We start from the raw sequence: 105,004 nt of genomic DNA, 5'->3' as shown, positions 1-105,004 counted from the left end.
GGAGGGCGGTCGCTGTCGCATGCCGCCAGGCGCTGACGAGCATACGCCTGCCAACGAAATACCCACAGAAAACGGTGGGGAGGGCGCCACTGCCGCTCACCAGCGGGACCTCGACGCGGACAAGGGCGACTCTGAGTCGCGGACATGACCGTAGAGCGCGTACACGCACCAGGCTTGCGCGTATCGCGCGGGGGTCTTTTTTTGCGTACGCATGAGCGATAGCGAAGGAGGAAGGGAGGGATCAGGGTGGGCACGGGAGAGAAAGCGGCGTCCGCGTCCTACGCCCTCTAAGCGTGAGCGCCGAAAGCGGCGACGGAAGGCGAAAAACTCACAACCCAGAGCCCGGACAGAGCCAGGCGTGAACTTGAGGCTGCCAAGGGTCACGCCAGAGGTCGAAGAATGCCCTCCACCGCTGCCACTCGCGCCCGAGCCCCGTGTTTGCCTTGCCGAGGAGGGCCACGCGCAAGTCCCAGTCGCCATGGTGGAGAGGGGCGCAGAGGAAGGGAGGTAGCAGAAGCCGTACATGGTGTACCGCCGGACGTGCTTCGCACTGAGGCGAGCGCACCGGGGGGCGAGTGTGTGGGCAGCGAGGTTTTCTGCACGAGGGATGAAGATTGCGGGGGGAGCGCGAAGGGGAGAAGGGACGTACCGAGAACCAGTAGAACCAGAGGGCGAACACGCTCTCGCGGCTCTCGATAGGCCAGCCAGAGGTTGACTGGCGGTGGGCCCAATGACGGTCGAGAATGTCCACCGCATGTTGTTTTGAGAAGCCGCCCCGGTCCACATCGCACATTGAAAGACGCAATGAAAGCGCACCTCTTTATCGCACTCCCATTGAGCCGATTGTTGCCACACCACCTCCACTACATCTCCTTAAATTTGCCAATATCGTTTGCGTGAGGCGGGGTGAAAGGAGCAAAGGAATGGAGGGATAAGTAAACCTGAGTCCGTGCGCGCGAGCCCCGACTCTGGCTGTCACACATGACTGACCCGTGCAGCAGCGCAGTGACAGCGTGTCCCGAAGTGTCTAGAGAGGCCTTGGTCAGAATGCATGAGAGGAGCAGTGTGATGCAAGGGAAGAGAGAGAGGGGGAAGAAAAGACCATCTTGTGGGCGGGCTTATACTTGAAGTTGGGTCAAGGGTGCGTCTAGAACAACAGAAGACGCCAGTCGCGGGCCCATCTGTCACGCTGACAACACTGAGCACGCTGAGGCTGGCAACGCTCAAAGCGAGACTAGTCTACGGGTATGGACGGAAAAGGATAACAACGATGAAGATGACAACGACAGTGATTACAACGGGTCACACGATGATGACAGGTCACAACGGCGACAACGACTCCTACGTAGCAGGGGAGACTCCAGATATTGGGGCCCGAGGGTGGCAAGGACAATGTGATTTCACTGTACTATATTCATATGGCAGTTCTATCATGCAGACAACGAGGAGACCGTTGAAGCGGTCAATGTAGCGATACGAGGGGAGAACATGCGCTAGCTACATACTCCGGACGATCTGGATGGCCGCACTGACAGCCACCGGTAGAGGGGCCCGATGTGTCGCAGATTGTGCCGGGGAACTGGATCTTCAATGGCAGGCCACGCCCGAGGCCGTCCGAGGATGCTCTGTGTCCGGCGCATTGTGACGCACCCAGAAGCGTCGCCTCACGACAGGCAGGCACAGACTCAGAGTCACGGACTTTATCATGGTAGCTAAAGGGGGCATACACTGAGGGCGTGCGCAGGAGGGGGTTTAAATTCTCACATTTGGACGAAGTTGTGCATGCCGTGGCTCACAGACGAAACTATTAGACTGGGCCGCGCTTCACGCGTACAATAGACGCCTATATTCTCTCGGAGATTCCAAAATACTACCAATCCACTGGCTACACTTGAGAATCACCCAATCGCCCGCAAGGGAGCACAAGCCGACACACGACGCCACCGGGATTGCGCGCACTTGGCTGGATTGCGCGCGCGCGCGGTTCGGCCGAAGCCCGCCCCTGCCGGCCCGGGCTTCCAAGTCCACCAAGCAAGCGCAAGCAAACTGGACTTTTGCTGATGGAACAGGGCCGCGCTAGACCGAAACCAATCTCCATCTCCGCCTTCCAGGCACCTTGCTGGCCCACCACCACCACCACCACAATGGCCAGCGAGTGACTGCAGCAACACCAAGGTGAGTGCACCGTGCTGAGGGATGTGCTTACTGCTTTTTCACAGGGCCCATTGCGAGGCTGGCACTGTCGTCAAGCTGCACGGAATCAGCCGTACCGTCGATCAACTGCACGCTGCGAGCGGCGGGACATTCTAGTCTAAGACTAGTGTCGTCCGGTCTCAATCCCTTCGTGATGGGTCCTCGGTGAGTCGCTCGACTCCGGGAAATTGGTCTCAGTGAAACGCGCCCCTCGGTGCAGCTTGAAGCTATGCTGCGCCGTGGGACGCCCAAGGAGTCGAACGTGCGAAGGAGGGGAGAATTTTCTCTCACCTTCGAGCGTGCAGAAATAACGCCCAGCATCGCGTTCTCTTGATGCAAAAATATGAAGCCTCTAGCCAATAGCTGCCTACGTACATGGGTCTCGGGGGAAGCACCATCGCCGGTCCCGGAGAGGTTACAAATACCTGTACAAAGTCGTACATAAGTACGGAACGCTGCCTGAAATTTGAGCGCGTTGACCGATTGTCTCGCCTTCCGCGCCGATATGTCGCCTAGGCGCTCCCCAGTTCCAGTCTAACGAGGCGTAACGGAGACCCTATTCTCACACTCGTTCAATCTTGGGCTGACGATGCAGCAAAGGAAAATTTCTAGCCAGTCCAGTTTTTACAGAATGCGATCTGCCACTTGAGCCATCGCAATGAAGAAGCATTGCTTATATCGAGCGCGTGAGACATCGTCGGACGGAACGAGGACGGGCGCGGGCATTGGAGGCCCTCTGGGAATGAGAGGTTATCGGTGACATATATACCAATCAAGCGCACGAGTGGCCATAGGGGGGACACAAGGCCTGCCTAGGGGAGACTGGAACGGCCAAGGTCATGGGGAGTTCTCTCTGGCCGTCGCTTGCTCAGGAACCCCGCACTGAGCGCGAAGAGCGAGCCCGCACTACAGAGAATCCGCGTTGTGTCGATCGTCCCCTTCCGTCTCCGTTGCGTTCAAGATCAGGATTTGGGCGGGGTTCGCTATTCACAGTAGCCACGAAAGTCCGAGAGAGGGATCGGCGAGGTGGGTATGTGCGATGAGGCTGGGGCGTACCTTGGGGGCTCATTTCCTCCCATACGAACGGCTCAGGTTTTCCATCACCGTCTGACTGGTCTGGCGACGGCGACGCTAATGCGCTGAAAAGTGGGACATCCGACCATCAGCCGGGATAATCATGGTCAAGGCGGCGTTGCCGGGTGGTTGGTCCCTCACTCACACCTGTGAGCTCTAGACATCAGACTCGACGAGCAGATGCTGGAAGCGGCGCGACGTACCACAATAAACGGTGCGACGGCCGCTGAAATGTGCGGCAGCGCCATTGGATCTGCCAGGAAGCTGAAAGACGGTGCGAGGACGACGATGGGATGCAATTTCGTGAATACAGTTTGAGCAGGAAGGACACACCGAATAATCGACGCGCTCAGGACATGGTTGACGATGTTCGGTGGTGGACAGCCTCGTCTGGGGACCATGGCTCCGAGTAAAAATGCGGTGATTGTTGGTACAAGTGTGGTGACGAGTGGTTGGTAATACATTGAGGAGGCTTGCCTCGTCCGAGATACAATTTAGGCAGTTGCAAAAGCGGTGAGGAGATGGTGTACGACGTAGAGAGTTGGTACAGATTGAGGAAGATTGGCGTCGTCGTCGAGTATTATCTTTAGAGACAACGCTCTTGCTAGAACGGCATAAGAAATTGGAGAGACAGATGACGAAACACACTCCAGTACCTCGTCAATGGCTGATGTTAACTTCAGCAAACGTAGCGGCAGGTTGTGCAAGCGAGGTGATTTATGTGGACGGTACAATGGGCGAGAGGGATATGGGAGTGGCCATGTTCGATATAGGGCGCGGCATATAGTGATTTGCTACAGTGCGGCTGACAGGCCGGATTTCATCTCGCTACACCCACATTGCTGGAACCCATTTCCAACCGCAGTCCTTCTCTCTGCACTTCGCACTAGGTCTCTCGTCGCCGTGTGCGAGAAGCTGGCACTACACACCTGCGTGCTCAACACAAAACCGAAGTGAAGCTTCACACGAGATAGATTTATAACGTTCACCGTGTCTCGAGGACGCGACTCCTTCTCTTGCTATTCTCCCCTTGTTGTGCACACTGGCCCAGCGGCAAGACGATATACCATCCGCCACCATCCTGGCGTTTTGTCAACGGAGATCATCCAGCCTGATCTCATCCAGAAGCTGAGGAGATTACACGGAGCCAGACGGTGCAGCAACGCTCCCTCTACCGTCGGACGTCGGACGCGGAAGGATGCGGCGACTCGCGCGAAGAGCGTTTATCACGGCGCTCGGAGCCAGGGCCGAAAGCCAAGGTTAGATTGGAGGCGGGGGAGGCTGACGCTCCCAGGACATGATTTGTTCGCTCAATGCAGTGCGAAGCGGTGAGCGGCATAGCTCTCCGTCCTGAGAATGGTGGCTTTTCCAGGCGCCGAGATATTGGTCAGCGCGGAGCACATGGGGGCACATCGGAGAGTCGGCCGCGCCGCGGGGTCATTCATACTTGCTGAAGTGCTTCATTGCGGGTTCTATCAACCTCCAAGGCGCATGTCCGCCGTTCGTAAGTACACCACGTGGCGACGGGCGTGTGTCCCAAGAAGTGATAGCAACTCGAAGAAGTGAGGACTACACACATTGTTGAATGAAGCTGCATGCGATGAGGCAAGCTGACTCCATAGTTGGTCAACAGTAGATCCTAATCACGCTGCGGTTACGGCATGGATGTGAAGAAGACATGTGCCGAAGCTGGGGAAACGCGGAGAAGACACACCTCGGGCATAGGCATGTGTTCTGGCCAGGTAAATCCGTGGGAATTTGAAGTAAAATGTGTCATTCTGCTAGCATGTCCAATCGCTGTTATATCCGTGTGACAGTTATACTATCTCAGGCATGCCGCATGCATTTCCCGTGCAGAGAAAGGCAACCTTCCCCTTTGCTGCCCGTCCAAGGGACATGCCAGGGAAATGCTACCTTTCCCTTGCATGTCAAATTCAGGTGTGGTGGTTGCAAAGGTTAACACGGGGCACACAGCAACGGTGTGCACCAAAAACGGCAATATGCACGTCCTGCTGCCCCACGGCGCTCGACATAGGCCTGTGAGCTGTGCAATGCCGAGAAGAAATGCCATTAACATGCAAGGGAAAGGTAGCATTTCCCTGGCATGTCCCTTGGACAGGCAGCAAAGGGGAAGGTTGCCTTTCTCTGCACGGGAAATGCATGCGGCATGCCCGAGATAGTATAACTGTCACACAGATATAACAGCGATTGGACATGCTAGCAGAATGACACATTTTACTTCAAATTCCCACGGATTTACCTGGCCAGAACACATGCCTATGCCCGAGGTGACAGTTTGTCTCGGCTTTGACATATTAGCGCAGTGAATACACAGCTACTGGCGTTGAACATCGAGGCGCACGCACGAAAAAACATTGCATATACACCCGTTCCCGTCGGAAATTCCCGACCTGGATCATCTAGGCGTCGAATCACACCGAACCTAGTTCATTTGAAGTCGAGCCAACAGCCCACGACCTCACGTCTCCACACACCGCGCGAACACTTGCTGCACATAATCCGCCATGATCCTGTGTCCCTCCTTCGACGGATGCCTGTGTGACCCAGACACACCAAAACAGATCATTCAGAACGACATAAGAGAACATAAAGACCAAAATACACGCACCCAGAGATGTAGTAGAAGTAGTGGTCCGGATCGTCGCACTCGCCCACCGTCGAGCTGATGATGCACGCACCCGTGCTCACGTACCCGAACGCCGCGTACCCCGGCGGGCCGTCGAGCACCCCGTCCCAGATCCGCGCGAACTCGGCGAACGCGACGTTCAGCTTCGGGCCTTCACTCCCGGTGCCGGTCGAGTTCGTCCCGGCGTGTAGGTCCCCGAGCCCGGAGAAGATCGTCTGGACGAAGGCGTCGCCCTCGGGGGTGTGCACGCCGCGGCCGTACACGTCGGATACGAGGAAGGAGCGTGCGTTCGTCGGGGCGCTCGCGAGGATGCGGATCTGTTCGAGGATGACCTCGGCGGCAGTCTGGAGGTTCGCGGTGCCGTCCGCTGTGGAGATAACATCAGCCAAGAATTTGAGAGAACGAGAAAGGAGGCATACACTTGGAAGCCTCGTAGTCGCTGCGCGATAATGTGAGTTAGACACGGAATAACGCCTAGAAACAGTAGACTCACTTTATCCCGAAGAAAATAGTGTACAACGTCGTGTCCGGGTCGAGATCATTCGACTGGCCCAAGAACGTTGTCACTACGCGAATTACGTCAAAGTTTGCGTGCATCAACATTGCCGGATGGGAGCGGACTCACTTTGATCGAGGAAGTCCGCGGGAGTCGGGTTGCTTGGCCACAGGCTGAGATCTGTCACCGCGCCGGATTGCTGCAGGGCAAAACCACACAGTGTATCAGATAACTCCTCACAACGAGATGGCAGTGTAGACGCACAGCGTAGTCCATGAGCGTTGCGTTGATGTCGATCGCGAGGTGCTCGACCCACACCCGCCCATCTGTCGCCCTACCTCCCGCTTCGGGATTGGGCGGCGTGATCACAGGTGGCGGAAGCGGGCCGCCGTCCTCCCGCCCACCATCGGTGTACGAATCCTGATGGACAGTGAGACGCATCATAGTCATCCAACGTGGACGGCATACCCCAAACGCGACGATAGTCTTGAACCCTTGGTAGTTGATACCTGCGCTAGCGTCTGACGTGTTCCCGGAGAACGGCCCGCAGATGGGAGACACTGCGAGATGGATGCCGTTGTTGCCGTCGTCTCTTGTAGAGGTAGAGCCCCGGCGCGGGGTACTGAGCGCGAGCGCCGGGAGTATGACCTGAGCAAGAGAGAGGAGGAACACAACGAGCATCGTGGACGTCGTGGGAGTCACGCAGCACGAGGGACCTAGCTCACTCTCAGCCCTCCTCCTCGGCTATTTGAGCCCAGTCGAGTGCGACGGTCGTCTGGAATGCGGATGCTAAAAGAAGACCGCACCATGCTGTTGCGGAGCCTACGATGTATTGAGAACGTCGGTTGGTGTGCCGAAGACAATACAGACGTCGGCAAGGAACTCTAGGAAGGCAAAAAAGAGGACAGAGGTTGGATGAGAAGGGTCATGTGAACGTTTGAGTACTAGGCATCTCCTGCGATGCGACCCGAGATGGACCGCCGGCTGGCGGGCCAGCGTTGTCGGCTGATCCCTGCGCGCTGGCCTGAATGGGGATATGACGTCATCGAAGGGTAGACCGGGAGAAGAGTGAGCATGTGGAGAGAGCACGGCTCTGTGATGCTCATATGAATAATGTGCTACCACGTCTCGGGCCACCACTTCCCGTGCCAGTTGAGTCCGTGCCGGTGTGGAGGACATCGAGGCCAATGAATACTGTCTGGACGAAGGAGTCGCCGGCGGCATGTGTTCGTAAGCGAGGCGGCCGGGAGGCGGGTTTTCTCGAGCATACCGCGTGGAGGTTCGCTGAGCCGCCCGCTGGGTGTAGTGCGGGGGTGTGATAGAGCGGCTGGGATACGTGCTCTTGGATGCCTCCGGGCGGCTGGGCACGGAAGAACGATGAGGGTGAGGTGTATTAAAGAAGGTGTGGGACGTACTTGATGCCGAAGAAGTGTTGTATTGGAACTCAAAGCATGAGGCTGGTTCAAGAAGGTGGTAACTATGATGCATCGGGGACTGGGGTTCAAGCGCATACATCGAAAGAAAACACACCTTCGCTTATGAAGTCTTTTGTGTCCAGTTCGGCCAGAGTTTGGCGTCTGTGGTGGCCCCTCCAAGCTTTCCTCAGGTATGATTCGAAGGGGTTGCATGCAGAGGTCGGAAAACAAACTCACCGCGTAATCCATAATCGTAACATTGACACCATTCCCCAATTCCTCAACCCACACTGGGCCGTCTGAGAATCTCCCACCTCACAGCAAGGTGGATGCCGGCGTTGACATCGCCTCGGGGATTGGTATAAAACACCTATGCACCGTCCGCTTTGGAATAGGGTGCAGACTGTAGGGTAGACAAAACAAGGGCGACGACCGGAGCACTCATCCTTCTTGACCTGTGGCCCGTCGGGCGAGCAGCGTTTGGGTCGGTCTGCATAGAATGGCCGGAGAGCGTGCTTCAAAGGAGAGCGATAAAGAGCCCAAGACAAAAAGAAAGAGGGTTCGAGCTGGAAGCAAGGCCAGCACTTGTGCAGACGAGGGTTGCCGCGTAAGTAGTAGGCGAACTCCAGTCTCGCTGCCATAACGCCCGCTTACATAATCGAAATGACATCATCTCTCACGGCAAATCACTGCGGTTTCGCTCATGCTAGGTTGCGTCAACGAAGTTTCAGAGGAAGATATATAGGCAATATTCTCGCAACGTAAGGTAAATCGTATGGATTTGACGCGAGACTCTGGTCACAGCGCTACAAGTTTCACGTCGTCGAATTCGTCTTGAGCGAAGTCTACTCTTGAGACCGAATGACAATTGATGGTGACGCGATCAAAACAGCTCGTCTGGGCTTCGAGCCAGTCCCACAGGTCGTCTCGAGCACACTTATCAGCAACTTGTGGAGACACCACCAAGACCTTCGCCAGAGGCCCGAGCAGCTAGAAAAGAGCGCGCCGTCAGCATAAGATGTGGCCCGAGAACAACCTGAGAATGCGTTTTGATCAAGGAACCGACCTGTCCATTGAGACGAACACACTTCGGGCTCGTCGCAGCGCAGAGCGCCGCGATTGGCGCTTTGGAAGCGTCGCCCCAGATGATATCCTGGAGAGGAAGGGAGGGTTCTGGAATGAGGCACTTCTGTGCGCATGAAGAGATCGTCATCTTCTCACCCAAAGGTAAGACGTCCGTCGCTGCAGCGACACATCTGCCCCAGTGCTCACAGAAATAGACAAGATCCCTTGCTCTCCGTACTGTTCTGCCAGTTCCAGCGATACTAGTAAATTACACTACACTCCCCATTCAGTACTACGTCGCAAGGGCAGATACTAGTATTGAACGCACCAGCTTTGACTGCCTGTACAGCGACGTCGTCGACCATTGCGCCCTCACTGGGCCCCTCATCAACGACGAATAATCCACCTGCGCCGGGCCTATACCATCCAGTGTGTGGTTCAGCACGCGCACCTTCTCTCCCGTCGTCTTCGCAGTCACGAGCATAACTGGGAGCAAGAGCTGGGTAAGGTAGAAGTGCCCGAGCACGTTCGCCCCGAATTGGAGATCGTAGCCCTGCCGCGTGAGCGACTGGATCGGAGGCGTCCGGACTTCGCTGCCCTCGACACGTACGCGTCAGCCTCGGCGCTGCGTATCCGGTCTGCGACGGAGCACCCACGCGCTGTTGATCAAAACATGCAGCCTCGCCTCCCGGCTGTCGCCAGGTTTGTGAGTCATTATTTGACCTGGCGGAAGAGCAAGCCGCACCTGAGGTATTCACCCGCTGCCCTCCGCACTGAGTGCAGATCCGCTAAATCCATCGCGAGGAGACGCACGGCCTCGGACGTCCTTCTTAGCGCGTCCACCACCCGCCTCCCGTCGTCCTGGGTGCGTGCAGTGACATACACCGTCGCATTTCGTGCGAGAAGCACCTAACCAGCGGGAACCGGCGTCAAGCGTGTATGACGAGGCGGGATGAGGGCAACGTTGATCACCTTCGCGAGAGCAAGGCCTGCGGGGAAGTGTCGCGTCGGTCGGTGAGACAAATTTCCGCAGGAGCTGAATTTCTAGGTCGCAGCGAGGAGTGAAACTTACCTAGTCCTGAGTCTCCGCCCGTGACGAGAAACACCTTCCCCGACTGATCTGGGACGTCGTCCACGCCCCACTCGGGAGGCTGTGGCGCCCAGAAGTCGTTCCACCGCGAAGCCATCTCCAACGTCTCTTCACGTCTCTGCTATTTGTGAGTCGACAGGGGCTTCTGCCGCCGGTTATCAGCGACGGAAGAGGAGGAAGAGGAAGCGCAAGGGCAGCGTCCCCTTCGTGGGACGCCTCGCCCTTCGCATAAATACCATGTCCCGGCGCGCCGTCGCCGCCACCGCCGCCCTTAATAATCTGCGCCCGTCGCACACACATACTGCCTCATGTCGCCGTGCGAGACTAGGCGGACGATGGAGGCCGCGGGCGCACTGACCTTGCACAGGTTACGGAGTCGAAGGATACAGATCCCGGTCGGCGTCCGCGCTCAGGATCGCGCGCATAGCACACCTCGACCTTGTTCGCAGGGATATACTCCATCTTTGCCCTCCCTAGTGGCCGACCTTGCGCGCATATAATCTTGGGGTCTGTATATAGGCTGTTAGGTAACCGGACCCCAGAAGCCGTAGAAAGGTGGAGGTTAGAAGACAAGCGACGATGGGGCGCGGGAACGTCACTGCCACGTGTTCTCAATGGAGACGCCGTCGTCAAAATCGACTCGCTCTCATCGTGTCGACTGCATTTACTTAGCGATATGTTGTATGCTTACTTTCGCGCTTTATTGAATGACAGATACGATGATTTACATCCAGTGTTATATGACGTGCCGCGCCCCGCCGTGCACGGAGTCCAGCGGGCAGCAACGGGATAAGAGGTTCAGGGAAGCGAGCATTCGGGAAAGGTTCCGTACATATATCCGCATAACGCCTCACTCCCGTCGACACGCTGTGTCTCGTCGTCCCCGTCCCCTCGGGCCGGCCGTGTCGCGAACGAAAGGCCTTTGAAAACGCTCGGTGCTCTCAGCTGGCCGTGGGCGCGAAGGACGAGCGACTCACCGTCCGTCCAGTGTCCCGCGCCCAGCCCTCGCCGAATAAAGCATGCCCGGCGTTCGACCAAACGAGCGAACGCGCCCCCGGGAGACGGCGGGAACCACGCCCCAAACGCGCGTGCCGTGCGCGAGGCCCGCAAACCACCACCCCGCGCTCCGGCGGTTCCGCGCTGACTTCGAGAACGCTGGAACGCGGGGCGTGGCGTGTCGTGATCGGGCTCCGGGCGCGCACGCCGCGGTCGCGCGCCGTGGTGGGTAGAGAGTGCTCGGAAGGATGTCTGGAAGGCGGAGTGCAGCTGGGGATGTGATGGTACGCGCCTCGCTCAGAAGACACGCTGCGGGGAGCGCGGGCCCTAGCCCTTTGCCCTGTCCCTGTCCCGCACGGCGTCTTCGGAGGGCTTCATGGCCGTCCGAGCGGCTTGGCCTGGCGGTGGGTCAGCGCAAAGCGGGATCTCACGCGGAGCTGAGACGATCAAAGGGCGCCCGAATGTACGGAGTTGGAGGAGGACGACTGGAGAGAACGAACGGCGAGTCGGAGTGATAAGGACACGCGTGTATGGCGAGGTGGGTTGCGGCAAGGAGGCGGGAGGTGTTGGTGGAGGCGGGGAACGAAGCGCACTAATCAGATAAGCAGTGGCTGGGAATAGACAGACACAGGAGCAAGAGACGTGGTGTACCACTCGACGGGCGCTTTCTGAATAAGCGCTCATTTTCCAAGAAAAGAAAATCGCACCACCATCTGCACGTGGCCACTATCCAGCAGAGTCAAGCGTAGTCACACCCTCCGTCTTGTCTCTTGCCTGCGACATCATAGTCTGTGACATGGAAGCAGGTCGAATCCATGCCCACCCAGTGTTTGACAGCCACGACCAACGACCATAGGTGAGTGCTCACTTTTTTGGCGCTCAATGGCCCTCACCTTGGCAACTCTCTTGTTCAGCTGTCAACGCCATCAACCGAGCAGAGCGAGCCAACCGGAGCGTGCTCCAAGTTGAACGTGGTGGCTGCAGTATCCCGATCCAATGAGAGAAATCGGTCCAGAAACATGCGGTGCGTGTTCTCACTCATCTCTCTTCCATGTGCTGATGGGCTCCGATCTCAGAGGTTGACCTCCGCCGTCGTGGGTGCAAACTGCGGGCTTACGACCGGGCATTGCAAATCGCGGTCAGCGTGGGCTATTGCCTTCCACACTCGATGTACGGGCTGTAGTGCAGCGGCCTTGTTGTGTTGTCACCGAAACGTTGAGTTTGGTTTGCGAAGCCTAGGTGAGCGTCTCTGATCACGCTTCTCGGACGAGATCATGTTCGTACTGATGTTCGCGCGTACGTAGTGGTCCACAAACGAGGAGAGTGAATAAGAAATCAGTCCATCCACCGCGTGCACGCGCACTAGGGTGCGCTAGGGGTGACGGCGCATCAATCGCTCCTGTCCCGTGTCCAAACCACAGGTCGGCGGTGTGGCCGCACGCACGCGCGGAAGGTCGACATGCGTTGTTTTTGGGGTGCGTGGGGGCCCATCCTTACGGCTGGACAGGAAAACCTGGGCGGCCACGATGACGGGCTGCATTGAAGCAGACAGCCTCAGCCCCTCGGGTGATAGGTCGGTGTTTTAGGGTGCAAGACAGCTCTTTGGCGGGTGGACGGTGGGTGTGGTGCACGGTTCGGGATTCTCGCCCGAAGTAACGACTGAACCCCAACCTGTACATGTTCGAAGAGAACATCCGCTCCCGCCTCGTCTCAGGTCGACGAATGACCTCCCAGCGTCCTGCTGTGACGGTGCTCTTCCTCCAACCTCTCTTAGCAAGTGCGCAGTAATGCAGGGCCGCCAACCCCCAAGTATTCAAGCTCCCGGACTCCGAGCGCCCCGCCCTCCTCGCTTACCTCTACTCATCGATACCGGACGTTCGCGGAGGACGACATACCCTACGCCCAGTCGCGGCGACTTCCCTATCAATTTGCGGCGCGCAGCTCATGGTAAAAGACGCCGTGTGGACGCACGAAGGCGACCAATCAACCGCCGCCTCCTCCTCCTCCTCCTCTTCCACCACCACACGGGCGCATCGCTTCTCGCTCGCGCGCAGTCGCCCAGTGGCCGGCGAGTGAGAACACTGCTCTTCCTCTTGGTCCCGTGTCATATCGTCTTACGCTCTCGTCCGACGTCACGCCACGCCACGCCCAGCAGTGGACGCGCTCGACATCCAGCCAGGGCAGAATTCCGAATCGACCGCCGTCGCCGCCTCCGCGCACGTCTCGAGCCTTGGCCTCCTCGTGGCGCGGGTCGCGACAGACGTCACCCCGGCGCGGGGCTAGAGCAGCGAGCCAGTGAAAAGTACAATACTCGGTGCGTGCGTGAACCCATCCCCCGTCCTTCCGGACACCGGCTGACGTGATGGGTGATGCGCCCCGCCGACGCGATCAGCCCTGCCCGGCTTTGGGTGCTCGCGGTGCCGAGCTCTGTCGTGCGCGTCGAGTTGGGGTGGGGGGGGCGCCGGTGCGTCGAACGGAGGTGCGTGCGTGCTGCAGACGCGCCTCGGCGGCTGCTGTCGACACCGTCGAACAGGACAATCGCACGAGCTCCCGCAAATTGGAAGGAGGCGCGACCGGGTCTGGCCCAGGAAGACCGGAGATCACGGACGACGTCCTTCGACGTCGCGCTCGGGCGCACCCGGGCTGCCGACACGCACGATTGAATTTGGCGGCGCGGCCCTTCCCGAGAGCGCGGACTGGATCTGTCGAGTCTCGACGGGGTCGTCACAGCAGAAGCGTCCGCCGCCGCCGCCGCCGAGGCGGCGGGCGTTTGTTCAGTCGGAGTCACGTCGAGCCGCGTCCTGAGTACGAGTCCTCGTTCGCGCACGGCGGGTTTGCTGACCTCTCTCTTGCCCCGCGTCTGTCTCTTTAGCACGAGGCGCGGCACGGGACCGCGGCTTTCCTCCGTGCGCTCACGCTGGCGCGCCGCCGTTCTGGGGGCCGTGGCTCGTGCGCGTGCGGGCTGGCTAGTTGACAGGCCTAGGGGACAGGGCGACGACGGCGCGTGATCGTAATTGCGCGTGCAAGGGTCCCCAGGACGAGCGGGCTAGTGCCGCCGCCCGCGCCGGCGTGCAGGGCCGTCACAGGTCAGGTCCTCTCCCTGCAATATCGCCCGCTCCATGAGATCTTTTTGCGTACAGCCATAGGTAGGTGCAAGGCTTGGCATACGTCCCGAGGTCGTGCGTGCTGCCGTCACGTACGTATACAAAGCTCGCTCACACCAGACGGCTTACGGGGCAGTCGCACGATGGGGCGCTGGAGCTCTCTGGGCGAGCGTGAGTGATCCAGCCTCGTCGCTGGGCGTGACGGCTCTACGAGATCGGTGGGCGTACGCCGGACAGCGGGGGTTGGGCCTGGGCCCGGCAGAGCCGGGCGCGGACGCGGAGCGGAGCGAGCCGCCACCCCGACCAGACCGCCCAGGTTCTGACTGCGGCCGCTCCGCGCCGCCGACCCAACCACCTGCGGCGGGCTCGCGCACTGCCCCTACGAGTCCTGCTGGTCCTCGACAACTGCACCCAGGTGCTTTGACACGACGAGCTCGAAGGAGCGCACGTACACCTGGTAGGCCAGTGAACGCCATCGCCCCATCATTTGCACGACATCCGGCGGAGTGCCTGCTGCGAGGTAGTGGGATGCGCCCCCGATCCGGAATGAGTGACCGAAGGTCGCCTCGAAACCGCGCTCCCGGAGCTTGTTGTTGACGCAGTCGAGGGCCGCTTGGCGCGTCAGCGGGCGGATGCCAGACTTGTCTCGCCAGCAGAAGAGGGGATCGTCGGCTGCCGCAGGCACCACAGTGGCAAGGTTTCGAAGCGCCAGCAGAGGGCAGACTGCGCTCGGTTGCCGCACCAGGAACACGCGCTGCACTTCACCTGCTTTGGCTGTTTTCGCGCGAGGTAGGTCCAGGCGCGCGTACTCAACGCCCCGTTGGTCCTTGCCGAAGAACGCGTGCTTGCGTGCGAGGTTGCTGCCTGGGTTATACGCCGTGCGGGACCGCACCGTAGCCTCGCCGAAGCGCATGAGGCCCCAGAAGGCGCATGCTGCGGCCGCCCACACGCAAGCTTCAAATGGGTTGTCCAGCCGGAGCGATGCGTGCAGGGTTTCGAGCATTGCGAGGGTGAACGGTGGGCGTGGGGGTTTTGAGCGCCGGTCCGCCTGAAGGTTCTCGATGCCGCGCAGCGACCACTCTATCCGCGCCTGGTCGCGAGGCGAGAGCGGCTCCTCCCACCCCTGCGCGATGTGCCACGCGCGCACGGCGGAGAGGTACTTGCGGGTTGTGCTCACCGAGATGGGCTCCAGGGGGTACCGGTGGGCCTCTGCGCGCTCTCCCAGCTCAGCGATTATGTCAGGGTCGGCCGTTGCCCATAGGCAGAAGGAGTGAAGGAGGATGAATGAAGCTGGGAGTCACTCCTGCTCTGGGATCTCCCACAGGTCGCAGAACTTGTGGAACTTGCTAATACCGGAGCCGTAACCCGGAGCGGTCGCGCCCCGCAAAGTCGTTCGGGACGCTGTCCGTGCGAGGTGCTGAAAGGAGATATGGGACAGAGTGTTGATGGGGGCTGTGTTGGTGCCGCCGTGCCACTGCAGCATTCTCTGTGCGGCAGGAACTGCAGGTCGGAGCTGAGACGAGCTTGGTACGGGTGCTGGCTCGAGCGTGGCCGGTGCCGCTGACAGGAGCTCTTGGTCGACTTCAGGATCTTCGATGCGGAAGAGGGTTAGCACCACCTGGCGATCAGGTCGCGCAGGTGCGGTGGCGTCGAGAAGTCGCTGCTGGTAGGTGCGGCGCCGGGATACCTCTCCAGGAAGCCTGCGATGTCGCCGCGAGAGAGCGGGTCGGCAACGTTGATCTCCGTGGCCACGTAGCGCGCTTCGACCGACAGACCGTGCTCTGCCAAGAGTGAATAAAGGCGGCGCAGGATGGTGTTCGTGTTGGGGGATCTTGCTCGCCCGGAGTTCACTACCGCCACTACTCCCGTGTTGTCTGAGCGCGCGAGGTACTTGCGCCGACTGGGAGGGAGGCCTGCTGGAACCTGATGGTGGATGGCCATCATGAGGCTGAGCTCCACCGCGAGTGCCTCGGCCCAGCCAATGTCGAAGCGCTGACCTGGACCGACTGTGACGCCGGGTGCGTAAGTCCAGATCGCCCAGTGTGAGCCCACGACGACTCCTATTCCAAAGGACGAACTCGCGTCGCCCCACCAGCCGATATCCACCGCCTCGGGGTCCTCTAGGGGAAGCTCGTTGGGAAGGCGCTCTAGGAGCTCCGCGACGCGGTGCAGGTCCGCGCGAAATTGGCGCCGAGGGTGGAGGCGAGCACGTGGTGAGTCGAACTCCTTGATGAATTCTCCAATGGAACGGATGAACGGACGCAGGAGGCGGAAGATGGATGCTGTGTGTATGAGCTTGCCCTGGAAGGACTGGGCCTCGTGCACGTTCTTGCAGGCGCCAGGTTGAGACCAGTCGAGTACCAGCGCGAGAACCGCGGCCCGCTTCTCCTCGGGGAGAGATACAGTGCGGTGCTCCAGGTGCCAGTCGTACCCTGTGAAGCGCTGCTGTACTGCGAGGCGGCGCAGCTTTGGAAGGCTCCATGGCACACCAAGGTTGGCGGTTGCAGCTATGAAAGCATCCTCGGTAAACTCGTTTCCTGGGAAGCAGATGGCGAAGAAATCGTCCACCCACTTCATCACGTGCCCAAAGCCGCGGGCATGGTAGATGTCGACGAGCATGTCCGCGATCGACCCGAAGACCCCAGCACTCGAGCGGAGCCCAAAGCACAAGGCTCTGTCTACGTACACCTTGCCTTTCCAGAACACGCACAAGGCACGTTGCTGGTCGGGGTGCACCGGAGTGATGCGGTATGCAGCGGAAATGTCGAAAGTGGCTGCGCGGCACCCGGGCGGGAGGCTGAGTATGAGCGCCGCGACCTTGTCGAAGGTTCCCCACTCTGTCGGGAAGTCGTCTGCGTTAACGCCAGCGTTGACGGACGGGACAGCCTCCTGAGTGTCAGAAATGCGTATGATTAACGCGCGAGTATCATACGGACAAGCCGGGGCATCGTACGTTATCGCGAGGGAAGGATAAATCTTGAATTAAACGAAAGTTGTCCGAATTCGGTTTGGGCACTAAGCCAAGTGGCGCCGTGCGGAAGGGGCCGATGATGGCCTCAAGCTCGTCGGGGTCAAATGCTCGGGAGTACCTGCCAGCGGCCTGCTCCTCCGCGATATAACGGTCGATGAAAGCGGGATCGAGGGAGGAAGATTTGTGGTTGGGAGGGATGGTGGAGTGTGTGATGGATTGGGCTTTGATGCCGACGTCGAAACCTGCCCGCAGGCCCTCTACGACGTGCGCCCATTTTGCGCCCAGGCCGAGGAGCTCCAGCTCGTGCTCCACTCGGTCTGGGTTGATGGGGGTGACGACCACCCGTGGATCAGGCCCCACCAGGCCCGCGTGCGCCGCAGGTGGCAGCGCCATGCGCGGTGGCCCCGCAGATGCTGCAGCCATGGAAGTTTGCGCAGTCGGCGCCGCGGGCGCATGAGGACTCGCGGGCGAAGGCGAAACAATACGGGGTGCCGTCAGGGGCTTGGAGGGCGTTGGCGCTGCTAGAGCGGGTCGAGAGCGCGGCGACGCGGCGGCCAGTGACTGTGTTGGCGGCGGTGCAGGCATTGGGCATGTGTCCGTTGTTGCCGCAACGAAAACACCGATTTGCAGGCGTGTCTGTGCGCGCGCGCTTCCGGGAGGCGTCCTCAACGAACGAAGAGCGGCGCGTGTTGGTGGGGGCCGAGTACGGGTTCTTGCTTCCAGAGCCAGAACCACTGTTTTCTCCTCGGCCACGCGAGGCCTGCTGGAGGGCGCGTTCAGCGCGCGCGCTGGTCAACGCGGACTGCTCCATTGAGGTCGTGTGCAACGCGATGGTGAGCTGCTCGCGGTCCAATATGCCGAAGTCGATGCGTGGGTTTGACGCGGCGATGAGGCGCATTTGGATGTCGTACAGGACGGCGACGGGCCACCCGTGCTTCGCACCCTGGTGTGTGACGTTGTTGTGGTGGCGCTGCAACGCATCCGCCCGGGCTTCTCCGTCCTTGCAGCGTTCTCTGGTCGCGATGACCATTACTCGTGCCGCGGCCGTCCACTCGGTGCATTCGATGTCGCGCTCCCCAGAGCGGTCCAGGGCGGTCGACGCGTTCAGCGCGGAGGCGAGGGTAGTGGGCTCGCCGTGGTAGATCGCGGCGTTCCGGAATGCGCTTAGGACGTGGGTGTATGGGACGTACTGTCCGAAGCGTATGGCGCGTTCCACGCGGGGCGGGAGGACTACAAGTGAGGGGTTAGCATTGTGATCGTGCGTGTCGAGCGAGCGAGATGCGAGTGCGAGCGTGCGGGCGTGTGAGATGAGTGTCATGTGCCCCCGATAGGGATGACGAGCGTGGATAGCCAGACGGCGCGGGCATTGGAGACGTGCGAGACGAGCGTGACGCGATGATGCTGGGGAGCAGTACTCACCGACTGTGTTCTCATCGGCTTGCAAGCCTGGTACGATGGCTGGCAGCGCCGCAACCCCGGGCTGCGCATTGGCGTTCGCTGCGAGCTGAGTGAGGTTGATCGTGGTTTCGTCCGCAACCAGTTGGTCGAACATGGGGGCAGGGGCAGTGATCACCTGGCTCTGGGCTTCCAGCACGACCGCGGCAGTGAGGCCTGCGGTCGCCGCCGTTGTCCCCCCGGCCTGGATGGGTGCTTGGGTTGTCGCCGGTGTTGCCCCTGCTGGCGCGGGCGCCTGGTTTGTGCCGCCATGGATCGTTACTAGTTCAATGGCCGAGATTCGTTTGTCGAAGGCCGCGATGTTGCCCCCCAAGGTGCGTACCTCTTGAAGGATGAGGACGCTGAGCTGTGCGGGGGTGATTTGGGTGTTGGAGGGCGTGGCGGCGGTCTTTGTGGCGGCGGCAGCCTGAGAGACTTGCGCTGCGAGAGACGCCGCTCCTGGGGCAGCCAAGGGCGCAGCCGCCGCTTGGCCAGGCGTCTGGGCGTTGCCGGCGGGCATGGCCGTAACACCCACGCTCGAGGGGGCGGCACCGCTCGGTCCCGAGGTGCTGTCCGGCGATGACGTCGCCTTCTTTTTACCGTCTGCCTTCTCCGTGGTGCGTCGGCCACTTGCTCGAGTTGGCTCGGGGTTTCCTTCCTTTCGACAGTTCTGGGTGACACCCTGCGGCTAGCAGGCAGCTGCGAGGGCGTGTCGGGCTGGATTTCGCCCGGAAGGAGCTGGAGTTGGCTCGGGTCGGGGACGTTGTTGGTCATGACGGCTGTGAGAACAGAAACTAAGCTGATCTAATGCGAGAAGACGATGGATGGTACGGCGGAGAACCGGATGTAGGGGAAGAGAGAGAAAGCGCGCGGACAGACGGGCAGACGGCACGGGAAATTTGCCTGAGGCCTAGGCGCCCAGAGCTCGGCCGGACGCTGGGGACCGGCCTCGCAGGCTCGGCCGGCACCTGCATAGACGCAATTCGGCATGAAGAGGAGCTGATATGTATCTGAGGGCACGGGAGCGCGCGGTGGGAGTCCGCACCGCCCCCGGCCCGTAGCGCGGTGCGCATGTGCTCTGTGCGCACTAGACGATGATGTACCCTATGCAATTAGTGAGCTTGTTCGACATGGAGTCCTATGGTTGGTGCCTTCTATCTACGTATGGCGGTGCGCGCGGGACGGCCAACGCGATCCGTCGATGGTGTCGCGCGGAGAGACATGATTCTGGACTGGTGGCGCACTGCGGTCGATAGCCTCGACGGACGGATGTGCTTGCGGTGCGGGCCCTAGACTCGTCTGAAGATACGTAGCGGGGATGTGAGCGCACTGGACGGAAGACGGGGCGGGTGCTTCGAATTCTGCACCCGCACTGCGCCTGCTTGCTACTCACCTCCACGACAGTTGGCATTGACATGGACACTAGAATGGGGGGTAGAATGACGCCAGAGTGATTGCCCTGCTGACGGCACTGACATCGGCTCGAGAGCTCGATCGACTTTCGCGAATCGTCAACGCGCGTGCCGACGGGAGTGGGTCGTCGCCGTCGTTGTCAAATGCACGCCCATGCCCCCATGAAGGGCCGGTAAGTACAGACGATCGCGTACGTCATGCTCGACTTGGCGCATCACTGCGCGCGAGCCGTGCACCCGAGATGGTGGGCGCTCGTGAGCGAGGCGGAGAGAGTACGTACAGGACTAGCGGGAGGGTAGTCGGTGAGTAGGAAGTAGGTGGTGGTTAGACGTGGGCGTTGATCTCGCGTCGTTGAGCAATCAGCCGGGTCGGTCGGGGGGACGCAAGGTGGAGATGATCGAGGGTCGATCACGCCATCGATCCATGCGGGGTGGGGCGGGATCGCGAGTTAGCGCAGGCGCTTATCCGTGCGGAGTTTGAGCGCGGGGCGAGGGCGTGGGACGTGAAGCTAGGCGGGGCTGGGTTCTCGCTCGACAGTCTTCCCTCGGGGCGACGGGGAGGGGGAGCAGCTGCAGGCATGGGTGGACGCGCACGTCGAAGATCGAAGGAGATGGGCGGCTGGGGGAGGGTAAATCTGGAGGCGAGGTGGGGGAAGGAGGTGCTCCGCGGCTGCCGCTGGACTTAATCTACGCGGATTGGGCTGATGGGGCGTCGCGGTTGACGTGGGGTGCGGTAGGCGGACGCGAGAACCGTCGAGGTCGTGTGCTCGGTGCGCGAAGCCTGCGCTCACGGGGGCGCCGGGGGACGAACACGGGGGCGGCGGGTACCTAAACATGAGCTAAGGCTGGGGCACAGATCGCGGAGCTCTATTCAACACCTCCTCCCAGCAGGACCCCCGACATCTCCCTCAGAGGCCGTTGCCAAATTTTTCAAAAATCGCCTGCAGTGTCCGTCAGAAACGGCCTCCGGCCGGCCCTTTTGTGTCCGGATTGAGCATGGCCTCAGCGCCCTGAGCGTGATTCTGTCCGGATTTTCGGAAACGGCCTGCCGATGGGGTCAAAATGTCCGGATGCAGCTGGAAACGGCCTATGGAGAGCGAATTTTCGTTCATGAGACACCAGAAAGACATTACGTAGCTACAACAGCTGTGAATGTGCACATATGAGCACCCTACACCATGTCCAACGTCGATAATCAAGCGAGAGCACAACAGGATCTAAGCGCCAATGACCTCGGAGCCCGTCGCCTCTCCGTCATCATCTTCACCGCCCATGGAGAAGAGAGCTCTTGGAAGAGATTAGGAGTGGTCGACTATAGCTTTGATAATTAGTGGTTTAAAACGAGAGTTGATTCGCCCGGGGAGTGCCCCGGCACCAGCCCGTACCCAATGGCCAGACGAGCGTGCCGACGATGCCGCTGATATATATTACCGTTTGATCAACACGGACCATGCGTCGCGACGACGGTTCATCCCAAGGAGCGGACGCTACGAGCTCACTACGCTCGTCCAGCCACCGCGCGCCCTCCGGGAAGTGCGCGCGCGCAGCACGGTGTGCCCTCCGAGGCGTGCGCGCACCGTGACGTTCTCCCCGCGTCCCGACGCGTCTCCGCCCAACGCTACAGCCCGGGTCCGCGGCCTCTGACGGTCACCCGATGAGTATGCGCGGCATAAGCCCCTCTCATCGGGCAGAGCCTAGCCTTTCCGTGCTGCTGTCAGTTGAGCAGGCCTCTCGCGCTCGTCCCGTCTTACTGATAACTTTCCGTGCTGCGCCATATTTGAGTCGAGTTTTTCTGAGTTACCCTCCACTATGCTCACCCAGAACCCTTTTTTGTTTTGTCTCCCACCGCCGCACCCAGCCACGCATTGTAGCCATCCGTCGGCCCCATCGGTCCTATCTTCGCATTTCCGGGGCACCCGATTCCCGCGCTATTTTTCCCCTCTCGCTCTCATTCTCGTGTATTGCGGTTTTGCGCGCGAACCTCCTCTACCTCGCTTTCGTCAAGACCCTTGGACAGACCTCGAGTCGCGCGGGCGATTCGGCGACTAGCGCGGCGCGGGAACGTTAAGAGACGCCCGACAACTCGTAGTCACTGTGCAGGCATTGATTGATGCCATAATGGTCTGATTTGTGTGCCAAGCTACAACCACAAGGACCGCTTTCAAATGGCTATAAACCTTTACTTACCTGGCCAGCGTGCTGGCGAAATCAGTCACAAGGCATCAGTCACAAAGGTAACTGGTTTCTGGTGTACCGGCGCTACGTCCTATATACAGGTGCCAACGGCCTCCTCAGCCTGCCTGACCGGCTGTCCGGACCATCGACCACGGGATCGACCCCCCGCCTTCCGGAAAATGTCCGTTTGGGCCTAAGCGCCCCACGGCATAGGCACCCCCAGACCGGCGAAAATGTCCGGAAACCGCCAACGGCCTCTGAGGGAGATGTCGGGGGTCCTCTCCCAGCAGCCTCGTGGGAAGCGCCCCGGGCTTACCGGCACGAGGATGGCGTCATCTGACGTCCTGCGTCAGGCGCCCGGGGTGGGATCGGTGGGTGGGATCGTACATAAGCTGGGGGCGGGGGCGGGGACCGAGTTTGGTCTCCTGGTTCGCCCTTGTCCCGTCCGCGATCGCTTGATCTGCTCCCGGCGATCGTCGCTTGTCGGCCGCGATGCTCTCCTCCTCCTCCTCCTCCTCTTCCCTCCCGCCCACCACCATCCCCGCTCTCTTCCACTTCCCCCCCGCCCGCTCCCCAATGTCCTTCGGTGCGTCCCCTCACCGCAGCCTGTGACTCCCGCTGCCGCTCACCACTCCCTCACAGCGGCCCCCTCCTTCGATCGCCACCCGTCCATCTCCCAGACGCCCAGTCCATCTGCGATCCCCAGCCCCGACCCCCTCCCCTACCAGCCCCCACTCGAATATCCCCGTCACTCCCCCGTAAGTAATCCCCTCGCCCTTGGCGCTCGTGCTCATTTCACTCAGCCTCCCCGGTAGCACTTCACTTCCTACCCCCATCCACCACTCCAACCGTCCCCGCTCCGGGATGGCGTGCAGCTTTATCGCCCCCTCCACTCTATCGCCCTCGACTCCGACCAAGACGTCCCCGCCCACGCCACCTCCCTCTGGTCCGACCGGCCGCTTGTCGGCTACGCAGCACAGTACGACTCCCCACGCGACTACGACCCCGCCGAAGATCCGCCTGCAGACACCCCCGTCGAGGAGTATCATGACCTCAAGGATGAAGCTGTCGACGACGCATACAACGCCTTCCATCAGCCCCCGTATATCGATCAGCAGCCATGGTCCTATCCGTCCTCGGTCAGTCTCGTCTCCTTCCTCCTCTCACAACTCCCCGTTTTCATTCCCGCCACCCGCCCCAGTTCTACTATCCTCCCCCACAAACCATGTTCGAGGACGCGCGGCAGGACCCCATGGCCGTCCACCCGCTCCCCGCCGACTATGCACACCCCCCATTGGCTGGGTATATGGAGCACCAAGCTCCCCTCTTCTACCGTCCCCTTCCTTCCGGCCCGACCCGAAGTTATACCCTCGAGAGTGCCCTGACTCCCATTGCCCCCACTCCGCACGCCGCTCTTCCTGCGCCCCCGTACCCACACTCATCCTCCTCGGTGCCTATGAAGCGCAAGAGCGAATCTCCACCGCCGCCGACCGACCCACGTGCACCCTTGCGTTCGACAAACCCCCCGCGCGAATCCTCCCCCACGCCTTCAGTCAAGACCGAGCCCCTACCTCCGTCCTCTTCCTCCTTTGGACCGAAGCGTTCACGCGGTCGTCCCCGCAAGAACGGCCGACCGTCGTCGCCTGCGCCCCACGTCGACTACCCCTTTCCTCAGTTCCCCGCCCCAGGCACGGTGCAGACCGCGCCGCCTGTGCCGCCCGTTGCATCCCTCGGTGCGGGCCAGGCGATGTTCAAGCTGCAGATGCCCCACCCCGTCGGCGAGCACGGCGAGCGCGAGCCGGAGAAGAAGAAGCCTATCATGGCTTGCCTCTTCTGCCGCGAGCGCAAGATCGCGTGCGGGCCTCCACCCGCGGGGGGCCCGCAGCGCTGCAAGTGAGTTCTCTCAAAGAGCGTGGTTGTCGTTGGCTTATCCCCCCTTCAGCCAGTGCACACGTCGCGATCTCGTATGCGAGTACCCGAAGGAATCCCGCCGCGGGCAGCACAAACGCGGGACACGCGCGGCGCGCATCGAGGCGCTCACTGCTGCTGCTGCTGCCGCCGCCGCCGCCTCAGGTTCGGCGGCGTCAGCCTCAGGCTCAAGCTCGGATCCTGCGCCCGCGTCTGCTTCCACCACGAGCGCCACGAAGCCGAAGATGACGGTGAAGACTGCAGACCTCCCTACGCGAGACGCGACCGGACCCGCGCCGGCTGCTTCGCCCTTAACGCCGCTACCCGCCACGCCTCCGCTCATGCACTCGCAAGCGGGCAGCAGTCCGCGCACGCCCAGCACGCCTCGCACGCCTGTGATGGAGCGGAAGAGCCGCCCGCAGAAGATTGAGATCTCGCGCGGGGGCGCTGCCGGAGGCGCGCGAGAGCACTCGCACGAGCCTTGGGACGGGCTCGCGCGGGCGGCGCGCCTGGCCGTGCAGCGCCAACAAAAGGGTGCGGGGCAGCGCGCCGGGGCGGCGGGCGGCGTGACGGGCGTCGGAGGAAGCGGGCCCGGCGGGGGGTCGGAGCTCGCGCACGCGATGACGATGTAGTATCTATGGGTGGGGAGGGGAGGGACAGCGCTTCTGTGAGTAACCGTTGCTCCCTCGCTTTCATGTTATTGGGGACCGTCGTCGTTATGGCCTCCGCCCTGCTCTGCCCCTGTTGGCCCCGGACCTCAGCGCGCGCCTGCCCTCATGGTGGGCGCGGTGCGGTCCGCTTTCTGCTTTTCTGCTTTGCTTTTTGTGGTTCTTCGATCGCTCCGTATCTGTTGTTTGTGTACATATACCGCTCCACCCCCTCGTCTAGTCCGTGCTCTCCACTCCTGCTCGTCGCTCTGCTACTCTGTCTACTCGCACTGCTACTCGCCCGCTGTGGGTAATCGCATTTTTTCCACATGGTCTTGTCCCCGATGTGTGCCTCGGTGTGATTGCCTCCTTGGCTTGGACGGCCGTGCAGTCCGCGCAATGGCACGCCTATCCGCGTCTGGGTATTCTGCAAGACAGGTTCTCGCGCGAGGCGGCGCCAAGCCACACTACCAGCGTCCCTTTCCCATCGCGCTGGTGGTCGTGTGACGCGAGCATGCATAAACACGAACCCAGGACGTGTTCTCTGGGCGGTGGAGGGAGGGCGCCCGTCCATCCCCCCGACCGCACGCGCGTGGTGGGCACAATTGCAATTGCGATCGTTGGGGGGGAGAGAAGCGCGAGGCGGACGCGCGGGCCACGGGGTTAGAGCTCGCGAGAGCCTCCCCGTGCGTCATGATGCGTCGTGTCGAAGCTCGGCGGGCCCGGAGACCGGGACCAGGTCGCAAGAAGCGTGTGCGCCATGAAGTGGGAGGGATGGGGGGATGGGGGACGGGGGAGACGGGGATAGCGCGGTCGTGCCAGGGCGTGCGGGTAAATGGGGACGCATATGATTCACGAGCGCGCGGTGCGCGTTCGTACGGAGCCTCGTTTGAGCCAGCGTGCACGAGTACACGGCCATGCTCGATCGAGCTCCGCCGGGACCGTGGATTTTCCAGTAGGACGCGACGGATCCAACCGACCCGTCTTGCGTCTTCCCCCGCTCGGTGCACCGCTGGCAACTGCGACGAGACGTCGGGGCTCTTTTACTCTTCGACGTCCCCGGCCGTACGTTTCCCGGCCATTGGTGCATTGTCCTGGGTGGCGTTCACGACGAATTACGAACTCGCGATCCCTCGCGCAAACACCGCCGTCAGACTCACGGTCGACCCCGATCGTCTGCGCACGGTCGCACGACGCCCTTCTCGAGACGCTTCTCTTCTTTCGCGGATGGAGCATCGGCGGCACCTCATGTACAGCCGATTGGCTTCCTCCAGGTCGATCTGCCAAGGTCCATGCAGTGGGATGGGGAGATGGGTCTCGTCTCGTTCAGAACTTGCCCCAGCCCGCGAGCCTTCGCCCTTTCACGGCAGATCTCGATGCGGAGCGGCTCGTGGGGGCGGCCAATCGTCTCACCCATCTCCGCGCACGAATGTGCCACACACACACCGCGGGCTACACATGCATCTTCAAACCCGAACTTCGAAGCCTGGGGCCATCGAGCGCCCGGCGTATCGGAGATTGCCGAGGTGCTATACAGTACCTATATCGGGAAGGCGTCATACGAGACTCCGCGGGTGCACTCGACACCCCAGCCGGAATTTGTAGCACGTACATACTCCATTATTAAAGCTCAGACCTAATGTACAACGCCCGTTACGTATAAATACACTTTCAGTCAGCTGCCACGTCCTCAACACACACGCGACCGTCTGGGTATGCGTCTTCCATCACGCACGGCCGTCCGCGCTCACGCCGCGCCGACGCCCCCGGGAGCGTACGTCTTGTCGCCGATCGCGCCTTCGTGCTCGTACAGCGGCGGCATGTCCCCGACTTTCTGCCGGAGGACGTGCCGGCGGAGGTTGTGGCCGAGCGCGCGGACCTGGTACGCGGCGTGGGTGTGCGTCGGGACGCTGAACACCTGGTCGAGCTCCTCGAGCGAGAGCGCCTTGGTCTCGGGCACGAAGAGGAGCGCGGCGAAGAAGCCGAAGATGCTGTGCGGGACGGTATATCAGCGCTCGGCGTGAGGGGAGGGCGAGGATGAGGACGAGGAGGGAAGGAGGACGTACTTCCAGCCTGCGAACCAGCCGAAGGTGCCCTGGGGCGTCCAGGCGCCGAGCAGCGCGGGGACGGTGAGCGCGATGACGAAGTTGCTGGGGCGGGCGGGACACGGTGAGCGCGGGACGGGCGGAGGAGTAGGAGGGTGCGTACAAGAACCAGAGCAGCGCGGTCGCTTGCGACATGCCGACGTCGCGCACGTACAGCGGGAAGGCTTCCGCGGAGTACGTGAACGGCACCGGCCCCTCGCCCGGCGAGTATGCGGCCGTGAAAAGGTAGATGCCAAGCGCGATGATCCCGACGTGCGCTGGGCTCTCGGTGGGGATGAAGCTTCCAGAGGGAACCTCGGTCAGGGACACGTTCAACGAGAAGACAACGCCGCACGACTCACAAAGCGAACCCGGTCATGAGCAAGAAGATCGCCATGAGCGGGAACGAGACGAGGAGCAGGTTCCGTCGTCCGAAGGTGTCGATCGTCCAGACCGCGGGTCCGGCGAAGACGAAGTTGACGGCGCCGAAGCCAAAGGACGCGAGGAGGGCCGAGGTCTGTGAGAAGCCGCCCTGGACGAAGATGTTGGAGGAGTAGTACGCGATCGCGTTCACGCCGCAGAACTGCTGCATGAACATGACGATCGTCGACGCGATCGACGCGCGACGGTTGCGCGGGATCGTCCAGAGCTCGAGGAACTTGTTGCGCGTCTTGCGGTCGACCTCCTTTTCGGCCTCGAGCAGCACGTGAATGTCTGTAAGCACAGACGTCAGTAGAGAGAAAACGTGAAACAGGATCGTCGGCGTACAATAGAGGTCGCGCGCAGCCTGGAGCTCAGTGTGACGGAGGCGGCGGAGGGAGTTGAAAGCTTCCGGGTAGCGGCCCTTCATCATGTACCAACGTGGCGACTCCGGGCAGAAGAAGACTTGGACGGCGATGAACAGCGCAGGAATTCCGGCCTTTACCGAGTGGATTGAGTCTCCTTCAAAGTCAGAGGCCCAAATAGAACACTCACGCTTCCGAGCATCAGTCGCCAGTTGAGCCCAGTGATGTGCGGAGGGTCATGGACGTTTTGGAAGGCGATGTCCATGACGTATCCGATCATGATACCAAACGCGGTCCACGTCTGCCACATCATGACGAGCGCGCCACGAATGAGAGGTGGTGCACATCTAGCCCCCGCCAATGAGTCCAGAGAAGATAAAACAGAAGATGAAGGACGCTCACTCCGCAGAGTACACGGGCACGGTCGCGCTTTTCGGCCCGATACCGAAGCCGAGGAAGAAGCGAGCGATAAAGAGATGGGGCCAGGAGTTGGTTACACCTTGCCAGATGCAAGTGAGGAAGGAGAACATAGCGGTGACGAAGATCGCGCCTCTGCGACCGAGCCACTTGTTCAGCTGTAGATTGGCGGTTAGATGACGCAGTAACGAGCAAGATGGGGCAGGGACGCACGGGATCGGTCAGCCAGCAGCTGATGAGCCCGCAGCAAAGCTGGAGGGAGCATATAAGCTGACATGGACGCAAAGAAGAGATGGGACACGAACGTAAGGAGCCGAGTTGACCAGACCGAGCAGCCACTGGTTTTTGCTACTCCCGGAGGTGGGGCCGGTTCCGGGGTCGATGCCGAACTGCTTGGCGAAGAAGAGGTTTGCGCCGTTGATGACGGACTCATCCATCTAAGGAAGCAGATATATGCGCTCAGAACGTGGCTCTGGTGAGGAAATATGGCACTCACCCCTTGGACGGCAGCAGCGAGGGAGCACATGACGACGAGATAGTAGAGCATGAACGGCTGGTCCCACTTGTGGGTGAACTCGCGGCGGAGCATGTGCCGGTCGTGGTCGTCGAGCATCGGTAGGGTCTCGAACGCGGCGGGGTCCTGGGCGACGAGGGCGCCCTTCTGGATCGTGTGGGTATACTGTTCGAGCCCGTGGGTGCGAGCGAAGGCCGCGGCATCTTCCATGAGGCGTTCGTGTGGAATGCCGGAGAGAGGGTTGGCGAGCTTGGCGTTGAGGTTTCGGACGGACTTGACATTCTCGGAGGCTTGGGAGGAGGAACGACGGTGTTCGGAGAAGGAGTCGTGGCCGGTGATGGACGTCTTTCGCGTCACCTTCTTCTCGTCCGAAGGGTCGATTTGGGACATGGTGGAAATCGGCAGGGAGAAGGGAGAAGGAGAGGACTAGGGATAGAAGGGGAGTGGGGCGAGACGAGAGGGCGGGATGGTGAGCTTTTGTATGGCGGGCTGATGGGCGGTGTACGGTGGTGCGGTTGCGTGTGGGGATTGCGGGAAAACGGTGGTGCGAACGTCATATCGTGCTCCGAGCGAGGTTTTGGGAGGGATGGGCACTCACAGAAAGCTGTCTCCCACATTGTCTCCCGTTGCGACCAACGTCGTGCCCTCAATCAGTGCCCATGTCGGGAAAACTGCACCCTCTGGACATAGTATGAGATCGTCAAGGACATTCGAATGGACCGGAAATATTGGAGAGGCGTTCAGTGGGAGAGCGCTGTGGAGTAAAGATGACAAGGAGAGCGTCTGGGACTCAAGAGGTTGAGTTTAGAACGCGTCTGCCACTTGCCGCCGTGATAAAACGCGTTCATCATGGTCTGAAACGAGCGTTGGAGCACAGAGGAAGGATACAGTTGTCGCGTCGCAGTAGGATGAAGAGAGCAGGGACGCCCTGTAGTCTTAGAGCGGCGAGAGCGGCCCTGCTGCCGAAAGAGGCAACGGGCTAGCGCCCGCACTCGTCATCGACTGCGGCCACAACTTTGCCTCCGGTCAGATCGCTCACAAGTCGTTATGTATTAGCATTCGAGGGTTCTTTCTCGTGGAATAAACGCCAAGCGGGTGGACGAATTTACGTGCGCGTTCCCATGCTTCATCGGCCCAGGGGTCCGTATGCAGAGCACGCCCTGTCCGTACTCTGAACAACGGAACTCCACCCGCAGTTCGTGCCCGGTATCAAACAAAAGCGCTGACGACTACCTGTGGCCTTCTAAGTATGTCCCGCACAGTTTCGGGCTCCGTCGCCCAGGCGTACGTGCGTCGCCTCTGTGCGCGATGGCCTGCTCAGGCAAGCAACCGTCTCACCTCTTTCCCTCAATGACCTCACCACTCAAGTACGTCCGCGCCCGTGGCGACCGGAACCGGTGACGGCGGCGAGGCTGCGTCGCGCACGCGCCGCACCCGATTGCCTCTCGCGGGGCCGTCTAATATCGAACTGCTCTTCATCTCGAACCTGCAGGCCTCCGTCGATAAAGCGCGATGGTGTCGTCCGCGACGCACTGCGCTGCCCCAGAAGGATTGCGAAACCCAAGACGCGATCACCCCACCTCTGCCGTGACAGGCCTGGCTGGAGGCCGTCACCGCGGCGGCTGCTCGCGCGCTCTTGCTCGAAGCCAAGCTTGAAAAAGACGAGCCGAGTGTGCTGCGTCATATCAGGAGCTTGCGAATTTGATCGGATAGCGCCCGCGAACTTCTCGTGCTGGGAGTCGGTAGACCCGTGCTGACCAGGCCGCTGTGACGCACGACAGCGTCGAGCGGGGTTTCCCGGTGCGGATAAAGACTCGCGAGTTCGACAAACGGAATAGAGCCCATGGGTCGCCATCACCCAAATCCCTCAGGCCTCAGCGCAGCGAGCGGCAGCGGGTGGCCGGCCCGCAGGCGTGCTCCAATCAACGGATCAACTCAAAATGCCCACCACCACCCGCGTTTGATTTGGATGTCGGCGTCGACGAAGGGGGCGTGTAGGCTGTGTCTTGCATTCTAGAGAGTTCTACAAACAAGTCGCGCGTTTTCATTCGGAAAGTACGACGCACGTCGTCGCCGCACGGGGAGGGTCAAGTCGACGGGACATGCTGGACGGGAGGAGGATGCGAGACCGAGATGGGAGACGGTTGCTACGGCGTGGCGAGGTCTTTCCCAGGTTGCTACCATGCGAAGCGGAGACGGAAGAGAGCGCGTTGGGACTTGGAAGCGGGTGGAAGATGCCCATCAGGCGTGCTTACGTACTCGAGCAGTCGCAACGACGAGGAAAATGGTAGACGCCCCTCGAGAGCCCGACGATTTAGAACGGCTTCTAATGGGCTCCAATCTCTGCACGCCTTCCACGCTCGCGCTGCCGTGATCTCCGTAGACTTTAAATAACCGAGGCAGCGGTGAGCGCCCCGGAATAAATACCCTAAAGGCTACCTCGACATCAAAACACGGCGTAAAGGTTCCAGAACACGGTCCGTCTAACGAAGACTGATGCCCACTACGAAATGTCCGGCGGCGACTTTACGAGGGCACGGGCGTGATGGAGCTCTCGGCCCCCGCCTGGACCGAGAGGGTGGGGAAGGGCGTCGCAGAGCACGCGGGCTCGATGTCCGACTGGTTCTTCCCCGCGGGGATGTACGCCGTCTGGGACGCGGCGGCGGCCGGGGTGGGGATCACCTCGGAGCAGTCGACGAGCGCGGAGGCGTCGTTCCCGAGCACCGTCATCTTCTTCATCGCCGCCGTGAACCTGTCCATCATGAACGACTGGCTCGTCACGTACGACTGCCACTCGCACGCCGTCCGGTTGTCGCTGTGGCCAGCGCGCGTAAGGACAAGGCAGGGGCGGAGGGGGGCGGAGGGAGACGTACCGAGCGAGCTCGAAGTCCGAGTTGAGGCGGAGCTCACCGGGGAGCGGCGAGAGGACCTCGCCCGTGGCGAGCGTGGTGACGTCGGGCGCCGCGGGCATCAGAACGCCCTTGAGAAGGGTCTCGACGAAGAACTGCGCGTCGAAGTCGGACGGCGTCGAGTCGAAAGGGCTGCCATGGATCGTGGGCTCCACGTGGTCCTGAGCGGCGACGGAGTGCGACGCGAGAAGGGCAACGATCTCGTCCGCGCTGATCCCGACGTCCGCGAAACGCGCGATGATCGTGTCGGCGGTGTCCTCCGGGAGGGGTATGAGCCCGTCGGGGGAGACGTTCGAGTCGTTGGAGCGGCCGGTGAGGAACTGGAGGCGGGGGCCGCCGCCGCAGTTGGAGACGCCGACGGCGCCGGCGAACTGAATGAAGTCTCCGAAGGAGACGTTGTGCTTGAGGGCGTAGGGGAGCTGCTTGGCGACGATCTCGTCAAGACCGATCGACGCATGGAAGGCCGTCTCGACATCGGAGAACTTCATGATAGAGCCGTCTGAGAGGGTGATCATGAGTGGCCGAGATACCAACGATGGGGACGGGGAACTTACCGCAGCCTCCGCCACCGTCTTCGCCATCGGCGATGAGAGACGGCGAATACGCGATGCAGTCATGGAAGGTGAGCTGTATCCAGCAGGCAGTCAGTATGGAATGGGGCTGCTGTGTGATGCTAGCACTAACACGAAGAGACTCGTGGGCCTCCTCTTGGCACTCGCTGCCTTCGAAGAGGTTCTCCTGAATGTCGTCGAGGACGTCGAACCACACACAGCACTACAGAAAAGTGTCAGTTCGGGATGCGCACTAACCGAGAGAAATAGCTCACCTGCTCGTCGGAGGCGGTATGACCGTTACTGCACGTCGCTCTCTTCAAAGGCGTGGCAGTGGCGAGCACGGCGAGAGCGGCAACGGACAAAATGGACTTGGAGAACATGGTGAGGTGTGTGAGGAGCGATGGAGTGCACGGAGATGCTCGAGTCTGTGAGAGGTAGCAGTGAGCTGTCGGTGTCAGTCGATGAAACTCAGGCTTATATACCTTTCAGCTCGCATCTGAGATTCCCGTCCTCTCGCAGAGCAGCAGCGCCGAGGTGGCACGGAGCCCGCGCTCGAGTAAGCGCTCCGCTCAACCTCGTGCGTCAACACCGCAGCCCGGCGGCGCAGTAAGCTTCACACACCGGCCGTCAAAGAGACGCCGCGCCCGAAATGCTCCTCAGGGGCGGGATGCGGGTCCGAGGCCATTCTGTGAGAAGGTGTGTGCGTGAGCAGAATATGTAAGACGGCATCTCTGTGATCGTGTCCGCCGTAGGATCCACAGCCGGCGCAGTGCGAATATCTGTCGATGAAACGTTGACTACGAACGATGAGCGAAACAGGCGTGGACGACATCGCAAACACATCTTACCTGCTGTTGAAACCAGCGTTCAAGGAACCTCGTAGAAGACGTGTACTCGGTGGGCGCAGTGACCGGCAGGTTGCCGACGTAACAGAGTGGTTTACCGCCTATGCGTGGGAGTCGTACCTTGTGCGAATAATGTAAAGCGAACAGTAGAATCATCTATCGACTTCAGATGAACATCGCATTTCCCAGCTGGCCGATGATCGTGGTTGCGCTGCGCAAAGCTCGACCGCCGCGATTTGCTCTTGTCTGACTTGAGAAATGCTAACTCCCGATGCCACGACCGGCGCGCTATATCCGTCTTCGTCTGCACCCATACCACGGATCCGGACACTGCATTGCTCTGCGCTGCCTGCGAGCATGCCGAAATCTGTGAAGGTAAGCACCTGGTCGAGAAACCCCGGGCTGACGCGAGAGCGGGAGTGAGTGTATAGTGCAGCGCGCGTGAGACCAGGGAGACTGACAAGAGCCTTCGTGAAGGACGTTCGCCTAATTCGAAGAGCGGGCCGATGCTCCATCACGGGGAGGTCGCGTTGAGAGCTTCGCCGCGCGCTCCTCGCGTGTCTTGAAGGATGTCTCCACGTGGAGTACCTTTCTCATGCGGGCGGGCGGGGTTTGGAGGAGGGTGCCCTCGAGTCGGCGGAACTGCCGAACAAGGCGGGCGCGGAGAGGGCGTAGACCTGTCGATTCTGATGAGCTGGCTGCGCACGAATGACACCGAGCTTCGGGTCACAGACGGCGAGCTTGCCGGCGAACGGCGTACCTTTCACGAATCGAATGATGACTGAATCTGATCCGCCTTGGGTCAAGGGTCCGCCGCCTTCCCGATCACACTTCAGCTTCTCGGCGTTTCGCTGGCCGAAGGACTTCGTAAGACTGACCTTGAGGCCTTGAGGTTGAAGGGGATGGTCGTCTCGGTGTATCACCCAACGTAGCGGTTGACGCTGGCGACACTGCGGTTCTGATCCTCGCTTCGCGCTCGGGTACGGTATGTCGGGGTCTTGTAGAAGGTGCTCGTCAGCGCCGCAAATACGAGCATCACCGTTTCGCTGCCTCTTTCGAATGTTCTGGTGGCAAACAGGGCGCGCTTGTCTCCAGGTTCGTCGTCGCCTCCCAGTACTTGTCGCCCGCTAGGTCCGGGATTGTGACCTTCTGTTGCTTCGTGACCAACACGGGGGAGAGTGATTGGATGAGGGGACCTATAGTACGGTATACGAGGTGGCTGCTGCGGGAATGTCAACGTCCGTGAAGAACGACCTCATTGACCTCCGCAGTACATGATGGCCGTGAAGCTCTCAGCACGACCGCCGCGACAGACCGGTCGTCGTGGGTCTGTATGAGAAGTTGAGAACGCAAGAGGAAGGAAAGCGTCGGTCGGAGAAGAAGGTGTGGATTATTTTGGGTAACCCACATGGATGGAGACTGCTACAGTCAAACCCCTCATAGTGCATACCCCTCGGGAAGGCCCCCGAGGTATGCGTTATGTGGGGTATGCAGTATGAGAGAAGCGCTCATCGTGGGAGACCCATTGACGCCCTTCTGCAGGGCGCCCTTTTGGCTGCTGGCGCGCGCATTGATCCTCACGCGCGCATTCCTCGTGCGCACATTCCTCCCGTTTGTTATCTGACCTCGCCCCCCCTACATAGCCTACATACGAGTGAAGTAATCAATGACTGCGAGATGATTTCCCCTGCCTGAAGAGAAGCTTGAAGGGCCGTTTGGCGCTCTTTCATCTACTTCTCGAGGACAGCAAGGCCGGATTAGAGGAGGGCGAGAGGGATATAGGGAGCATTGCGGAGGCAGGGAGAGGTGGCCGGGGGTGGGATCAAGTCGTGCGTGAGCCCCGGCCAGTCCCGACGGTTTGTGTGGCTATTCCAGGCTGTTGGCAGTCGGGCATGGAGGGCACATGGGAAAGTTATCCCGCATTTGGGCGGCATGCAAGGCATACATGTGGGGCGCTAATACTGATTATATACACAGGTATGCGTTATGGACCCCCGGCCGAGGTATGCAGTATGCGGTATGCGGGGGGGTATGCGTTATGCCCCTATACCAACTCGGGAAGAGGCCAAAGGTATGCACTATGTGGGGGTATGCACTATCACAGGTATGCACTACGAGGGGTTTGACTGTAATGAGGCTCGCACAGGCTGAACGGATGACGTATCTCGGATTATCCGTCCGAGCTGGCTGACCTTGTACCCAGTGCGCATGAACAAAACGTTACTCACCAGACACATGCAATCCTCCGTTGTCACGGCCGTACAAGATCTCCATCTCCACCATCGTCCACCAGGGGTCATTGAGGATAGTCTGGAGCAAGCGAGCTGCGACTGCGCCGTTCCTTGATAGGACGCTGAAGCTACGTGAGAAGGGAAGTGCATGCAGATGACATTATACTCACCATATGTGCGGTATGAACAGTTCGCTTGCTCTCGAAGCTCCATCACCCGAATGTTCGAGCCGACGTCATCCGTATCAAAGCAAGGGGCAGGGTTGCAGGAGTGGTAGATGGCTTGCGTTCCCTAGCGGCTACTCTGGCGAGACGAGAACGCGACATGGATTCATGGAGAGCAGAGCACGATGACGGCAATTACGTGGACGACGAGATGCGCAGTCCCTCAGCTACTATCGGACCGGATGTACATAAGCTCCGAAAGTCGGACTCCCAATATTGCAACTACGCCACAGGCCAGTGCGCCCAAAGTTGTCCTTTTCTAGGTACCACCAAGTCGCTACGGCGAATACCTGTGGTACGGCGGCGGGAGCGTGGACCAGATACCCTCCGCAGGCTCTGAATTCTCCCCAATCGGCCCCCCTGCCAGTCTCACTCCGCCATCCACTGCCATCTCTCTCTCCGCTCCGTTTGCTCTGGGAGGACTCCGCGATTCTGCCTTCCGGGGCGAAGAATTTGCTGCAATTTGCTGCGGCTGGGAATGCGGATGGGGCGCGTCATCCTTACTTGCGTGGTTGCGGGAAAGGGTAGCCTCCGACTCGTTGGTAGCTAGGGTATTGACGGCGGCTGCGGCGTCGTTTTCTACCGGAAGTGAGTAGCCTGCGCCTGCGCGATGCTGACGGATGATACTGACCATGTCCAGACGCAGGAATGGCGTCCTTGAGCTCCTTGTCTTCGTACTCGAACTCAGCCCATCGTACGGGCGTGAGCAGTCGCCGTCGCATTTTCCTTCGCCTGCAAAGCCACAGTACGCCGGCGATGAGAGCAGTCCCCACTACGGCGACGGCGACGGCGATGGCCTTCACCCCCCCAGAGCTCAGTCCGCGCGAAGACCCAACCGAGTTTTTGTCAACCGACGTAACGACGGTCATGGTTTGGGTCGATTGTCCGACGAGGGTAACCGTGGCGGTGTGCTCTCCGAGAGATCCGCTGGTGACTATTACAGTCTCAATCGCGAATGGGGTCGAGGAAGACGGTGGGGGCGACGACATGTGCTCTGAGAACACTGTAATCGAAACAGACGAAGGTATCAACACACGGACTACTGATATCTCTCATGGCTCACCTGAGCTCGAACTAGTGTCCACTTCCTTCACGATCGGGTCCGACGTACTCGTGGGTGTCTCTGCCGAAGACGTAGAGGTTGGACCGGACTCGCTGGTTGTGCTGGGATTTACGCCCGCCACGACGATCCGGAAGCCGTCGATGCCGAGAAAGGATCCCTGGTTCGTGAAGTGGAGCACGTGGTCCCCTTGGCTAACTTGCGCGCTGTACAGCAGCTGCGACGGGCCGTCGTCCCTGTTTGGCCTATGGAGGACGAAGCTGCTGGTGTTAGTCGTGATGCTTTGTTCTTGCGAGCCGTCGATGTCGAAGAGCGCTTGATCATTAGGGTGGGCCGGGCGCCCATTCCACCATCCGTACACATAAATGCCGCTTCCTAGGCGGCGCATGCGGCACGCGACGAACGAGCAGAGAACGGGGACGTATGAACGGTCATCCGAGGCGAGAACTGGCAGGATGCGCACCTGTCCAGCTCATGGAGCCGATGTTGTTTACCCTCTCTGTCCAAGTCATCGTCCCGTTGAACCCCGGCGGCATTGTGATATGGCCCCACTCCTCGCTCGATGCGGTGAACGTGAACTGTGAGTCATCCGTACAAGGTGGAGAGCCTGTGTTGGTGCAAGATTGGAGAGGATCCGACATAGAGAAAAGTCAACGGAGAAGATTAGGGAGAATAACGTCCGTGAGATAGCGAGAACCAGAGGAAATATCCTGGAGTCGTGGTTTGTCCAAGGCAATCAGTGGTGGGCGAACCGGGGCGGGTGTTATCGGGGGTGCTTGGGTTATATACTTTGTACTGCAACAGCTTGCATCACTCCCACCGTCCTTGTATTTGAATTGACAGCTGGGCCTTTAGGCGGATCCGAATGAAGATGTTCTGTCAACTGTGAGAACGAGAGCGGGAACAAGCGGGAAACTGTGGATGAAACATTGACACACTGCATCAGGAAGCGGCAGCGCTTCCGTTTGGATCAACATGTATACCCACTTCCTCACGACATGACGCTTACCTTGAGTCGCTGGAAGTCCCTGAGAAAAAATGAGGTGGTATTTCGAGCTCGCCCCCGAAAAAGCGTCAAAGTCACAACATGAAATCAGAGATAACGCCGACGGGTGAAGCGCGGAGCGACCACTGTGGGCTGACGTCTGTCAAGGGAGTCGGAGAAGGCTGTCTCGGCGCTGATAGAAGTTCTCGATGGACAGTTTCGACTCTCTTGAGCACTGGTACGGGTTAACGCGCTGGAACAGCCTGACGGTTGCGGTTGCTACAAGGTACGTGCATACTCAGGCGTGATAACATCGTAAAACCCATACGGCTGTCGTCTCTATTTATTACGAAATCGTGCGTGTACATCGCAATGTGAACTACAACGACAATAGTCATACATCCGGCGTGTGCGAAAGGAAGACAGAGGAGAACACAAAAGGGAATGACGAAAGGAGGACGTGCGACTCCGCGCCGAGGAACCTACTCGGGGAGCATGCACCGATCGGTGGAGAGACTGAGATCGTTGCCCCACCACTCGGGGAACGAGTGCGGAATGCCGCTCGCGCCGAAGACGGCGAAGTTGAGGATGAACGAGATCACCTGCGTGCCGCCGTCAAGCGCAGCGGCGACGATGTAGCTGGGAACGCGCGTCAGCATCTGCCACACGGAAGGCGACGACGATGACTCACTTGTACTTGGTGAACCAGCGCGGGTAGCGCGTGCGCACCCACCACTGCGAGAAGAGGCCGATCGCCATCGACGGGTTCACCTGGGTGTTGATCCCGACGGCGAGGTAGCACGAGTACTGGAGGATGATCGGGGCCGAGAAGTTCTCGAACCCGGCCTTGGGCCAGATGTACCACGCCGCGATGAACGGGAGCGGGGTGAAGACGCCGATCGCGAGGCAGATCGGGACGATGTGGTACACGCCGTGGACGCCGAACATCTGCGGGCCGAGCCCGCCCCAGGAGATCCCGTTCGTGTTGAAGCCCTGCGCGTTCTGCCCGGACCAGAGGCGCGTGCCGGCGATCGTGAGCAGGTCCGCGCGCTGGGCGTCGATGATGGTGATCATCATGATGTCTGTGCGGGAGTCAGCGCGCGCGCGAGGGAGAGGGAAGCGGGAAGCGGGACGCACAGTTGAGGATCGCGCCGACGACGGTGCCCATGATCTGCATCGAGAACGTGACGCGCGGCGGGAGCTTGGTATACTGGCCGAGCTTGAGGTCCTGGAGCATCGCGATGCACTGGCCCTGCGGGTGCTGGCCGTAGAGCGCGCCGTAGAGGTTCGCGATCGGGTCGCCGGGGACCATGTAGGAGATGATCATCTGGTAGAACGAGTTCGCGGAGGAGCTGAACTCCTTGAAGCCGATCGTCGCGGCGAGCGTCGCGAAGAGCATGCTCATGACGAGCGAGATGAGGAGGATGCAGATGAGCGCCCACCACGGGAGGTGCGAGTGCGCGGCGTAGTTGGTCGCCTGCGCGATCGCGAAGGCGGCGGCGAGGAGCACAAAGTACCACCAGCGGGGGATCTGCTTGTAGACCTTCATCTTCTCGTAGTGCGCGTCGTGCACGACGAACTCCTCCTTGTTCCACGGGTTGAACGTCTTGAGGAACGGCTTGATGTCCTGCCAGTGCCAGAAGAAGACGTGGGTGAACGTCGCGCCGAGCGAGAGGTTCGAGGTCATGAAGCCGAGCGCGTTCGTGGCGGAGAAGAACGCGGGTCCGAGCTCCGCGTACTTGGCCGGGTCGAACTTGCCGTTTGTGAGGAGCGCGGTCTGGTTGTACTGCGTGCCGTCCTCGGCCTGTAGACGTTTCAGTGACTCTGGGCGTCGACAACGACTGTGCAGACTCACGAATATGGCCTGGGACATGAAAGGGAAGTCCTTCGCACGCCAGAGGTTGCCGTAGTATACGCCGGCCATGAGGATGTACGTGAAGAAGATGCCGATGTCCTCGTTGAGCTGCAGCCAAAGAGGGTTGAAAAGGCAGTTGGAGCCGATGAGGTTCCAGTCGAAGCACCACGCGAGGAGACCCATGCCCTCATTGTTGCTCGCACCGCCGAAGATGTTACGGATAACGGGGTTGTGGTTCGCGGCGAGACAGAAGATGGAGACGCCAGTGAGTAGCGGGAAGATCCCTGGGAACGTGTGTCAGGGCGGCTGGATTGGAGAAGAGAAGGAACGTACACTGAGGGATGATCTCCCAAACAAACATGACGAGGAAGAGCGTCCAGAAGAGGCGGACGCGCTTCGACGTCATCTGGTTGTCGAAGTGCAGAGCCTGGAACAGGTTGGCCGTCGAGACTGCAAGACGCGATCAGCGTTACGTGCAGACATGGATCGCTCGTTACGCACTCGTAGCGGGCCAGAAGCACTTGGTGGGACGGACGAGCATGTCCTGGAGAAGGCCCGCGAAGCCGTAGCCAAGGAGCTGTGAGCCGATGAGGATAAAGATAGCGAGACCAGCGTTGAGCCGGTTACTGTAATACACTGCGATGCCCGTCAGTCACGGTAATAGAGGAGCGAACGGAGGCGCTGCTCACGGTCCTGAACGGAGATGATCTGGATGGCCGTGGCGGAGGTGGCCGCGCTGGAGGACATGATGATGATGGCCACATGCTCCTTGACTGTGCACCGATCATGAACGCGTGAAACGGAGGGATCAGAGGCGCAGACGTACCGTTGAAGGGGCCGGGGTTAATCCAGCGGAAGATTCCATGGGACGGTAGACTGTAATGCATGGCTGTGCCAAGCCAGTAGGAAAGCACGAGCAGGAACAGAGTCGAAACGTTCAGGGTCTGCGGCTTGAACCAATAAATCTGGGCCAGTACGCTGGCAAAGCACACCAGATGAGAGGGTGGGAATCGGGGAAGGCTAAAGGCTACTCACGCGCCGAAGGCTGAGAAACCCAACCCGAGGAAGAAGGTCCGGAAGGTGAGGGGATTCAGCGAAGGGTCGTCGCGGGTGGACAAGACCTGCGCCGAGGACGCTGAGTGGTATTCGGGAGAGGGTAGAGGAGAAACGTACCTTGATCGCGACCTCGTAAGCCTCTTGGACGAGGTACTCCTCGTTGGCAGCCTCGTCGCGCTCGAGGCGCTCTTCGAACTCCTCGACTTCCTTGGCCATGCGGGCGTCGTCGTCGACGGCGTCTGTCTTCTCGAGCGAGACATTGTCTGACTGCTTCTCGTCGAGCGTCGGCACGGTGGTCACAGGGTCAGCCATGGGAGGATCGACGGGGGGAAGGTCCCTGGGGGTCACCGGGGCGTGCGTGCCATTATATCGTCCTTGTTGGCCAGCCACATGATAGAGCTCGTCTGGCTTAGTTCCAGCTGGCGTCCTCCCACCATGATTGAGATAAGTCGCGGCGCCCTGGCAGCAACGTTAGTGTCTGACGATAAGTTAAACGAACCGCCAAGAAGCGTTTGTGCCAGCGCGGCCGTCGCCAATCTCCTATCGGCCACTGGTGTGCCTGAGCCGCCTGGTCCCGGCCCGCCCGCGCCGCATCCACCCGCACCGCGAGGCCGCGCACATATCACTCTTTATCTCGTCTTCCGTTCCTGCCTTTCCACGCGAAGGCGCTGCAGCTGGAATTTGCGGGCGGAGAACCAGGTACTAAGCTTAGGATTCGGGTCGGGAAGCCCACAGAAGATGTGGCATGTCATGAGCACACGGTCCACTTCAATTCATTCAGCACAAGAAGCTCACCTGACGTTAAACGCGGCGAACAATCATCAATGCACGGTGATAACGCACTCGAGGGTGCCCCGTTGGATCAAAGGTGGGAGCCGTGTACTCCAAGTTCGAGCCGTGGATGTGCTGCCGCGATAGAGAAGGACCATGCCGAATGATTGCTTTTTTCTGCGGGTATCTCCACTGCATGTGTCTTGGGAGGGCTGCACACATGATAGCGACTAGCAGCATCTCGATGAGCGCAGTTGGTTATCTTCGCCGCCGTCCTGGGGTCAAGCACCCCTGCGTCGCTGTCGATCGTGCCTGTTCCTTACCTGTTAATCTCGATGGAGAGGAAATCCCGACGCCGCAATATGCTGGTTGAGTCGTCTTCCAAAGCACGTTCATGTGAGAAACATCGACAATGACCTCATCAGTCCTCGACGCACTGCGCGAACACTTAACTTAGTCCACCATGATCCTGTCTCCCTCCTTGGACGGATGCATGAAATCAACTACAGTGAGCATGTCTCCCATAAAGCGCATGACCTGAGCAAGAGAGAGGAGGGTACTGATGAGCATCGCGGACGTCGAAGAGGGCTCGGAAGCGCACGAAAGACCTGGCTCCTGCTGGGCTATATGAGATGCAGGCGACCTTCTCCCGGATGGAAGATAAGCTGCAGCACCCTCTAGCCACAGCCCAAAGTTGGCACGCGTCCTGCAATAAGAGTCAGCTGGTGACGGAAGCAACGCAGACAGAACGCTAACATTGCACGTGATGGGCCGGCGGCCAGCATGAGTATGACGTCATCGCGGTGTATGGTAAGAAGCCGCATCGGTCCTGAAACGATGCCGTAGTCACAGAGAACCAAGACCATTTAGCTTCGAGTGAAGAAAACCATTCCAGGAGATACTTTATGGCTGATAAACGTATCTCGGTGCGAAGAACACTACAGCAAGCAGCTGTCAGCACATCCAGCGATAGGCGGATCCAAAGCCGCACTCACCATCCCAGCTGACACTCCCAGGATCAAACTCTTCGCTCTCCACGACCGCCCTCGCCCGCTCAGCCACGTCTGAATAAACTTCCACCATCCTTCTCTTCTCTCCGTCATGCTCCACCATCCACCACCGCGTGTCCCGCATCGGGACCGCAGCGAGCTCCCGCAGGTTCCGCCGAGCCTCGAACTGCTCCTCGAAATTGGTCGGAAAGAGTGAACCAAGCGCTCCCGCACGAACTCGGGCATGCAGGTCCGCATCTTCTGCGGCCAACGCGTCGAGCATGGGCACCATCCCGCCCACCCGGAGCACCCGGAGCGTGGGGAGCGCGTCCACGAGGAGCAAGGGCAGCGCGCGGGCGGCTCGGACGCGCGCTTCCTCGACACGGAGCTCGAGCTTGCCCGGGCCCAGCGAAGAACGGTCCGCCAACGTCGCGCCGAGATGGATGAGACGGAGGCCTGTGAGCGAGCCGACGATCTCGGTCTGCGCGGTCGCGTAAGTAATGCCCTGCTACTTATGAGTGCGGGGGGACGCGGCTCACCGGCTGGAAAACGGCTGTTGGCGTGATGGTGAGATCTAGCGAGCGTAGACAGACCTGACAGGCCGACTGGATTGCTGTCATCCACTTAACATCGATGGCAAGAGGGGCTGACGTCCACCCCCGGGGTGCACCGGAAGCGTTGATCACGGACGGTTGGGTGGTGCGTAGGAGCGCCAAGAATCGCTGCAAATGGTCCAGGTCGTAGTCGAACAAACAGTGGTCGATCCGGAGGCGGTGGACACGGCCGATGGGCGGCATGGGCTGCAGCGTCGCGAAGCATCTTCTCCGGAACATGCTCAAGTGCAGCTCCTTGATGAGGGGCCATGGCGCCCGGGTGGGTTGGGAGAGAGGTGGGCATCCAGTCACAATGTACGTGAGCCTGGAGAGGTTGGGGCAGTGCGGAATGAGGTCGAGCGCGGAGATGGATCCGATGTCGAATGCGATGTAAATAGTGCGTAGCGCTGGTATCGTTTCCTCGGCCGGGATCGCCAGAGATCGGGAACGGTTTTCAGAGACGAATCCCCCAACAACATCTTTAATGGAAAGGCGGAGGGAGCGCAGAAAGCGGAAGCGGCCTAATATTGTCGCCAACGGAGGGGGAGGGGGAATCGCTGGCATTGCCGTGGCAGCAATGTCTGTTGTTTCTGTCCATGAACCAGTTCTAAAGGAGAGACCCATGTATTCGACAGACGCAACGCCGGCATATGAATCCAACCAGCGAAGAACCCGCTTGCCGACGCCAATGATCCCGAGTGTGCGCAGACCTGTGAGACTGTTCAGAGCTTGTGCGACCTGCGGGCAGACTGCGAAAAAATGTTCCATGTCGAAGTTTACTTCAAATCGCTCTAGATTGACGAGGAGAGGGAGGAAGTTGATAAAGACGGTGGAAAAGGATCGGTAACTAGCGCTACCGCATGAGATAGAGAGGCGGCGCAGGTATGACACTCGTGGGACGTGGAATAAGAGCGGGATCGCAAGGAGGGCTTGTTCCATTGCCTGCAACGCGGAGTCACCGGAAATTCTGGCCTTCATGGTGGAGAAGAAACGACGGATTGCGAGTTGGTAGGCGTATTTAACAATAAGAGCCACCAACCAAACATCCTTGTCCAAGAGACAGTCGATAATAAGCAGCAGCACATCTTCGTTGAGACTGAATAGCTCCTTCATATTAGAAACTCAGTCGCGATGGGGTGGTGGAGGGGTGATACCGAAGCATCTGCCCGGGGGCCGGGGCCCGGGGATGAAATTTTAGCGCACGGATTTGAAGCGGAGTCTGTGAAGCCATCGCCACATTCCTGCAGCTCTGGTCTCCGACTAAATGTTAGATTAGTCATTAGCACTGCATGTTGGAGATGTCCCACGTCCAGCGTGTGTGAGGAAGACCGGTTGTGTCAGCCACTTACCAGTCCAGAGTTGCTTTCTTTCACTCTCTAACGGCGGTTGACTCGGTACGAATACCCATGATGCTACAGCTGATACACGTTTCTAGGCACGAAAAACTCTGAAGGGCGGAGCAGTCAGCGCTCAGCGCTCGCCCTCAACGACGCGCACAGTCGGAGGCACACTCACCATCCAAGGCGCTGCTCTCGGGATCAAATCCGTCGCTCTCGACAACCTCCTTCGCCCGCTCGCCTACCTCTCGCCACACTTCCACCATCTTTCTTCCATCGCCGCCCCGCTTGACGATCCACCACCGCACCCCTCTCTGCACCCCTCTGAACTCCTGAAGCTCTCCGCGCGCTGGGGCCTCGTCGCCGGCCAAGCTCAGCCTTTCCCGCAGCTCCCCGTCCTCAGCGTCCTCCACGACGCTTGCGGAAAACATGCATCCGACTTTGAGCACGCACAGCGCGGGTAGCGCGTCCACGAGCAGCGTGGATAGCGTGTGCGCGGTGCGGACGCGCGCGGGTTCGAGGGGGAGGCAGTCCCGTCCGGGGTGCGCGTGCCCGGTCTGCGTCCAGCCGAGGTAAACGAGCGGGAGGCCGACGAACGCGGAGACGAGCACGGCCTGTCAGACGGAGAGGTCGGTTAGTCTACGCGGTCGGCCTCAGGTCTGTTGTGGCAGAAGAGCTCACCGGCTCGATCGCGCTGAGCGTCGTGGCGGCGAGCTCGAGCGAACGCAGGCGGGTGCCCTCGGCCCGGAGAACGGGCGCCCACGCGGGGTCTCCGCTGAGCTTTGCGTCGTTGGTGTATGCGCCGGCGACGAGGAGCGCTGCGGGCCGCGTCGAGCGCAGGAGCGCGGTGAGATAGTGCGAGGGCGCCGGGAGAAAGGCGGCGCTGAGCGTGGAGGCGTTGATCGTGAGGCGGTGGACGCTGACGATGCGCGGCGCGGGCTGCATCTTCGGGAGCAGGACGTGCGTGTCGCTCCCGAGGTGTAGCTCGCGGAGGGGCGGCCAGGGCGCTTTGTTTGGGTAGGAGAAGTGTGTGCAGGGGTGGGTGGAGTCGTATGAGAGCGTGGTGAGGTTTGGGCACCGCGGGACGAGGTCGAGCGCGGAGACGGGGCCGAAGTCGGACGTGATGGAGATATGTTGTAGGGCGTGGAGGGTTTCTTCCGGCCGTATCTCGTGGACCCCGGGCTCTGTCGGAGAGACATATGTTCCGACAAGCGATTTGGCGGTGAGGTGCAAGGTGCGCAGCCGGGGAAAGCGCGCGAGGATTCTCGCTAACGGAGGAGGGGATGGGGGCTCTTGACTGTCTGGGCATGGTATCCTCTTTGTGTCGTGCCATAATGTCCTATGATATTCGAGTTGTAGATGCTGTATAGACGCGGTGTGGGGGAAGGAGTGTAACCAGTGCAAAACGTGCACACCGACGCCCTGAAGCTTCAGTGTGTGTAGCCGGGTAAGATCTTCCAAAGCCTTCGCGACCTGTTTGTTCTCCGCGAGGACATACTCGAGGTCAAACTCTGCTGCGAAAGACCGTAGGGTTTCTCGGAGCAGGGGCAGGGTGTCGACAAAGGTGGCTGAAAATGCTGTATAGAGGCTGTTGTGACAGCAGTGAATGCGGATGGTGAGGTGGCGTAGGTATGAGACCCTGGGAAAGCGACACAAGAGAGGCATTGAGAGAAGACCCTGACGCAGCTGTGGATGGCAGTGGTCGAAGGTGACCGTCATAGCCGAAAATGCATGAGGAATCGCAAGCCGGTATGCGCGTTTGGCGGTCAAAGCCACAGATAAAGCATCCGTACTCTGGAGAAGACCGAATATGAGAACGAGAGCATCTTCGTCCAACTTGGCGAATATGTCGCTCATCTGTCCGGGTTTAAAGAGCGAGAGGGGACGAGGAGAGCAGCTGATTTGAGTTCTCCGGTACGTTACTATTAAGAGGCACTTGACCATCATTCTTAGCGATGAATCCATAGCTGGGTTTGTGATGTCCGTCAGTTCTTTCTGATCGTATGGCGAGCTAATTCGTGCCGACTTAGAATTGTGTAGATTCAACGAGCAGGTGAAGTAACATACTTGGGCCATCCTTCGGTTCTGCCCCCACATTCATTTCCACATTGCGTGAAAAGTATCCTGCAATCAAATTCCTGGGCCTCGCACTTTAGCGATGGTGATAGCGGAGACCTTCTACCTTTGACCACGCGCATTCCCACTCCCGTAGTTCTTGATGATAGCACCCACAAAACCACTGCCTCGTGATGAAAGTACCCACCAGTGCATACTGTCTCAGACGAGATGCATAATGGATTCTTCTACTTCTTCCCGCCCTACGTGCGTGCTCACTGCGGCTCGGCCGCCACGGGCGCACACGGTATGGTTTATCTGGGCGTCCAACGACTCGGTTTTGATAAAGAAGCATAAGGAACGGCACGCGGAACTGTATATGAAAAGTCATTGAGTCATCAAGCGCAGGCGCAAGATCTTCTTCCGTGACGAAGTGGTCCCGGAGACATCTACAGCTCTGGGCATGATTGTGTTATAAGTGATAGATGTACCTGGGGTGAACTTAGAACTCTGTGGCACAGCCGCCAGAACACGGCCGCTTGTCTCTTGACTGGAGGGGCATCCGTCCTCTCACACGCGAAAATACCACTATCTGAGAAGCATCAAACATCGAGAGCCCAGAATCATCAAGTCCCCGATCGTGTGTCGCATATTTTTATAGAACGCCCATACAACGAGAGAGGGACCCGTAGGGGTGCGCATGATCTCTTCTTGAAGGCGATAGAACGCATTGCCACCCTCACCATACAGTGTCGGAAGATTCGAACAAGCAGTACGCCTTGTCGTCGACGCGCGCCGTCTCGCCGTACTTCGACATCGCGATATCGAAGTACGCTGTGTCCGCGCAGCGCCCATCTCGCATGCGTCCCCTCTATGCGTGATAAAATCGCCGTGAACAGAATGTATACGGTACATCAGGCGCATGGCGCACCCCATTAAGTGAACCCAGAGATAAAATGTCGTGCAACGTCCGCGGCGGCGGCGGGTATAGTACAATACTTACAATCACAACCCTCCAAGTCCCGAAAGTCAAGCCAAGCATCAAGATCGTCGACCCGCCCCACGCTCGTACCCCACCGGCCCGCCCTCGAGCCTCACCCCGCCATCGCGCGACCGCCGCGCCTTGCCCCCGCGCGCGCGCCGCTCCTGCTCCTGCCCGTCCCCGGCCTCTTCCCGGTCCCGGTCCCACCCGTGCGCGTGCAGCGCCGCCATGAGCGCGCTGATCCGCCGCGGGTACGCCTCCCGCGCGCGCCGCCGGCCGCTCTCCCCGCTCCGCCGGCTCTCCCCGCCGGTCGAGGACGCGATGCTCGGGTCGCGGAACGCGCTGGGTCCGGCGTACGCGCTCGGAGGCGCGGGGCCGGTGTATGCGCTCGGGGGAGCGGAGCTGGGGTACGTGCTCGGAGGCGCGGGCGCAGGGGGGCCGGCAAAGGAGCTGGGCACCGCGGGCGTCGCGAGCGGGAGGGGCGGGAGCGGGTGGAGCGCGAGGTCGGCGTCCGCGGGCTCGAAGATGGAGCGGCGCGCGCGGTAGGAGGGCGGGAGGGTGGAGGTGCCGGTGGCGACGGACATGCCGTCGTCGGAGAAGAAGGAGGCGGAGGTGAAGATCGACGAGCGCGCCGGGTTCGCGGCTGGGGCGGACGACGAAGGCGAGCGCGGACGGTGGAGGGTGGACGCGGACGCGGGCGGGGAGGTGGAGGGTGGCGCTGGAGTGGGAGTCGAAGCCGGATTCGATGATGAGGATGAGGATGGGAAGGATGATGATGATGGGCTCGACGCCGTTGCGGCGGATTGAGTCTGGGTTTGCGTCTGGGTGGGCGAGAGCGGGGAGCGCGGCACGGGCGGCACGGGCTCGCGCTGAGGCGGGATGGGCAGCGCGCGTATCTCCGAGACCCGCGCCCTCCCCTTCCCCTTCCCCGTCCCCAGTCCGTAGGAGCTCGAAGTAGAGGGCGTAGTGCCCGTAGACGCCACCGAGCTCGCGCTCGCCGCGAGGCTCTGGCTGAGGCTCGCCGCGGACGTGTTGCTGCTCTGCGGCCGTGCGCGCTGGATCTCCGTCCCCGGTCCCCCGAGTGCCGCAGAGAGGAAGGTTGGGGAGACTGCGCCGGGGCTCAGCGGACTCGGGTCTGCAGACGCGGGCGGGGAGAGCTGGAGCTGGAGCGAGTGTAGGGAGTGTAGGGAGTGCACCGAGTGCACGGCGTGCAGCCGGTTCGGGACGAGCGGGAAGTCGAAGTCGGGGCTGAGTGGCGAGTGCGCTGACGGGGGAAGCGCGGGGGAGCTGGGGTATGTGTGAGGGGAGCTGGGGGAGTAGGGAGACGAGGGAGCGGGCGCCCAGGAGAGTGGGACGCCGGCATGCACCTCCCCGATTTCCTCGTCGGGTTTGACAAAGCTCTGGACAACGGACGCAGTGTAGGACATCGGGGAGTACTCTCGTGGGGACACTGAATGCACCGGAGGGGGAAATTAAGGAAGCTGCGCAGAAGGAACGCCGGCGATAATGCGCACCTCGGTCGCCCCTTCGACTCCGACTCCCGTCTACCCTGAGCGAGCCATGGCGGCGGCGGCGGAGGCATGTGCACTCCCGACCTGGCTTGAGGTAGGAGGCGACGAGGAGGGCACCAGCGCAGATGACGGCGACACCAAGGACGGGAATTGCGACGACAAGTGTTGGTGTGCCCATCCCGCCGCGTCGCCTATGGAAGATCCTGAGTGTTATTGCTGCAAAAAGAACAGAGGGTAGCAGAAAAGCGGAAGTCACGCCGTGCGAGGCGGTCAACGCAGGAAAGCGAAGGTCGTCAGCGTAACGTGGCACAGAAAGAGTGACGATGAGCGTCCGGGAAACCCGAGACGCAGAGGGCGGTCTCAAACAGGGCGGAGAGGGACAGAAAATGAGCGGCGCGCGGGCGGGGGCGGGCTACTTGACCCTTCGCCAACATATGATGAGACGGCTGGGGCGGGCGACAGGCGCGCTGATCGCCCGACCACAACGCTCCCACAGCCCGCCCATTGAGCGGCCGTTGGCCGCGGTTCCCCCGAGAGCTGAGAGTTGAGCGCTGAGCGCTGAGATACGGGGGAAGGTGCGGTGAGGGTGCGGGTGCGATGGGAAACGATCTGAGAAGGCACTCTACGTCGTTCGCATCCCCTTCGAGCGCGGCCGTGGACGGGACCGTCACGGCATCCCGCCCATCTCGGCTGCGCACGTCCACGACGCTGTCTTGTTCCACCAAGCAATCATCGATAGCCGATGGCGGACGCACAATGTCCACTGGGCGCATCGCACACCTGCGTGTGTGCATTGACTACTTGGCACCGTGCGAGTGCGCGAAGGGGCCCCGAGGGAGAAGAAGACAACGCTTTACTGCTTCGAGAGAGATGTGATGGCCGTCAAGACCTGCTTGCGCGTCGTACATACGAGGCTATCTTCTGGACTGTATAGAGCACAAACATATGTGCACCTGCAATTATGACACAGAAACCGTATCGGTCAGCGCTGTCCGGAGTAAGACCAGGAACGCGCTAGCACCGGCGGGACTCACCCTGCTCTTAACTCTTCTCCAACTCCCATCGACACTGCAATCTTCGCCCGTCTTCGCCTGTCTTCAACCCAGGGTTGTTCATCATATAACAATTGGTCTGATCCGCCTAACCAGGCTCCCCCACATTCCGTCTTGCGCCGCCCACCCGCGCACTCGCCGCTCAAGACACCGAGCGCATACTGCGCACTTCAGACCCTGTCGTGGTGCCCGTGTCCGGTGCTGCTCCCGTCACGCGAACCAGTCCGGGCCGACTCCCGCCTCAACTTGCGCCGCTCGCGTCGCTCACCCTCCCGTTCGCGGTCCACGGATGACCGCCGCCTCTCCTTCGCCTTCCCCGTCTCCCTCGTCGCCGCTCCGTCGCGCGACGCAGACCGCCCGTGTCCATATCGCTGCCCGCCGTTACCCGCCGCCGCCACCAACCTGTCCGACGCAGTCGCAGCCGCCGATGTCGGCGCCGCGCGCACGATCGTCCTTGCACGGTCCTCCGGGGGCCGCGGGAGCGGGTTCGCAGTGAGCTGCTGCCGGATCTGGGACGAGCTCGGGATGAGGCCGAGGTCCGGGATCGTGCCTGCGCTCAGCTGCGAGTGCGGGGACATCCCCCCATACGACGCCGCGGACGACCACTGCGCGGAGCGCGTGTCCGGCAGGGAGCGATCGCGTCCCTCGTCGAAGCTGCTCGTGCGCGGCTGCGCGGGGCCGGCGGCGGCGAAGGCCTGGAACTGAGGCCGCGGTTGGCGGTGGAGCGGGGCAGGGAGGGGCGCGGGGAAGTATGGCGCTGCGTGCGGGTGCGGGTGGGTGTACTCCACGCTGGGAACCGCGCTGGGGCCGGCGGTGGGTGGGCGGGCGTACCCTCGCGGGTGCGCCGTGGGCGGCGGGACCGGTGCGAAGTTGCGGTGTGTCTGGCGGGACGTGTGCGTCGACGGGGGCGAGCGGGAGTGGTAGAGCGGCAGGGGCGGGTTGGAGAGCGTGCGGATGTGCTTGTCTTTAGGCGGGAGGGTCGGCGCGCGCGAGGGCGCGGGGGACGCGAGAATGTATGCGGGGTTGTCGACGTAGGCGTTCTTCATAATGGGCACCAGCGGCGCTGCGGGCGGATGTGGGTATATGCGTGATACGCGCAGAATAGAGGGCCAGGACAGAAAGGCGTACCAGAGTGCCCCATCTCCAACTTTTTCTCCTTGGCCTTGCGGGCCTTGCGCGGGGTCCAGTAGCAAGAGTAGAAGGAGGCAAAGGCGGCTATGATCGCACCGAGGACGGCAACGCCGAGCCCGGGCACGGCGAGGACGGCCTTGCTGACCATAGTGTGGGCTGGGTGTCTTTGTCGCGGAGGAGTTCGTTTGGTTCGTGTTCGTGTTCGCTGTCGTGTTCGTCAAAGCGCAGTCGTGAGAGGTGGAAAGGCGGGAATGGGGTGAGGGTGTCGCAAAGGGTGGTGAGGGAAGGAGGAGGACAGGACGAGCGTCGCTCACGTTCGAGTTGGACGGAGGCCGCGTCGCGCATGGAACGCTCCCCGCATTCCATTGTCCACGCCGGCTCCGATCTGCGCTCATCGCACGATACTCGCGCCGAACCACGGCCATCAATCATCGAACCATGCGCGCCCAATCCGCGCGCGTGGTCGGCCCGGCGGCTACGCTGGTCCTGGCCAGGGGGAGGAGGATGATACGGAGGGGGTTATGGACATGGTGGTCGTGTGGAGAGCATATGGAGGCGCTGAGCTGTTGCTCGCAGGAGCGCATCGATTTGGGGCGCCGCTTGAGCGACTTTCGCCGCCAATCGCCATCCAGCCTTTCTGTCTCCGCGCAGCTTGCCAGAGCGCGGTGATCGCGCAGCGGACGCGCTGCATCGAGCGCAATTCGGTCGCACATGAGGCCTTGAGGTCGTATGTTCGTTGGCATCACTATGTGTGCTTGGTGAAGAGTGAACGCGCGAAACATCCGGGTCAGGGTCGAGCCTGTCCCCTCGGAGCGCATTCCCGCTCAATCTCAGCTCGTGTAAGGTTCTTGTATGGTCATGGTAAGTACGCGCGAACGACAGACAAGACATGCAGAAAACATGGGTCTCAAGATCTCAGTGCCCATGGAACGAAGATTCCAGTTGAATCGAGCAAGCACCGGGAAAACCACCACAAAACTTAATACATGTTGTACGGCGGCGGTCTCCCCACCCAACTCTCCGACGCCTCGTCCCACAGCATCCCAGGCGGCGGCGCGCGCCCCTCCACCTGCGGCGGGCCACCTGCGACCCGCACGCCGCCGTCGACCGAGTCCCGGGTCGACAGTCCCGTTCTGCTCCCTTGCGCGCGCGGTCGCCTCGCCTTGGCTTCTCGCGAACGTGGCGGCGGCAACGATGCCGGGGGGAGCGTCGGGGGAGGCGACGGAGCCCACGCCTGCGCCCGCGCCGACGGCCCAGGTTCACTGGAGCCCGCGTACTCCGTCGCGACGTCCGCGCCCGTCCAAGACAGCACGGTCGACTCCGGACGCACCCCACGGCTATGCGAAGACGGGCCTGCCGCGTCCGCAGCGGTAGTCCCGCTCATCCGTGGTTCATACCGCAGCCCAGACGCCAGCGGGGGCGAGTCCCGTCCATGCCCGTACCCGGGTGACGAGCTCCCCACAGTGGGGACGAGAAACGCGGTCGAGGTGGAGGAGTCCGGGATGATGCGCTTCGTGCGCGTGTAGCCGTACGAGGGGATCGCGCTTGGGGGCGTCGCGCGCCGCCGGTGCGGGTCGATGTCGTACGTGCCCGCACCTGGGCTTGGGTTTTGTGTGCCGTCATTTTCGACTGGGGAGCCGTTGCGAGTTGCGATGAGCGAATTGGAAGAGAGGAAGGGGGCGTTGTGCGTACCTCCAGCGAAGGGGGTGAGGACCTTCTGGCTCATCGGACGGCGCCTCCACGCGCGCCGCGCCCACAGCCACAACGCGAGCGCGAAGAGCAGCACAACCACGACACCGCCGACAGCGATCCCCGCAATTGTGCCGGAGCTAAGCTTGCCGCGGCCGCCTGCATCGCCAGGAGATGTGGAAGTGGTGGGTGTCTGGGCGGAGCTTCCGGGGTCTCGCGTCGAAGAGGACTGCAAAGCACCGTCTACGGTGACCTGGAGGAAGTCGAGGTAAAGCGATTGACCGAAGTTTGTGATGAGAAGGCTGTGGTTGCTATCGGTAAGGTTCGCCTTGTTGAAGAAGAGGACTTTGTGCTGTTCAAGATTTTCCGTGATGTCCTTTATGTAGGATACGTTCTCGCCGTCGAGAAGGAAGGAGGCATTGATCTGCGATCCCACGATTCTTTGACCGTACACCCAGATGGCTGTGCCTACACGACACGAAGCCGAGGATGCGCGAGATGAGCGTTCGCAGGTGTAAGGAGAGATATTGCGAGGCTGCGAAGACGTGGTGACGAGATCAGGCGGGAAACGGACGTACCCGTGAAATCATAGCTTGCGGTAGCTCCAAAAGTCACGGTTTTTGTGACCGTACTGAACAGTTCGTCTGCGCTGTTCGAGTTCCTTGACCACTGTCCAGCGCTGTACGTGATCGACGGATCGACGTCATCCACTGTCACCGTGATACCCCTTGATACCAGCCTCTGCACCATCGCGTACACACTATGATATCAAGCTTCAAAAGGGAAGAATTATCTCGCGAGACTCCCGGCTGGCGGAACTGTGGGATTTCGGGGTCGTAGGACGCGATCGGGACAGGTCGGAGGGTGAGGGCGTCGCGCTTGGGCTCCTCTGGGCACCGGGGACAGGCGGACGGACGGCGGATGCGCGGGAGATGGTGGTGGATAGGAGCAAACGCGTAGCGTACGGTACAGGCGATGGAGATATATATATATATATAAATCATCTACGCTATATCAGATGGCGAGCACTATAGCTACACAATTACCAAAGCAAGCAGCCCGAGGTTGCACCTCTGGCGCCGAACTCCAACAGGAACATCCCTTCTGTAGCACCGCGTGGGACACCTAGAAAGCGGCGCAACTGTCACTGTTTGATGGGGCAGGAAGCGGGAAGTGCGGGCGTCGAGGATGTGGCGAGGAAGGAGCAGGTGGATGCAAGTGACAGATGCCAAAGTGGAGGAGAGAGAAGGCAGCCGCGAGACAGAGAGGGAAGCTTGCGAGCCCGGGGAGGGACCCTTTCGGAGACGCCCGCTATAAACCCATCGCACATCTGCCGAGGAGCACAGCATGCTATTACGTTCGAACGCTTCGGAGGGCACTGCTCTAACATCCACAGGCAGGGCTGCCGGAATCCACGACTCACTGTCACGGAAGCTTGCGAAAAACAAAGACTGAGACGGATGCTGAGCGCTGAACTGCGCACGAGGAACGCCCACGCGCACGACGCCGAGAGCCTGCGGCGCCCGTCGGAGCTGTTTGGGAATGCATCATCAGTGATAGACTGTGCATGCGTCGACGAGTACATACCCGGATTCGCCGGGATCGGTGTTGGGCTGATCATTGACGTCTCAGTCGAGATATGACGCGTCCTGGAGCGGCATCTCCACGACCGCTGCTACTTGCAGTCAAGCCCTAGGTCTTCGTTTACACTACAAAGGAAAGAATGGTTGCGTATGCGAGCTAGTGAGGGCATTAGCACGAAGACTCTGAGACGCATAACAAGCAACGATGCCTCAAGCTCAAGCTTGCCGAGGCACAAGAGGATCGTCACTCATGTCCCTGGAAAGGGGCGGCGTCGTCCAATGACCGATACTTCCTGAACAGCAGCGGCTGCCGCTGGCACGATCGCGTGGCCTCCATGCGAGTTCTCATCCCGGGCCTCGTGGAGCAGCTCAGATCCCAACAGAGCGTGCTGAGATGCGCATGGGAGATCTGCAGCGACGGCATGGATAGGGCAGAAACTCATGATGGCAAGAACGACGTGGGAGCGACGCTTGATTCCGATGCAGTGTCGAGAGAACGTTCGGGACAGGGCGGGTCGATGTAAAAGGGCGAAACATACCTGGACATCTTCATGACAAATGGCAATACATTGTGCGCCCGATTCTCTCTGCGCGCAGGTCTCGCGCGTCGGTGCGGGCTGGCTGCGGCGCGAGATTGCGAAGTGGGTGGCCTGTGCACTTGCAGCGGTACATCACCGAGGCTTGTACCCTTCGATGAATGACAGAGTGAGGTAGACGCAAGAAAGATCCAGCATATATGAGGAAGATGTCAGAGGTAAGTAAGTAGAGGTCAGCAGAAAAGTGCTGCCGCCACAAGTAGCGCTGATGAATTCCCAGCGGTCCGAATCGAGTCGAATCGAATTCGATTCAAGTTTGATCATAGGCCCATATTCAGAGCATAGATCGATTCAGCAGTTCATAACTCTCACAGCGTATGAATGTCTCCAGGGGAGATATAAACAGTTTTACTCTACAACACAGCGCTACACACCCACGTCGACTTTCGAGCACCCGTACCCGCCGTCGAGCGTCCCAGCGCCCACGCATCGTCGTGTATATACTTTCTCCACCCTAAATCGACAACTCGAGCCTCTTCAATACTGGCTGTACGCCGGCAACGCGCTCCGCTCGCTCCTCGCGTCTCTTTCCGCGTCCCACCGCCGCGCGCCGACCGCTGCCGCGAGCGCGGCGAGGTCGAAATCCTGGTCTCCTACCGCGTACGGCGGGGACGGGTACCCGGCGGACGAGCGCGTGCCCGTCGAGCGCACCGAGCGCAGCGTCGCGCGCCGGCTGGACCACCCAGGGAGGTACTCGGAGCTCGGCGGCGGCCGATCCCACGCGTACGGCGAAGTGGGTGGTGGGGCAAGCGGCGAGCCTGAGGGAGAGGGGGAGGGGAACGCGGGTGAGGGGAACGGGTGCGCATGCGTGGCGGGGTGTTCGGGGAGCGGGGGCAACGAGGACGCGGTCGGCGCGAGGGGCGGCGATAGTGAGGAGGAGGAAAAGAGAGCGTGGAAGGGCACGGCGGATCTTGCGGAAGCGTGCGATGGCGTGAGCGGGGACGCAGGTGAGAATGCGAGCGAGGCGAGCGCGAACGCTGCCCGCGAAGGTATCTGCGGCGCCACGTCAGCCGCGCGCGGGAGGGGCGCGGAGGAGAGCGCGGTGGGCGAGGTCGTCACGGTCGACGCGGGGTAAGAGCTGAACCCGCTGATCGATATCGGCGAGAACATGAGGGTCGACTCTGTTGAAGGCGCGCCAGCGAGATAGGACGCAGGTGGGGACCGTACGGTAGGAGCGCTGGAGAGCAAGGAACCATTGCGGAGGAGGAACGTTGACGAGCGCGGGGAGGGCGATACGGTGTCATCGTGCGCGGTGGAGGCGTGGGTGGACTCGCTCGCAGTCGAACTGAACCAGTCGGGATGGAGCGCTGCTTTTTCGTTGCACGGCGTCACTCGTTGTTCATGCTCATGCGAGCCGTCCGGGCCGGCCGCAGGGGAGCACACCGAGAGTGAGTCGAGCGGCTTTGACTCCGCGCTTGGGGCGAGCAGCGTCGTCGCCGACCGCGCGCGCGCGCGGCCAGCTTCGAGGTCAACGTTCATAGCGCCGATGTCCTGGTGCACAACATACTCAGGGAGCATCCCATACACGTGCGGGGTTTGGAGGATGTCGGTCGAGCGTGTCTGAAGGTTGCTGGACGCGGGAGAAGCTTTGTTGCACGAAGACCCAATGAGACCAACATGGTAGCGTGAAAACGCGGACGTAGGGGACGTACGAGAATGGCTCAGCGCGGATTCAAGCCCGTGCCGCGTTCTCCTCCGCCACGCGAGGTAGATGATGATGGATAGTATCAAGACCGCGACAGTGGCTACGCACAGCGCCGCGATCTCGCCGGAGTTCATCCCGGAGTGCGCAGCGGAGTCGGTCGCTGCGCCATTAGGCGCGCCCGAGGGTACCGACTGGTTGTTGAGAGTCACCGTCGCTCCTGCCCCGGTCTCGGTGAAAGTAATGACGGCGCCGCCAGACGTCGTACTTGAAGCATGATCGGCTGCAGAAGTAGCGCTTACTGAGGAAATGGGTGGCGCGGGTGAATAGGAGGATGAGGACGACTGGAGGCTTGATCGAGACGATGTGTACGTACCAATGCCGGTCGACGAGCCGGTCTTCTCTGAGGGTGGTTGGGAGGGAGTGGATGGGGAAGTAGGCTTCAGCGTCTGTAGGGTGGTGATGACGGTGGTGGAAGCGGTGGACGTGAGGTCGTTAACGGAGGTGATCACCATGGTCTGAACCACGGTGTTCTGAGAAGATTGTTCCGAGGTTATCGTCTGCTGCTGAGCCTGCGTTTCCGTCGTGGTCGATGTTGTGGAAGAGTCATCCTGACAGAATGGCGAAAAGCGACAAAAGCCGCCGCCGCCAAAGCCGAACGCCATTATGACGCAGATGCGAAGGGCGAAGGGTGTAGGTACAGGGACTGCTCCGTACGTGTTCAGTCACCGGTGTCATCAATGCAGTATTGAAGAGACTCACAAAAAGTAGCCAGGGCTCGATCTCGAACATACAGACAGCCTTCCCCTCCCAGTAGTAGGCAACCGAGGGGTTAAACGAGTGGAGGGGCGGAGAAAGGAGCGACAAGAGCAGCTTCGCTGGCGAAGGCGACGCAGGGAAAGGTGCGAGCTGAGGGGCGAAACCGCAGGAATGACCACTGCGACGTCTTGTATACCGTGTCCGTGGTCTGCAGCGGCCCACAAGCTCGGGGCACCCGCAGAAGGGTGCTTCACATGGAGAACGAAATCGGATATCAGTATCTGTCATTGACGAAGTGATCGGGTGTGCGGGAGTGATCGCAAGCTGTGGGATGTGGGCCACGAATACGCCGGGTGCGTATATGCGGAGTATCTCATGGCCATATGCGCCCAGTTCTGAACGCAGGAGGTCAGACAATGCATGGAAGGACTTACTGGCCCGTCCTCCGCGACGAAGGGTTTACAGAGGCGAGGGGCGGTATCATTGGGCGATGTCCACTCGAAAAGGATCAGGCAGAAGCGCAGGTGGGCTAGAGATTGACTTGTGTGTGAACGAAAGCGGGATGTCAACAACGAAGGAAAGGGCTACCTACTTCTCAGCAAGTGCCGTGAGAGCGGTCAGTCGTTGGGGCACTAGTCTGCGTTGGCTTCTTTCGGCTTCATCCGCCCTAGGACTCTGAGAAACATATGACCGCCGTCACGGATTGTCGTTCTGGGGGCAGAGAAGATACCGGCGGAGGAATGTTCGGGATTGGCGGTCGTTGGCGTGGACGATCAATGGGTCGGAAGAGGCGCCGCACGCTCAGCCGATTGACATGGCGCCCATCTCCGGCCGGCCTTGTCCGGCATTCCGGCACCCGACGTCATCCTTTCGCTGCAGACTCGAGAGTCGACAACGTACGTTCGACGTCTGCAGCCTCTGTGGGATCGCGTAGGACACTATAGGGCTCTTAGGTCCCTTCCAATAAGAGACGACATCTCGTTTCGAACAGTTCACGACGAACAGTCACCGAAGATATGAGCAATTGCATACGGCAACGATGGTGCAGAATTGATCGCGCTAAAATACATTGCGACTCTTCTCTTCCTTCCTCTTACACATTTCCTATCAAGCAAGTAGACGTCGCGCAGCACTTTTAGAGCTTCGCGGTAGAGACCGCCTCGAGGTAGCGCTTCTCCGCCTCGTCGAAGTTGATCACCTTCCAGATCGCGTTGAGGTACTGCGCCGGAGAAGCCCGTGGGTGAGTGGAACGAAGCGCAGCGCAAACAACGGGTACTCACGTCGACCTTGACGTTGAGGTACTGGAGGTAGAACGCGTGCTCCCAGACGTCGACGCCGATGATGGGGACGTGCGTCAGGAGCGGGTCCTGGTTCGCCGTCGTCGTGATCTCAATGACCTTCGTCGCCGGGTTGTAGCCCTGCATGCGCACCGACATGTGATTGAGTGATCTTCGTAAGCGGAGGCGCGGGTGAGTATACTTACGAGCCAGCCCCAGCCGGAGCCCTGGATGGAGGCCGTGGTGGTGTTGAACTCCTTAACGAAGGCCTCGTATGAGCCGAACTGCTTGGCGATCGCGTCCTTGAGCGGGCCATCGCGGAGGGCGCCACCGTTGCCCTTGCCCTCAGAGGACGCGGGCGCGAGGTTCTTCCAGAAGAGCGAGTGGTTGATGTGCCCTGGGCGCCGCCGTTCAATCGCGCGTGCCGACTGAGGAGCTAGAATAGAGGACTCACCACCGCCGTTGAACCTGAGTGCTGCCTGAAGGGCGATGCGCTCCTTGGGGGAGGAGGCCTTGGCGTAGGCCTGCTCAGCAGCGTTGAGCGAGTTCACGTACGTCTGGTGGTGCTTCTTGTGGTGGAGCTCCATGATCTGCTTCGAGATGAAGGGCTCGAGCGCATCGTAGGGGTAGGGGAGGTCGGGGAGAACGTGGGCCATGGTGTGCAGTCGGTGTAGTGGGAACTGGAGAGCGTAGCTTGGGCGAACGTCCCTATTTATCGCTGCAATCGAGACCATCGCACAGACGCCCTCCCGACCGGTGATGTAATCCTGTCGCCATCACGTGCGCGGGACCCGCCGTCGGCCGACGCGGCCGCCGCCGCGTCCTCGTCGGATTTGACCCCGAGCTCATCGTCGGGAGTAGCGACGACCAATTTCCCCACCAGTGCATCCGCCCGCGATCCGGCGCTGCCCAAGTCCCCGGAGAGGCATAAGAACTCGCGGTAAGTCGAAGTGGATTTGTCAGGCAGTGAGGCAATGACAACTCACGATTGCGTGTAATCTCCAGCGCATTCTAGGAGATGGCCGTAGACAGCAAGGTTGAAGCGGGAATTCCAATCCCATCCTCCTGCAAGGCTTCAGGCTTCGAAAACCGTCAAGGTAATCGCGTCGCACTCTCGGGGCCTCCATGTACAACAGAAAGGGATTTGCAGTCAGCCCGTCAGTCAGTCGCACTTAGCGCATACCAGCACGTCCCTGGCTGAGCGCTGAGCACCGGACGCGGTCTTTGGATGATCAGGACAAACCGGAAAGAATGTGAGCAATCTTGGTAGATGTGGCATATACGTACGTTAGTAGTATCGAGCCCACGGCGAGAGCGCGGGGAGCCGGGAGTACCGAGGAGTACCGCTGGGACGGCTGTCAAAGACTGGACATCACGCAAATTCAACGCCGGGCGGTCCCCTCTTCCTTCTTCAGCCTCTCGTCCGGGCGCCCTGCTCAGACGACAAATAACAGCCTCCCGCATGATCCGTGGTCGCCGGTCGGTGCTGGCTTCAGCACGCACTCTCAGACTTCTCTCGTACCCTAAGAAGCACACCAGCTGTGCAGACGTGAGGTGACTGCGCCGATCACAATTCATTGCTCTTCGAGGCCTCTGACGCTCATCACCAATATACTTTCCAGCTCAACTCACATCGTGTAATGGCAGACCACACATCACTGTCCTGAGCATCCGACATCAACACACGGCTCCGGGGTTGTTAAAACCCGGCCACCCCGCGCGCGCGCAGAACGCCCCTCCCCCCGCTCCTGCGCCCGTTCCCCGACTCACTCCTTCACCTCCACGCTCCTTACTACCGACTGTCCGTCGCTGACGCGATGCGGCGGCTCGTTCTTAATGCTGTCTTTCTTTTATGTTTCCTTTCTTGTGCTGTCGTCAAAGGAGAAATCGTCAAGGACAACGACCCGGGGATGGTGTACAGCGGATTCTGGCTAGCAGACGGCTCGCCAAACGCACTTGGGAACCACGAGACATGGACGAACCAGTCGGGGGCGAGCGTATACTATGACTTCACCGGTGCGTACGATCCCTCGTGCTTGACGCTAGCTTTTTTGACGCGTGTGCGCCGTACTCTAGGGACGCAGGTGAAGGTTTACGCGACTAGGCGTCCAGTTGGCACGTATATGACCCTCGTCTCCTTCACGATCGATGACGACCAGCCGATGATGTGGGATACGACGGATCCGGTGGAGCAAGAGACGTTCAACACATTGGTCTACACCTCGAACACGCTCCCGGCGGGCCAGCATCGCATCGAGATGCAGAACCTCGGCTCAATCTTCTGGTTGGTATATCTCGACGTTACAACTTCCGATATTACGCCACTGCCTATAAACCCGCCATCGTCCAGCACCACGACTACGAGCAGCAGCACTACGAGCCAAAGTACGACATCGACATCGACCTCGACCGCGATACCAACGAAGCCGGCGTCTGTGTCCTCCACGTCCTCACAGTCCCTTTCCTCTCCCACCTTTCCATCATCGGTCTCTTCAACGATGTCTGCTTCTCCCACCTCATCCGATTCTTCCCAAGTCACAATAGCTGAAGGGTCTACCGATGGTACTTCGCAGAGTCCTTCTTCGCCTACAGTCACCGCCCAGTCAAATGTGAATACTTCCCCTCCCACAAGATTAGCTTCTCGTACACCCTTAATTGTTGGCATTGTCGCTGGACTCCTGGGCGTAATATCGCTCCTTGCTGCCTTCTTCCTGTACTACCGCATGCGACGCACGAAGGCACACCCCTCCGATCGTCTCGAATCACCGCCCCCTGAACCTGAACGCAAGCCTTCATCTGCAGAGGCGTCTTTCGGTAAGTCCTCGTACTCGTCATTCCACCAGCGTATCTCACGCGCTTGTCAAGCTGCAGACGCGCACGGATCGCTTCACGCGAGCGTCCATGTGCAGCCTCCGACGAAAGACGCGCCCCCGCTCGCCCCGCCCGCGCGTCCGTACGACACGCGCGCGTCCTCCCCCTCCGAGTCAGACCACGGTCCCCACTACCCATCCGGCACGAGCTCGAACGTCTCGCGGACGCAGTACCTGAGCTACGCTCCCGTCGCCACTAGCGCCCCTCCGCCGTCGCCGCACGCACGCCCGCTGCCGTCCCGTCCCTCGCCCGTGCCCGACGTGCCGCCGCCGCCGTTCTCGCCCACGACACCTCTCGGGAACGCGCGCCCGTTCGGTGGCGTCTCTGCCTACACCACGGTGGACGACAAGAGCGCGTACATGGTGCGTCGGGCGCGCGACGGGGGCGTGCGCGTCGCGGGAGGCACTCCGGACGGGTCCGAGAGCGGGTGGGTGTCATCCGAGTGGGACGACGCGGCGGGCGGGCGCGAAGCCGAGAACGAAACGCTGCCGCCGCGATACCGAAGATACGAAGAAATCGCGGAGACGTGTGGTGGGCAGTCGTAGGACGCTAGGTGGATGGGCGAAGACTGGGTCCGCGCAGGTGGAATTTGCGAGATTTGTTGTTCTTTGCCGCCGCGATGACTTGGTTGATCCGTCTGTCTCCGTTTTTAATATCAACGATTCATTGCCTGCGAGGAGGTCACAGACGGAGGGCGGTTCGCCCATATTTGCGTGCCCAGCCTCGGCCAAGCGCGGCGCGCCAAGCAAGCAGCCGCCCGCCGTGGCAACTGGGGTTGTGACGCACTTATAATCGTGGACATCACGCGCACCACGCCTTCTCCTCTCACCCCCACGTCGCCATGCTCGTCCTCCCCGCGGCGGGTCTCGCGCTCCTCGCCGCGCTGCCGCTGCGAGCGGCGGCCAGCTCGCGCTCGATTCAGGCCGACAACACGAGTCTGGTCACGAACGGGAGCTGGGTCAACGACGGCTCGGATATCTTCGGCGAGCGCCAGCTCTCGACCAACCAGACCGGCGCCTCCGTTGCGCTCATCTTCACAGGCGAGTCACACAGTCGTGACGCTCCGCCTCAGTTCTGACCCGCCTTCGTCCTCCGTGCTGTATTTCCGTCTGCTGCTGCGCGCGCACAGGCTTGCAGGTACAGGTCTTCGCCGCGCTGCCCCAGGGCTCCGCGACGGCTACGAACGTCTCGTTCGCCATCGACGGCGGCAAGCCCACGTTCTGGATCGTCTCCACGAACGACGACATCCAGGCGGACAACAACGTCCTCGCGTTCAACTCGACCACGCTCAACCCTGGCGCGCACCGGATCGTCGCGACCAACTTCGGCGCCGCGTTCCACCTCGTGTCGCTCAACATCACCACCTCGCTCGTCCGTGCCGTCTCCCTCACGCTCATCTCGGGCACAGTGCGGCGCAGCTGACCGCCCTTCGGATCCGCAGAACACGACTCCCGACAGCTCCGACAGCTCCGACTCCTCCGACTCGAGCACGGACCCTGCGCTGTCGGGCTCGGGCGGCGGCGGCATCCTGCACAACAAGACGGCGTCGATATACCTCTTCACCTTCGTCGGCGTCGCGATCCTGCTCGTCGCGATCGCCAGCGCGTGCTTCGTCTCCCACCGCCGGCGGAAGCGCCGCGCGGCCGCGGCCGGGCCCGTGGACGGCGCGGGTAAGAACTGGGTCATGGAGCACTATCTCGGCCTGAACAAGGTCAAGGCGTCGCACATCGCCGTCGTTGAGGCTCCTGCTGCTGCGAAGAGGCCGTCGCGACAGGGGTCCCGCGGTACGTGTGTCCTGCGTGTGCGGTCCCCTCGGGAAAGCTGACTTGAGCAGGCCAGGACATCGAGATGGGGACGGGCGTCGCGACTTCGCTGTCCAAGTCGTCGCGCGCGAGGGCACAGTTGTCGCCGGAAGACAACGCGCCCGCGGTGGAGGCGGGATCGATCGAGGACGGGTCGCAGGAGGATCTCGTGCCGCACTCAAAAGGTGTGAGGTAGCGCGCCGATCTCGCTCGATACTCTGTATTCAAACCGGAGCTGTATCATCGATTGTCATGTCTTCACGGAGGCCATATCGGTGTGTGATGACACCTCGGGGACAAGAAAGATGGCCCGCAGAAGCTCCTGAGGACGCTGACCGCACGTGATATGTGAGCGCAACATCCACCTTCTCCGTGAACTTTGCACGTCTGACGCTGTCAGAACTTGCACGGAGCCCACTTCGCCGAGCCTCATGTTTTCCGGGGCCGCAAGATCGGCGGTAGTCCCCCGAAGCATCAGGCCTCGGTTGAGGTATCTTTTCTTCGCAAGAGGAGGGTTGACATGGATGGCAAGGCGCTCCAGCTGTGCCTGGGCTGCGTGGAGTGGGGTGCGGTGCAGACGCGGAGGACAGCGGGCAGTGGTACGGCATCTCCGAAGGTCAAACCGAGCGATGGGCCACCGGATCGAGCGCGTTCGCGCTTTGTTTCGCGTCCCCAGCTGGACTCTGCCTATCGCCCGACCCCTCCTCCGGCGTTCCATTTTCAGATGCGTCCCTCGATGGCGACAGTGCCGGCCGGGATGATGTACCCTCACGGGTATCACGTTTACGAGCCTAGGTAGTCTAGTTGATGTTCGGTGCGCGTCCTTTGTGGCCCATGATAACAAAGCGATTGCATGTATGTCGAGTCTTGTTGAAGATACGCGCGGAAGCGCCGGCTACGATTAGATTAGATTACGCTATGCGTTCGGATGATACCTTTGTAGTTCCTTATCTCTTAGTTCAGTCTATCACGCCTTACGATACTCTTAGGTCTTTGTTCTTGTCATGTACTATTTACAGCGCGCGCGCATACAGCGCTAATCAAGCTTCGTTTTCCCTTCCCCGAACCTGCGCGAACTTCTACAGGTTATGAGCCCTGCTTCGTTCTAAAGCAGTATCCACTCAGCCTCTTATACACACCTTAGCTTGACATCTCCACTCACTATGACTTCCAACACCGACAAGATCAACTCGTTGCTCCGGGCGAAGATTGAGCCACTCTCGGGATCGAGCGACTATCCCCGGTGGCGTCGGCAATTCTCAGGGCTTCTCAAACTCGCGAAGATCTCGGACATCGTCCTCGGTCACGAGACGCGCCCGAAGCTAGCCGACGACAGGAGCAACAGAGCCGACGTCGAAGCCTGGGAAGACAAAGACCTCGCGGCGCTTGTCGGTATGCAACTCAAGCTCGGGACGGCGGCCGCGGCGCTTGTATCGGACGCGGATACGAGCCACGACGCCTGGATGAAATTGGAGAAGAACTATCAAGTACGCGGCGTGGGACGCATCATCGAGATCAAGAGGAAGATGATGAACTCACAATACTCTGATGGGGAGGACGTGGACGAGTGGGTGCAGAGGATGGGTGTGTGGCGGTCGGAGTTAGCGGACATGAACCGGACGATCTCAAACGATGAGTTCTCACTTCTGCTTCTCTGCGCACTCCCGGAGTCTTGGCGCGGCTTCACGAGCTCGATTCAAGAGAGCGCGCTCCAAGACCCGGACACCATCATCGGATCAATACGCGATCACGGAGCGCGCACTCACGCAACCGAGGCCGCGTTCCTGGCGAAGCAAGGTGGGACCGGCGGGAAGCGGAGCGGCGGGCCGCCGCACTGCTGGAAGTGTGGGAAGGTCGGGGTGCAGAGGGATTGCCCGAACCATCGTCCGTGGGGCGGTGGCAAAGGGAAAGAAAGGGAGACGGGAAAGGATGAGAAGGCGTTGACGGCGAAGGAGAAGAAAGGGAAGGCGGAGGAGAGTTCGGACGATGAAGGATACGCCTACGCTCTCATCGAGACGGGCGCCACGATCAACGAGGTCGCGCTTACCGCTATGAGCGCCGGCGCATGGATCGCGGACACCGGCACCACATCGCACGTCGCGCGCGAACGGCGCCTCTTCACCACCTACTCACCCGTCACTGGCAAGTACCTCCAAGGCGCCGGAACCACCCCCATCCTCGGTCGCGGAACCATACGTTTCACTTACAAGCACGACGGGAAGACTACCACCGTCGACCTGCTTGACGTCATCCACGCACCCGGCATTCCGCACAATCTCATCTCGATCGGTCGCGTCGAAGCGGCCGGACACACGGTTCAACTAGCCGGCGGGGAGATCAAATTCCTCAACCGGAAGGGGCGCGCTTACGCCTCTGGACGCCGCGGGGGCGGCTACCTTTACGAAATGGACGGAGCGCCGGAGATTCCGGAGGTATCGTACCCGGGCGCTGTTTCCAGACCTATCCGCAAACGAACTTACGACGAATGGCACGCCATACTAGGGCACCCGGGCTTGAAGGTCGTGGACACGATGATGCGGAAGGAACTGGTGGACGGACTGGTGGTGGACAAGGGGACACCCGCGCAGGAGCAGTGCGAAGCGTGCGTACAGGGGAAGCAGACGGTGGCACCATATCCGGCGGCGTCGGAGACGGAGGTGGGAGTGATCGGGGAGTTGATCGTGCTGGACACGTGGGGACCGGCCCGGACGGAGGGGATAGGACACGAGCGCTACGCATGGGTGTTCACCGACGTGCACTCGCGTATGTCGGAAGCGGCTTTCGGGAAGGAGAAGTCTGAAATCAAATCACATTTCCACGAATACCGCATGCGCCTGCAAACTCTCCACGGCGTCACCATCAAACGCGTCCGCTTCGACAACGCGAAGGAGTTCCTCGGGGGAGAGTTCGGCGCTTACCTCAAGGAACACGGCATCACGATCGAGACTACCGCACCCGAGTCTTCTGGCCAGAACGGGATTGCCGAGCGCGTCTTCCGGACCACCTTGGAGCGGTCGCGCGCCATGCGCATCGCTGCCGATCTACCCAAGTTCCTATGGCCACAAGCCTTCGCACATGCCATCTTCCTGAAGAACATCCTCCCGACTCGCGCACTCAAGGACAAAACACCCTACCAAGTGTGGCACAAGCGGAAGCCCGACGTCTCCGAACTCCACGCCTGGGGTGCCGAGTGCTGGGTTCTCACGTCAGCAACGAAGCGATCAAAGCTTGATCCGAAATCGGAACCGATGCGCTTCGTCGGGATGGCTCCGGGGAGCAAAGCCTGGCTATACTGGGACAGGCACGCGCGGCGGATCGGAAAGTCACGCAACTTGGTCTTTCGCGTACGGAAGCCCACTCCGCCCGCGGACGAGGACGAGGACGTATGGGAGTACATGGAGTACTTCGCCCAGCCGCTCGAGGGGGAGGATGTGGAGTCTGGCGAGCGTCAGGACGAAGAAGAAGGGGGAGAACCCCGAGGAGACGCGGACCGGACACCCGCACCCGAACTCGCGATCGCGCCCGCGCCTGAACTCGCGCCCGCGCCTGCGCCTGCGCCCGCGACCGCGCCTGCGCCCGCACCTGCGCTCGCGCCCACGCTCGCGCCCGCGCCCGTACCGGAGGTCCCGCGTCGCGCGTCGCGATTGGCAGGCAAGCCACGCCTAGACTACAAGGCACTTGCGCACAACGGCGAACGCGTCCCCATCACCGACGAAGCACTCATCACGTGCTTACTCTCACTCTTCGGCGTTGAAGGGGGAGCGGGGAACGTCATCGAGCCGCGCAACTTGAAGGAGGCGCGCGCACAACCGGAGTGGCCAGAATGGAGGCGCGCGATGGAGAGCGAGCTCGCGCAACTCATCAGACTTGGGGTCTTCGAGATGGTGCAGCTACCGGAAGGGCGGAGGACAATAGGATGCCGCTGGGTCTATCGCCTGAAGGTCAACGCGGAGGGCATCATCCTTCGATTCAAGGCACGGCTGGTCGCGCTCGGGTACAGCCAAATCTTCGGGCTGGACTTCTTCGACACATACGCGCCAGTCGTGCGAATGGATGCACTTCGGGCCTTGATCGCGATCGCAGTGCACAAGCGACTCATCATTCGGCAATTCGACGTCGTCGGCGCTTACCTCAATGCCGACCTCCAGGAGGAGATCTACATGTGCCAGCCCCCGGACTTTGAGGACGGGACCACGAACGTGCTCAGCTTGAAGAAGCTCCTCTACGGACTCAAGCAAGCCGCCAATGTCTGGAACATACACATCGACGGGGCACTCGTACAGGACATGAAGTTTATTCGCACTGAACCGGATCAGTGCGTCTATGTCCGGCCCGGCGGCGAGCACGGCATCGGACTGCACGTGGACGACATGGTGGCTGTGGCTCCGAACGAGGCGGAGATGGACGCGATCAAAGAAGGTCTCGAGCGTCACTACGAGATCACGGATCTAGGCGAGCCGCGTCTACTCCTTGGACTTGAAATCTCGCGCCCTATCGGATCACCTGACGACCTCACGCTGCGACAGACGAACTACCTACGTCGCGCGCTTGAAGCACACCACATGTCAGAGTGTACACCGGTGAAGACGCCGATGGACCCGAACGTCAAGCTCCTGAAGACGAGCGAGGATGAGGAGGTGACCCCCGCACAAGTCCATGAGTACCAATCAGCGATCGGTACCTTGATGTACGCGGCACTCGGCACGCGACCGGATCTCGCGTACGCCGTACAGGCGCTGTCCCAATTCTGCTCGCGCCCCGGCCCAGTGCATTGGACGGCCCTCAAGCACGTCTTCCGCTACATCAAGGGGACACTCGACTACGGTATCACTTACCACGCGCAGGGGGAGCTGGTAACGAAAGTGGCGTACCAGCACTTGCGCCTCGAAGGGTACACCGACGCGGACTGGGGCGCTAATCCGGTGGACCGGCGATCAATCTCAGGATACGCGTTTCTGATCGCCGGTGGACTTGTCGCATGGAGCTCGAAGAAGCAAGCGGTAGTAGCGCTATCGTCGACGGAGGCAGAGTACATGGCGGTGTCGTACTGCGCGCGACACACGATCTGGATGCGCGCACTTCTCGCAGCGCTGTATCTGAAGCAGGAGGACGCGACGGACCTCAATGCGGACAATCTCTCAGCCATCGCGCTCTCCAAGAACAACGTGCATCACGCGCGTACCAAGCATATCGACATCCGGCATCACTTTATTCGCGAATGCGTAGAAGCCGGTACTATCAAACTGAAGCACGTACCTACGGAGGACAATGTCGCGGACATGTTCACGAAGCCGCTTCCACGCGACCGCTTCCACATGCTGCGGCGGCAACTCGGGATCCTCTCAGACGCCGAGTTGAGGGGGAGTGTTGAAGATACGCGCGGAAGCGCCGGCTACGATTAGATTAGATTACGCTATGCGTTCGGATGATACCTTTGTAGTTCCTTATCTCTTAGTTCAGTCTATCACGCCTTACGATACTCTTAGGTCTTTGTTCTTGTCATGTACTATTTACAGCGCGCGCGCATACAGCGCTAATCAAGCTTCGTTTTCCCTTCCCCGAACCTGCGCGAACTTCTACAAGTCTTGTCCAGATCCCAGCGACAAGAGCGAGTGCGGGGCTCGTTGCTCGAGGTCCCGCAGGGTACAACCGTTGTCGGCTTTTCTGTCGTTTGGCCCCAACAGCGACCCGTGAACGTATGGCCCCAGAGGGAACGACCTCGCGCGGAAGTTGCTGTCTGTGTTTGGCGCTGGACCGGGCCGTCCTTCGGACTTCCGCCCGACACTCGCGGCGGCAAAGCTCCCACTTTCTCCACTCGCTCTCTACAACAAGCCATCTCCGATATCGCCCATCATCCTCTCCAGCTTCGATGCGAGGCCTCCTCCTTGTCCTCGCCGAGCCTGGCACCTCCGTTCCTGTGGCCGAATTCAACGACTGGTACGACGACGAACACGTCCCCCTGCGCATCCCCATCCCGGCCTTCCACACCTGGTCCCGCTGGGTAGCTCTCGACAACCACAAACCCAGCTACCTCGCCTGCTACAACCTCACCGATCCCGATGCGATCAACCAACCGCCGTACTCCGATCTCGCCAACACCCGCAGCGAGCGCGAGACGTCCATCCTCGCCCGCATCGCCCTCCTCGACCGGCGTGGCTACTCCTCCCTCCCCGTCCCGATTCCCCCAAAGCCGGACTACGACCCCCATTCTCCGGGGCCGTTTATCGCCGTCATCTTCTCCCACGTCGCGCCCGACCACGAGGAGGATCTGAACCGGTGGTATGACGAGGAGCACGTCGCGGCGATCGCGAAGACGCCGAGCTGGGTGCGCTCCACGCGCTTCGTCTACCGCGACGGCGGCGTTTTTGGCACAGACGACTCGCTTAAGCCCAATGGCGAAGAGCCCGCCAAGTATCTCGCCGTCCACGAGTTCAGCGCCGACGGCTTCGACCAGACGGAGGAGATGAAGGCGGCGCTGTCGACGCCGTGGTCGCAAAGGATCTTCGCGAGCGCGCTGTTGATGGAGGTGCGGCATTTCAAGCTTCTGCGGACGTGGAAGAGGGACTGAGAGGCAGCGGAGTTGGCGCGGACGGCGTGGGGCCTCTACGATGTGAGTCCTGCCTAGGTCATCTTGCGTGCCCCCACCACTACGTTTTCTCAATCCTGTGATATCAGCACGTATGCGGTGTATCACCTGTAATTTTATCATTTCCCTTCACTCGGCAAACCGCTGTATGTCGTGTAATCCCTGACCCAAAGGTGTGGGTAGTGAGTCCCGTCTGGATCTCGGTGCAGAACATGATGCTCATGGATGCTATCGGATACGGGCCTTTGCCCGCTTTCCTCGTCTACCCTTATTGGCAGAGTCCAGTGCCTACGTTTCTCAAAGGGCGTCCGTATCCGACACGCTCTTTACCTCAGAAACGCTTCGCTCTCCACGCACTCTTCACGTATGATCAGACGAGCGGGGCCGTTCTCCGCGCTCGACCTCGTCCCGGGCTGCGCTAATACCTCCACGCTCACATACGAACCTCGAACGAAAAGTAGCGGGTCTTCCCATCCCTCTCCGGAGATCAAGACCAGCAATCGCGGTCTGCCCTCGACTTCCTCCGCGCCCTTCCTCCCCGACGCTTCTGTGCGCCACCCAACCGCGCGCGATGGGTGTGTCTGGGGCCTACATCAACGAGCGGACCCAGAGGAGGACCACACGTGGGCGCAGGTCGCGCGCGTGTCCGGCTGCTGGGCTCGCTTTCCAGCTGATCACTGTCAGGTCCGATACCCATGTCAGTGCTCACGCGCAGTGCCCCATTTCCCTTCTCTGTCACCTTCATGCTGACGCGTCGATAGCCCGTATCCCTCCAATCCAGACGGCGCTGCATTCCGTGCCTGCCACGCTCGCCGACCTACCGTTGGTCTGCGTTCGGGTGCCGTGCGTACATGGATTTCCGCCGATACTGCTGTCCCTGACCATGGATCATGGCCTCCGCAAGGAGGTCGCCGGCGTGCGAGCAGTGTGCGCGGTCCCCGCGCTGCTCGTCGACGCGCTCCCTACGCTGCACCTCCCCCAGGCCGCTCGCGCTCGCGGTACTCTGGTCTCTCGCGCTTCCCGACACCGAGCCCGCTGAATTAGACGGTGTAGTCGCTGGAGATGGGTGGTGGATGATCGAGCATGATGGGGATGGAAGGAGGATATGAGAGGTGTGGCGCGAGTTGGGGGAGTGGGCGAAGGTGGTCGTGGAGAGCGTGGGGTTTGGTCCGGTCGATATCAGGTTTGGAGGTGCGTGGAACCGTGCATGCATGGAAGAAGGCTCGATGGGCTGACGGTTGCGCGTTGTAGATTTCTTCGCGGCGCTAGCTTGATTGCATGCATTGTCACAATCTGTGCGATGAGACAGAGCTCACGTTGCACACTGCTTGAGTGTGCGCGCGTTTTTAACGTTATGAGAGCGCAGTGTAACTAATTGAAGTCGCGCTCACAGGGATAATGGTATGTAGAAGTTTGAAATATCCAAGTCCGATATGTCGTCACATTCGGCGCGTGGCAACCCGCCAGTCCGACCGTCCCGCAACGACAACGCGCGTACAAACCATGCTGTCGACCTCATTCCACATTGGTGCCAACTTGGGCGTTCACGACAGGGCGCCTTCGCGAAGGCTTTCAGCGCACATCGTCGACATCGGAGGGGGTATGTTGTACTTCTCCCTCAACAACAATTTGGCTCATTTCTATGTGCTTGTGCTTTTACAGCCACGGATATCGGTCATACCCTGTGATGTAGATCTCGGAGATTGTTTCCGCAAGGAGGCGTCGTCATCGGCGCCTCTTCCAGTACGCGCTATCACGGAGCTGGCTCCGCGCCCGGATACGTATGCTCCTCGGACCCATCTTCCGGCATTGCTCCCAGGCTTTAGACACACCGAAGCGCGTGTGAGTCACCCCCTCACAGCGCTGCTGACCTCGTATAAATGCTCTAGGCCGTCGAGAGAAAGCAAAACCCTCATCCTCTCATGCGTTTTCTTCTCCTTTCTGCTCTCGTTGCCACGGCCGCGTCCGCGAGTCTTGACGCCTTCGCACTTCGCGACGGTGTCGATGATTCCCTGCCGACAGTCGTGCTTGACGCAGCAACCTTCGTCGGCACATCGGGGGGGACGGTGGTGAAGTATCTCGGCATCCCGTTTGCAGAACCTCCGTGAGTTTGTGCTGGTCTTCTGTCTGCCCAGTTGTCGCTGAAGATGAATGTGTGTCACAGGATCGGTGATCTTCGCCTCCGTGCCCCTCGGTCCATCTCTGGATATACGGGGACGGTCAACGCCACGGCTTTTGGGAATCGGTGCTTCCAGCAAACATTCCCGAATCTCACGCTCCCCGAGAATGTGCCATCGGCTGTCAGCCAACTCTTGAACCAGACCCGACCGCCAATTCCTCAAAGCGAAAATTGTGAGTATCTCGCGCTGTCTAAGTGGTTTAGCAGTATATTGACCGAACTAGGTCTCAATCTAAACGTCATAGTCCCGGGCAACACCACCACGGGTTCTAAGCTTCCTGTTGCAGTTGTATGTTTTCACGCTATTCGTCGTTCTTCCTCCTGCTGAACGTCTCACCGTAGTGGATCTATGGCGGCGGGTTTATGATTGGGTCCAACGCTGAGTGTGTTCTCATGATGTCTGCACGACCTCTCCATGTGCTAACTTTGTATATAGCTTGCCTGGTGAAAACGTCGTCGCTCGCTCCATAGAACTTGGACACCCCATCATCTATGTCGCGATGAACTACAGGCTGTCCGCCTTCGGGTTCCTCGGCGGAAAAGAAGTGAAGGAAGCCGGCGTCGGGAACCTTGGTCTCCTCGATCGTGAGTAACCTCCGCTGCCTCCCATGCGTGGCATCCTAATCAGGATCCTCGCAGAGCTCGAAGCACTCAAGTGGGTGCAGAAGTACATTTCGGCGTTTGGCGGCGATCCGGACAAGGTCATGATGTGCGCCACATTTGCTCTTCCATAGGACACACGCTGATGCCTCTTGCAGATGGGGAGAAAGCGCGGGTTCGATCTCGGTCGCGCAGCACATGCTCGCGAACAACGGTGACCCACAGGGATTGTTCCGCGCTGCTTTCTTGGAGTCGAACGTTGCTTCTCCAGTGGGAGAAATAGATGTTCCCATTGCCCAAAGCGCGTACGACACCGTCATCTATGAGACCGGGTGTGCGGATGCCGCAGACACTCTCGCGTGCCTGCGTGAGGTCCCGGCCGCGATGCTCAAAGCAGCCATGGATATGACACCGACGTTTTTGTCTTTTGACGTGCGTATGGAGTGATCAGTATCCATCCGTGCGCAAATGCTAACTTCTACGAACAGCAATTGCTCAGCCCGTATGTCCCGCGCGCGGATGGCGGGTACGTCGCGCAGCCGCCCCAGCATCAGCTGCTTTCTGGGGCCATCGCGAACATCCCATTCGTCGCCGGTGAGTGTGTCCTCTTTATGCGTCATCTTTTCTGACTGTTGGCTCAGGTAACGACAAAGACGAAGGCACCTTGTTTTCGCTCCCTACCCTCTTCAATGTGACGTACGTTTTCCATCCTCTGTACTTTGTGTCCTGGCATACATCTGACCGCTGTCTAGCACCGAAGAGGAGCTCATCAATTACCTCCAGACCGAGTACTTCAACCACACCTCGCGCGCGGCTGTCGCCCACGCGGTCGCGCAGTACCCCGCAGACCCGGCCGCTGGCTCTCCGTTCGACACGGGCGCGAACTTCACGTTCTCGCCAGAATACAAGCGGATGGCCGCGATCCAGGGCGACTACTTCTTCCAGGGCCCGCGCCGGCTGTTCATGCAACAGCTCGCCGGTCGTCAACCGGTGTTCGGCTACTGTGAGCAGCCTTCAGCGCGTTTCGTCCCGTACTTGCCCTGATCAGCGTCGGTTGGGGGGATCACAGTGAATGAAGCGGACCAGGTCGAGGGGCTCGGAGCGGTGCGTTTCGCCTCGCTGTCATCGCTGCGCTCTCACTGACGGAACGCGCGTTAGGAGCACGGTGCGGAGTTGGTGAGCGTGTACTTCGGGGGCGCGTTGGGCGACTACCTCATCCGCTTCGCTGCGACGCTGGACCCGAACGGCGATGGCGCTACCACGTGGCCGCAGTACACCACGGAGAACCCTGCGCTGCTCACGCTGTCGGACTCTGAGCCGCAGCTGAGTATCACGCTGGACTCGTACCGCGCAAAGGGGATAGCGCTCCTCACTCAGCTCGGCCTAGCTGATCCTATGTAATTCTGGAGCCCTGTGTTTGCGGTAGCAGGTAAGTACAGGCTCGTGCTCAAATTCAATTCGGTGGGGAGACACCAAATCCAGTGTGCACCATGGTCGCAGGGTGAGCGCCGGGCATTCTGGGCATCTCGGAGAATACGAACCCAAGTCTAGTAGACACCATAACCGTTCATGGCTGGTATCTGTACCATATTCCGCTGCACCGAAGAGGCTTTGCTTGCGCAGCCACACTGCTGTGTCGAACATCAGCATTTGACTCCGCAGATGATCCTCCCACACCGGCACTTTAGACCGTTCCGTGAAGATTGGCCGATCGTGCTCGCGGAAACGATTATGTAAGGGTAAAGTTGTAGGCTAACGGTGGAATTTGTAATGGTTGCACTAGGTACTGCTGCCGTACAAGTTTGCTTTATGAGTTTCGACGCTCCAGGGTTCGGCCGTCGCAGATAGTGTTGTCTCCATTTCACACTTTTAATTGTGATTCCATGCATAATGGGAGTCGTCGAATCAGAAAAATGCTTGCGCTGAAAGATGTTGACACTGCAATCACCAGGTATCGACAGCGACTGATGCAATGCCAGTGTTCAGAATGAATGCTTGCAATAATGTTTAAATGACGATGAGTTGAATATGTGGCGCCGTAATAACCCATAGCTAGACTTCCTCCACGAACGCCGTGCGCCACATGAAACGCTAGAGTGTGGGGAAACAGCATGGAGTTGCTGGGACTGCCGGTGGAGCTGAGGTGGACCATCTGTCAACGAGGCTGTCAATCAATGTTAGTTATCTCCCTTGGGCGGTGTTCTGACTCCTGACGCTGGCTACAAAGCCGTTGTCTGTATCTTCTTCTTGTCTCTCATCATCTTCTGCGAAGATTCCCTCCTATTTGCGTTCGCGATGTCCTCATCCTCACGCGCACGAACTTTGAGTCGCACGGCTTATATCCTCTGCAGTACGTCTGGTAACGTTTGCACAGTATGTACTTCTCAACCAAACTATCTCAGGCGGTTTTTCCTCTCCATCCGTGAGCGGGTTCAAGCAGCGTCCGGCACGCTCCTCGCCGCGGGCTCCCTCTCCCTCTGCAGCTCTGTTGGCTCTGTTAACACTCGCTCTCGTCCCGACATCCCTCGCAGCGACACCCTTCACTGCTATCGAACCACCAAATCCCCTTCAATGCGGGCCCTGTCACTTCAATGTCACAGGCGGGAACCCCCCCTTCTCGCTCGACGTCCTCCTGCGTCCCAACGCCGCCAATCCCGGGCCTTCAGTCTTTAGTAGACCTTCGCTGATGGGGAGGTCGTGGCGGTTCACGATCCCAGAGCCCGCCGGGACGCCTCTCCTGGCCACCTTCACCGACGCCACCGGGGAGAAGGCGGCCGTGAACATTACCGTCAGGGCCAGTAGCTTCACAGACTGTCTTCTCTCCTCGCAGTCATCCGCCGCGTCGGGCTCGGTGAGCGCCTCCACGACGACATCGCTTGACCCCACGGCGATGGTGCCCAGCGACCCTGCCAGTGCATCTGTGGGCGCGGCGAGCAGCGGCAAGAAGGGACTGGGCGTCGCAGCAGGAGTGGGAATCGCGCTGGGAGCGCTAACGCTCTTGGCCGGGCTAGTGGGGCTGCTCTGGCTCAGACGGAGGCGCGCGCGTGCGCGGAGCGACCGGGAGATGTTGCAGGGTGCGTCGTCTGAGCCTCCGAGTCTGCGTTCTGGGCCGGGATACTGAGGATGGCGGTCCTGCTTTGCAGCTGCGGCGCCGAACCGGTACTCGCTGTCCACACCGTACTATGTCGTGGAGTACGATGCGATCCCGCGGCCGTCGATGGCGAAAGACAGCGCGCACCGCCCCGAATCGCAGCATGCCGCATCGCATCCGGCATCTTCATACGAGCCCTCGGCGTCTTCGGGCAGTGGTGTAGGGCATTCTGATGCGGCCAGGTTGTCTGGGATGCAAGATCGATCTAGCACGCCGCAGGAGGAAGACGGGGGTGTACGCATAGCGGGAGGACCACCTGGCATTTCGCCGTCGCAGGAAGATGTCGAAGGAGACACGGTTACTTTGCCACCGCCATATCAGATTTATTAAATGACTTCTCAGCGATTACGGCTGTTCATAGTGTACGAATCAGCAGAGGTCCTGCCTACACGTGCTAATACGTTTTCTCTTGACCGCAACGTCCGTCGTGTGTGTATTCACGACGAGGCTCGAGTTCGGTACCTGGCGAGCGGGGGGCTGGCGTCGAAGGGAACGGGCGGGTGCGTGGCGAAGAGGGCGGCACTGTCCCATCGTCGCGGAGTGCCGCAGTGCCACTGCGCGAGCTTCGCCGCGGGGACATCACCCTGCATGGGGTCGCCAGCGGAAACGCCGTCAAGGTAGGAGATCGGACGGCGCTGTGCACCGCGGGTTGTCGACTCCGGAGAGGCGCAGTTGCGCCGGAAGCTCGTGCCGGGGCCGGAGGGGTGTCCGCCCAGTGTTAGGAATGAGGAGGGGGGTGTAAAGCACGCACTGGACGGTGTAGGGGCCGGTAGGAGATCCGGAAAGGACCGAGGCCGGTACCCGCGCAGCCTTTGCGCGGCACACTGTGCGGTCGTGGAGGAAGCGCACGATTAAGACTGTAATACGTGCGATGATGCCAGCAACGATGCCGACGATCAGAGGCGTGCACGAGGGAGATGAAGACGAGGACTCTCTAAGACGGCGTGGATATAGACGACGAAGAGGCGGTGTTCCATCTGCATATCTCAGTGGGCACCCGGCAAGCACTATTGGAGGTAGCTAGTAAGCTGAGCATGGTCGAGATGATAGCGTTGACGTCGAGAGTTTCGTCCTATTTGAGAAACCGTGGCTCGTGTTGGAACCATGCACTAGAGCCGTCATACCGTATGCACGTTGTTTGCAAGTGGCCATGGTGCCCTTCTACCATGAGAGTACGTTCTAGATAGGAATGCCCCCGGTGTCACGGCGCCAGGACTGGCCGCCCCCGACGATGTCGTCAGCGCGGCGCCAAGATTGACCACCACCGACGATGTCCTCCTCGACACGGCGCCAAGATTGACCGGGACCGCCGCCGATATCCTCGCTGGTGCCGGCTGGAACACGGGGGATGACGGACGCCGCGGCAGCTGGGAGCGAAGCAATCAATTGCTGTGAGAAGAGGCGGAAAAGCTCTAGATACTAACCGTTAACGAGCGCGAGCGCGATGACGATGGAGAGCTTCATGGCCGAGGTCCAACTGAGCCGAGGGTGATACGTCAGTGTGGCGCCAAGGTCTGAGGCGACTGGAGATGGTCGCACGATGTGAAGATGGTTTCTGGGAACGACGGGCGAAAACGGAGAACGAGTTTGGAGTACCAATAGTAGCGAGACGGGTCCTCTTATATGCTCATTGCGGGTAGGCAGCATCTGATCCGCCGCTGGCCGCCTGGGCTGGAGGATTTCACATCGTCTCGCTAGGAGAGTGCCTCGAGCCGTCGATTTCACCGTCGATTTCACCGTAAAGTCAAATGGAGAAGACTGGCTTGTACGCTGAAAGAGAGAGTGAGCGCGCGCAAGAGCCGAGGGAAGACGAGCACCCACTGGTGGGATTTCCAAAGTAGCACAGTCGCCGAATAATCTGAGGTAGTCTGTGGCTGGCGATTTGATATCTGCGACTGTTAACGCACGGCCATCGGCGGGTTGTGAATTGAGTTGCGTTATGCCTCGGCGAACTCGACCAATTGGTGGACCGGCCATCGTGTGCTAGAACATCGACAATTCGCTTCAAAACAGCATCAGTGCCTTACAGTTGTATGACTCGGTCAGGCGAGGGGCGGTAACTGTGAAAATGGGGAGGATGTCTGAGGGACGTGGATGACTCGCCGGTATGCCGTTGAACACTCGAGTGCATCAGTGTCGATAAATGCTGCCGAGTACTTGCAAAATAGAAAGAGCGAAAGCGGAGCGCGACATGCAGCGCGAGTAGACGTAGTTGGATGGCACCTCGTGTGTTCATCAAGCGACCTGCAAATAGTGACTGAGAACTGCCGTCATCGCGAAGGCCCTACTTGCCCGCCGCGCTCCTCGCGCTCACGCCTTCCGCGCGCCTCTCGCCCGAGCAGCACGCCTACGTTGCGGCCCTCCTGCCCTTCATGACCCGTCCCTCTGCCTCCTCTCCTCGGTCCTGCTCTTTACGCAGCACATGCGCTTATTCTGAGAGCGCACCCTCGCGATATCCTTCCCTCTCAACCAACACTTGTGTTTAGAGGACTATACAAGATTGTTCTCGGCGAGTCGCAAGGCGCCATGGTCTACTATCAGCATGCTATCCTTCCCTTTGCGTCTCTTCGAGGCCACGCAGCACGAAACAATGGGCAGCGTACCGCTCAAAATTGGAGAAATCCAAGGTCTCTGCATACACGTGCAGGCTTTGCGTGGCCGCAAGATCGCCCTTTGCAAGTGCTCTTACAACGCCGTTGCGGGGAAGTAGCAGAGGCCGATGCATGTATATGACTGACAGTAAAAGGACAACATGGTGGGAGGCAGTAGCGACTGCAGGCTAGTGAGGACCATATCACATCATAATACTTCGGTGACTCACGTTATCCGTGATAGGAGCGTGACGGTGTCATGCCAACTCGCAGGCGCTAAGCGCCAACTGTGCTTCTCTCCCAGCTGTTCGTCGCATTCCGGAACTCTGCCCATCTGTCCCTCGCCATCCTACACCCGAAATACATCAAGATGTACGCTCCGCAGTCCAAACCTCTGCTCACCTTGCCTGGGCTGTCCAAAAGCTTATTACCTGAAGAGAGAGCCGCTCTTCTAGTTCGGCTGGTATTACTCGGCGAAGACTCTTGGAGCCCGTCTGCGTTACGGTACAAGACATCTACATTGCCCACCATCCGCTGATGTACTGCGGTCGGCCGAAGAGCCGGGGTGCCACACGATTTGTTCGACGTCAACCCATCACTGCGCTCATAGCTCAACCGGGCCTTATTTGCTGCTGCTCAGCCTTCAGCTTCCTCGCTGGGTGCTCGTTGCTGGGATCCCTGCCATCGCCTCCTGCGTCCCCCGTTAGTAAAACCGGCTCCGCATGAAGGCTCTCGTTCTTGAGGCAGGCAGGTTGTCCCTCTTCTCTTGCTTTTCTCCACCCGCCACGCAAGTCTCCGCCGCTGCATCCCCGCACTCGCCTTTAGTTGTTCTGTACGCGCGGACGAACCTGGATCGGTCTACAACGTCCGAAACTGGCATGACATATGGGGAGCCCAGCGCGGGACTACGACACCACCGTGCCCATCGTGGCCGCGGTCTTCACAGTGACCCTCGCGCTCGGCATGTGCTACGTTACGTACCTCCGAATCCGCCGCACCCGCCCTAGCGTACGGACCGGGATCCCCTCCCGATACGAGAAGGACGCTCATGTCCCCGCCCGGAAAGGTACGTCTCGGCCTGTCCCGTCCCCATCCCCACAAAGCTCATCGCACCACGGACGGCAGGCGTCCTGCGCCGGCCTCGCCGCGACGACTCGAGCGACGCGCCTCAACACTGCAGTTTCAAGCTCTTCGCCGCCGCCTGCAGGCTGGAAGCGGGATCTGGGATTGCATACGGCACCGTCCCTGGCCCGAACGACCCGCTCGTCCCGAACCGCCCGCATGCGGTCCACATTCTGGAGCGCGCACTCCCGTGCCTCCCGCCTGAGGCGTTCGATTCAGACTCGCCCCCGCCGACGCCCCCACCGCGGATCCCGCCCCAGGTGCTCACGCGCTCCCGTCTGAATCTGTCCAGCTTTGGGCTCGACCGGGAGGGCGGCGCGGACGCGCACGGATCTCCGACGCGCGGGACGGCGCCGCTCCGCGAGCGCGGCGATAGCCTCGAAGATGGCGAAGGCGCGGTCGACGAAGAGTCCGGAGCCGGGTCCCCGTGCGGCGCGCGCCCGACGTCACCGGCACCCCCGGTGTCGCTGCCCCCGGTGTCGCCCACGGACTCGGCGTACGCGTACGGCGACGACGCGGCGTCGATCGCGACCGTGTCGACCCTCCCGCCGTTGTACCGCGCCCGGCTCTCCGTGCCCGACCTGCAGCAGTACCCGCTCCCGGCGCCGACGATCGAGGAGCTCGCGCGGCTCCCGCTCTCCTTCCCGATCCCCATGCCCGTCCTGCCGCCGACGGCGCTCGAGAGGCCGAGTCGACGGTCGCGCGTGCCCAGCGCGCAGCTCGCCGCGGATCCGGATCAGTACTCGACGATGACGACCACGACCACGACGGCTACCTCGACAATCGCGGGCGCGGCGCAGACCCCGTTGAGTGCGGGCGAGGAGCGGGCGCACAGATGGAGCACATGGAGCTCGGTGGGAAGGCGGAGGCGGAGGCGGTCGGTCGACGGCGGGGTGCGGTTGGACGGAGGAAGGCCTGGGTCGGGGATGCTGGTCAGTCCTGCGTACGAGGCTCAGGAGGAGACCGTTGGGGGGATGTCGAACAGGCCGCCGTCGTATCATGAGGGCGAGGAGGGGACTGCTGGGCAGCTGACGGTGAGTGGTGGTTCGTGACTCGTGTGATCAAGCTGGCGTTTGTCTTCTGTGTTTTCCGTGTACTGGAGTTGCGATCTTTCTGTGTAGCATAATCCTACGTAAGCTGTACTTACGACGTACTAGTATTTTATCTGCTGCGCCGTGGCGTACTGCGCAGACGTGCAATCAGTCCAAACTTAGCACAACAACTTGCTGTGGGCGTTTCCGTGCTTCAAGACAGCGTGCATCCCAGTACTCAAAGTCGAGCTCGGACTTGCAAAAAGGGTGGCGTAGAGCCCAGACCCGTGTACATGCGGGCTCTGCGGCGCCACCGTCGTTACTGGTATCAGACCTGAGACGTATTGTAGCTTTTGGCCGAGCGCAGGCTGCGTTTGCAATGCGCGAGCGAGTCGACATGAAATGGCCACAATTGCGACATACCGCGCTTGGGTCTCCATAACGACCAGCTGCACGTACAGGCAGTGCGGGCAGGTCCTCGCCACAAGCGCAGGCTAAGCGCGAGCAGCCTGGCATGAGGAAATCCGGCCTTGCATGGACATGGGGAGCGGGCGACAATGGCCGCTCGAGGCTCGCGGAATGGCGGAGATTGGCACATGGGATGAGCCGCGAGGGATGTGTACGGAGAATCCACTGGAGACGCGTCCGGTCTCCAGGCGTGGGCGCGGCGTGGGCGCTGGGCGCTGCCACCCGACCACCGCCGGCGGGTACGAGCCTGCGACGGCGCTTTGCCTCCGCCCACCTCCTCCTCCCTCCCCACTCCATCTATGCGAACGTAGTCGGCCCCTGCGCACCCAGCCCCGTCGTCCGCCTCTCCCCCGACCGCCTTTCCTTCCCAAAACACCACGCTCCTTTCTCGCCCGCCCGTCCGCAGTCATGGGCAATTTTATGTCCTCCGTGGCGTTCAAGTACCTCCCCGTCATCATCGTCGGCGCCGTGCTCGTGATCATCCTCGGCCTCGCCATCATCTACGTCTGCTGGCGCACCCCCAAACGCGTCGGCGAGAAGACGGACGGGAGTGGCAGGAACAGTGAGTAACCCGTCATTTCCTCTCGTGCCGTGTACCGATCCTCCCTCGCCCACCCCCATCCACCCCCGTCAACGCCCCCGCCCCCGCCCCGCGCAGCGAAAGACTACTACTCCTCCGCCCGCTATGCCGCGATGGCCCCCTCCTCATCCTGGTCCGACATCGAGCGCGGCGGCCCCGGGCCCTCCCGCTTCGTCCCGCAACACCCACCCCCGATGCCGACCGTCTACCGCGGGCCGGAACCGCTCCCCGACAACGCGAGCGGGCCCCTCTCACCAGACGGCCCCCGCGTCCCCCAGCAGGTCTACGCCCCCTCGCGCCTGAACCCGAACGCCGGGCCGTCGAGGAGCGGGAGCGGGAGCTCGAGCCCCGCCGCAAGCTATCCCCCGAGCCCGAGCCCCCGACAAAGCACGGTGCTGCCCCCGCTGCTGGCGCCACCGCCGCCGCCCAAGGCGGGTGACGCACCTGCACCCGCGCAGCAGGCGTTCGGGGCGCATGCGGCGCGGTCAGGCGCTGCGGGTCCCTCGCAACAGGCCGACGACGACCGGTGGCGGGACGAGAAGGCGGGGCCACCGCCGGAACCCGCGGCCGCGGCGCAGCAGAGACAGAGCGCGGACGAGAGGTCGCTGTACAGTAACCCGGGGGAGTGAATGGCTCCGGGGTTTGGATCGATCCTCCTTTGCTTTCGATTTTCGAGACGACTAGACGGACTGGACTGCACAGGTGCACGAGCACGGACTCGCGCCGGGTCCCGGACATTCGCACCGTGAGTGCTCGAGTAGTTTACCAGCACCACTTACCCACCACCATCACCACCCCTTCGCATCCATCGAGCGCATCCCCATACACATACTATTCCCCTCTGCCGTACTGCTGACCGGTGCCCGGCGTGCATACGTTATTTACTTGTGTGCCGGGAGCTGCGTCTCTCGGCCGTGTATAGAGCAATTGCAGCATTAGCATGAGAACCCACCCCGTTCCGTGCGTATGTCTCCCTCGGGTGCACGTCAGACCGCAGGCGGGAAGACGTCCGTCGGAGCGTGACCGCTGCTCTGTCTGCGGTGTTTGAGGCAGGCGTAGATGGGCTGATGAACGGGCAATGTCTCGGGGCCGCGCTGCAGCTTGTTGGTTTGATTGTTCGATTCCCGTTCAATGCTCTTGAGGACCCCACCCCTGATGCGCGAGATATTTTGGGAGCGGCACGAGTCGGGGACAGGGCTCTAGAGCGCGGACGGCAGGCACTGTTACAGACCCGGCCGGCGCTGACGGCGGGATGGGGAATAAGGATGTATGTTACAGGGTCTCCGTGGCATGCGGAGCTATGGAGGTGCGAAGGAGAGCAAAGGCGAATGAAAGAGAGAGTCCCAGGAACTGAAAGGGCGAATGAAAGTGAAAGTCCCGGAGACGGCATATGCAGAATGGCGTGGAAGAGCGAAATAGACCAAAGTGGACCATGCGAACCGGCACAGACGAAGAGTTAGTGGAAAGCTATGCGAGGAGGAAGAACAGAAGGGAAAGGAAAAGGAAAAAGAAAGTGAAGATGACGACGGGCGGGTAGGAAGGAGGGAGTCTATGCGCACCCGTCGAGCAATAAGCACGGAATAACTTACGACGCAGCTATCGTACACCCCGTCCACTTAATCCTCGAACACCGAGTGCCCATCCTCGCTCCGCGCGTACCCCAGCTCGGACCGCGCGCCGTAGCTCCCGCCGTACGCCTCGACCCCAGCACCCTGTCCGTGCCCGTGCCCGGCCTCCGAGCGAGCGCGCCCGTGGCTCTCCCGCACGCCCGACCGCGACCGTGCCCGCTCGCGCAGCCCCCCGCCCGTGCCGTCGATAGAGCGCATCGACGCCGCGCCAGGCGCGCGCTTCGTGAGCTTCCTGCGCACGGACACGCTCCGCTCCCTCCCTCCGTCTCGTTCCCGTCCCCGTCCTCGCGCGGCGTCGAAGGACCGCCCGCGCGCGAGCTCGGACCGCTGCTCTGCTTGTGGTGCGTGTGAGCGCGGGTGTGGGTGTGGATGCGTGTGCGCGTGGTCGGGACCCCACGCGGGCCACTCGACGATCCCGGCGCCGAGCAGGCCCGACGGCGGGGTGCCGGTGAACGTGAACTGGGAGGAGGCGACCGAGTTGGCGCGGCGGCGACGGGCGACGCCCGAGACGGAGATGGTGCCGACGCTGGAGAGGTGGGACGGCGCGGGGGACGCGGGCGCGGACGCGAACGGGTCCGAGTCGTCGAACGGAAAGGGGAGCGCGGAGCGCAGCGGGGAGGGGAGCTGCAGGTCAGGCGGGAGATGGGTGAGAACAGGGAGGGAGAGCGCGGGGTGCGCGCGGCGCGCGGAGTGGGAGGGTGTGGAGGTTGAGGCGGAGGAAGGAGAACCGTGGGAGTGGGGAGCGCGGCTGGAGGAGGAGGCGGAGGGGAGACCAGGGGGAGGGGAGGATGAGTGGGGGAAGAAGGTCGCGCGGAGCGGGCTGGGTGCCTGTGGCGAGGGCGGCGCGGCGGAGAGGTGGGAGAGCGAGCGCGAGCGCTGGACGGGCGACGCGGGGCGCGCGCGCGGCAAAGGCACAGGGGAGTCATTCACGAGGGAGTTGTGTGGGTTCGGGGGAACAGAGCCGTTTGTGCGTGCGGTCGTCGACGTCGAAGCGGTCGCGTCCGAGGGCGCCTCACTTCCACTGAAGCTGATGATCGAGTCTGGATCGCGCGGGTCCTCCAGCTTAGGTTCGGAGTGCGGCGGTGGATGGGTAAGGTCATCGAAGGAGAATGTAGGGAGGGTGGTTTGAAGGAGCGGATGCTCAGATGCGAGCGCGGTTTGTGACGACGCCGTGGTGACTGTGAACAGCTTTTGCTGGAGCTGGAAGATGTTATCACCCTCTTCCAGACTCTTGTCACTCGCAGCGGCACGCGACGTCGACCCTGAGGCAGCCGAGGCCCATGCATGCGTGAGGAGAAAGTGCTCAGAAGGAAGTAGTAAGAACGCACTCTTGCGCCGCGCAGGTAGACTGGTCAACGGCGGGTTTGTATGACCCGCTTGTACGGAGGTCGACCCGCGCGGGGCCCCACGACTCTGCTCGCGTCGTCTCCGATGGCGGCGGCAGAGCACAAAGGTGAGGACTGCTGCGAGGGCGAGGACGAGGGCAAGGGCCGCAACGCCGATAATCACTGCAAGGCGGACAGTAGGGGTGAAGACCATCATGCGCAGGCGCAGGCGCAGGCCATGTGCTATTGCGAGTGCTGGCCAGCCGAGACGCGCAAGGGCGAAAGAGGAAGGTAGGAAAGAGAGTGGGGCAGGAGAGGCAAGCGAGCCCAGACGGGAAGAGGGCAAGCAAAAGGTGAGCGGGGAGGGGCGCGGAGACGAGGGCGGGTGCCGGCATTCATACAAACGCAGCTTGTAGCAGAATGACACCGCGTGGTCGCAAAGCGGGGGCGGTAGTCGCTGCGCGACGCGATATCATCGCTGGGGTGGGAAGAAGGGGGGAGAGAAGTCGGGCATGACAGCGAACGGGCGCGATCATGATGGTCCAGGAGTCAGGACGGTGCTGCCGGAGTTGGTGGGCGGGATGGAGGTGGAGGAACGGGAGTGGGGAGCTGGGCAGCGCACGTCCGACGTCAATCGCGTTCGCGCCGCACCCGCGGAAGATGGCGTCGGGGCGGGTTCAATGGTCTCGACTGGACTTCAGGCGGGGCCACGACAGTTCTCGGCGTAGGTGCTCGGCTGAGACCTGTGAGGCGTGTCAAAGGAGGCGCAGTGGACGGACATGTCAAACGGACCCATGACGTGCCTGCTTGCGGGGAGAGCGCGGGAGGAGGATAATGAACGGACATCAACATCACCTTCGTCCCAGCAACAGGTTATCGCCAGCGGCAGGCGGCCCGGACTTTATGTCGACGCATCACAACTCAATCTCTAGTGTGCAAGTCCTCAGTGCACGAGCGAGAGGGAGCACTGTCTCACCTCAGGCTGAAGCATTCGCCTCAAGTTATGCTGTGAAGCTGGCTGGCGTTATGCAAGCACTGTCGCGGCGACTAGCGTCGGGGGATTGTTGCGACCCGCGAATCGGGGTGGACGAAGAGGAGGTGGACACCGACCTGGGCGTGTACGCTCTCATTATAGCGTATTCTTCCCACGGCAATCTTACGTATTCCCGCCCGGTCGGGCGTCTCGGCGCTACCTCTCGGAACGCTCCCTGTTGGGCTCGCCCTCTCCGCTATGCAGACGGTGGGCGCACCGTTGGGCTTTCTCACACCGTTACATTAGAGCAACATCTATCGTCAGATAACACGGAAGCTCTCCCCTTGTGCGACCGCGCACAGACTTGGTCGTGAACTTACCGCCCGTTTTGTCTACCCGGTGGCAATGCATTCAACGTGATACTCTTTTCAGTGATTCGCTCCCGTACCAAGGGGTTTTTTCGATAAACTTGTCACAACCCTCTTCTCATGCTTGCTCGAGGCATCCAACCTGAGCGCGGACGCAGTTCGTCTTCTTCTCTCTGCACTCCTTCTCGCCGCGCTGACGACACCACCGTTGTAACGCAATGGTTTCTCCTTCTTAGCTTCCGAGTGTCTGATGCATTTTCGGTTTCATCCAAGGTGTACGATGCCCTGTGTTTAGTGTCCACAGTTTCTGACGCCCCGCAAACGCCGCGCGCCCGTACAGCGTTCCTCGTGCCGAGGATGCGAAGCTCCACAAAGTGCGCAATGTCTCTGTGGCGTCGCCGACTCGTTCGTCGTGCCCACGTCTGCTCCCCGGCTCGACGTACTCCCGCGCTAACGGCAGTCTGCAACTGGCGCGATGGCAGCGTGCCATGCTCGCGCGCGGTCCGGTCGGGGACGCTGCGGGTCGCCGGCGGCGGGCGGTGACCCCGCCGGCCATGTTGGTCCCTCGCGGATGAGTGTAGTGGGCGTAGTGGGGACAATGCACGCTTAAGCTGTCGTGGTAAGTCCATTTGGGGAATCTTACGGGAGGGTGCTCATGCCGATTGTTGATTTCGGATGCGAAGGTCCTCGGAGGAGCACGCGCATAGGATCTGTCGGAGGTGCTTTAAGTGTCGACTGTTTCTCGGCACTCCTAATGCGTGTCTCCATTTAAGCACGTGCATTTATACGACCGCGTATGGGAACGAAGAACTCCTCAGAACACGCTCGCCGCGAAACGGGCCCTGCACTCAAGGCAGCATCTCAAGCTGGCACTCACGGCATCGAACTGGATCCTCGCTCTAGGCTCGACGACCGCCTTCGCCCGCTATCTCACCTCTCGCCGCACCTCCGTCATCCGCCTCTAGTCGCCGTCGTGCTCACCTAGTGGCAGGAGAGCTCCCGTATCCCCTGCTCCGCCGCCGCCGCCGTCGGCTTTGGCTGGCGCCGCAGTCATCTCCCAAGAGCGCCGACACTGCGCAGGGGCGAGAGCTTGAGCGAGGACGCCTTGCTCCACACCAGGAGCACGCCTATCGGGGTCCAGAAGCAGCGTGGGGAGTGCGCGTACGTTGCGGATGCGGGAGATCTCCCGGCGTCTCCGGGATTCGCACCTTTGTCCCGGTCAGTGTCTGTCAGTACACCGTATCGACTAATGTCCTCGCTGCACTCGCATTCGGAACTGACGACAACAATTTAATACGTCATCTGCAAGGAGGTGTTGTCAACCTGGTTGAGCAGTCGGAACCCGTGAACGCGACACAATTGAACAGGCTCTGTGAATCGCACTGGTTTCCGATCATGTAGTGCGTTACCGACATCGCGTCTGAGCATTATGCCCCCTGAGCTGTGAAGGAGAGGATTAATCGTGTGGAGTTTGTCAGGGGATAAACGTCCAGACCATCACGCACCTCGGTGAGTCTTCCGTACATGTGGCGCCTCGCTCGATCCGACCTAACAAGGTAAGGATACTCGCAGGTTCTGTGTGAAATATCGGTCAGTGTCAACCAGGATATGGGTGGATCCATCGGGGTTCCTATCGCGGAGAATGCTGACGCCACGCTTGGTTGCTGGGTAGCGCTGAGGGAGTGGTGACACGTCAGGTGGCGAAATATACAACACCGTTTGACTCAGTGAGTGTATGAGGTCGCTAGCAAGTACTTGAGGTATTGAACAACACTGACTCAGACGCCTATTGTCAGCCAAGTTCCATGACATATCCCGGGAAATTGAAGCTGGCGTTTAGAAACGGGAGGGTTTCAAGGGCATCTCGTTGCCACGATCTTGGAAATGGGGCTAGACAAGTGGATGGGTGGCTTGAAAGAGAGACCGGCGGGGACGCGCGTCGCGCAGTTCGAGTCCCGTCACCACCATTTGTCATGGGCGTCATAATACGGCGCCCGAGCTCGTTCGTCGTGCGCACTGCGCACTGGACGCTGGCCGCATTCAATGACATCCTCTTAGCCCTCTCTTCCTCTATACAGTCATCTGAGTTCTAGTATGCTCCGTATACACTCAAGATTATGCCTGGCTATCCCGTTAATCGATGCGTTGGTCCTGAGCAACAGCTTCGCGCGACGGCGGGCCACGTGCCAGTGACGTTACAAATGCATGGCACAGCTGCATTTTTAAAATGCAGTCTGCCACGCGTGGATGTGTTTTGCTTCTTCTGGTGCGTTTATTCTCGTTAACATGCACTTTGTTGCTTTCAACAGGCAGGAGTGAAGGGATCTGCCTTTGCGGCACCTTCTGCTGTTGCGCACCACAACTCAGACGACTCCACCCTACTACATACTTGCACGAATTCGAGGGGTCGTGTTTACAAACCCACACTCGGCCACATAGCACGCCGCAGTCTCACGGCCCGGAACGCTGTCAGCATCCGCGGTCCTCGAATCGCCGAATACAAATTCCAACAGCACGCCCACTCCCCATAAAGGCTAGGCTCTTCCTTCATCGAGGACAAGAGCCGCGCGAGCGCAATACAAGAAGGGCACGAGTGTAACTTTGCTTCTGCTCAATTGATCGTCGCAGGATGGACAAGCACGGGGACGCACACGAAGCTACCCCGCTCCTCAGGCAGCGCAAAGAGCCGCGAATCGGCGAAGGCGAAATCGCGCCCATGAAGTATAGTACGTGCCCGCAACATATCCGCGCGTGCCCGCTGACCGTCGTCGACCATCCACAGGCTACCTTCGGCGCGCGACGAGGACGCGCGTCAAGGCATTCGAAGGGGACCTGACGCTGGAGTACGTCTACGTGCGTCGATCCCTCCGTCGGCGTGCTTCGCCCATGATCTGACTCACCAAGCGCTTCTCCAGAGCGCGGACACGCATCCGTTTTCGGAGACTCGACGCAGGCTGCGCGACGCCATCGTGTGGGCTGGGGCGATCTTCCAGTCCCGGATGCTCACCGTCGATGAGGGGGACGCGCTGATGTACTAGTCAGTCCGCCGCGCACTTCGCCGTCTCACGATCGCCGCAAGCTCATGTGGTGCCAATTAGCGCTCCACTTAAGCCCTTGCGATTGGTAAAACTCGTCGTGGACGTGCTGGCGCGCTTCATGTCCCCTGAAGCGAGGAAGGTTTGTCGCATACTACTAGTGCCCATGTGCGCGCGACGCTGAACACCTGCACTCCAGAGGCGCAAGGAGGTCGACAGCGCACTTGAGGAGATCATTAAGCGGGAGTTCGGCGACCGGGTCGAGGACATGTACGAGGTGCAGGGCCTCGCCGTCACCCTGGAGAAGCAGGGGCGCGGGTACGCCACCGCGCTCATGCGCACGATCCTTGACAAGGTGTGCTCCACGCGTACCGTGTGTGGAGTAGATTATTCTCATTGACACGCGAACAGAGCGACGCGGATGGGAAGGACTCTTGGGTGATCACTGGACGATCGCACACGTTCTACGCGACGCTGGGCTACACGATCGTCGGGAAGGGTCAGACAGGCGGCGAGAATCTGACGTGGCCTCACGGGCCTGTCGATTGGATCGTAGTATGTTTTGCTGCCCATATGTATACGAAAGACGCGCTCATACCGACTCTCCAGATGCATAGATCCGCGGGTCGCGTGCCCTCTCCGTGATGTGCGCGTGTCCACCTGAGCGTTCAGTGTTGTGAAGTATGACGCGGTTTCCGAAGCGTTGACTGCACTCGATATACGTATTGTGGAGTGAAGAACTCTGGAAATAATGCCCAGTGTGCCTAGACGGAAGAGCGTCGTAAGCACACGAGAACCGACGTACCGCGATCCTATTGATTACGTGAAGAGGCTTCAGTATAGCCGAAGTTTATGTACTTTTGGACCCGTTTTCAAAGCCTCTCTCTTTTCGAAGGGACGGTTAGCATGCGATGCGGGCACTTTTGATGAGATGCTCAATAAGTGTAGGCTTCAAGATTTGAAGTAGCCCAGGTAGGGGGCCCGGCCCGGCCCGAGCCTGGGGCAGCCATGCGCCTCTGTGTGGCGCGCCCGCTCTGCTCACTCGCTCGCACTATTCTCTCAGTCTACCATTCTCGTTCTCACCGAACCCGGCCTCAGCTTCGTCTCCTCGGGCGAGCTCCACTACTGGTACGAAAACGACCACTTCCTGCTCCGCATCCGCATCCCCGCCTTTCTCTCCTACTAGTCTTGCTGGATCGCCCTCGACGGTCGCATCCCTACCTATCTTGCCGTCCACTACCCCTCAGACTTGGACCCCCTCAGCCAGCCTCCATACGCAGACCTTGCCATGCACCGCACTGAGCGCGAGTCGTCCATCTTCGCTCGCCTCGACCACCGACATCCCCGTTCCCATTCCGCCGAAGCCGGAGTACGATCCCCACGCCCAGGGGCCCTTCCTCGCTCTCGTCTTCTGCCAAGTATCTCCGGACCTCGAGGAGCACATCGCGGCAATCTCGAAGACGCCAAGCTGGGTACGCACTGCCCGCTACGTCTATCATGGCGGCTTCGTCTGGGAGACGAACGACGCCATCAAGCACGAGCACGACGTTCCTCCAAAGCACCTCGTCGTGCACGAGTTCAACGCTGAGGGCTTCGCCCAGGCGGATGAGATCCAAGCCGCGCTCGAGACGCCGTGGTCGCAGAGGATGTTCGCGAGCGTGCTCGAGATGGAGGTCCGGCAATTTAAACTGCTGCGGGCATGGAGGAGGGACTAGGATGAAGGTGAGGAGGAGGCAACGACGGTCGAGGCTCCGTACGATGTGAGTTTTGTCTTTGTCATTACGCGCGTCCCCCAACAACTCCTCTCTTGTACCGGCATCATTAGTTGTATTATATGTATTTCATTCGCTTTGCTTTCACCCCACGCGCAGACAGATGCGGATGTCAATCGCTGCAGCTCTTCCAAAGGCTCGTCCACCTGCTTCCCGTTCGTTGGCGCATACATCGTCCGCTCGGATCAAGCATGGGCGACGTGGGTATCTAGATGTCACCCATGGACGTGGTCTTTCTCGTCTGTGTTCGAAAACCGTGTCCGAGACCGGACACTACGGCACAGCGCTCTCTTTACGCGCCTGCGGCGGTCAGCCACTACATCTCCGCGATCGCGACACCTGCGCCCGTACCCCAAAGCGAGGATCGCGAGTTCTTCCTTTCGACGCGTGCAGCGGACGACGCTCATGTGCTTTAGGTCTGAACGTGAATATCATTGTCCCAGCCAATCCCACTGGGGGTGCTAAGCTCCCGGTCGCGGTGGTAAGCCATATGTTGCTTCTTAGTTCTCTTCAATACTCAACGAGCGATTTGCAGTGGATTTTCGGTGACAGCCTCCAACGTCGCGTAAGATCGCGGCCATCAAGCACACCACTATCTGCTGACTGCACCTACAGTGTTCCTGTAGACGTCGTAGTCGCTCGTTCCATCGAGATTGGATATCCGAATATCTAAGTCGTTGGCATGAACTACGGACTGTCTAACTTCGGGTTCCTGGGCGGCAAAGAGGCCACGGAGGCGTCGGCGACCTTGGCCTACTCGATCATGACCAGAGTCTCATCACAAGTACTCGCGCTAACCGTCCCTTTGCAAAAAGAGAGGCCCTGAAGATGGGTCCAAAAGTACATTTCGGCTATACTGACGCCTCTTCGCGTAGTGAGCGAGGTCACCAGGATCGCGGTACGACGTCCCCCACTCCGCCCGTTCCGCCTCGGTTCTCGGGTGCTTACGACGCTCTTCTATCTAGGCACACGGGACGGAGCCGTCAAACGCCCACGCGGGCGGAGCCTTGGGAGACCTCAAGAGTCCGCTTCCCCGCCACTCTCAACTTGAATGGTGGCGGTGCGCCGGTGGCCGGGCACACCACTGAGAACCCGTCACTGCTCACCATGTTCCGCGACACGGAGCAGCGCATCAACGTCACGCTCATGAACGCGCTCCCCCCGTTGCGCGTGCTTCAGGTGGGGAACATGACGCTCGCGCCTGGCGCGGTCGAGACTCTCGATCTCGATTTGGACGAGGTCGGCCATGCGGGAAAAGGGGGCGCGGCAGCGGGGTCCTGCAGGATTTTCCGGAACTGCGCTCGGTGCAGATGCGGGAGATGCGGTGGTGGATGATTGAGCACGACAGCGACCGGAGGGAGATGGTCGAGGTGTGGCGGGACGTAGGCGAGCATGCGAGGGCCGTCATGGAGGGCGAGAAATTTGATCCTGCGGATACGACTTGGAAGAGTAAGTGCTGCATTGGATGCTCGCATCCGTGTGTGCTGATTATTTCCAGAGTTCTTCACACCAATACGTATATCGGGTGTAGTCAACGCTTCGGAAACCGCGTCATACTTCACAACGCTGAACGCTTGGCAGGTGGACACGCGCACATCACGGAGAGGGCACGCTGCTCGCGAGTCTATGCATCTGGAGAGTTGGTATGAGCATGTTTTTTGCACACATACGGGCGGAAAGCATACTACGATCCAATCGACAGGCCCGTGGGACCACGTCGGATTCTCACCGCCTGTCTGGCCCGTCCCGACGATCGTGTAGCCCAGCGTCGCGTAGAACGTGTGCGATCGTCCAGTGACCACCCACGAGTCCTTCCCTTCCGTGTCGCTCTGCTCGCATGTCAGTCACAAACATCTACTCCGCAGGCGGTGCGCGGGGAGCGCACCTTGTCAAGGACCGTGCGCATGAGCGCGGTGGCGTACCCGCGCCCCTGCTTCTCCGGGGTGACGGCGAGGCCCTTCACCTCGTACATGTCCTCGACCCGGTCGCCGAACTCCCGCTTAATGATCTCCTCAAGTGCGCTGTCGACCTCCTTGCGCCTCTGGAGTGCAGGTGTTCAGCGTCGCGCGCACATGGGCACTAGTAGTATGCGACAAACCTTCCTCGCTTCAGGGGACATGAAGCGCGCCAGCACGTCCACGACGAGTTTTACCAATCGCAAGGGCTTAGGTGGAGCGCTAATTGACACGGCATGAGCCTGCGGCGATCGTGAGACGGCGAAGTGCGCGGCGGACTGACTAGTATATCACCGCGTCGCCGCCATCGACGGTGAACATCCGGGACTGAAAGATCGCCCCAGCCCACACGATGATGTTGCGCAACCTGCGCCTAGTCTCCGAAAACGGATGCGTGTCCGCGCTCTGGGAGTATTTGATGAGTCATTTCTGGGCGAAGCACGCCGATGGAGGGTCGACGCACGTAGATGTACTGCAGCGCAAGATCCCCTTCGAACGCCCTTACGCGCGTCCCCGTGGTGCGCCGAAGGTAACCTGTGGACCGGTGTAGACGACGGTCAGCGGGCAATTGCGGATGTATCAGTGCGAGCACGGCGTACTATACTTCATGGGCACGACTTGGCCTTCGCCGGTTCGCGGCTCTGTGCGCTGTCCGATGAGCGGGGTGGCTTCGTGCGCATTTCCGTGCTTGTCCATCCTGCGACACTCCGAAGTTGGCAGAAGCAAGGTTGCATACAGCTTTTTGAATGGCAAACGTGGAATCGCGCGTACGATTCGGATGTTTGTCCCGAACAAACAAAGCCCGAAAAGGCAGGGTCGTGACAGCTAATTTACCGGCTCCGTGAGGTCCTACTTATGGTCCGCATCGGAGCGTGAATGTATGTTTCTCATATTTTTCCGCGCAGGCTACAAGATGGACGACATATTTCTGCAGAGGGGCCGGTCAAGTCCGCCAATCAAACTCAAACACCGCTCCGCCGCCATATTAGGGCTGGGAGAGCTCGGTGTAACGCCCCAGCCCGTGACTCCAATGTCATCGACCGGAAGGAGCGTAGAGATTAACTCATTAAGTCCTGCTTCATGTCCGCGTCTGCGTCGACGTCCGTGACTCGGCAGTACCGCTACCGCAGACGAGAACACCCCGAGATGCCATCGCAGAACATGCGGCAGTATACCTCGCAGTTGGACCACCGAGCGCTGACACGCCCGAGCACAGAGTAGGAATCGCCGACGGCGATGACTCTATGCTCCCGCCGTCATGTGTACCGGATAAATTTGGTCTCGTCGGTGCCGGCGACCGGAATACTGTATTGGTGCTCACTACCCACGGACCACTAGATCTTCTCCTCTGCACTGCGTTTTGTCTCAGACCCTGCGGTCTTCCGTTGGGCGGTTTGTGACCGTGACTGAAGCACTGCAGAGACGAGATAACACCCGCTCCCAAACAGGCCGACGACCTACATACGCACACGGGTGTCAGCACGGAGAGCATCGCGATGCGTGGAATCAAAACCCACTCCGGAGAACACGGCAGGCTTCCACCAGACGTTCTGGGAAGTGAGCAAGGCGCCGCTGATTGGACCGCCTGTTCGATTTTGTTGAGCATGTTCCTTAGAATGAGCAAGTGGAAAAGGAATCCACCGATGAGACTTCCCACTCCGGCGAAGAAGAATGCGATGCCCAAGCGCGCGCTGTACGACGACAATGAGGACATGTTTCTGCGCGCATTTGGTGCAGCCGCTCACCCAATCTCTGAAACATCGTCTGCGAGCGCCGCAAAGAAAGGCCCGAGGAGAGCGACGTCTATCGAGAGGGTTGTCAGTGATTGGATTTACTTGTAGCACATTAGGACTTACAAGCTCCTGCGAAGTACCCAAAGATGACGCCGATGACGACGACGCTGGTGACGGAGGAGAGCCCGATGAAGCCGAAGGTGCAGGCGACACAGATGAACGAGAACAGCGCGACGGTCCATGTGACGCCGAAGCGTTGCGCAATAAGCCCCGCGGACAGACGGCCCAGGACGCTGCATCCGTTGAGGATTACGAGCGCGTAGAAGGAGAAGGAGCTTCCGAGGCCGTGCGTCTGCGAGTCTAATTGAATATAGAACTCAGGGAAGTAGTAGCAGATGATGAACGTTCCCACACTGGTACCGCGTCAGAGATTGTTGACATGGCGAAAGAGAGGGCTGCACACACCCGAACGTCCCGAAAATGTATGCCGGATCCTTGGAGAACTTGCGGGCAGCGCGCCACGTATCGGCCCACGCGTCCCCACCAATTGACGGCTTGAATCGCAGCCGCATCATTGGACACGCGATGAGCAGTAGCCCCGTGACGAGGCCGGCGTTTGCGCGCGCCGCCGTTGCAAAGCCAAGCCGGTCGAGCGTGTTGTTGAGCATGACTGGATGCACGACTGAGCCAACGGAAGAGCCCGCAGCCACGATGGTCATCGCAATCGCGCGGTTCTGTTGGAAGTACTGCGACACGATGGATATCGAGGGGAGGTAAATGAGACCACCACCGATCCCTACCCCTATCCCTTGGCTTAGCAGAATCTACGAGAAGCAGTGAGCGATGGCGATGATCACGCAGAGTGTGACGGACGCTGACCTGGTAGTATTGCCCAGGCTTGGCGAGCGATAGCATGAACAGCGAGAACGAGAGCAGGAGTGCTCCGCCGTAGATGAGCTGATAGCTTCAACGAGTGCTCAGGTGATGCACATCGGCGAGAAACGGGACAACACTTACAAGTAGCCACGGTCATACAGTCTCCCGACAAAAACGCCCATAGAGACCATGATGAAGGCGTTGATGCTGCCAATCCAACTGATGGACAGTCAAAAAAACGGAGTTCACAACAGAGAGGGAAGTCCCGCACGATATAGTGGACGAAGACACGTTCGAGAGGTACACTCGAGTATAATAGTCTGCACGAGTCGCCTACTGTTGGATAAGCGCGCGATGATAGAGGGTGCATGCTCACCTTCGTAGACTCCGAAGGAGGTCGCATACCTAAAGCGGAGTTAAGATGCCGTGTCATCGGCCGTTCGAGGATTACTTACCCAAAACAGCAGATCTGGAGGAGGAATCTGAGGCAAGATCAGCTCGATGGCGTGATCACTCGAACAGGCTGGTGGTACTCGCCCGCCAAATAAATTCATCCATGCTGCCATTCCGCCTTCAGGATACGTCAACGGCGCTGTTAGAATCGGAGTCTGGGTATCAGGGAGCGTCTGCTTGTCTGCTCTCTCGTCCGGCGCCGCGATGACTGTCGAGCGCACGTCCGAGTTTTTGCATGACTCGCGGACAAGGGCCGCCGTAACCGTGGAATCACCGGCCACCTGAGGGTGCATGGTCTAGAGGCGACGAGGGAGTGTGCGGCAGGTGAATCCTGGCGCGAGTCGCCGCGACTTTTCACCTCTGCCAGGCGCGCTATGGATGTGCTGAGCAAGACTCTGCGCGGACGTCCTCGCGTGATTTGGCGGACAAATGGAAGAAGTATGCACCGGAGATGCCACGCGACCAAGGCCCGCGTTCTAAGTCACATTTAGAAGAAAGAAGCCAGAGACCAATTGACATTAGTCAGCGTCGGACGCTCCTGCGGGGTATTTCGGAGGAAACACGAGTAGGCAGCACTCACAAACATACGCTGTTGTGTTTTCATGCCGACCATGGTAGGTCCAGGATCGTCCGATAGTAGATGTTCGAAGGAAAGTTGCGCTTATCTTCGTTTGATGGTAGATAAGCGGAGCTTGAATATATAGTGGGAGTGAGAAAAAAATCAAGACTCCGTGAACTCCGCGGCTTTGTGATAAGCGCTCAACACCGACAGGCATCGGACGCGATCGAGCCTCGCAACGTGTCTTGTGACAATTACTTACGGCGTTGACAAAGACACTGATAAATCATTGCAATATACAGTAGCTCAAGTACCCAGCTCTCTGTCTTGCGGAGACAATGCGCGTTCCACCGATCATCAATCTCAATCACTAGCTTGATAGCGCCAACCCTGGGCAGTGGGCAAGCCTCCCTCCGACAAACAGACCTGCGTCTGGTAACCGGGCAGATGCCTCTTTGCCATTGGATACGCGTAGCGCATTCTTGGCAGAGATCACAGACAGAACTGTCAATTGGTGGTTTGCATGAGTAGCGGGGGAGCAGCAAGCGGACAAATCGAAGAAGGGCGCTGGAAAGGCACAGGTCGGGGCTTGGCAGAAATATCAGCTTATCAGGAACTGCGAACACTGACGGTACTTGGCATGCAACCGCCAGGGCACGCAGTGCAGCCGGTGTTGAATATTTGAATACGTACATGTTGGATCTAGGCGTTTGACCGTGGAACTGCCGCGCAACGACTGTTGTCTTATTGACGTCTGGGAATTGTCTGTAAGCATCGATGAGCGACCTTCGTCATCTTCATTCAAGATGCGACCAGGAGGCACCCCAATTATATCCGAGGACTGCGCCCGTGACAAACCCAGGGGGTGCGGGATTCGGTCAACGCGGCGTCGGCGGCGAGACCGTCTGCCTTGGCAGAACAAAACGTCTGGGCCCAACTGATCTCATTCGAACCCACAGGACGGCTCAGAGTCGTCCCGATCAGTGATCGAACGTTATATCTCCGTAGACTGAATCTTCGACAACCCGGCAGGTCTGGAAACCAAGTCGCGCACGTGTATAGTAGAGGCACGACAGGATAACACTTCAATGGTGGTATTTTGAACTATTAACATAGTCACGGGTGCATGCACCCATTCCACAAGTGCGAACACGGCCTGCGGAGAAATTGCGCCGGAGTTGGTTGGCGGAAGCGCTTTCCGGAGCGCACACACCTCCGAGCACGGAGCTCTCGCGGTCAACAGTAGTGTCAGCCGAGATGCAAGGATCTCCTGGAGGCAAAACAAAACGCGTCCGGAACGCCGCCATCTCTCCGCGACAAATGATGCGTCCATGACCGCCTGATCTGTCCGCTGAGAACCGTACTACAAATTCCTTGGTGGCACGGGCGCGAAAATTGAGCGGGCGATGATTTTACCCAAGGCTTCTTGCGAGCTTCCGGAGAGCCTCCAAATGCTCTCAGAGAGCGCAGTGACGGGAATACGGAAGATATTGGGGAAAGTAAGGGGGGATAATTGAAGGATTTGGAGGTGGATGCGTAGCGTGGTTCGCCTCACCGGCGGTTCCGGGCAGTGAGGATGGGTCGCATCATTGTGCCAGCTGCAGGCGGGGCAGTTGACAATGCATCCGCGAGATGGGACAGCCAAGCACCGACGGTTGACAGCCTCCGTGGCTCTGGACGTGAAGCCACTCGCAAACGAAGACGCGAAGGGGATCCGACGATGAAGCCTTGAGGATTGGCTAACTGGGGCCTTCCGCGCATTCCCGCGGTCACGCCGAGGTGCAAGCGCCAAATAGTACTATCGGACGAGCTCTGCCTGGACACTGACCGTCTTCGCAGGAGACCCAAGCCAGCGAATGTCGGAAGCAGAAGCCGCTAGGGTGATAGCAGATCAATCTCAGGTCCGGAACTTGTCCTATGACCTAGGTTGAAACGACCAATCATCCCAAGGCCATGGCGGCGGTGAGTGCCAGGCTTGGCAAGCCCCCCGCTTCCGACCACAAATACTCATCTCGCGCTGCCCCCTAGCTCCCCCTGCAGACCCGACTCTTCACACTTCTCACCTCTGAACCAGGCGTTCAGCTCTCGGTCCTTTTTTCGCCTCGTCCGCGCCCTGCTCGCCGTCTATTCTCTCTCTTTCGCTCCTTACCCCCTCATTCTTGGCACCATGGTCTCGCTTGCCGCCGCTCCGCGCCTTCTCGCACTCGCGCTCTTGGCTATCCAGGTCTCTGCCAACTGCATACACGGCACCTCCTTCTCCCGCCGCGAGGAGGGAGAGGTCAAGGTCTCCAACTTCGGCTACTCGGGCACCACCGGGCCCCTCAACTGGGCGAGCATCGACGCCGCCAACTCTCAGTGCGCGACGAGCAAAGTTCAGTCGCCGATCGTTATCGACGACTCCATCCCCTTCGCCACGGAGGCACCCAAAATCGAGTTCAAGAACGTCGAGGAGGCCGAGTTCGAGAACCTGGTGTGTCCCTCACTCCCCCCATCTGACGCGCTGCTCGGGCCCGCGTTTTGCAGACGCGGACGCGGACAGTGTTTGACGTTGTGTGCGCGCGTTGCAAGCGCCACCACTAACCCCGCTTCCGTCTTGGCTTCCGTAGGGCTCAACTATCGAGGTCATCGCCGAGGGCAAGACCACGTTCGCTGGGAAGGACTTCACCCTTAAGCAGTTTCACTTCCACACCCCGAGCGAGCACCGCATCAACGACGAGTACTTCCCGCTCGAAGTCCATATGGTCCACGAGGCGGAGGGTCTGTACCTATCCCCGTTGCCGCGCCGCCCAGTCATTTGACCTTGCCTTCTCCCGCGCACAGACGGCGCTATCGCGGTGCTCGCGCTGCCCTTCCAGCTCACTGAGGACGGGAAGACGACGGACCTGATCACGAACGTCGTCAAGAACATCGGGGATATCGCCAAGCCCGGCACGCTCACCAAGACCGGGCCGCTCGACTTCACTGAGGTGACGGACATCCTGCAGACCAAGAAGCTCTTCCAGTACACAGGCTCGCTTACCACACCGCGTGCGTATCGTTTCGCTCTGCGCTCGCTCTTGGGCTTGGGCCTTCTCCCGCTGTGGGGGTGGCGGTGATGCGAAGACGGTGGCTGACGTGGGACCCACAGCGTGCGCGGAGGGTTTGACGTTCTTGGTGCTCTCGGAGCCGCTCCCGCTCAACGTCGCGACGTACAACACGATCAAGAGCACGATCAAGTTCAACGCGCGCTACAGCCAGAATAAGCTCGGCGACCAGAACCTGCTCGACATGGCTGCCGTCCAGGCCGTCAAGGACAACGGTGCGTCTCCTCCCGTGCTCTACCGCGTTTCGCGGAGCGCTGACGCTCTCGCGTGCTGCGCGCAGTCGTCGCGAACGCACGGTGCGCGTTCGCGGAGCAGCCGGCGTCGACAAAGGAGATGGGCGACCTCAACAAGGTAAAGGAAGCGTGCGCGATGCTCTGCGAGGCCACGCACCCTATGTCGATCACGATGCAGTCCGTTAAGCACAACATGATGCAGGACTCGATGAAGCACGATGCAGCGATGAAGATGCAGAGCGAGCACGGGTCGTCGATGAAGCGCTCCGCTCGCCCCTGAGCTCGCTCGCTGGTCGGCGCTGGCGCCGCGCACGGGCTCGGGCTCGCTGGACAGGGATTTAGGGCACGCACGGACATGGGGCTTTGGCGCTAGGCGCGCATCGGACCGTTCTTCGACAGTAGTTACGCGCGTAGCGCTATCCGCACGTCGTGTAAGTTATTACTTTCGGATTCTCGTTCTCTACGTCTCTATTCCTCTCTCTCTTACTGAGTGTGCCGTTCGTTGTCCGATGTCCGAGCTGACCATCGCGTCCGCGCGCGAGTTCTTCTGTTGCGCGCTTGGCTCGCCTTGGCCGAGCTTGGCCGCTGGGCGCCGCGACGCACCCAAGCTCGTCCTCCAGGGAACACGCACTGCGCCAGGAACTGGATTGCGCATTCTATACATCTGGACCTTCATACCACCATATCTCGGGACCGAGCGGGTGGGATGAAGAGGGTATTTGTAGATGAGTGCAGACCGTGAGTGGTCGGTGGGGAGGGGAAGATTTCGATGCGGCCGGCTACGCGCGTGATGTTCTGCGTTGCTGTTCGTGAAGATGAAGGCCATTTTCCGGCGCAGTGGGCGGGGATATGGTGGTGGTAAGAGTCGTGGTGGGATGACGCGCGCCGGGCGGGTTGAACATCGGCGCTACTTACTACATGGCAGGGATTTTGCTGGCTCTTGACGGGTTGAAGGCACGCTGCTACCCAGTGCGGTACTGAGAGTGCCGCACGAACCACGATATTCCCCGCTGAGCAGCAGATACTGACGGATAAATCGAGGACAAGTAACGAGGGAGAGCCTCAGCCACTGCTGCCGACGCGTCTGGATCTGCTTGTCTGCCTGCCATATTGGGCATGTCGCGGGCCGCCGTCCTGATCGCGTCTTGGGCGGCTCGCCTCCAACGTCTACCGTCTCCTCCTTGCGCCACGCCCAGCCTATCCCACCGCCCTCGCGCCCTCGCGCGTACCTCTCTGCCCGCATGCCGATCGTTCAGTTCGCGCCCCTCCAGTCCCTCGTTCAGCCCGCCTTCTGGCACGCCCTCACCGATCTCAAGATCGATGTCCTCCGCCTCTCCGACGACGCCCTCCCCGTAGCCGCCTCCTACGCCCCCGGCCGCGCTGTGAAAGACCGTGAGACAGGCCAGGAGATTGCGCTCGGCTGCAACCTGACCGTCGGATCCGATGCGTTCTCCAAGGATCCCCAGTCAGTCTTCTGCGTCTTTGTTCTCGTGCGCGGGGTTGAGGATGTCGGGCAGGGCGCCACAGCACGCCGTGGCCGCGACGGGCTCTTTCAAGAACTTCAACACGATTGAGGAATTCAAGAATGCGGACAAGACCGCGCTCTTCGCGCAAACCGCCAACGAGATCTGGAAGAGCATCACGGTCGACAAGTCTACCGCGCAGCTCACCCGCTTCTTGCTGATCACTTTCGCGGACCTGAAGAAGTACAAGTACTTTTACTGGTTTGCCTTCCCCGCATTCGTCACCAAGCCCGCATGGGAGATCGACGCCGACTGGCAGGCCGCGGAGGACGTTCTTGGCGCAGATACGGTCCGTCCCACTGCCATGTCTTTGTGCCGTTCCTCCGTGACCCTCGCCCTTTCCCGTCCCTAGCTCTCTGTGGTCCACGCACAGCAACATGCCTCTACCCGTCCCTTCTTCCTCGTCCGCACCACTTCCGGGAAGACCGAGACCGCGCCCGTTGAGGACTATGCATCCTTCTTCGCGGAGGTGCCCCCTGCCGAGCGTACCGTCGCCTTCCTCGACCCCTCTGCGCTTCTAAACAACCCCGGCTGGCCGCTCCGCAACCTTCTCGCGTACCTGCTCGCGAACCACCCAGAGACCGCGCAGGGCGTGCGCGTCCTCTGCTGGCGCGACCCCGAGGCGCCGGCCGCCGCTGGGGGATGGAAGAGCCGGGTAGGCGTCGTGAAACAGGGTGCAGGCGAGGTGGTGGTGGCGGCGGCAGGGACGAAGCCGAGCGCGGTTGGGTGGGAGAAGAATATCCAGGGGAAGCTGGGGGCGCGGATGGCGGACCTTGCACCGATGATGGACCCCGCGAGGTGAGTCTTATGTAGCTGGACTCCATGGGGAGGACAGCGTGCTGACAGCGGGTTCGGTGTAGGCTCGCGGACCAAGCAGTCGACTTGAACCTGAAGCTCATGCGGTGGCGTATCCTCCCTGCGCTCGACCTCGAGAAGGTGGCCGGGACACGGTGCTTGCTGCTTGGAGCGGGCACGCTCGGTTGCTACGTCGCGCGGACACTCATGGTGTGTTGCCGTCATAGGATCCGAATCTCCGCGGCGCTGATCATGCACACCAGGGATGGGGCGTGCGGACGATTACCTTTGTCGACTCTGCACGAGTGTCGTTCTCGAACCCGGTCCGCCAGCCTCTGTTCGACTTCGAAGACTGCTTGAACGGGGGAAAGCCCAAGGCGGCGTGTGCCGCGGAGAAGCTGAAGAAGATCTTCCCGGGCGTCGTGCGTCTCCTCCTTCCCTCCCCTCGGCGTCCACACTGACCCCAGCCTTGGCCCGCAGAACGCGACCGGACTCAACCTAAGCATCCCGATGCCAGGGCATCCAATCCCACCGGCCTCAGTGGAGCAGACGAAGAAGGACGTTGCGACTCTGGAGAAGCTGGTAGACGAGCACGACGTCATCTTCCTGCTCATGGACTCGCGCGAGAGCCGGTGGCTGCCGACGGTGCTCGGGACGTCCAAGGGGAAGATGGTGCTCAACGCAGCGCTCGGATTCGACACGTTCCTCGTCATGCGTCACGGCGCGCGCACGCCCGGGACGGACGGGAAGCGGCTCGGGTGCTACTATTGCAACGACATTGTTGCGCCCACCGATGTGAGTGCATGTGGTCCGTACGGGGACATGGACGCTGACACGAGCATGCTGGGGTAGTCGTTGACAGACAGGACGCTGGACCAGATGTGCACGGTGACGCGGCCGGGGCTGGCGTCGATTGCGGCGTCGATGGCGGTCGAACTGCTAGTGTCGATGCTGCAGCATCCGGAGGGGTACAGATCCCTAGTACATTGTGTTGCGCGCTCTGAGCTGACCGAGCATTCACGCAGGATCAAAGCGCCCCCGCCCCCGGTGCAAACGAACGCGGACAACACGGCGCCCCCCGGACAGGAAAGCATTCTCGGGCTGGTGCCGCATCAGCTGCGGGGCTTCCTTGCGCAGTTCCGGAACGTGCCAATCGTGGGCGCGGCGTACGACCGGTGTACAGGCTGCAGCGAGACGGTGGTGTTGGCGTACGAGAAGGAAGGGTTCCCGATGCTGCTGAAGGCGTTCAACGACACCGAGTTCTTGCCGGAGCTGACAGGGCTGAAGAAGCTGTACGAAGAGACGCAGGCTGCGCTGGACAACGACGACCTGGTCGACGGCGAGGAGGACGACTTCTGAGCGTGGTAGGCTGATAGTAGGACGATTAGGAACATGAACGTAAGAATGAAGGTTTACTTGTATTGTCTAGAATGCTGTAGCGGGATACCTATTCATGTACTTACCCACGTTCCCCACGAGTCTTGGCCACAAACGCAGCGTGCGCGACCAACGGACACGTCAGACGGACGTCCGCGCGGTGGCCGGTGGGTGCGCTGGCCCCCGGGTCACGCGCGCGCGACACGTCGCCTGCCGGATTAGGGGCGCGCGGTGTTTGGCGGTGTTTGGCGCTGCCACCTCACTTGGACGCGGGCCCAGCGTCGGTCTGTCAAAGCCCTCTCGCTCACCCCGTCTGCCCCGTCGTTCGTTGGTTTCCTTTCGCCCATCATGAGCGGATGTACGTCCACAGCTCTCTCTCTCCCCCGCGCGCACTCATCGAGTGCATACAGTCCGGTTTTTGAATCTCGTCCGCCCGTTTTTGCCCCTTCTTCCCGAGGTCTCGTCCCCCGACCGCAAAGTAAGCCGTCTCTGCTCTTCGCACCGCACACACCCTGCTCACCCTGCGCTCTTGCGCGCGCGCAGGTACCGTTCAACCAAAAAGTGCTCTGGACTGCCGTCACGCTCCTCATCTTCCTCGTATGCTCCCAAGTCCCGCTCTACGGCATCATGTCCTCGGACTCGGCCGACCCGCTCTACTGGATGCGCGTCATCCTCGCCTCGAACCGTGGCACGCTCATGGAGCTCGGCATCACCCCCATCGTCACCTCGGGCATGATCATCCAGCTCCTCGCCGGCGCAAACCTCATCGAGGTCGACTTCTCGCTCAAGGAGGACCGCGCACTCTTTAGCGGAGCGCAGAAACGTGAGTCGTTTGTCTCTCACTGCGTTTGGAAGGAGATCCGGTGGATGGATGGACGACGTGGAGGATGTCCGCCACACTACGTCAGGGCGTGGTGACGCCAGTGCATAGTCGCGTGCGTCGTGGCGAGTGCTGGCACGCATATACCGGCCGGTGTTTTCTCTCTCATTTAAGACTTGCGGGGTCGCGAACGTGGTTGGTTCTTGCATTCGCTTTCTGTCTCCTTCGTCAGGGGCTTGGTACTCTCGTCTATCCGCGAACACGCTCTGACATTGTTTGCAGTCTTCGCTCTTATCCTCGCCCTCGGCCAAGGCACCGTCTACGTTCTCACCGGCATGTACGGCCAGCCCAGCGACCTCGGTGCCGGCATCTGCCTCCTCCTCATCATCCAGCTCATCTCCGCCTCCCTCATCGTCATCCTCCTCGACGAGCTCCTCCAGAAGGGTTACGGTCTCGGCTCCGGTATCTCGCTCTTCATTGCAACCAACATCTGCGAGTCTATCGTTTGGAAGGCGTTTTCCCCCACCACCATTAACACTGGCCGCGGCCCCGAGTTTGAGGGCGCCGTCGTCTCCCTTTTCCACCTCCTCTTCACTTGGAACGACAAGGGCCGCGCTCTCCGTGAGGCCTTCTGGCGTGAGCGTCTCCCCAACGTCATGAACCTCGTCGCCACCGTCGCCGTCTTCGCCGTCGTCATCTACCTCCAGGGTTTCCGGATCGAGATCCCCGTCAAGTCGAACCGCTTCCGTGGCCAGCGCGGCTCGTACCCCGTCAAGCTCTTCTACACTTCGAACATGCCAATCATGCTCGAGTCGGCGCTCACCTCGAACGTATTCATCATCTCCCAGATGCTCGCCAACCGTTTCCCAACCAACTTTTTCGTCCGCCTCCTCGGCGTCTGGGAGCCGCTTGAGGACTCGCCCCAGCTCGCCGCCGTCTCTGGCATCGCATACTACATGTCCCCGCCCCACACGCTCACCGCCGCGCTCCTCGACCCGATCCATACGGTCATCTACATCGCGTTCACTGTCACTGCCTGTGCGATCTTCTCGAAGACCTGGATTGAGGTCTCCGGCTCCGGCCCACGCGACATCGCGAAGCAACTCAAGGACCAGCAGATGGTATGTTTCTTCCTCCTTCGCACCTCTTCTTCCTTTCTAAGCGTCTCCGTCCCTCGCAGGTCATGGCCGGGCATCGCGAAGGCTCGATGTATAAGGAGCTCAAGCGCGTCGTGCCCACCGCGGCCGCGCTCGGCGGCGCCATCCTCGGTCTCTTGTCCGTCGTTGCCGACCTCATGGGCGCGATTGGCAGCGGCACCGGTATCCTCATGGCCGTCACCATCATCTACGGCTGTACGTTCTTCTCATTCTCCCTCTCGTTCTGTCCGTTCGTCTCTGACTCA

At 60.4% G+C, this 105,004-nt stretch overlaps 25 protein-coding genes across 25 annotated transcripts; 10 read left to right on the top strand and 15 right to left on the bottom strand.

Annotated features, from left to right (window-relative positions):
* Positions 1 to 5,746: 5,746 nt before the first annotated feature.
* Positions 5,747 to 7,091, bottom strand: BXZ73DRAFT_76952 (uncharacterized protein; the record flags this gene model as incomplete). Its single annotated transcript, XM_048022547.1, has 7 exons — positions 5,747 to 5,822; positions 5,897 to 6,281; positions 6,334 to 6,353; positions 6,408 to 6,480; positions 6,540 to 6,609; positions 6,675 to 6,830; positions 6,879 to 7,091. The coding sequence occupies 7 exons, from the start codon at positions 7,089 to 7,091 to the stop codon at positions 5,747 to 5,749; spliced, it is 993 nt and encodes a 330-aa protein (XP_047878579.1).
* Positions 7,092 to 8,623: 1,532 nt separating this feature from the next.
* On the bottom strand, positions 8,624 to 10,077 carry BXZ73DRAFT_45833 (NAD(P)-binding protein; the record flags this gene model as incomplete). Its single annotated transcript, XM_048019581.1, has 8 exons — positions 8,624 to 8,815; positions 8,892 to 8,978; positions 9,047 to 9,163; positions 9,219 to 9,488; positions 9,543 to 9,582; positions 9,636 to 9,799; positions 9,863 to 9,879; positions 9,963 to 10,077. The coding sequence occupies 8 exons, from the start codon at positions 10,075 to 10,077 to the stop codon at positions 8,624 to 8,626; spliced, it is 1,002 nt and encodes a 333-aa protein (XP_047878578.1).
* A 13,757-nt stretch (positions 10,078 to 23,834) lies between these two features.
* On the top strand, positions 23,835 to 24,108 carry BXZ73DRAFT_45788 (uncharacterized protein; the record flags this gene model as incomplete). Its single annotated transcript, XM_048019570.1, has 2 exons — positions 23,835 to 23,965; positions 24,015 to 24,108. Coding segments are annotated over 2 exons (225 nt in total), but the record flags the coding sequence as incomplete, so codon positions are not given.
* A 2,266-nt stretch (positions 24,109 to 26,374) lies between these two features.
* On the bottom strand, positions 26,375 to 28,817 carry BXZ73DRAFT_45706 (uncharacterized protein; the record flags this gene model as incomplete). Its single annotated transcript, XM_048019556.1, has 10 exons — positions 26,375 to 26,618; positions 26,694 to 26,777; positions 26,836 to 27,012; positions 27,074 to 27,425; positions 27,480 to 27,630; positions 27,687 to 27,843; positions 27,899 to 28,071; positions 28,127 to 28,165; positions 28,219 to 28,350; positions 28,410 to 28,817. The coding sequence occupies 10 exons, from the start codon at positions 28,815 to 28,817 to the stop codon at positions 26,375 to 26,377; spliced, it is 1,917 nt and encodes a 638-aa protein (XP_047878576.1).
* Positions 28,818 to 30,953: 2,136 nt separating this feature from the next.
* Positions 30,954 to 32,270, bottom strand: BXZ73DRAFT_89570 (heme peroxidase; the record flags this gene model as incomplete). The annotated part of the gene is made up of 5 exons (XM_048025337.1): positions 30,954 to 31,242; positions 31,301 to 31,835; positions 31,891 to 31,963; positions 32,021 to 32,110; positions 32,163 to 32,270. 5 exons carry the CDS (start codon positions 32,268 to 32,270, stop codon positions 30,954 to 30,956), a joined length of 1,095 nt encoding a protein of 364 aa, XP_047878575.1.
* A 2,331-nt stretch (positions 32,271 to 34,601) lies between these two features.
* BXZ73DRAFT_76946 (uncharacterized protein) lies at positions 34,602 to 36,891 on the bottom strand (the record flags this gene model as incomplete). Its single annotated transcript, XM_048022546.1, has 6 exons — positions 34,602 to 34,696; positions 34,964 to 35,094; positions 35,481 to 35,769; positions 35,822 to 36,193; positions 36,254 to 36,625; positions 36,714 to 36,891. The coding sequence occupies 6 exons, from the start codon at positions 36,889 to 36,891 to the stop codon at positions 34,602 to 34,604; spliced, it is 1,437 nt and encodes a 478-aa protein (XP_047878574.1).
* Positions 36,892 to 37,717: 826 nt separating this feature from the next.
* On the bottom strand, positions 37,718 to 40,458 carry BXZ73DRAFT_45809 (OPT oligopeptide transporter; the record flags this gene model as incomplete). Its single annotated transcript, XM_048019575.1, has 10 exons — positions 37,718 to 37,874; positions 37,927 to 38,317; positions 38,373 to 39,039; positions 39,091 to 39,374; positions 39,424 to 39,540; positions 39,592 to 39,726; positions 39,780 to 39,863; positions 39,917 to 40,068; positions 40,126 to 40,211; positions 40,264 to 40,458. 10 exons carry the CDS (start codon positions 40,456 to 40,458, stop codon positions 37,718 to 37,720), a joined length of 2,268 nt encoding a protein of 755 aa, XP_047878573.1.
* A 1,362-nt stretch (positions 40,459 to 41,820) lies between these two features.
* On the bottom strand, positions 41,821 to 43,612 carry BXZ73DRAFT_100648 (uncharacterized protein; the record flags this gene model as incomplete). Its single annotated transcript, XM_048014637.1, has 3 exons — positions 41,821 to 41,855; positions 41,913 to 42,387; positions 42,446 to 43,612. 3 exons carry the CDS (start codon positions 43,610 to 43,612, stop codon positions 41,821 to 41,823), a joined length of 1,677 nt encoding a protein of 558 aa, XP_047878572.1.
* Positions 43,613 to 43,911: 299 nt separating this feature from the next.
* Positions 43,912 to 46,708, bottom strand: BXZ73DRAFT_100647 (uncharacterized protein; the record flags this gene model as incomplete). The annotated part of the gene is made up of 5 exons (XM_048014636.1): positions 43,912 to 43,946; positions 44,015 to 44,450; positions 44,518 to 45,020; positions 45,252 to 45,424; positions 46,635 to 46,708. 5 exons carry the CDS (start codon positions 46,706 to 46,708, stop codon positions 43,912 to 43,914), a joined length of 1,221 nt encoding a protein of 406 aa, XP_047878571.1.
* A 224-nt stretch (positions 46,709 to 46,932) lies between these two features.
* BXZ73DRAFT_100646 (uncharacterized protein) lies at positions 46,933 to 48,300 on the bottom strand (the record flags this gene model as incomplete). Its single annotated transcript, XM_048014635.1, has 1 exon — positions 46,933 to 48,300. One exon carries the CDS (start codon positions 48,298 to 48,300, stop codon positions 46,933 to 46,935), a length of 1,368 nt encoding a protein of 455 aa, XP_047878570.1.
* A 1,306-nt stretch (positions 48,301 to 49,606) lies between these two features.
* On the bottom strand, positions 49,607 to 53,006 carry BXZ73DRAFT_100645 (uncharacterized protein; the record flags this gene model as incomplete). The annotated part of the gene is made up of 5 exons (XM_048014634.1): positions 49,607 to 50,499; positions 50,565 to 50,707; positions 51,845 to 52,196; positions 52,260 to 52,724; positions 52,835 to 53,006. The coding sequence occupies 5 exons, from the start codon at positions 53,004 to 53,006 to the stop codon at positions 49,607 to 49,609; spliced, it is 2,025 nt and encodes a 674-aa protein (XP_047878569.1).
* Positions 53,007 to 54,912: 1,906 nt separating this feature from the next.
* Positions 54,913 to 56,742, bottom strand: BXZ73DRAFT_100644 (uncharacterized protein; the record flags this gene model as incomplete). The annotated part of the gene is made up of 2 exons (XM_048014633.1): positions 54,913 to 56,378; positions 56,454 to 56,742. The coding sequence occupies 2 exons, from the start codon at positions 56,740 to 56,742 to the stop codon at positions 54,913 to 54,915; spliced, it is 1,755 nt and encodes a 584-aa protein (XP_047878568.1).
* Positions 56,743 to 57,971: 1,229 nt separating this feature from the next.
* Positions 57,972 to 58,769, bottom strand: BXZ73DRAFT_89568 (manganese superoxide dismutase; the record flags this gene model as incomplete). The annotated part of the gene is made up of 4 exons (XM_048025336.1): positions 57,972 to 58,055; positions 58,117 to 58,254; positions 58,320 to 58,510; positions 58,568 to 58,769. The coding sequence occupies 4 exons, from the start codon at positions 58,767 to 58,769 to the stop codon at positions 57,972 to 57,974; spliced, it is 615 nt and encodes a 204-aa protein (XP_047878567.1).
* A 1,161-nt stretch (positions 58,770 to 59,930) lies between these two features.
* On the top strand, positions 59,931 to 61,529 carry BXZ73DRAFT_45769 (uncharacterized protein; the record flags this gene model as incomplete). Its single annotated transcript, XM_048019566.1, has 2 exons — positions 59,931 to 60,129; positions 60,190 to 61,529. The coding sequence occupies 2 exons, from the start codon at positions 59,931 to 59,933 to the stop codon at positions 61,527 to 61,529; spliced, it is 1,539 nt and encodes a 512-aa protein (XP_047878566.1).
* Positions 61,530 to 61,825: 296 nt separating this feature from the next.
* Positions 61,826 to 62,982, top strand: BXZ73DRAFT_100641 (uncharacterized protein; the record flags this gene model as incomplete). Its single annotated transcript, XM_048014632.1, has 4 exons — positions 61,826 to 62,039; positions 62,114 to 62,391; positions 62,426 to 62,768; positions 62,819 to 62,982. The coding sequence occupies 4 exons, from the start codon at positions 61,826 to 61,828 to the stop codon at positions 62,980 to 62,982; spliced, it is 999 nt and encodes a 332-aa protein (XP_047878565.1).
* A 5,673-nt stretch (positions 62,983 to 68,655) lies between these two features.
* Positions 68,656 to 69,354, top strand: BXZ73DRAFT_45801 (uncharacterized protein; the record flags this gene model as incomplete). Its single annotated transcript, XM_048019574.1, has 1 exon — positions 68,656 to 69,354. One exon carries the CDS (start codon positions 68,656 to 68,658, stop codon positions 69,352 to 69,354), a length of 699 nt encoding a protein of 232 aa, XP_047878564.1.
* Positions 69,355 to 71,294: 1,940 nt separating this feature from the next.
* Positions 71,295 to 73,552, top strand: BXZ73DRAFT_76939 (carotenoid ester lipase; the record flags this gene model as incomplete). Its single annotated transcript, XM_048022545.1, has 12 exons — positions 71,295 to 71,476; positions 71,537 to 71,724; positions 71,776 to 71,840; positions 71,894 to 71,934; positions 71,988 to 72,136; positions 72,191 to 72,260; positions 72,310 to 72,583; positions 72,640 to 72,745; positions 72,793 to 72,847; positions 72,904 to 73,154; positions 73,221 to 73,255; positions 73,310 to 73,552. 12 exons carry the CDS (start codon positions 71,295 to 71,297, stop codon positions 73,550 to 73,552), a joined length of 1,659 nt encoding a protein of 552 aa, XP_047878563.1.
* A 1,182-nt stretch (positions 73,553 to 74,734) lies between these two features.
* BXZ73DRAFT_76938 (uncharacterized protein) lies at positions 74,735 to 76,766 on the bottom strand (the record flags this gene model as incomplete). The annotated part of the gene is made up of 6 exons (XM_048022544.1): positions 74,735 to 75,317; positions 75,390 to 75,507; positions 75,765 to 75,886; positions 76,054 to 76,159; positions 76,562 to 76,669; positions 76,727 to 76,766. 6 exons carry the CDS (start codon positions 76,764 to 76,766, stop codon positions 74,735 to 74,737), a joined length of 1,077 nt encoding a protein of 358 aa, XP_047878562.1.
* A 1,849-nt stretch (positions 76,767 to 78,615) lies between these two features.
* On the top strand, positions 78,616 to 84,775 carry BXZ73DRAFT_76937 (uncharacterized protein; the record flags this gene model as incomplete). Its single annotated transcript, XM_048022543.1, has 13 exons — positions 78,616 to 78,725; positions 78,787 to 78,959; positions 79,019 to 80,049; positions 80,137 to 80,147; positions 80,173 to 80,243; positions 80,508 to 80,753; positions 80,921 to 81,076; positions 81,173 to 81,719; positions 81,797 to 81,839; positions 82,144 to 82,361; positions 82,891 to 83,812; positions 84,070 to 84,338; positions 84,490 to 84,775. The coding sequence occupies 13 exons, from the start codon at positions 78,616 to 78,618 to the stop codon at positions 84,773 to 84,775; spliced, it is 4,083 nt and encodes a 1,360-aa protein (XP_047878561.1).
* Positions 84,776 to 88,622: 3,847 nt separating this feature from the next.
* BXZ73DRAFT_45696 (uncharacterized protein) lies at positions 88,623 to 89,068 on the top strand (the record flags this gene model as incomplete). Its single annotated transcript, XM_048019555.1, has 2 exons — positions 88,623 to 88,778; positions 88,835 to 89,068. Coding segments are annotated over 2 exons (390 nt in total), but the record flags the coding sequence as incomplete, so codon positions are not given.
* Positions 89,069 to 91,753: 2,685 nt separating this feature from the next.
* Positions 91,754 to 92,846, bottom strand: BXZ73DRAFT_76935 (uncharacterized protein; the record flags this gene model as incomplete). The annotated part of the gene is made up of 7 exons (XM_048022542.1): positions 91,754 to 91,819; positions 91,881 to 92,024; positions 92,081 to 92,236; positions 92,294 to 92,372; positions 92,434 to 92,555; positions 92,614 to 92,684; positions 92,750 to 92,846. The coding sequence occupies 7 exons, from the start codon at positions 92,844 to 92,846 to the stop codon at positions 91,754 to 91,756; spliced, it is 735 nt and encodes a 244-aa protein (XP_047878559.1).
* Positions 92,847 to 93,484: 638 nt separating this feature from the next.
* Positions 93,485 to 95,505, bottom strand: BXZ73DRAFT_100630 (MFS general substrate transporter; the record flags this gene model as incomplete). Its single annotated transcript, XM_048014631.1, has 12 exons — positions 93,485 to 93,607; positions 93,668 to 93,735; positions 93,792 to 93,841; positions 93,896 to 93,953; positions 94,007 to 94,296; positions 94,349 to 94,707; positions 94,763 to 94,847; positions 94,901 to 94,978; positions 95,031 to 95,079; positions 95,136 to 95,164; positions 95,215 to 95,241; positions 95,342 to 95,505. 12 exons carry the CDS (start codon positions 95,503 to 95,505, stop codon positions 93,485 to 93,487), a joined length of 1,380 nt encoding a protein of 459 aa, XP_047878558.1.
* A 2,433-nt stretch (positions 95,506 to 97,938) lies between these two features.
* BXZ73DRAFT_45840 (alpha carbonic anhydrase) lies at positions 97,939 to 98,866 on the top strand (the record flags this gene model as incomplete). The annotated part of the gene is made up of 3 exons (XM_048019585.1): positions 97,939 to 98,241; positions 98,378 to 98,528; positions 98,592 to 98,866. The coding sequence occupies 3 exons, from the start codon at positions 97,939 to 97,941 to the stop codon at positions 98,864 to 98,866; spliced, it is 729 nt and encodes a 242-aa protein (XP_047878557.1).
* A 1,462-nt stretch (positions 98,867 to 100,328) lies between these two features.
* On the top strand, positions 100,329 to 102,764 carry BXZ73DRAFT_45815 (E1-like protein-activating; the record flags this gene model as incomplete). The annotated part of the gene is made up of 8 exons (XM_048019576.1): positions 100,329 to 100,552; positions 100,605 to 100,899; positions 100,963 to 101,408; positions 101,471 to 101,615; positions 101,669 to 101,827; positions 101,886 to 102,200; positions 102,258 to 102,373; positions 102,431 to 102,764. The coding sequence occupies 8 exons, from the start codon at positions 100,329 to 100,331 to the stop codon at positions 102,762 to 102,764; spliced, it is 2,034 nt and encodes a 677-aa protein (XP_047878556.1).
* Positions 102,765 to 103,130: 366 nt separating this feature from the next.
* BXZ73DRAFT_76931 (SecY protein) lies at positions 103,131 to 104,954 on the top strand (the record flags this gene model as incomplete). The annotated part of the gene is made up of 5 exons (XM_048022541.1): positions 103,131 to 103,140; positions 103,193 to 103,260; positions 103,326 to 103,605; positions 103,885 to 104,723; positions 104,783 to 104,954. Coding segments are annotated over 5 exons (1,369 nt in total), but the record flags the coding sequence as incomplete, so codon positions are not given.
* Between the last annotated feature and the right edge of the window lie 50 nt (positions 104,955 to 105,004).

This window comes from Epithele typhae (assembly GCF_022376455.1).
Source record: "Epithele typhae strain CBS 203.58 chromosome Unknown BXZ73scaffold_19, whole genome shotgun sequence".
In the NCBI taxonomy this organism is placed as follows: Eukaryota; Fungi; Basidiomycota; class Agaricomycetes; order Polyporales; family Epitheliaceae; genus Epithele; species Epithele typhae.
Note: the sequence above shows the minus strand (reverse complement) of the source record. Positions and strands in the feature narration are given on the sequence as shown.